The 144,179-nt window shown below is 33.8% G+C and overlaps 9 protein-coding genes, 1 long non-coding RNA gene and 1 pseudogene across 18 annotated transcripts in view; 5 read left to right on the top strand and 6 right to left on the bottom strand.

Moving 5' to 3' along the window:
- Positions 1 to 607, top strand: part of LOC148787878 (uncharacterized) — a 948-nt gene extending 341 nt beyond the window's left edge. Inside the window, exon 1 of the mRNA XM_088881425.1 lies at positions 1 to 607. This exon is cut by the window's left edge and continues 341 nt beyond it. Coding sequence (XP_088737551.1) covers positions 1 to 607 — 607 coding nt within the window.
- A 10,237-nt stretch (positions 608 to 10,844) lies between these two features.
- On the bottom strand, positions 10,845 to 16,085 carry LOC148787877 (uncharacterized). The gene has a single exon (XM_088881424.1). The coding sequence runs from the start codon at positions 16,083 to 16,085 to the stop codon at positions 10,845 to 10,847; it is 5,241 nt and encodes a 1,746-aa protein (XP_088737550.1).
- A 13,435-nt stretch (positions 16,086 to 29,520) lies between these two features.
- On the bottom strand, positions 29,521 to 38,162 carry LOC148787876 (uncharacterized). 3 transcript variants are annotated; one of them, XR_016066098.1, is made up of 3 exons: positions 36,711 to 38,162; positions 30,275 to 30,615; positions 29,521 to 30,149 (listed from the first exon to the last, which is right to left on the bottom strand). It is a non-coding gene; the product is annotated as an uncharacterized LOC148787876 (long non-coding RNA). The 3 variants fall into 3 exon arrangements; XR_016066099.1 differs by having other exon boundaries at positions 29,521 to 30,145; XR_016066100.1 differs by having other exon boundaries at positions 29,521 to 30,136.
- Positions 38,163 to 53,113: 14,951 nt separating this feature from the next.
- LOC148787875 (uncharacterized) lies at positions 53,114 to 55,917 on the top strand (annotated as a pseudogene).
- Positions 55,918 to 56,561: 644 nt separating this feature from the next.
- On the bottom strand, positions 56,562 to 66,956 carry ATSYTF (C2 domain-containing protein). Of its 2 annotated transcripts, XM_011082787.3 has the most exons (14): positions 66,302 to 66,956; positions 64,062 to 64,136; positions 63,811 to 63,918; positions 62,418 to 62,450; positions 62,232 to 62,321; positions 61,050 to 61,175; positions 59,894 to 60,037; positions 59,145 to 59,564; positions 58,732 to 58,866; positions 58,270 to 58,488; positions 57,884 to 58,159; positions 57,575 to 57,712; positions 57,113 to 57,418; positions 56,562 to 57,029 (listed from the first exon to the last, which is right to left on the bottom strand). In XM_011082787.3, the coding sequence occupies exons 1-14, from the start codon at positions 66,488 to 66,490 to the stop codon at positions 56,808 to 56,810; spliced, it is 2,481 nt and encodes an 826-aa protein (XP_011081089.2). In that variant the 5' UTR covers positions 66,491 to 66,956; the 3' UTR covers positions 56,562 to 56,807. The 2 variants fall into 2 exon arrangements, with proteins under 2 accessions (XP_011081089.2, XP_020550500.2); XM_020694841.2 differs by lacking the exons at positions 64,062 to 64,136; positions 66,302 to 66,956 and having other exon boundaries at positions 62,240 to 62,321; positions 63,811 to 63,915.
- Positions 66,957 to 76,332: 9,376 nt separating this feature from the next.
- LOC105164186 (AT-hook motif nuclear-localized protein 24-like) lies at positions 76,333 to 77,832 on the bottom strand. Its single transcript, XM_088882237.1, has 2 exons — positions 77,501 to 77,832; positions 76,333 to 77,401 (listed from the first exon to the last, which is right to left on the bottom strand). The coding sequence occupies exon 2, from the start codon at positions 77,378 to 77,380 to the stop codon at positions 76,523 to 76,525; it is 858 nt and encodes a 285-aa protein (XP_088738363.1). The 5' UTR covers positions 77,381 to 77,401; positions 77,501 to 77,832; the 3' UTR covers positions 76,333 to 76,522.
- Positions 77,833 to 91,251: 13,419 nt separating this feature from the next.
- LOC105164187 (GDSL esterase/lipase LIP-4) lies at positions 91,252 to 95,859 on the top strand. Of its 5 annotated transcripts, none has more exons than XM_011082792.3 (5): positions 91,252 to 91,599; positions 94,154 to 94,282; positions 94,460 to 94,599; positions 94,901 to 95,174; positions 95,508 to 95,859. In XM_011082792.3, the coding sequence occupies exons 1-5, from the start codon at positions 91,356 to 91,358 to the stop codon at positions 95,759 to 95,761; spliced, it is 1,041 nt and encodes a 346-aa protein (XP_011081094.2). In that variant the 5' UTR covers positions 91,252 to 91,355; the 3' UTR covers positions 95,762 to 95,859. The 5 variants fall into 5 exon arrangements, with proteins under 5 accessions (XP_011081094.2, XP_011081093.2, XP_088737742.1 ...); XM_011082791.3 differs by having other exon boundaries at positions 94,442 to 94,599; XM_011082790.3 differs by having other exon boundaries at positions 91,253 to 91,599; positions 94,154 to 94,342.
- Positions 95,860 to 96,268: 409 nt separating this feature from the next.
- On the bottom strand, positions 96,269 to 98,965 carry LOC148787874 (uncharacterized). The gene is made up of 4 exons (XM_088881617.1): positions 98,515 to 98,965; positions 98,034 to 98,101; positions 97,735 to 97,934; positions 96,269 to 96,570 (listed from the first exon to the last, which is right to left on the bottom strand). Exons 1-4 carry the CDS (start codon positions 98,808 to 98,810, stop codon positions 96,508 to 96,510), a joined length of 627 nt encoding a protein of 208 aa, XP_088737743.1. The 5' UTR covers positions 98,811 to 98,965; the 3' UTR covers positions 96,269 to 96,507.
- A 299-nt stretch (positions 98,966 to 99,264) lies between these two features.
- LOC105164188 (uncharacterized) lies at positions 99,265 to 107,941 on the bottom strand. The gene is made up of 5 exons (XM_011082793.3): positions 107,621 to 107,941; positions 107,437 to 107,535; positions 106,519 to 106,592; positions 106,077 to 106,165; positions 99,265 to 99,531 (listed from the first exon to the last, which is right to left on the bottom strand). Exons 1-5 carry the CDS (start codon positions 107,818 to 107,820, stop codon positions 99,424 to 99,426), a joined length of 570 nt encoding a protein of 189 aa, XP_011081095.1. The 5' UTR covers positions 107,821 to 107,941; the 3' UTR covers positions 99,265 to 99,423.
- Positions 107,942 to 120,533: 12,592 nt separating this feature from the next.
- LOC105164190 (ACT domain-containing protein ACR8) lies at positions 120,534 to 123,733 on the top strand. Its single transcript, XM_011082794.3, has 7 exons — positions 120,534 to 120,855; positions 121,488 to 121,533; positions 121,644 to 121,758; positions 121,878 to 121,945; positions 122,085 to 122,651; positions 122,736 to 122,840; positions 122,957 to 123,733. Exons 1-7 carry the CDS (start codon positions 120,794 to 120,796, stop codon positions 123,317 to 123,319), a joined length of 1,326 nt encoding a protein of 441 aa, XP_011081096.1. The 5' UTR covers positions 120,534 to 120,793; the 3' UTR covers positions 123,320 to 123,733.
- Positions 123,734 to 137,173: 13,440 nt separating this feature from the next.
- Positions 137,174 to 141,878, top strand: LOC105164191 (AT-hook motif nuclear-localized protein 1). Of its 2 annotated transcripts, none has more exons than XM_011082795.3 (5): positions 137,174 to 138,134; positions 139,207 to 139,277; positions 139,520 to 139,651; positions 141,005 to 141,166; positions 141,251 to 141,878. In XM_011082795.3, exons 1-5 carry the CDS (start codon positions 137,732 to 137,734, stop codon positions 141,476 to 141,478), a joined length of 996 nt encoding a protein of 331 aa, XP_011081097.1. In that variant the 5' UTR covers positions 137,174 to 137,731; the 3' UTR covers positions 141,479 to 141,878. The 2 variants fall into 2 exon arrangements, with proteins under 2 accessions (XP_011081097.1, XP_011081098.1); XM_011082796.3 differs by having other exon boundaries at positions 137,175 to 138,134; positions 139,210 to 139,277.
- The last annotated feature ends 2,301 nt before the right edge of the window (positions 141,879 to 144,179 follow it).

Here is a 144,179-nt window from a genome sequence, read left to right as displayed (position 1 = left end):
TGGACAACCGGGTCCTATAATGGCTAAATTGTTTGTTACCACTCTTGCAGGGAAAGCACAAGAGTGGTTCACCAGCTTGCCCCGTGGAAGCATTGAGTCATACGAGCAGCTTATACATAAATTTTCTTTCCATTTCGCTAGCAAGAAGAAGCAAAAGAGGTCGGCTACGCACTTGTTTAATATACACCAGAGAGATGAGATGACCTTGAAAAGCTTCATGGGGAGGTTCAATAATGAAATACTGGAAGTCCAAGACCTACGAATAGATATGATGGTCAGTATTTTAATATATGGATTGAAGAAAGGCCCGTTCACGTCTGCGCTCACACGCGACCCCCGTAGTGATGTAGAGCAACTAATGGCCCTGGCTCAAAAATACATCAATGAGGAAGAAATGAATGCCATAGACTTCGAGTGCAGGGAGAGGGAGAAAGCATACCGACGACCACAGGAAACCAGAGAAGGTGGTGGGGCGAGAACAAAGAACGATAAACCAAGGGAGCCTAAATATCAACCCAAGTATCACAACTACACGCCCTTGACTATGTTGCGGGAAAGGGCTTTGTTGATGGTAGAGAATGCAGATGTGTTAAAATGGCTTTGTTGAAAGGCTTTGTTGTTGGGTTACCTTGATATCTATGAAATCGCTATTATGTGTTTATCTATGATTGTGTTGTACGGATGTCAGATGAATGATTAAGTAATCGTATAATTGATTGTTGAATGAAGTAAATGAAAAAGTTATTAATGAGGAAATAATTATTAAATAAAATTGAATAATGAAGTTAACGATGTGATATTGTGATTTAAAATAAAATATGGTTTACCTAATTGTGAGGGAGCATACTGCTTTGGCTTCTGATGATATGATTAATGAAAGTTGTGTGATTTCATTAATCAATGGAAATAATGTGACACATTATAGGAGTTATGTGTTGTGTAATATGATTGATGGTGAGATACCATACGAGCTATATGTGTGGTATCATTGATGGTGGAGTATCATACGAGCTGTGTGTTGTGTGATATCGAGAAAAAAGGAGATATTGTAATTGAGATGATGATAACCGGTAAGACCATTGGGTTATGCACTCCAGCTTGGTAAGTAGGGCCGTAGAAAAATAAATGATAACATTAGATATTATGTTGTGGATGATATATGATTGTAGCCATGTATTATGTCTTACATCTGTTGTTATTATATGACGAATATTGGTTGGTTAGTATGATTATTTTAGGGTTTAGTTGCTACAAATATATATATATATATATATATATATATAATTGGTTAGTTATGCTTACTGAGTTGGCAACTCATTCTTTGCCACGTACTTTTTTAGGAGATAGATTGCAATGACTTATCTAGCTAGATCATAAGCCAATTGTCAGACTTATAGATGGGTGAGTAGTGTCATCTTAAGTCAGGAGTTCTAGCTACATATTTACAAAAATTTTAAACTGTGACTAAATTGGTATATAAGTATTGTTATAACTAGAAATACTACTTTTCCTTTTTTTTTTTTTTTCATATGTTTTAATGAAGAATACTATACTAAGATTTTGATGAAGTATTTATTCTCTTGAGGTATATATATAAAGTATTGATTATATCAGATGTCCTATCGGGTTAAATGTGGGGTTATTACATAGTCGAATGTGATCCCGAAGGGGGTCTCACAAGGGACGGGATCCTGAAAAGCTCTCCCCAACCCTGGGTGATTTGATTAAAGAAAATCCTAGACCCTAGACCTAAGCCCCAAACCGTAAAGTGCAAATTTCGCAAAGTTGAAATGGTAAGTTGACACACAAAAAGAAAGTTTAGACACCAAAATATAAATGCGGGCATAGTTTGGATGGCAAAGTGTAATCGACCCTATATATAGCTATACTTATTGAGTAGGCAACTCATTCCTTGCCGCATCTTTTTTTTTAAGGTGATACATCACAGTAACTAGGCAAATTAAATCATAAGCCGATCATCAATATTAATAGGTGGGGTCAGAAGTGATAATTTGAGTTGGAAGCTTAGCTACATAATTACATATATATCTAGGGTATGTATTTACAATTTTGTAATAACTAAAGACTTAACTTTTCTCCTTTCTTGATGTTCATAAATGCTAAAGTTGAGGATTAAATATAAAATTTTAATGATGTATGCCATTATTTGATAAGTATAGGCCCCGTTTGGTTCGTGTGATTAGGTATGATAAAATTATTTAGAAAAAATTGCATAATACCCCTCTGTGTTATGCTTAAATTGCACAAAACTTACCTGTGTTAAATAAATAGTCATAAAAGACCTTGTGAATTTTGAAACCCTGCAAAAAAAATCCCCTCCGTCCAAAACTGACGAAAGGTGTTGTACACGTGGTGGAAATGAGAGTAGAGCTTTTTTTTTTTTATCCTATTTCAGCTTTTTTTATAGTGCAATTGTCCAAAATACCCTTCTCCTTCATCATATATACAACTTAACATTCCTCACAAACATACTATAAAAATAGGATTTTAAGTGAGCAAATTTTCAATTTGTCCCTTTTGTTTGAATATAAATAAAAATCATATATTATAAATTAAATTAAATTATTATTTAATTTAATATTTTTTTCATATTTATTTATAAAATATACTAAATCAATATAACAATCCTACAATTATATCAGATTTTTTAACTTTTATAAAATGTTATATTATTAATCAAATTAAACTCTTATTTAATTTAAATGTATTTTAATATTTATTTATAAAATATACTAAATAAATATAAAAATACCTAAAATTTATATCAATTTTTTTAACTTATATAAAATTATATTAAAACTATTAATATATATTTAAATTAAGCATTTACTATTTTTTTATTGTTTTAAAATTTTATTAAATTAAATACTTTACTAAATTATTATTTAATTTAAATATATTTTAATATTTGTTTATAAAATATACTAAATAAATAAAAAAATACTTAAAAATTATATCAATTTTTTTAACGTATATAAATTATTATATTTAAATTATTAATATATATTTAAATTAAACATTTAATATTATTTATTATTTCTAAATTTTATTAAATTAAATAATTTTAATTAATTTTAATTTATTAATTCTTCTCTGCCGTCTTCTCCACGCCGACGAGTCGCTGGCGGTGATTAAAATTAACAATCTTGGTCTTGGAATCGTCTCGACGAGAGGAATCTAACGGTGGTAGTCTCAGGTCATGATTCGTAAAGACGGTGGCAAATCGACGCAACAAACATCACGGCAGAAATAAATTTAAAATTTTTGGATCTCAGCAAAAACTTGATGAAAATGAGCAAGGTTGGTCTTGTTTGAATTTTCACGTCAAGGCGAGTCTATTGGTGGTGATCCCAGGCAGGAATTCGTCCGGACGACGACGAATTGAAGCCAGGAAGCTTTGACGGTCGTGCTCGAAGCCCAGTCTTTCTAGTCAATGAAAGTTAAAATTAATTGTATAGATATGTTCGTCTTGAGAAGAGGATTCCAATGGTGTAATCCATGGTCGGAAATTCTTTTCCAAGGACGATGGAATCATAGAGAGAAGATTTGGAAAGAAATAGTCTATATAATATATACGATATGTATAATGTATATATAAATAATATAAATAAAAATATATTTAAATTACTTTAGATCTGGACTATTTATTTTTTACATTCAAATATCAATTGTTATTATAAGAAGGGTATAAAGGTCAATTTAGCAAAAATTTAACGCCGTTAGGGTGCATCTAATGGAATGGGAGAGTATGCAATAATTTAAAAAACATAGGGGGTTTTTTTACCTATTCTTTTAACACAGGGAATTTTTAGCTAAATTTTTAAAACATGGGAGAATTTTATGCAATTTATCCATAAGCATATAATGTAAAGATCAAGAAGAAACAATTACATTCATCAAGCAAACAACCACAACCATCCAAATACACCATTCTCAGGCACCAAAAGCATTTTAAAATGCCCCTGATGACAATGAGCAAAGATTATCTGGAGCTTCTTGAATTAATCATATTGTAATAGCAATATATTTATTGTGCAATTGGTGTATAATTAAGAAAAGTAACTAATTATATAATTAGTGTATCACATTTACTCTACAATTAGTTTAATTCGATCAAACCTGATTTAGAAAAAAATAAAAATATTTAGTCAACTTTATTATGATTTAGGACTCCGAAAAGACCTTCCTAATTATAAGGACTTGAGATATGATTATTGGGCTCCATGTTTCAGTAAGCATTTGTTGCAATATTTCTTTCTTTTTCTGGATAAAGAGTGCGTTGAATGTATTCAAGCAGTTTTGTCATTCTAAATCTTTAAATTTGTTTCCATGGATCTCCGTAATCATTTACAACTTCAGTGTACAACTGTACATTTTTTTTTACACTCACGCAATCAACACACACGCCCACACTCAAAGTTCGAAAACCAGACGCTCCATAGGAAAGTCTTGTGCCTGAACCATTAGGTTGTCCCCCTAGGGACAAGTTGAGTGTACAATTTGATTTCCAAAATGGCAGAGAAAGTGTGAAATAGCTACAATTTGCTGCTCTGTGGTGCTAGGAAAGTCTTGTATCTGAACCATTAGGTTGTGCCCCTAGGAACAAGTTGAATGTAAATTCTGATTTCCAAAATGGTAGAGCAAATGAGATGGCAACAAGTTGCTGTTCTCTGGTTTTAGAACATGCATAAGGAAGCACACAGCTAACAAGTATCGTATAAGGTAATGAGTGATGGTTTGAACAAGGACATCAATAAACTATTGGCATAGTTTTGGACGCATGAAACATATGGCTGACTAAGAATTCTTGAGTGCATTCTTAGTAAATTGGATGGAAGCTTACTTTTATTTGGGACTTTGGGTTTTGCATTGCTGCATAAAATTGAATCAGACAGAACTGGGCCAAGATTCAAATTAACTTAAATTGATAGGTCACATCAATTCAGTGACAAAATATTTTGATAATTTTGCACTGGTTTATAGTTGCCCTGAACTCTACATAAAGAATAGTGAAGATAATTAATGAAAATATCTTAGCTATGAGTAGTACCCTCCACAACCATTCCATCCAGGGATCTTTACCCAGACTTGGGTTGTCCTTCCAAGTGAAGTGGTTGCAATTTAAAAAAGCCCAGCACTGCTAGGCTGGTAGGGAATGGTGAGTGATCCAGGTGCTGGGGTTCCCAGAATGGGTGGGGGAGAAGAAGAACGGAAGATTACAAAGCCAAGCTAGTGATTGGAATGGGAAAAGATTAGTTGAAATGTGAAAGTTGAGAAAGAGTAAATTGGGGAAATTTTTAATGAAAACTTCAAGAGAAATACCTGTATATCTTATATATATATATATATAATTTTATTCCAGTTTAGTATATTATAGATTTAATCTATCTCCTGACAAGATTTCTTAGGAAAGAAAAATATGCTTGACCAATAGACTTGAAGGGAGAAGAGAATAATTTCACTAACTGTGCTCTGCCTGTATACTATAAACAAATGCTCGTTCAGGAGTTTACTCTGGATGTAAGCTTATCCACCATGCCTTGCACTCGACCGCTTTGAGCTTAGAGGTAAGGAGAGGACTTCCTGAACATCTTACTACCGGTAACTTACTCTGGTTGAATGCCAACTATAAGAGAAATCAGGTCGCACCTCCACCTTAGTACCTGAAAAGAACACTTTAGATTTCAGCATTTTTGTCACAGGGCCAGATGAATCAGCAAAACTTTGGAAAAAACTTTAAGGCTGCATAGAAGCATAACAAAGCTGACATATTACATCTCCAATGCAAATCAACCTTGTGCTCTGAAAGACTTTCATGGCACATAGGGTTTCCTTGTGTCAAGCCCCTGTTGCTAGTTAAAGATTGCATTAAGCTCCTTATCAATAGAAACAGAAAACTTGTCCATAAAGAAGCAGGCTTTGATAAAAAATACTGAGCCAAACACATGAAGAACACATAAATCAAAGTTTACTTAATGAAAAGGGTGCTAAATTAATATCTTTGCATCCAGCAAGTTCAAAATTATGTTTCTCCTGGAAGTTTTTTATGCAGTAGTTATGTTTATACTTCTTTTTTCTCAATAAGACAATAACTCCTAGGCTCTAAAGCAAATGGTCTTTCAAGGCAATAGCATAATGATCACTTCTGTCTGCAATATAATGCACTAATTATTAGTTGTTATGTGTCTTCTTTAATATCAATCCAGTGTTTTTAAGATATGTGCATTTGTCAAGGCACCCAGAATTTTGATTATAGTGATATCAAGAATCTTACAGAATCTTGTTGTGATACTACAGCCATGTTCGTCCATAAAGTAAATACCAAAAAAATATCACGACAAGAATTTCAATCAAATTGCGCTTGCAGTAAATTTTCGAATTAACAGATGCAATTTTACTGAGGTGCTAATTCTTGTTCATGTTTCTGGATCGAGAGGCAATATGTTACAAATTCTCAAGAAATATATAAAACCATGCATCTGCACTCATCCTAGATAGATTCTGAAATTTCAGATGATGATGGGAAAAAGTTGTGTTTATGGAGTTTCTTAAATTATCTGGTAACAGTATGCACTATTTCAAATCTTGTTTTGATTTATTAGGGAGCAAAACTTTTCATTGTTATGACGGTAAAGCAAGTTTGTGGATAACTAAACAGAATGTATAGAGTATAGGAGATCGTCGAGGGAAATAACTGAACAGAATGCAAGATTGTGGACAACTAAACAGAATGCAAGTTTGTGGACAACTAAACAGAATGCATAGAGTATAGGAAATCGTTGAGGGAAATAGCATAAGCAAAGAGAAGATTCAGATGAGGGGCTAGAGAGAGAGATGTGGGTATGGATCAAGGCACAAGAATCAAATTGTGTTAACATGAAATTGTGGATCACAACATCACTTTAAAATTGGAATTCAAGCTGGTCTAAACGTACTTTTCAGACTTCATGTCGATCTTGGTCAGTCACAGGTAATTGAGAATCTAGGTCCTCCAGTAATTGGAGTTTTGAAACTTGAAGGTTTATGCTTTATGTATTTGGGGAAAAATATGATAAAAAGTTTACGAAATCTTGTAAATTGATACAGTATATGTATTTCCTGTTTCTTTTGGGACAGAACTCTTTCGCTTATGACGTCCTAATTGTATGAAAAGATAGTTGTGTTAAATAATTCTTATCCTACTCAATTAACTGTAGAAAGTTCCTAAGTGGAGATCGTATTTATCAAATTTTATTATTAAGAATTCGGGAAGACCTACAATTCTTAAAGATGAATCTAAGTTTGTGAATATTTGTTACTAGCAGGCTGCTTCGTTCCTGCACGGAAAACCTAAGTTTGTGAATATTTGTATTTCTCAGAAACTACTGTTAATGGTAAATGATCCATTCAGAAGCTAGCATATGAGAAACCCAAGTTGGGCAGGAAAAAGCTTAGAAAGTTTCTTTAGGGTTGTGTGCTACATGTAATGAATTCTGCAGTCAATTGGTATAACTATGTGAAAATGCTTGGGGAAACGTGGTCGAGTTTACTCGATGATCGAACTATTTATCCGCGATCCGACCTCTGCTCCCAAAGCGCGATCCCTGAGAACAAAAGGAAACGGTTAAGCCGGCCGGGTGCGATCCCGGCTATGGCTCTCCGACGATCAAGTCAATTCCCAGAACAGAGATACCCGGTGACAGGAAAGTGTATATGTTTCTGAATCAAGTGAAAACTTACCTCCTCAAATCTTCATTTGCTGTACTTATATGTTTCCAAAAGATAACTTTGGTAAGAGCCAATATCCGGGTCTTGGAGCTCTAGTTATGCCCAAAATCGTAGCTAATCACTGATATGGTAGCCGCAAATCTCTCCCTTTGAGCATTATGTGGGATTCTGGGATTTTTCCATAGTGGCTTCCCAATTTAATGTGGAGGGTATATTTGTCCAAAGATAAAAAATCCCCTCATCATTTGCCCCCCTAGTTCTGGACGCGACGGCTGAGTCGTGTGCAGAACTCAACAGGTACTTTTGCAGGCTATTTAATAGCATCGATATCGAGGTCCACGTGTCGTGTGGGCAGTCTTTCATAGCATTGGAGGGCGCGTTCCTTCTGCAGACATCCAATCCCTTCATGATACCAAAACCCATATAATCCGTGTCTTTCGAAATATTTCAAATCTGCTTTCGTCTTCCCCCAACCAACGCTTTCAGTCCTCCGCTGTTCGAGTCTCGCCTTATTCTCCATTCCCAGGTACGACACTCCGCCATCCCAAACTTTGCTTCACTACTGCTACTTTCACACACAGTAGTGCGGTCAGTATGCACCAGGAAGGTCCATCTAGGGCTATGTCTCGGTCTAGATTGCGTCATGGTGGGCGAGTAGAATCGGATTCCGACAGTGTTCCCGATTCTGGTTCCGGCGATAGGCCATGGGAACATATAGTTAGTACTGTAAGGCTTCGGGTCGGTACCATAAGAGAAAAGTATTTTATCCCTCCTAGCTACGAAATTTTGATTCCTAGTTCTGCTGATCGCATGCATCGTCCACCTCGGGGGTTTTGTTCGTTTTCCCTGAATCATTTTGACGCGGGTTTGAGATTACCCCTCGCTCCGTATGTTTCACAAATTCTCAGGCGCCTTGAATTGTGTCCTATGCAACTTTCACCGAATTCAATCCGCCACATCATTATTTTCGTCATCCTAATGAGAATCTATCGATATGAGCCCAGTTTTGATAACTTCTGGTCCTTGTACTCGTTTACTACCTCTGCAAGGTCGGCGGATAATGGTTTTTATTACCTGTCCGCCCGTAAGGAGTGCCGGTATCTGGCTCCTTTAACTTCAAACGTAGGTCCATGGAAGAAACGATTCATCTTTGTTCGTCCTCCTCCGGGTCGGGGATGGCCTTTCAGTTGTGAATGGGTCTTAGAAAAACCGAGACCTGTGGTTGAGGGTGGGGGGTTAGAAGGTGATCAAATTAGGAGCCTTTCTTCCCATCGATATGACCCCAAGACGCTTCTAATAGAAGAAGTTCTCAAGCTCGCACAACTTTCTCCTGCACCTATCCCAGTCGAGGGCTCCTTAGGTGATTGATCGATACAATTTTTATTTTCCTCTGTTATACTCGAGTCCAATGTGTTCTCATCCCATTGTTTTTTTTCTTTTCAGACGACATGGTAGGTCAATCACGTCTTGCCCAGCGGATCCGATCCAATCGGGTGCGACCATCAGCTGGGGGGACCGCGCCTGTGCCTTCATCAGCGACCTCACCTCATCTTGGTGACAGTTCAGCAGTCCCTCAGGGGAACCAAACCCGCAGTCCTCCCATCGACATTGGGAGTGAGGACACTCGCTCCCATGTTCGTCCGTTGAACCAGCCTGCTCCTGCTTCGCCTGATCGATCCCATACTGGAGAATCTGATTCGGGCGGCCTGTTGCCCCGGAGGCGAAGGAGAGGTAAGAGCCCGATGGGTCCCAATACGAGGAGCCGGTCGCAATCCCTGGCTCTGGGTCATTCCGCGTCTACAGCCCTTGATGATCGCAGGGGCATGGAAATGTTTAACGATATTTCTGACTGTTGGAAGAAAGCTCGCGAGGATCTCCGTGCTCCGAATCACCTTATGCCTCCCCCGGTTGAAGAAAGATTCATCCCGAATTGGAATGTCTCTCCCAACAGCACTGTTCTTGGTTCACATTCTGGGCAAGTATCATGGGAACTTTTTAACGCTTCGTGTTTACCACGAGATCAGGCAGCTTTGATCCAGAGCCCTTTCACCCGACTGGAGGAACATGCCGCGCATTCGCTGATTCAGGTAAGTACCCTCTGAACGATGGTTAGTTTGTATTGTCTTTTGCTGCTGCCCTGTTATATTCTTTTCTAACGTGATCGTGTCCAGGCTTCCAATCTTGTTCGGGGGCTTTCTTTGAAATGTGCCGGGTTCCGAAGGAATCAACTAATGGCTGAACGTTCCAGTGGTGAGATGCGCCTCAAGGTCGAGGAAGCCACCGCTCGAGCAGAAAATTCGGAAGCCCAACGTGCAGTCCTGGAGGCCCGCAACAAGGAGTTGGAAGCTCATAACAAGGAGTTGGAGGAAAAGATGGCCGCCGAAGTATCCAAGGCTACTGAGCTGGGGAGAGAGGCAGGCTTCTCAGCTGGGCAGGTCGCTGGGAAGGTTGAAGGTCGAGCCGAGTTTTTGAATTCCGATGAGTTCTCTACTCGTATCCGTGAGGCTCGACTTTCCGGTGCTCGCGATTTTATTCGGGCTCCGTCTTTTGATACTGCTTTAGAGATTAGGGCTGCAGACTACCTGGTACAAGGTTTTGATAGATGCAAAGCTCAAGTCTCAACATTGAAAGGCTTTGTACCTGGTTTTGATCTTGCCCAGCTCGACCCTAGTCTCGATGGTGACTTGCGCCCATTTCCCGAGGACCCTGCTGCTTCGCCCAAAGAAGATGAATTCGCCTCGTTGTTAGATGTCATTGAAAATATGTAGTTTCATGTTTTGAACAATTTGCCCGAACAATTTGTCCTTTGAACAATTTGCGCTTCATATCACTTAAGACAATAGATCTTAGTGCCTTCATTACTGCCAAGTGTTTTTGCTGATATGATCGTTTTTTCTGGCATGATCGTTTTAGAAAACCTTTTTCAGGTTTGAGTTAATATCATCGCATTCTGGTAGGGCCTTTCTCAGGTCTATATAAGAAAAGTGCGATATTATTTAGCATGATTTAATGAGCCTTTTCCAGGCTGATGGCGGTACAGTAAATAAACTTCATACATTATTTGGCCTTTCCCAGGCATCTACGATCGCACTACTTTCATCCTTTCTCAGGCTAAGTTATGCATAGAATTTTCTCAAGTTTCGTATGTTCCATGGTCGTTTGAGTAGACGTCCTTGAGAATCTTGTAGTAGGTAAGCACCTTTCCTCCGTATTTCGACCACCTTAAAGGGGCCCTCCCATTCAGGGTCCAGCTTTCCCACGTGTTTAGAGACTTCAGCTTTTTTCAAGACTAGGTCCCCCACTTGGAGTTCCCTGGGTCGAAGTTTTTTGTTGTACCTCCTCATCATCAGGCCTTTGTGGTGGAGTATTTTAGCTAGGGCGGCATCCCGTCTTTCTTCGATCACCGTTAGGTCGAACGCACGAGCTTGGTGGTTCGCCTCTGGGTCGTAACTTGCGATCCGATGTGTTTCCTCGCCGATTTCTGCAGGAAGAATAGCTTCAGAACCGTAAACAAGACAAAAGGGACTCTCACCTGTAGACGACCTCGGGGTCGTCCTGTAAGCCCATAAAACCCCCGGTAGTTCTTCTTCCCACGATCCTTTTGAATTAATACGAGTCTTCAAGTGTTGGAGTATAGTCCTATTGGTCACCTCTGTCTGCCCATTCGATTGAGGATGGCCCACCGATGTGAAGTTCTGTTGGATTTTCAGTTCTTTCAACCAGCTCGCAATTTCTTTCCCCTGGAATTGTGTTCCATTATCGGATACGATAGCTCTGGGGATCCCGAATCGACAGATGATATTCTTCCAGATAAAATCGATCATCCCCCTTTCCGTTATTCTTGCCACCGCTTCGGCCTCTACCCACTTAGAAAAATACTCGACCGCGAGTATGATAAATTTCTTTTGTGCTCTCGCCGGGGGAAAAGGCCCCATTATGTCGATCCCCCACTGGTCGAAAGGGCAAGCGACCTTCAAAGGTTCCATTGGTGTAGCCGGGGAATGTATCCGGGCAGAGAACCTCTGACAGCTTTCGCATCTCTGTACTAACCTCTTAGCATCCTTCATCAATGTAGGCCAGAAATACCCTTGACGTGCGACCTTCTGAGCTAACGATCTGGCACCCGAATGATTGCCGCAACTTCCTTCGTGTACTTCTTTCAGCACGTATCCCGCTTGTTCGTCATTCAAGCATTTTAATAGGGGTCCATCCGCCGTTCTCTTGTATAGTTCAGACTCGATCATCGTGAATCTGGTGGCTTTTAACCTCAAATTTTTTGCCTGCGAGGGATTTCTGGGAAGAATCCCCTCCTTGAGATAGAGTGTTAGCTGGTCCTTCCACGTGCAAGGTTGGTCTACCGTGTATATATCGACCTCAGCGATCGCTGGTTTGTCTTTCACCATCACTGTTATACTACGGTTTTTTATGCCCGACAATGAGGCTCCAATTTTAGAAAGTGAATCAGCTCTGTCGTTTTCTCCTCTTGGTATCTGTTGGACAGTGCATTTATCAAAACGCTCAATCAGAGATTTTGATTTCTTCAAGTACATCGACATTGTTTGCTCCTTCGCTTCGTAATTCCCCTCAATCTGCATTGCTACTAACTGCGAGTCTGTATATACTTCCAAAATCCTTGCTCCTGCTGCGTGAGCCAGCTCTAATCCTAAGATTAAGGCTTCATACTCGGCTTCGTTGTTGGTGGCATGAAACGAAAGTCTGGCTGCGACCTCGATCTCAACCTCTCCTGGTCCTTGTATCAGGACCCCAGCTCCCCCGTTGCTAGTATTCGAGGATCCGTCTACATGTAACATCCACGGCTCGACATCCTGAGTAGGCGTGCTTGTCAGTTCCATTACAAAGTCAGCAAGTACCTGAGCTTTCTCCGAGTTTCTGGCATGGTATTCTATATCGTGTTCCCCCAGCTCTACAGCCCATTTCACTAATCTCCCTGAGACCTCCGGTCGCGACAAAATACTCTTGAGCGGTTGATTTGTTAATACAACGATCTTATGTGACTGAAAATATGGTCGTAACCTGCGAGCCGAAGTTACTAGTGCAAGGACGAATTTTTCGACTAAGCTGTACCTCATTTCCGCTCCTTGCAGCATTTTGCTGACATAGTATACTGGGTTCTGGATTTTATTCTCTTCTCTCACCAGTACCGAGCTCACTGCATGTTCCGACACTGCTAGGTACAGATACAAAATGTCTCCAGGTCGGGGATTTGCTAATAATGGTGGCGTCCTCAAGTAACTCTTGAGTTGGTCAAAAGCGTCCTCGCACTCTTTTGACCATTGGAAATCCTTTGGTTTTCTTAATACTTTAAAGAAAGGTAAATTCTTATCTGCTGACTTTGAAATAAAGCGGTTAAGGGATGCGATCTTACCCGTCAACTTCTGCACGTCTTTTATCGAAGCCGGCGACTTCAACTCGAGGATTGCTTTGATTTTCTCCGGGTTGGCTTCTATCCCTCGGCTGCTCACCATATATCCCAAGAACTTGCCTCCTCCGACTCCGAACGTGCATTTTGTTGGATTGAGCTTCATTCCATATGATCGCATGACGGCAAAGCTTGCCTCGAGATCCTGCAAGTGTTGCTCCGAGTGCCGGCTTTTGACTAGCATATCGTCCACGTAGACCTCCATTGTTTTTCCGATCTGTTCTCTGAACATTCTGTTCACGAGCCTTTGATATGTTGCACCTGCATTTTTTAGACCGAACGACATTACGTTATAACAGAATATACCTTGTTCAGTTACGAACGATGTTTTTGTGCGGTCCTCCTTAGCCATACGGATTTGGTGGTAACCCTGGTAGGCATCCATCATCGAAAACAATTTGTACCCGGCGGTCGCATCCACCAACTGGTCGATCCTGGGCAATGGGAAAGGGTCTTTGGGACACGCTCTGTTCAGGTCTGTAAAATCGGTGCACATCCTCCATTTTCCCGCGGCCTTCGGCACCACCACTACGTTCGACAACCAGTCTGTATAGTGGACCTCAGAAATGTATCCAGCTTTCAACAGCTTATCCACTTCCTCTTTAATGATGGCATTTTTTTCTGCTCCGAATGCTCTTTTTCTCTGTTGTACGGGCTGTGCTTTTGGGTCCAAGTTCAATCGATGGACAATAATTTCGGGATTAATACCTTTAAAATCGGAGGCACTCCAGGCGAACATGTCCGCATTGCGACGTAAGAAGGCGACCATCATTAGCTCGAGGTTTCTTTCCATGCTAGCCCCAATCTTCGTCGTTTTGGATGGGTCCCCTTGCACCAATTCGATCTCTCTATGTTCGTCCATCGATTCTATCCTCTCCTCGTTCTTAATGAAAGTTTCAACCAGCTTCCTCTTTCTATCCGTCGCATCCTTCCTTAGCGAGAGGTTATAGCACCTTCTGGCTTCCCCTTGATCGCATGCGACCTCCCCGACTCCGGCATGCGTAGGGAATTTCATTTTCAAGTGGTAAGTGGATACAATGGCCCTGAAAATATTCAAGCCGGGTCTTCCCAAAATGACATTGTAAGCAAAGGGGGTATTGACCACCAGAAATTTTACCTTGAGAGTCCTTCTCCTGAGTTCATCTCCAAGGGAAACAGGCAGTTCAATCGTCCCCAATGAGTCCACTTCACTGCCTCCGAAGCCTACTAATGGTGAGTTCACAGCCTCCAACCTAACGTCCGCCAATCCCATCTTGATTAAGACTTCCTTCAAAATTATGTCGGCAGAGCTTCCGTTGTCGACCAAAACTTTATGGACAGTGAAGTTGGCTATGTCCATTTTAATCACCATGGGGTCATTACCGTCACCTGTCTTTCCTTTTATATCACTAGCCCCAAAGCTAATTTCTAACTCTGGGGATATATTCATTACCTGCCGGCTCATCAGAGCGCTCGTTCTCCGTTCTGCCCTCTTCTTTGCTCTACTCGAATGTTCTATTTCAGATCCTCCTGCTATCATATGTATAATGCCTTTCACAGGCGCGTTCTCCCGTGCGGTTTGTCCTGCTATGACTCCTCCTCCATGTCTCACCGGGCTTCGGGATCTGCTGTGTTGACCTCTGCTTTGGTCTTTGGATACCAAATCTTTGAAATATCCTTGGCGGATCAGCCGTTCGATCTCGTCCTTAAGTTGGTAACATTCCTCTGTGTCGTGCCCCCTTTCACGATGGAATCTACAGTATTTGCTCGAATTTTTCTTTGCCGGGGTAGCTCTCGTGGGCTTTGGCCATCTAAGTACATCCTTCCTTTCTACCATGAGCAATGCCTTGGCTCTCGTTGTGTTGAGCGGGGTGTATTTATTATACCTCTGTGAGTAGTGTGGTTCTTTGTTTCGATCGTGCCTCGATCGTTTATCATTTTTAACGTCAAATCCGCGATCTCTCCCGTACTCACCCCTCCATTCGCCGTCCTTCATGGCGTTCATTTCTTCCTCATCTATATATTTCTGCGCCAGATTCATAAGTTGTTCTACATCGGATGGGGGGTCACGAGCTAACGCAGAAGCGAATGCTCCCTTCTTCAAGCCGTGGATTAGTATGCTGATCATCATATCTATCCGCAAGTCCGGTACCTCCAGCGTCTCGTTGTTGAAACGTCCCATGAAGTTCTTTAAAGGTTCGTCATTTCGCTGTCTTATAGTGAACAAATGTGTCGCCGACCGTTTCTGCTTCCTTTTACTGGCGAAGTGGAAGGAAAATTTTTGTATGAGTTGTTCGAGGGATTCCACACTTCCCGGTGGCAAGTTTGTGAACCACTCCTGAGCTTTTCCTGTCAGGGTCGTGACAAATAATTTAGCGTTTATCGGACCTGACTGCCCATAGAGGTTCATCACCATATCGAATGCTGCGAGATGCTCCGTGGGGTCTTTCATTCCATCATATTTCGGCAAGTCCGGCATTCTGAAGTTCGGAGCCACAGTCTCTGTCAGGATGTGGTTACAGAATGGCGAATTCCGGTGCTGGGATACTATTTCCCCCCTTTTCTTCAGTTCGTCAATCTGCTTTCCTAGTTTCTCTATCTGTTTCGATACGTTGTCAACCTCTGCGCGTGAGATTACCGGTCCCCGGGCATGGCTCCTGTCTCTGCTACTAGATCCAACTTCTGAGGGCTGGCGCTTGCTTCTGTCTCTTCTAAGGGCACCTGACGTTCTATCTTGTTCCTTTTCTCCAAATAGCCTTCTTCTTGCCCCTTCTCCTTCAGCCGGAGCAGTAATCCTTCGCTCATACGCGACAATGGCCTTTCTCCCCGCTTCTTCCATTAATTGCTGCAATTCATTTTTTGTGAGTTGAATCACGGGTTCAGCGGTTCCTACCGTGGTATCCAAGCCTAGGATGTTCCTCCCTGATTCTCCTTCCATGTTCTCAGAATATGTCGTTCCCACAGACGGCGCCAAATGAAAATGCTTGGGGAAACGTGGTCGAGTTTACTCGATGATCGAACTATTTATCCGCGATCCGACCTCTGCTCCCAAAGCGCGATCCCTGAGAACAAAAGGAAACGGTTAAGCCGGCCGGGTGCGATCCCGGCTATGGCTCTCCGACGATCAAGTCAATTCCCAGAACAGAGATACCCTGTGACAGGAAAGTGTATATGTTTCTGAATCAAGTGAAAACTTACCTCCTCAAATCTTCATTTGCTGTACTTATATGTTTCCAAAAGATAACTTTGGTAAGAGCCAATATCCGGGTCTTGGAGCTCTAGTTATGCCCAAAATCGTAGCTAATCACTGATATGGTAGCCGCAAATCTCTCCCTTTGAGCATTATGTGGGATTCTGGGATTTTTCCATAGTGGCTTCCCAATTTAATGTGGAGGGTATATTTGTCCAAAGATAAAAAATCCCCTCATCACTATGTGTGCAAAACTTGCAACGTCGATTACCTTGGAATTCGTGACATAAGACTTGCAATAACTTTTATGGATAACCTTGGAAATCATGTGCCTTGATATTATTTTGTCTTTCATGGAAAACTTTCGCAGTACAAGGTATCTGAGACAGGCCTACCGCTGCCATCAACTGGTATAGCTGCTCATGCAATGGATGAAGATGTGAAGTTGTGGAAACAGAAGATAAGCTTCCAGCGGGTGTAGCTGCTTCTACTGGAGATGAGACAGAAGTTACATTGAAAGGCTCACGCTTACCGTTTCTGCCACCCCCACCCCCTCCTATTCCCCAGGATGTCTATTTACAGGTTTGCCAATTCAGGTTCTTTCCCACATTTTAGAAAACAAAAATGTCATTACAAGCTTGCATGTTATCTTATGCTCACATCTTTTCCAGGTGCGAGTTTTCAATTTTTCTGATTCGTATGGTGTTCTTTATTACTAAAGTCATAGTAAAACATGTGTTCGATCCATTGAAAAATCATGCATAAAGATGTTTCTTAGATACATGTCAACCACCTGAACTGGGATACCTCGTTTTCATTTTCATGTACCTCAGCTACTGTAACATGTAACCTGAGATCAGCCACTTGACTTGCTTGCAGTACAAAGGCGATGATGAGAATGTGGACGTTGATGGAGTTGATGAGGAGACTGTGGAAGTGGATATTGTTTGATATTAATATTTATTTGGCAATGTGCGGTATGCAGAGCGAATTTTGTAAGATCTAGGGCTGCAGATTTTCAAAGTGATGTATGCAATTTATAAGGGTTCTATTCATGATCGTAAACTTATAGGGATTTTGTGCATATGTTTTCTCAGCGAGCGAGTTTTGTAAGATCTAGGGCTGCAGATTTCCAAAGTGATGTATGCAATTTATAAGGGTTCTATTCATGATCGTAAACTTATAGAGATTTTGTGCATATGTTTTCTCAGCGAGCGAGTTTTGTAAGATCTAGGACTGCAGATTTCCAAATTGATGTATGCAATTTATAAGGGTTCTGTTCATTATCATTATACTTAATAGGGATTTTGTGCATATGTTTTCTCAACGTATCGTATTTTTCTTCATTTTCCGTGTCTTTCATTTGGCATAAATGCTTAATTGATTTTAGCTGCTTATGTAATAGGGAAGGAAAATTAAGTCGCGTATATTAAATGTCAGCTGCATTTACGTGAAAATCTTACTGGTTCTTCTCATGCATTATTTTGATGGCTCTTTAACACATTTCCTATTAAGAAAAAGAAAAGAAGGAAAGAACCTGTGGTGTGTAGGAAGCTCAAATAATTTTATTACGTAAAAGGATATGCATTCGGAAACAGACTTTTGTTTGCATGTTTTCTCGGTGTATTGTTTTTTTCTTTTTGTTTTGATGGGGGTAAAACCCTATTCTCTCATAAAAAGACAACTTTGCCCTTGATGGGGCCCAAAATCGCAAGCTTGCCAGCATGACCCGCGCCACTTTTACCGGGTCGGGTCGCGACCCGACCCGACGACCTAGAACACGTGGCACGCGCGTAGCGGGTCGGTAGACCCCCTGGCTCTCTATAAATACCTCCGAGTCAGTGTATTAAAGGTACGTCGTCTCGACCGCATTTTACCTTCAGCTCGCTATTTTTCCCAGCGACCCCATATTTCGACCTCAACCAAACACTAACTTAAGTATCGGAGGGCCTTAGCTGGGGGCCACCCCAGCAAGCCTAACGATCTGCTTCTTTTCTCAGGGCCCAATCACTAGTCTGGGAGAGGAGCGACCTCGAACCGCTTGGGAGATCGAACCAAGGAGGTCGCGTAGATTTTGACCCGGATCAGTTGGCGCCGTTTGTGGGAACCTGAGGAAAGCTCCTTTAGATTTGGTTTGAGGAAGAATTCGCCATGTCAGAATCATCAATGCGTGAACAAGAGGGAAGGTGGCATCTAACCGATGAAGAGAAGCAGCGGATGATCGGGATAGCGAGTAAGAAGGTCATGGATGAGCACTGCCCATCTGTCAGGGAACCATCGGGGAAAGGACAGACGGAAGAACGGAGAAAAATGATCTTGGCTGGCCAAGTAGAAGGGACTGTTCGCATGAGGAAGAGTAAGGAAATAATGCCAAGAACCAGTCGGGTGAGAGAGAGACCAGCTACCACATCTAGCGACAGTAAGGCAGGACAACCAGCGATCTCCAGAGCTGAAGTGGGAGGCGTAAGAAGGCAGATAGAGAAATTGAAGCAACGGCTAGACGACCTGAAGAAGCGAAGCGACTTGAAGAAGCAAGACGACCCGGCTAGGCAAAATACGAACTCGCCCTTCACCAACGAAATCCTATCCGAAGTTATTGGTCCAAATTTTCGACTACCCGATCTACCTAGATACGACGGGACGAAGGACCCGCGCGAGCACATCACTACGTTCGGAATGGTAATGAATTTATATAGGCACACGGATTCTATTAACGCAAGGCTGTTTGTGACTACTTTGACAGGGAAGGCACAAGAATGGTTCACCGGCTTGCCTAACGGGACCATTGGATCATACGAGCAATTGATACACAGGTTCGCATACCACTTCGCCAGCAAACAAAAGTCGAAGAGATCAGCGATCCACTTATTCGCAATCCGGCAGGGAAGAGAGGAATCTCTTAAAGATTTTATGGGGAGATTCAATAACGAGACATTGGAAGTGCAGGAGCTGCGGATTGATATGATGACGAGTATATTAATACACGGTTTAAAGAAGGGACCGCTCGCATCAGCATTAGCTAGAGACCCCCCGGGAGACGTAGAACAATTGATGCTTTTGGCCCACAAATATATCAACAAGGAGGAGATGAATGCAATCAAAGATAGAGAGTGGGAAGGAGATCGAGAACGAAGTCGAAATAGGTGAATGTAACATGAGAGAAGACCTCTTCCGCCCATACACCACTAGTACGCGACGACGGTCACCTCCAGAGAGCAAGCGCGATGAGGATTGAAGATAGCAATCCACTACAGTGGTATGTTTGTATCTTTATTTCCATGACGGACGATTGTTATCTTTTTGAAATGTTCGTATTTACATCACAAATCATGTACGCAATTACAATATTTGGTTGAATTAGCACGTATGAATGTTCACATGAAGTAAATAGCGCCAGTAGTATCCTACTCTACGACGCAATATCACGCAACCATCAACTACGCGACCTGCAGAAGGCGCGATCTCATTGTGTCTGTGAAAGACCATCAACTACGCGACTTGCAAAAGGCGCGATCTCATTGTGTCTGTGAAAGACCATCAACTACGCGACCTGCAAAAGGCGCGATCTCATTGTGCCTGCGAAAGACCATCAACTACGCGACCTGCAAAAGGCGCGATCTCATTGTGCCTGCGAAAGACCATCAACTACGCGACCTGCAAAAGGCGCGATCTCATTGTGTCTGTGAAAGACCACCAACTACGCGACCTGAAAAAGGCGCGATCTCATTGTCTGCGAAAGACCACCAACCACGCGACCCCTCGTCTATAAAGGACCAACTACGAGGCCTGGAAAAGGTACAACCTGGCAGGACAACATAAGGTGCAAAATCGTCTGATGACCATTGATTAGGCGATCTAAAAGAATGCATCCTCCCTGTCAGCCGAAACCGATCAATGCGATCAGGAGAAGTGTTTGAAAATCCCTCGAATTCTCCCTATATATGAGGTCGGATTGATGATTATCTTAAGGGAATTCTGGGAATACGAAGATGAAAGGGGAATCTCTCATAAAGAAGGAAGTTCATTGACAAGAAGGATAATTTACAGATTCAACCTCAACTCTGAGGTAAGTACAGTGATCTGCGTAAACGATTACAAATTGAAATACAAGAGCCTACTTATCTACTGCCTCTTCGCCACTATTCTCAAGTTCCTCCACCAAGACCGCAAATTCATCATTATGTTTCAAAGGGGGTTCTTCGGGGAACGCCGCAAGATTACCATCCAAGGTCGGGTCGATCCAGTTTGTGTCGAACCCATCCGCGAACCCTCTTAGCTTCTTGATTTGGGACGTGCAGCGATCAAAACCGTTGACAAGATAGTCAGCAGACTTAGCTTCTACAACGGTCGTAAAGGCGGTAGACTTCATGAAGTCTCGAGCTCCCTGCAACCGAGCGTCCGCTAAGGTCTTCTTATGGTCATCGGAGCTCAAGTACTGATCGTGACCTTGATTCCGGGCAATTTCGAGCTGGTGTTGATACTCTTCAGAGAATAGGAATTCCTCTCGACCAGCCACCCGACCTGCTGAAAAGCCTTCCGCCTTAGCCGATTCGACCGAAGACGCGACCTTCTGCCTGAGCTCCCTTAGTTGAGCCTCTAGTTCGGACTTCTGAGCTGCGAGCTCGATTTTCTCTTTCTCGCAAGTCGCCAACTTTGAGCTCTTTTCCTCGAGTAGCTTATCAGCGACCATCTTCTCATGTCGCCAATAATTGCACTTCAAGGACAAATGGTGTCCAAAAGCTGAGACCTACATATAGCAGCAGAGAATTAGTTAAGGCAAAAGCAGAAGAAGTTAATGAAGTTGGTAGAACACTACCTGTGAGAGGGAATGAGCGAAGTTCTGCTCGACCCGAATATGCGACATGGGGGCAAGGAGAGCTTGATCGCGAGGTAGGATGGTGGATTTATACAACTCCCAGGAGTCTTGGCCGACATGGGTCTTCAGCACAGAACTGTGGCCTGAGATAGCCCAGTTCGGTATCAGCCTCTCACCCTCCATGGCAGCCGGACTATATGAAGGCGATTGGAGGTCCATCTGGGTCTCTCTCCACCAGGCAGTCAATTCATCAACTACCTTCAGATTCTCGCTCTCCGCTGAAGAATATCCCTTGGATTTCTTTTGGGAGGAGGGATTAGGTCGCGGGGAACTGCGCTTCCTCTTGGACGACTCCGAAGCGACCTGCTTCCCCTTGGACTTCTTCCGTATGAGTGGTTCAGGATCACTTGGCTCTTCGGAGTCCCTCGGCAAATGCTCAGGAGTGGGATCCTTATTCCCACTGGCGACCTCAACAGGAGTCGGGCACGGACTCAGAGATCGAACCCCGTGCGACCTCGACGCATCTTCTGAAGGAGCAGATAGAGTACGCTGGGAGTCTGGTCCCGAAGGAGGAACTGCTCGCTTAGCCCTTTTGGCACGAACCATTCTTGCAATGCGGGCATCCATCACGACAGAATCTGCAGAGACACAAACCAGTCACCACTAAGTACCAGAAATTACGAACAGAGAAAGGTAAGAGATTGATCACCTAAAGAGCCCCGGGTTCGAATAGGTGCCGGACTGAGACCTGCGAGCTTCAGGGTATGCTCCGTCAAAAGCAATTTAGCTTGATATTGATACTGGGTGATAGTAACAATCAGGTCGTCATCTAACCCTACGCCGTGAACTTTGGGTTCGGGTTTAGTAGTTCGCCAGTCACAAGGGAATGGCCAGACTTGGTTAGGAGGAGGTCGAAGGAAGAAAAATTTGTCTTTCCAAGAGCCCACACTGGACTTTAGCTTGGTAACAAAGGAGCAGTTTGGTTTGGCAGTGAGATAGAAGAAACCCTGGTCGCCTGACCTCTTCGAGGTCGTAAACTTGTAAAGCGACCAGAAGCTATCGAAGTCGGGTTCAAGCTCGAAGTATTCCATTATGATAATAAAGGATAAAATATGGCAGATGGAATTGGGAGCTAGTTGCATGGGACCTATCTCTAACCTAGATAAAATTCTAGCAACAGCATGAGGAAAGGGAAAACGCAAACCGGCGGCTAAGTGCACAATAGAAATCGGACAACTGCCAGGGGGAGGTCGATTCATGCGATCTGAAGGAGAAGGTAGAATAATTTCAAAATCGGAAGGGATATAATACCTCTCTCTAATCGCATCAGCTGTCAAGTATAATGAACTCTCAATGGTTAGCCAAGGTTTATCAGTCGATTCGCCCTCACTATGTTCGGGGGTCATCAGCGGGATCGTTGTTTCCGGGTCGCTTCTGCCTACGCTAGGGGATCCTATCTGTTTTCTACGAGCCATGGGTATATGTGAGGTCGCAGATGAGCTGCCGGGACTACCCGAAGAACTAGCAGATGAACTACCAGAGGTACTCGATGAACTACCAGAGCTACTTGATGAACTACCAGATGAGCTACTAGAATTACTAGGCTTGGAAGACATAATATTAAAAGGAGGTCGCTCGGAAGTACCTGGCTAGAAGGCAGGTCGCAGCTGGAGGAGGTAGGTCGCGCGAGGAACGATTGAGATTGAGAATGAAGCAAAACTGCAGTCGAAGCTCCCTGTATTTATAGGGATAAATTTATGGAGATTCGTGTCGAAGACAACGGTCGGATGTCGAGATGGCGATGATGATCTAAAGGACGAGATCGATGGACCATTCGACTTTCCTTAGCGTGCTACTCACACTAAGAAAAGTAGGGGAGTAATGATGGGGGTAAAACCCTATTCTCTCATAAAAAGATAATTTTGCCCTTGATGGGGCCCAAAATCGCAAGCTTGCCAGCATGACCCGCGCCACTTTTACCGGGTCGGGTCGCGACCCGACCCGACGACCTAGAACACGTGGCACGCGCGTAGCGGGTCGGTAGACCCCCTGGCTCTCTATAAATACCTCCGAGTCAGTGTATTAAAGGTACGTCGTCTCGATCGCATTTTACCTTCAGCTCGCTATTTTTCCCAGCGACCCCATATTTCGACCTCAACCAAACACTGACTTAAGCATCGGAGGGCCTTAGCTGGGGGCCACCCCAGCAAGCCTAACGATCTGCTTCTTTTCTCAGGGCCCAATCACTAGTCTGGGAGAGGAGCGACCTCGAACCGCTTGGGAGATTGAACCAAGGAGGTCGCGTAGATTTTGACCCGGAACATGTTTCTAAATGGAGAGAATATTGAAATATTGGATATGTTGGGAGATGAAAGTATGCTTCCTGGGAGAAGTAAATATAGATGAAGGTAATGAATATATATGGAAGTAGACGGCTCTTCTAAAAGAAAAGAAATGAGTAGTTAGATGCACATTGGGTTGAGTTGGCCCCGGTACAGACTACGGATCCCATAGCCCAACTTAAGATTGGCTCACTATTGACCATGATTGGTTTTGGGCTTTTAAATGGGATTTGATTGGATTCATTTGTGCACCATTGGGTTGAGTCGGCCCCTAGCCCAATTTAAGATAGGTTCACTATTGATCACGACTGGTCCTGGGCTTCTAAATGGGATTTGATTGGATTCATTTGTGCACATTGGGTTAAGTCGGCCCAGCATGGACTCGATAGCCCAATTTAAGATTGGCTCACTATTGATCATAGTCGGTCTTGGGCTTTTAAATAGAATTTGATTGGGTTTAGTTTTTAAATTCAGGTTAGATTCATGGATTAGGTCGAGACTACTTGTCCTTGTTTTATGTTTTTTTGATGGCAAGATAACAATGGGTTTCTTTGAGATTTGATATAATTATTAATATTTTTTTATTATTTAAAAAATTTTAATGTTTGGTGAAATTATGTAATTAGTGGATGAATGTCTAGTCAATTAGCAATTTTGCCTTGTATTTTTTTTAAAAAAATTAAAAACTATAAAAAGAATTGGATGAGGTGGATGGAAAATTTAGAAAATTATAAACTAGATATCCACTTAATTCATAAAAAATTTCAAAAAATTCTTATGAATAAAATTATAATTTATATTCTACAAGAACGTTTTGATCAGTCACAAGAAATTGAGAACCTAACGAAGACTAACATATTGGGTAGTCGTTAGATGATTATTAAAGTTAGGAGGGTATCGGTAACTTTTTGCAAACAACAAAGAAGTATTTGAAATTATGTCAAACTTTAATTAGGGGTGCTCATTGTAGTTTACTCTTTATTTTGTGAAATTGAGAATACCTTTTTGAACAGTTAATTAAATTTATAGTTGTACTTTTGAAATAATTAAATTTATAACTAAAAAAAAAAGGTTAGACTGTATAATGAACTGAAACAATAATTTGACTAATAGACCTACAATAATAAATCTAGATAATAACAAGTTCAATAAAGACTTAAATAAACTTTGAAAAAAAAAATAAAGTATTAATGAATTAAACATTTAGTAATAAAATATAAAAAGTCTACTAAAACAGTGAACTTAGAGGAATAAAATAAAATTATATCTCATGCATTATTTAAAAAAAAATAGCTCAAAAGGTTCAACCTAGTACTAGGTGGTCTTGGATCATCGAGCTCAGCCGATTTTAAGTATTAATACTTGTGATTGGCATAGGAACGATCTCTCCAAAGCGGGCTTGAATTAGAGCTGCCTGCTATTCAATTAGGCCAACCCAATCCTAAGTCGGGCTAGCCCCAACTCTGCCATTACGCTTCTTGACACAAGGATGGTTACAATGCTCTTCATAGATTTGAAAATAATATGTATTCTTTCAGATATTAATGGTCTTAATGAAATGATTATTTTATCTTTGTAAATTAAATAAACATCCCTTGATGTTTATTCAAATTGCCTGCACTCCTAAGATTTTCTGTACATACAACTACTTCTTCAAAGTTCTTTTTTTTTTTTTTTAATTTTATTTATATAAATAGACCTCTAATGATCAATGTTTATTCAATAAAGTACCTTATATATTTAAAGCCACTTTTTATCGTAAACAAAATTATGTTTTTGAATTTAAATTTAAGTCTATAATATAACATTTAGAGTAAAAAGTTAGTATAGGTTACTCTTCTTTTTCCTATTAATTTTTTAAAGCAAAAATACATATTTTTATTTATCATCGCATATCAACATTTATTACAAGAGGAGAGGATGTTAGGATAGGTGATCAAAAAACTAATTAGATTGGCATTTTTGTAATCTATTTAAGCAATTTTTTTTTAATTTTCATAATATTGAATTAAATCAATAAGAGTGAGTATTTATTTGGCCTTACTTTGTTGTTTTTACTCATGCAATTTTCATACACAACAACAAAGCCTACAAATCACTAATCAACTAATGAAATTGGGTTGCAAATTTGAGGACAATTATAAACCAACTTTTGAGGGTTGGATCTGAAATGATCCGAGTCGAAAACCCTGAGAATGAGCATTGAGGGTTCTATTGAGACTTCCATAAGTATTACGTCCATATGTTGGGCATTTTTTATAGATGACAGACGTATGATGTCTATGTAATTTTTGTGGGTGGTTGACAAAGGTTGTCAAGCCGACTGAACTGACTCATGGAGAGTCGTCATATGGAAGCCTGTGAAGCTTGGTCACTATGATTTGAACTCCTCGACTTCGATAATATGGAGTTTTAGTCCTAAGACTTGAGGGTTCACGCAATCTCGTATATGGGAGGATGACCATGTCCTGATGTGGTTATTATATGCCTTGTTCTAGTCAAGTCAGAACATGTATTAAAACTGGTGAGTTCCAAGAGAGGATCTGTCGCCTGTCATGAGATGATACCAATCTTCTATGCGTTTTGATGTGTATTGTGCTCCCGGTAGTCTGTGGCCATAACAAATGATCAAATAGGAAAGTATATTTTTTATATTGATCAAGTGGAGAAACATAATCAGAATATTAAGCATAGATATCTAGTTTAGTATGAGAAACCAATGATCAATTCCAGGCCCTAGGCTGAGACCGGGAGATGGCCAATGAAAGGACCATACCCGTACAACACTCGGTAGCCTTAAGATTCACGCCATTTTCACATATTATCTAGTGCCATGGACGATTGCTAGACCGTATCCATGGTGAAAGGTGCTTTCGGTTTAAATCTTAATCGAAAGTGATTAATTAAATCTTAATTAATCTAGTGCAAATGTATTTGTCAATTAAATTGTGTGTTGACACAAGCCCAGGTCTAGTTAAGGGTGTACCTACCGAGTCACACAAAACACCGCTCAAGAAAGTAGTAGAATTAATTATGAATTAATTCTAGAAGGAATAAATTAATTTAAAGAGTTAAAATTAATTCTAGAGATTTAATGATGCTATCACTTATATGGGAGAACCCATATGATGGAAAGTCCAAGATTTAATTAATGAGATTAATTAAATTTGAGTGAGGTCTAATTAATTTGATAAGATCAATTTTAATTGAATTGGATGAATTAATTAATATGATCAATTAATTAGAGTTTTGACTTGATAATTTAAAGATATCAAATAAATCAGGTCAAACTCAATTGTTTGATGGATTAATTAATTGGGTGGTGGGTTAAGATTTATTTGATAAGATCAAATAAATTCCATTTTGACTTTCAAGAATTGCCTAGATTAATTCTATGGATGCCCAAGCCTACGGGTTTAATTTATTTTTGAATTAAGCCCAATAAGATATATATATATATGAAGTCATAGCTTGAATATATATATGTGATATACATATATATATATATGAGGTTGTAAGGATGGGGAAGTTATTGATTGAGTACTTATGGAACTAGTATGTAGTAAACTATGGAGACACACATTGTATCTATTTTTAACTTGACATGCAATGTATACATACAACAAGTACATGTGATGTCTCTTGTGTGTGTATATAATGTATGGGCTTGTGTATGTTGCATTTTGTATATGATACAAAAAGACAATACTCCTTTCACACTTATAATCTTGATAACTCTCTTCTCCCTCTTTTTCTCTCTATTCTTGTTTTTCTTGAACTAGTTTCAAGTTAGAGCAAAACCCTCTTGAGTTTGATATGCTAAATTAATAGTTTAATCAAGTCTCTTATACTACATATACTTTACCTCTAGCATGGTTTGGTGTGGACTACCTTGTAGTATAGTGTGTGTTCGACACAGAGGAGATCTTGTTGGCCTTTACCTAAGCACACGGTTAAAGGAGAAAACTTGAAAAAAGTCTTCAAATCGAAAAGGTAAAATTTCATAATTACATTTGCACCACTCTATGTTACAATAACCACTTATTTTATTTCAAGCTTGTTTTTACTTGTTGAGTGCCGAATGCCTAGAATTAAGGGACACTTTCTTTTTGCTTTAAAATTTAAATATGTTTATTTTCACGCTTTTGTTGCGTTCTTACCAAATCCTGTACCGTACCAATAACAAAGAATAGAGAATTATTGTCATTGCATCCACTAGATTATGTTGACTATTCCACAAAAAAGTAGGCTTCCAACTCGCACATGTAAACTGAGTATGTAAAAGTGAAAATGCAGGACATGATCCAAACCACAAATTCACTTGAGGTCAAGTTTATTATATACCTTTCCGAGGTCAAGTTTCAAAGCCATGAAATATCTATTACTTTTCTTTGATTTCATACAATGCAACATTTCATGTGCCATGATCACATTATAAAATTTAAGTCTTTTTTTAGGTAAGAAAGCATTTTGATAGAGAGAAATCAAAGTATTTCTAATATTTTCCATACGACTGGTCAAGATGTTTCGGATGATTTTGTAAAGGGTATTGAGCGAAAATAATTAAGTGAGGAAAATATGTGGGTTAAGGCTATTAGGCTCAGGAGCCTCATTTGAGCTAATTTTAGTAAACGAGCAAAAATTTCTTCCTGAAATAGGTCGTATGAGAAAATTCTTTTAGGTGTTGGACAGTTGTGGAAGGGGCTATCAAAAAAGGAATTAAAATTCAAATAAGTTGATAGATGACCCAACTGGGAATATGTTACTTTGAAAAAGAAATTGTTAAATGAGTTGCAATTTCAGATGGTCTTGTATCCATTCATTGTTGATAATTTTTATACCCTGAATAAAGTGCAACCAGGGTTGTGATTGGTATATGCATGAAAATACTTATGTGTTTTGAGATAAATGATATTTTTGAATTTGTATTTTGATATAATATAAAATAGTGTAAAATAAATAGTATAGGTTTGATGTTGGGATTTGGGAGACAGGAGTTACTGTTCATTGTCAAATCATGTCTTTGAATATATATATTTATTAATATATATGTGTATGTATATAGTATTTTGTTTGTTAATAAAATATGGTATATATATTTACGTTAAGTAATTTTTTTTATCGAGTAATTTCTTTTTACATTTTAAATAATAATTATAATTTTAATGCATAATTAAATACATTGTAGTATTGTCTCCAAAATGATTTTGTTAGACTTTATCTTTAGAATGAAAAAACATAATATATAAAATTTAAATAAAAAATTTAGAATTAAGTATGTATTATTGGTATATTGTTCTCAATTTTCAAGTTTCTCAAATATTTCATTGAAATAGGAAAAAATTTGAGTGCAAAATATTTAAATGGTCTAAGTTGAAAAAGTTTATAATTAAGAATTAAATGCACTATACTAACATGTTGAAAATACATTCATTACTTTTTTATATTTGAACTGATAAATTTTAATAGATAATTGAAGTAATAAAAATACGAATTAGGTATATAGTACTGATATATTGTCAGTAGTATACACAACTGCTATAATATTTTCGTTAGGTAGAAATTTTTTAAAGATTTTAACTATAAGTAGCATTGTTAGTAAATATCTTTATATCAATGGTTTCATAAGTTGATAATTATTTTTTAGTAGTAATTATTGATTACATTAACATATATTATATATTAAATAATATATAATACATATAATATAAATAATTTTTTTAAAAAAATAATTAAATCTCATTTGCTTTGGTGTGGAATGGATTTGTTTATATTAAATCGGTGTGTTGAAAATGATTTCATTGGCGTTTATATTCGTGGTGAAAATATTTACTTGATAAATCAAACAATAAACACTTTGCATTATGCATGCAGTAATGATATATTGTCCGAATTTTTTAAAATTTCCCAAATATTTCGTCATGTAAAGAATGATGTATTGAGTCAAAAATATTTAAATAGTTAAAGGTGAGCGAATTAGTATCGATTAGTTAAAAACAGAACAGAGGGAATATTTTTACTCATACCATATAAAATTGTCAATTTCTAGGGAATTGTTCAAATCTGAAAACACATAGGAACGACATATAAGAACCGAATGCGTTTGACAATGACAAAATGCTCGAATAGTTGTTCTATTTTTACTAATTAAATCAACATTTGACTTAGAATTTTCATATTCGATCATTGTATTTCTAAGGACTATCACACCGCCGTGGTGGTAATCCTTGCGGTCGGCGTGAGCGCGCTATGCTGTCTCCCTCATTGCACGTTTGGGCACCCCGATCAGACTGCACGCCAAGCCGACGAATGCAATCAGTCCACAATCCAATCTCCCCCACTTTCGATCCTATGTCAAAGACTGCGTCGTGCGGCTGGGTACTGCGTGGCAGCGGTCGGACAACATCGCTATGCCCTACATGTTCCACTGTATCTCAACTGGCAATGTGTGTATGTGTTTGCGCCGATGGGGCAGTAGAATTCGATATGACAATTGGTGCATGCTCGCCTCCTCTCATCGAAATACGCACGGTATTACTGCTTTTGCTATTTGGTGTATCGCCCTGGGCCTCAATAGGAACACCCAGCAACATGATTGGGCCCCAAACCTCTAGCATGCTGGGATAATGTGGCTCTGGGTACTGATAATACTGTCTAACCAATGAGAAATGTTGCAAAAGGGTCCAATGAAAGATTTTATTGCATTGTAAATTAATGTATGTAACTTGAAATGACAATTGTTATATGGATGTCATCATATTTGAAATAACATGACATACCTGTGATGCGCGTGGTTGTAGCTCGGAGGGAAACACCATAACAAATGTTTCAATATCATAATAAATCCCTGGTATATGAGTGATGCCGTAGAACTGGCAAAATTGACTTTTAAACTCGTAGAATTTATCACGGACTTGCTCTTGTGTGTAGGGATATCGAAAATGTCTTCGTAATACACGTGCCCAATGACCCATCTATGCCTCTGCACGTGCATCGTCCCTCATGGGCGTTCTGGTGTTTTCGTCCATTATCATCCACATGAAGCGTTGCTCAACATTTTAAGTCTAGTAATCCTCCTGTGAAAATCCAGCACAATCCAGATATCTACGATATGCCATGTCTGCACAGAATAATGGTTAGAAAATAGTAAGGTGCACCATCGTATCATGTGGTATTCCTTCTTAATGTATAAAATGTCAATTTTGCTTGGATTAATGCATCACAAATTTTATACAATGTCAACAAAAACCACACATCATCCTACTCTTGATTACTACTAAATGATCTTATAGCGTTTGAAGCTGAGGCAAAGTAGAAATCAGTAAAAGGGTTTAATAGTTTAGATATGAGTCAACATTTGTTCCATCTTTCATTCCTAATTCAGATGGTGGGTTGCCCACATTTGTAGCGCTCACGTTGAGCTTCTAACTCAGAATTGGTTGGATTGTCCCCTACGGTAAAATGAATCCATGTTAGGAGGAGTGTCTTCATCTGATTCATTGAATATGATATCATCATTGTTGTATCTAGGGATGAAGTTATGAAGTGTGCAACATGCAATTACTATATTGACCTGGTGGTTTCGAAGGTAGCTCGAACATTCCCGACTGTAGTATTGGAAAATATTTTTTCAGTACACCGAAACATCGTTCAATTACATTTCGTAACCTTGAACGTGCATGGTTAAACATGTCCTATTGGGTCTGATATCAACGACCTTGTCCCCTCCACTTAGGTAGGTGATACCTTATTCCTCGATAAGGAGTTCGGAAATATTAGTAGTTTGCGAAACCCGCGTTGATAAAATAATATTTACCTGTGTTGTAAGAAGACATTGTCATAAGGAGAATTGCTAGTACAACATATTTTTTTTTTATGCAAGATATTCGATGCAATGTAGTAAATATATTTCAACGTCTCACCGATAGGCGAAAATGGAATATTTTGATCTTGTGATACTGCATAGTCCAGGATTGGGGCATTGATCGCACTTCCTTCCCACCCCGCATATACATAGGTGAAAATCATTTCGAAATCACATATTGCTAGTACGTTCTGTGCTAAAAGGCCTTTCCACGATCGAGAAATTATTACCTAAAACCACGTGATTGATACAATTTACTTCAAAATATAATATTACTTGATCTTAATGGTATCATGTTCTTTTTTGTCTTTTACCAATAAAAAAATTTATTACGACAAATACCCTAACTTCTTACAAGATGTGAAAATATCTTATAAATTTTGATATCTTATTTTATTCAAATATTAGAAAATTTTATTTTTAAAATATAAAAAATTTATCTGTTTGAGGGGGATGTCTTGGAATGTCCAATCAAATGGCACAGGTCATCATTGAAGGCCAGACGAATGGATTCGGTGATAATGAATATTTAGCAGGTGAATAGTATCTACAAAAAATAAATCTCCTACTTCGGAAATCAACCACACTTTTTCCTTAAACACATTCCTCTTCACCAACGTCAAACAACAACCCGGTACAATGCCTGGTAGGAAGAACCTAGTACCTCAAAGTAAGTACTTTTATACCACCACCTGGACGAAGAAAGTTGACAATACATTCATCAACATGCTATACTACCAAGCATTGATCGGCTAGAAGCAATTGACCCCATGACGTTCGAACAAGATCGCACTTGAGTATACTGCTGCCAACGTTAATCGATATGCAAACCGTCACTGGTCGTTGGACTTCTTCAAAAGTAAGTTAATTGTCTTTCGTCTATGATTGGACTCCTTCAGTATGGTTTTGGAAGATGATTCGTTCACATGGAATGAGGCCACGAATCGAATGCTCGGCCAACGTGAGGATTGGAATAAACTGATCCGGGTATGTAGATGTGGGTATGTTATACGTAAATATAGTTGATATGATTTGAATAAAGATGTTTTCATGTGAAAATATAAACATTGCAGCAATGCCCTTTCGCAAAAGCATATCGTTACATCGGTGAGCCGAGTTGGGAGCAAGTAGGAAATCTTCCAGCCGTCGCCAGATTACCCCCCAATAGAGGGGAAGGGGATGCGAGGGAGGCACGCGTCAGCGAAGAGGTTATTGCAGGCAGCGATAATGAGTTTGAACGTGATCCTTTGGGGGATGGAGGAAGATGAAGAACCGGAGGTCGTGGATCTCACTGACAGTTTCTCACAATCAACTTGAACAAAACGTTTATGTATGGTGGGTTCCTACGGTTATTGACATGTCTCGTAATGGCCTGAGTTGAATTCTTTAGTATCTAGTACTAGAAAGATATGTTGTTGTATTTTGTTTTTACTATATGTTTGCATGTTTCTATCATTGAGTGGTGATGAGTTGATGTGGAGGTTTTTGCATGTGGCAATTACTCATTGGACGAGGAACTTAAGGTGGGAAAATGTTTTGGATTTTAGAAGTAGTACTTTGGAAGGTGTAGGGTCAACATGATATTACTTTGATTCAGTCTGCCTAAATTAGTGATCAAAAACTATTTATTTATCTTAGCAATTTCTATGGTTAATATTCAGATGGCTGGAGAAAGTAAATTATAGTTTACCAAATAGCATTAGCAAAGTTACAAAAAACCATGGAAGATCCAGTAGAACAATGTCAGAAAATTTTTTATCTGTACTATTCTTAAAATTTTTATTTTTTTTTTAGATATAAAGACTATTTTCAATTATGTAATGAGATGATTGTCGAAGTTAGAGTAGCGCAAAATTCAAAATAACAAAAAATATTCCAAGCTTTCAAATAGTTTCTTGAGTTACTGCCAACACATATTTTCGTGCGCTAAACCTTACCGGCCAGCATCAATCTTACCATCTAGATGCATGAATCCTTAGATATACTAAGAAAAAGACCTAGTTCCTTCGGGTCCTTGACCAGTCTATTTGTTACCATCAAAGGAGTGTTTAGAGTCCCCAAAAGGCATGGAAACCAGACGGGCAGTGTAGGGCCAGGATGGCCTACGTTTAGCAAAAAAGCGGCCGAGAGGTTCCGTGTCATGCGCAAGGTTGCTCCATGGACTGGGAGATCTGGGGCAACACTTCTCGTGCAAATGGGTGATCAAGGCAAGCACTCTAAGACCTCGTGATCCAACTCATGGCACGGGTATTGGCTTCTAGTCGTCCATGGGGGTTTGTTGGCTAAGATGAGCGGCCGTAGGGCAACGCCGCACTGTGGCAAATTGTTAAGCGACGCTGAAAGGCAAAAAGGCATGTTGGGTATGCCGTGCGGGATCAATGTAAGATATTTGTATATCGAATGGGCCTCGAACTTATGATGTGGTCCTACTGGGGTGAGGCATAAAAGGTAGCCACGACGAGGCGTACGCCGAGGATGCACCGAGTGAGCTTGGGGCATGAGAAGACCGTTGCGGGCGCATGCGGAGTGCCGTAATGCCGAGGCAGAGCGAGGATATTCCTTGCCATCGAGGGATGCGTCGATAGGTTCCAAGATTGTGGGCGAGACGCATGGCGGCAGATTAGCTACTTGGGGCCAACCGCAAAGAGACGCAAAGGCGTGCGTGCCAAGAACCTCGGCGAACATAGGCATTTTGGATAAGTGAGTGCACATGTCGTACTAGCGAGCTTCAATATTGAAGACAAGCGACCGACAGTCGGTAAACTCTGAGATGTGTGAAGGCTGGTCGAAGGATGGGTGTAACCTGAAAGGTCGCACGAATGAAAAATCCATTCCGCTGTGAGACAAAAGAATCGACCCGTGACACATCGGTTGGCTGCAAAGACCATTACCTAATGGGATGAATCATAAGTTGGTCTAGTATACATGTATAAAACAAAAATAAGGTGATATGTACTCCCAAGTATGCATTAAGTTGATATGCATTATATGTTAAGTGCTAGAAATGGTGATCAGAAAGCCAATTGGATTGGCGATTTTGGAAACCAAGCAATCTTTATGAATGCGATATTATGTTGATGAATGTAGTAAGAATTCATCTGTGGCACTGTGCGTTTATTGTTCTTATTATTTACATTGAACGGTATTTTAACGTCACAACAAATACCCACAGACCAATTGAATAACCCATATAATTGGATTGCGCATTGGATGACAGTTATGAAACCAACTTTTGAGGGTTGGTCTGAAACGTTCAAAGTTGAGGACCTTGAAGCTGGCAATCGAGAGTCCTATAGAGACTTGCACTAATTATTGCATTCATTGGATGAGTGTCGTATTTCATCAACGACAAACATGGGATGTCTATGCAATTTTAGTGGACTAGTTGACAAGGTTGTTAACTGATTGAACTAACTCGCCTTGGAGACTTGGTCGGTATGACTTGAATTCCCCGCTCCGTTAGTACAGTATTAGTTCTTGGACTTGAGGAATCATGACAGTCATGCATATAATGGCTATATCTTGGATCTGGCGAGAGATGACTGTCTTCGATGTGGTCATTATAAGTCTTTCCAGTGTAATCAGATTATGTATTAAGGACAGTGGATTTCAAGATAGAATCCGTCCCCTATTAGTATATGATGAATATATCTCCTATGCGCTTTGCGATGGATTAGACTCTCTAAGTCTATGGCCATAGCAATTGGTCGAATAGGAAATGATTTCCTTTGTCGATCAATAGAGTAAACTCATCTCAAGTCCAAGATAAGAATCGACGCCTAATTTCAAGCCCTAAACTAAGGCGGGAGATGGTCGACAGAACTCAAGAGCCTAAATGGTCACTCCAACATTCACCTAGTCTCTAGTGCCATGTATTATTTCTAGACAGCCACCGATGTTGATGGGCGTTTTCGATTAATGATTAATTAAAAATAATGCGTTGGATATAATGCGTCTAGCTGAGAGTGAACCTAAAGAGTCACACACAAATAACTATGGAATTGGTGGAATTAATTTGGAATTAATTCGAGAAGAAATGAATTAATTTAATTGGATTAAATTAATTCAAGGAGAATATATATAAATGATTGCATCATTTATTCAATAATCCATTTGATGGATGGCTCAAAAATTAATTAATCCAAATTAATTGGATTAATTAATTTTTGGCTTAACACCTTTAAATTAATAGGATTAATTTAATTGGTTTGGATCAATTAATTAGAATTGGGCTTATATTTATTTAATTGGATTAAATAAATTTTTGGACTTAGTGGGGCTAAAACTAATTTAATTAATTATTGTCTAATGAATTTTGAATGGCTTGATTTAATTTGATTAAATCAAGCCTGGTGCATGTTTGAAGTCCAAGCCCATTTGAAGGTGGTTGGAGCAAGTTACGGAGGAGTTGAAACTCCTCACCATGATGAAGATAATGGAGTGATTATTTTCATCATGGTTGAAGATTATGTGGATGTGTGTATATAGATTGTCTTGGAGGCAAACTTGGTGGTTATTGAATTTTGAATTCAATTATATGTAATATACAAAATACACACATATCATGCATAACAAAGAATAAAAGCCACGAAATGTTGCTCCCTTTTTCTCTCCAAAAATGTTCTCCTTTTGTTCTATATTGAATTGGATTCAATTTAGAACATAAAACATTCCAAAAGCACTAATTAATAGTGTTTGTTTGGAGTTGCTTTTTCTTCTAGTTCTTTGTTTTATCTAGCAATAGAACAAGAACTATATCTCTTCCTTAGTGTGGTGTGGACGAATTAGAGGGGTTCTAATTTGGATTCTAAAGTAAACGGGAGAACGTAAAGGGAACAATGCATGTTGCTACTCAACTACAGAAACAAAATGTAAGGTTTCAATTTTGTTTCTATGTTTTTGTTTCATCCTCTAGCCATTTATCTAGCATTGTTATTTGTTCATTATTATGATTTTGACAAACACCCAACGCCTGATAATTTTAAAGGGAACACCCCTTTGAACCGTTTAATATAATTTTTTATTTAACGCTTTCGTCGCGTTCTCGGGCCATACTAATTCTTTCATTAAGTTCTCAGCAGAGATTAACATGCACAATCTCTAATATGTTTAACTTTTGAATCAATTGAAAACTGATATGAAAAAGGGCAAAAACTGACCTATCTATGCATGCCACAAGGTTCCAATGTTAACCCAGTAAGTTCATAAGATGGTATAAATTTCAGTTGCATTAAACCATGGGGCCAAACAATATGTCATTCCCATATGAAGTTGGCAGTTTTCTATCTTGGGTCAAGATGCAGAATGTCAGGGAGTAGGAAAACTAGTAAACCAACATACAAGCAACTTACCCCCATTTGACCTTGCTTTCGACTACTTGACAATCCAATTGCACGATCATATATGGATCACTAGTTCCCTGAAAATCAGACAATGACAATCAATCATCACATAAAATCAATTAAACTCAAGGATAGATTTAACCATAGTATCATTTCATCCTCAAGTAAAGATAATCTAAGTTCACTGCAGATTTGGCGAAAGGCAATCTGGTTGATCTAGTTTACATCTTGAGCCATTTTTAGAGAGAATTGAAGTTTAAATCAAATATTTTGACTGATCAAAAATCGTATTGTGTTCTTTTACATCTTGAGCCATTTTTAGGACTCGATGAATTTAACCTCTGTGGAAGTTTAAATATTTAAAAATATATATTTTTGAAATTATCTAAAAGAAAAGAGAGAGAGAGAGAGAGAGAGAGAGAGAGAGAGAGAGAGAGAGAGAACAAAATTACCGAAAGCCTCAACTTTAGATAAATGTGTGAAATTGTTTAAGATATTATGAACAAGTTCGAGATCAAATATTTAAATCTCATAAAATATATGAATATTTATCTCATTTTATGTGAACTTATTATAATATATTTTATCATTTTTTATTATACTGATATGTTGATCAATAAATAAATTATTGTGCTATTAAATTTAACAATATATTGATTTAAATATATATTTACCCCTTTTTTTAAATAGCAATAATGAACTATAAGTTATTATATATCTGATTTATATTTTTCCTAGTTTTTTTAATGGCTTTTTTCTTTTAAAAATAACATAAAGTATTTTGGAATAAAATATAAATATAGAGATTATCCCATTTTCTTTGATATTTTTTTGAATCCTCATCAGCTATACACACTACAAAAAAAAAAAAAAAGCTTAGTGACAAAAAAAAAAATCAAATTGTAGGGTGGATAACCCTCAGTGATATCTCCTTTCACAAAAATACCTATCAATTATTACAGGTATAACAATGGAGTACAAAACTCCTTAGATTACAGACCAAGCAAATAAACAGTAAGACAGAAACTTAATATAAAAAATTATAGATTTAAAAAGATGAAGACAGCTCAGATAGAACCAGATCTGGTATGGTATCGCACAAAGCACAGTCACTGAAGACTTGGTTTCCACTTGGTCTCACCCACGGCTACTCCACCGTCAACAACCTCACCAATTGATCACATAGATCTAAAGATCACAGACACACTCTTTTGTTCACTTAGAACCAGAAAATATGTGAGAGATGAGTTGTGTTGTAGTATCTCGGTTGAAGGGCAAAGTCACCATTTATAGGTGTCAAAGGAAGAATATAGATAGAAGGTTTGGTGGCTTTCCATAAGCCATCATATTGGCTTAGGAAAGCCTCCTTCTCCGGTGAAGATTAGAGAAGGAGGATCTCAGCAAATCCATGGAGAGAAGAAGAGAAGATTTGGGGGAAGAGAAAACAGCGGCGCAGTAAGGGGGAAGAAACAGACCAAATGTTGTTTAGGGTTAGGTTAGTACTTAAATAGAGTAGTGGGTCGGGTACCGGGTATAGGCCGGGTAAGATGGAGGTGGGTCTTGCCAAGTGGGTGAGACTCGTGGGCCTTGTCTTGTGGGCTTGTGGTCATTGGGCCATATATCCCAACACAAATAACGATTTTAATATTATCACTAATTATATATTTGTACTATTATTAGGGGAAGAGTGTCTATTTTTTTATTTGTACTATTATTAAAAATTTTATTCTTTTTAGATATAAAGACTATTTCAATTATATAATCAGATGATTGTCGAAGTTTACTGGATGTCAGCCACATCCAGTAACAACAGAATTCTCATTAGGGGAACTTTTTCATTTTTATCTGGTAAAAATATTTTCACTTCTATCCAACTAACAAAAACAGAATATAATTTCTTTTTACAAAATCACAGTATAAAAGAATTCTGGTAAATCTAATAAAAGATCAGCATACTTCAGATGTGTATCTGCTACACAAAATTAACATAATTAATATGAGGAAAATTGAAAGATCATAAACATAATAAATTATATACTCTTAAGTACTATTACGTTTCCAGATTAAATACAGACACATATGAGTATTGTTTCAGTTAGCAATAGAATTTATTTGGGTGCCTTAGACTGTCGGACAAATCAAAATAGCTCACGATATGCAATTTGAGAACTTAGCGTAGCGCAAAATTCAAAATAACAAAATGTTCCAAGCTTTCAGATAGTTTCTCAGGTTATTGCCAACACATGTTTCATGCGCTAAACCTTACCGACCAGCATCAATCTTACCATCTAGATGGGGGAATCCTTAGATATACTAAGAAAAAGACCTAGTTCCTTCGGGTCCTTGACTACTCTATTTGTCACCATCAAGTGTTTATTTTCATCAAAAGCTTATAGCTCCCTAACATGCTGCAGTACTACAGTGCGTTGATCGGGATCGCCGAATTCATTCTCAAGAACACGAGTCAACATCCCTAAACGCATGTTCACCGATTCACAAAAAGAAGAACCCATCTCCACTAACTTTGGGATATCGAAATTCGTATTAGGTACCTTGCGTTTCCTTGAATTGTTGCCCATTCGTTTAGTCGCACTAGATGAGTTTGCAGACTCCATGGTGTGTTGGGAACACTTCAAAGATGTTTCAAAGTTAGACGGTAGTGATTGAGTAGGAAACGACAATGATGTTTGGCGTCTGCCAGTGCAATGGCGAGATTGTAGTTTCAGAGTATTGCGCGGGAAGTTCCTCAACGATGGATGATCGAATGGGGCTGAAACTCATGGGTTATGATGTAAAAGTCGTAGGCTACGCAACGGTTCAAGCAACATGTGATTTGGACGTCGGTCGAGGGAGACACGAAAAAGTGCGCTTCTTGGCCATTTTAATGTCTACTCTTGGAACAAGAAAAAATATTTTAAGCTTATTTTAAGGGAGGCATGCAGTGGTGAGCTCCAACCAACCATCCCTGTGCACGACGGCAGCGAAAGAAGGTAACGTCGGCACTCAATGAGCATCTCTTGAGGGCATGTTGGGGGCCTTCAAGAGCCAACTCTAAGCATCTCAAAGGAGTGTTTACAGTTCCCGAAAGCCATGGGAACCAGAAGGGCAGTGTAGGGCCAGGATGGCCTACGTTGGGCAAAAAAGCGGCCGAGAGATTTCGTGTGATGCGCAAGGTTGCTCCGTGGACTGTGAGATATCTGGGGCAACACCTCTCGTGCTAATGGGTGATCTAGGCAATCACTCTAAGACCTCGTGATCCAACTCATGGCATGACTATTGGGTTCTAGTCGTCAATGGGCCCGTTGGCCAAGATTTGCGATCGTGGGGCGACGCTGCACTATGGCAAATTTTTAAGCTACGCCGAAAGGCAAAAAGGCATGTTGGCTATGCCATGCGGGATCAATGTAAGATATCGACATATCGAATGGGCCTCGAACTTATGATGCGGTCCTAATAGGGTGAGGCATGGAAGGTAGCCATGACGATGCGTGCGTCGAGGATGCATCGAGTGAGCATTGGGCATGAGACGACCGTTGCAGGCGCATGCGGAGTGCCATAATGCCAAAACGGGGCGAGGATGCTCCTTGCCATCGAGGGATGCATCGGCAGGTTCCGAGATTGTGGGCAAGACGCATGGCGGCAGACTAGCTAGTTGGGGCCGACCGGAAAGAGACGCAAAGGTGTGCGTGCCGAGAGCCTCGGCGAACATGGGAATTTTGGATAAGTGAGTGCACATATCGTACTGGCAAGCTTCAATATTGAAGACACACGACCGACAGTCGATAAACTTTGAGATGTGTGAAGACTGGATCTAGCGAAAGATGACTCTGTCTTTGATGTGGTCGTTATAAGTCTTTTCTAGTGTAATCGAATTATGTATTGAGGACGGTGGATTTCAAGATAGAATCTGTCCCCTATCAGTATATGATGGATATATCTTATATGCGCTTTGAGATGGTTTAGATTCTTTAAGTCTATGGTCATAGCGATTGGTCGAATAGGAAATGGTTTCCTTTGTCGATCAATAGAGTAAACCCATCTCAAGTATTTAGCGTAGTTGCCTAGTCCAAAATGGGAACCGACGCTTATTTCCATGCCCTAAGCTAAGGCTGGGAGATGGTCGACGGATGGACCGTACTTGTATGGAACTCGAAATCCTAAATGTTCACTCCAACATTCATCTAGTCTCTAGTGCCATGGACCATAGCTAGACGGCCACCGATGGTAACGGGCGTTTTCGATTAAAGATTAATTGAAAATAATTATTTAAATTAATTAATTATTTGCATTGTATATAATGCGTCTAGATGAGGGTGAACCTAAAGAGTCACACACAAATCACTATGGAATTGGTGGAATTAATTTGAAATTAATTCGAGAAGAAACGAATTAATTTAATTGGATTAAATTAATTCAAGGAGAATATATATAAATGATTGCATCATTTATTCAATAATCCATTTGATGGATGGCTCAAAAATTAATTAATTCAATAATTTTAGGCTTAACACCTTTAAATCAATTGAATTAATTTAACGTGTTTGGCTTAATTAATTGATTGGATCAATTAATTAGAGTTGGGCTTAGATTTATTTAATTGGATTAAATAAATCTTTGGACCTAGTTGGGCTAAAACTAATTTAATTAATTATTGTCTAAGGAATTTTTATTGGCTTGATTTAATTTGATTAAATCGAGCCGGTGCATATTTGAAGTTCAAGCCCATTTGAAGGTGGTTGGAGCAAGTTAAGGAGGAATTGAAACTCCTCACCATGATAAAGATAATGGAGTTGTTATTTTCATCAAGGTTGAAGATTATGTGGATGTGTGTGTATAGATTGTCTTGGAGGCAAACTTGGTGGTTATTGAATTTTGAATTCAATTATATGTAATATACAAAATACATACATATCATGCATAACAAAGAATAAAAGCCACGAAATGTTGCTCCCTTTTTCTCTCCAAAAATGTTCTCCTTTTGTTCTATATTGAATTGGATTCAATTTAGAACATAAAACATTCCAAAAGCACTAATCAATAGTGTTTGTTTGGAGTTGCTTTTTCTTCTAGTTCTTTGTTCTATCTAGCAATAGAACAAGAACTATATCTCTTCCTTAGTGTGGTGTGGACGAATTAGAGGGGTTCTAATTTGGATTCTAAAGTAAACGGGAGAACGTAAAGGAAACAATGCATGTTGCTACTCAACTACAGAAACAAAATGTAAGGTTTCAATTTTGTTTCTATGTTTTTGTTTCATCCTCTAGCCACTAGCATTGTTATTTGTTCATTATTATGATTTTGACAAACACCCAACGCCCGATAATTTTAAAGGGAACACCCCTTTGAACCGTTTAATATAATTTTTTATTTAACGCTTTCATCGCGTTCTCGGGCCATACTGATTCTTTCATTAAGTTCTCAGCGGAGACTAATATGCACAATCTCTAATATGTTTAACTTTTGAATCAATTGAAAACTGATATGAAAAAGGGCAAAAACTGACCTATCTATGCATGCCACAAGGTTCTAATGTTAACCCAGTAAGTTCATAAGATGGTATAAATTTCAGTTGCATGAAACCATGGGGCCAAACAATATGTCATTCCCATATGAAGTTGGCAGTTTTCTATCTTGGGTCAAGATGCAGAATGTGAGGGAGTAGGAAAACTAGTAAACCAACATACAAGCAACTTACCCCCATTTGACCTTGCTTTCGACTACTTGACAATCCAATTGCACGATCATATATGGATCACTAGTTCCCTGAAAATCAGACAATGACAATCAATCATCACATAAAATCAATTAAACTCAAGGATGGATTTAACCATAGTATCATTTCATCCTCAAGTAAAGATAATCTAAGCTCGCTGCAGAAATGGCAAAAGGCAATCTGGTTGATCTAGTTTCTGATGGGGAAAGAATTAGAGAACATTACCCTACCCATGGATGCATTGCAGGAAAGTTGAAACCTTTCTTTAGCTTAACAAATAATTGGCCATCATAAATTTCTCATACAAATGACCTGAACTTTTCAGTAAGATAAGGAAAGCATTAAAGCATCTGAAGGGCAGAAGATTATGCCTATTAAAACCTGGAAATCATCTCCTTATAAAATGAACATGAATCTATATGCTAAGTAACTTATGTTCAATGCAATTAAGATATTAGCAAGGTTTATAGGAAATGAGTAGACCCAAAGAGCATTTTAGCATTATTAAGTCTTAAATTCAGTACTAAATGCAAATATATATGGAATTGATGTCTTTCGGATATGGCATTTTTCATGGAATATTTTGTATGCCAAAGCAATTTGTTTATCCAACGAGAGAAGGAATTTCTGAAGGACACAATAGCTAGTGAAGCTCCCAGATTCACAGTCCAGAGAAAGAAAAAAAAAAATATATATATATATATATATATATGCATATATGTATGTATAAATATATGTACTGAAAATGCCAAGATTTATCTCAAAAAAGAATCTCAAATTGCCAGGAAGATATGGACAGTTGATCTTCACAAACATCTGTGACACAAAGTTTTGAATATAATGCTGCATATCTGATTGAATTCACATCGCAAACCTTATGCTATGTTGGACTTTCACTTTTATGAGGAAAAATGGAAGTATCAGAAAGTAAATACAATGTACCACCACTTGAAATGAGAACTGTTTTCCTCACTAAGATCCCATGGCCAAACATAGCCCACATAAACAGCCGACTTTCTCTCGGTGAAAAATGTACAAGATAAGGAGCAAATTTAGAAAAAACTATGAATTACCAAAGAACAGAAAAATAAAATTGTAGGATGGAAGAAATATTAACATATCACAACCAGAGGAAAGAGGAAAATAGTAGAAATCTTTCACCAAATATTTTCCCATCAGCAGTTAACTAAAAATCATTTCAAGAGAGGCTGGTGCACAATTCTTTCAGTTCTACAATACTGAAATTCCATCATACTCCAAATAAAAAACAACCCATTAACCAAGAAACATGAATTTCCCAATTTCTCGTCACGTTCCACAAAACAAGAAACCCCACCCAAATAAGAAAAAAATATGTACGTATAGAAAAGAAATGATGAAATTAGAACAAGGAAAAATTACAGGCGGAGTGGTGTAAGCTTGAAATGCAAAACCAGCAAGAATAACAGCCAAGTTAATATCAAACGGAGGCCTCTCATTTCCACTCTCCGTCGAAACAGACTTCTCAATCTCGCGCTGCGCACTTGCTTTCCAATAACTAGTGAACCTTGGACGCAAAACGCCATGAAATTTCTTGGCCGAAAAACAGATTCTTTGAGAGCAGAAGTTTCTTGGAGAATGAACAAGAATGAGGGTTCTTAAAGTGAATGAGTTTTGGGGTGTTCAAGGGCAAGAAATGGAGGTGAGATTGGAGAGTGGCCATGGATGAAGATGAACTTGTGTGAAATATTGCTGCAAAAAGAAGAAAAGATGAAAGCTTTATTGGTGATTGAGTTCTTGGAACGAAAAGCTTTATAGCACTTGAAACGAAAAGCGGTTGAGGAGCCTCTATGGCAACGGTCATATTTTTCAATTTTTTATTTTTGATTTTTTATATTTTTATTTATTTGAAAAAAACATGAGAAGATTACATTATGATTAGTTTTGTTTTAGGATTATTTTGGAGCGTTTTGTGAAGACAGAACGAAAAAAATAAAAATAAATAATTATATTATTTATCAATAAATCTAGGACATGTAAATAATTATTTTTAAAAGAAAATGTAAAGTTAAGTTTTTCTTTTTTCTTTTCTTCTCTCCTCTCACTTTTCTCCTTTTTAAGTTAATATTCATCCTTATTTAATTAATGTATTTTAGCATAACCTTTTTTTTAATTTTTTGTAAAACTTATTAGATTTAAAAAAAGTTCATTTTATAATTAAAAAATTTAAGTGAGGATAAATTATATTTTATCATCCAACCATACCAATTTCTACTTTATCATATAAACTTTTTTTTTTATATCAACTAATTATCGTAACTTTGCAATGACCATTTTTCTGGTGATTTTTCTGCTGAAAAACTTCATGTGATATTTAAGGACAAAGTGTGTATAAAATATCACATCTCAAGTGCATCTGATCCTTTTTATAGGGGAAGAACCGATTGAAAATGATCGTATATGGCAAAATATAAATCTTATAAAATTGAAATGATAAGTTGATTTAAAAAAAATTAAATCACAAAATATCATGATGAGAATGGTTCAAATGATAAAATATAATTCGCCCTTTAATTAATATTTATATTTTTTTATTTAAGAGCACACCTCGAGTGTGCAAGACAATGCTAAGTATTAATGAAATGTAAAGGTAAATTTTATTTTCGTCAGAATATCCCTAACTTAAATAAAAGCTAATATTACTATTTTAATTAGTCGTGCGTATATTCAAAATTATTTAGAGAGAATTGAAGTTTAAATCAAATATTTTGACTGATAAAAAATCGTATTGTGTTCTTTTACATCTTGAGCCATTTTTAGGACTCGATGAATTTAGCTTCTGTGGAAGCTTAAATATTTAAAAATATATATTTTTGAAATTATCTAAAAGAAAAGAGAGAGAGAGAGAGAGAGAACAAAATTACCGAAAGCCTCAACTTTAGATAAATGTGTTAAATTGTTTAAGATATTATGAACAAGTTCGAAATCAAATATTTAAATCTCATAAAATATATGAATGTTTATCTCATTTTATGTGAACTTATTATAATATATTTTATTATTTTTTTATGCTGATATGTTGATCAATAAATAAATTATTGTACTATTAAATTTAACAATATATTGATTTAAATATATATTTACCCCTTTTTTTAAATAGCAATAATGAACTAAGTTATTATATATCTGATTTATATTTTCCGAGTTTTTTTAATGGCTTTTTCCTTTTAAAAATAACATAAAGTATTTTGGAATAAAATATAGAAATATAGAGATTATCCCATTTTCTTTGATTTTTTTTGAATCCTCATCAGCTATACCCACTACAAAAAATAAAAAATAAATAAAAGCTTAGTGACAAAAAAAAATCAAATGATGATTTTAATATTATCAGTAATTGTATATATTTAGTGGCAAGAGTGTCTATTTTTTTCACAATAACAAATTTAATATTTTAATAATTATTATAATTTTGTAAAAATTATTATTAGCAAGAATTAGTAAAAAAATGTGCACAAAGTTGTCACTAAATAGAATAGTGTTGGGTGTATAATGACGATCTGGTGACAACAAATAATAGTCATCATTATATTGTGTTGCTACTATACATGTGTCACTAATTATATTTAGTGACAACTGTACACGCAATTTTTGTCACTAACAATTATACAAGACAAGATAAAATTTATCATCAGTATGTATATATTTTTAATTATAACTTTAAAATTATTACTAGATAGTCTGTTTAAAACTATGATTTATGTCTTTGGACTATTTAAATTAAAAGTCAAGTAGTTACCTACCAATTTTGACAACTTATAAACAAAATTATTTCTTCATATACTTTTTTTCACTTTTTATTTTTATTTTCGATTCATAATATTTTTATTTATTAACAAAAACTTATCAAGAAATTATTACCTAAAATCACGTGATTAATACAATTTACTTCAAAATATAATATTACTTGATCTTAATGGTATCATGTTCTTTTTTGTCTTTTACAAATAAAAAAAATTATTACGACAAATACCCTAACTTCTTACAAAATGTGAAAATATCTTATAAATTTTAATATCTTGTTTTATTCAAATATTATACAATTTTATTTTTAAAATATAAAAAACGTATTTGTTTAAGAGGAATGTCTTGGAATGTCCAATTAAATGGCACACGTCATCATTGAAGGCCAGACGAATGATCCAGGTGATAATGAATATTTGGCAGGTGAATAATATCTACAAAAAAATAGATCTCTTACTTAGAAAATCAACCACACTTTTTCCTCAAACACATTCCTGTTCACCAACGTCAAACAACAACCCGGTACAATGCCTGGTAGGAAGAACCCAATACCTCAAAGTAAGTACTTTTATACCACCACCTGGACGAAGAAAGTTGACATACATTCATCAACATGCTATACTACCAAGCATTGATCGGCTAGAAGCAATTGACCCCATGAAGGCCGAACGAGATCGCACTTGAGTATGCTGCTGCCAACGTTAATCGATATGCAAATCTTCACTGGCCGTTGGACTTCTTCAAAAGTAAGTTAACTGTCTTTCGTCTATGATTGGACTCCTTCAGTATGGTTTTGGAAAACGATTCGTTCACATGGAATGAGGCCACGAATCAAATGCTCGGCCAACGTGAGGACTGGAAGAAACTGATCCGGGTATGTAGATATTGGTATGTCATATGTAAATACAATTGATATGATTTGAATAAGGATGTTTTCATGTGAAAACATAAACATTGCAGCAATGCCCTTTCGCAAAAGCATATCGTTATATTGGTGAGCCAAGTTTCCCGCAAGTAGAAATCTTCCAGCTGTCGCCAAATTACCCCAATGGAGGGGAAGGGGATGCAAGGGAGGCACACGTAAGCGAAGAGGTTATTGCAAGCAGCGATAATGAGTTTGAACGTGATCTTTTGGGGGACGAATGAAGATGAAGAGCCGGAGGTCGTGGATCTCACTGACAGTTTCTCACAATCAACTTGAACAAAACGTTTATGTATGGTGGGTTCCTGCGGTTATTGGCATGTCCTCGTAATGGCCTGAGTTGAATTCTTTAGTATCTAGTACTAGAAAGATATGTTGTTGTATTTTGTTTTTACTATATGTTTGTGTGTTTCTATCATCGAGTAGCGGTGAGTTGATGTGGTGGTTTTTGCATGTGGCAGTTACTCATTGGCCAAGAAACTTAAGGTGGGAGATTGTTTTGGGTTTTGGAATTAGTACTTTGGAAGGTGTAGGGTCAACATGATATTACTTTGATTCAGCCTGCCTAAATTAGTGATCAAGAACTATTTATTTATCTTAGCAATTTCTATGGTTAATATTCAGATGGCTGGAGAAAGTAAATTATAGTTTACCATATAGCGTTAGCAAAGTTGTAAAAAACCATGGAAGATCCAGTAGAACAATGTCAGAAAATTTTTTATTTGTACTATTATTAAAATTTCTAATTTTTTATAGATATAAAGACTATTTCAATTATGTAATGAGATGATTGTCTAAAAGTGTGTTTGGTTGGGCCCGTTGGGGTGAAAAATGGAGGAATAAGTGAAGTGGAAGTTAAAAATGGATGTATAAAAGATAATCTTGTATTTGGTTAGGAGGAAGAGGTGGAGGTGAAGCAAAACTCCATGTTTATGAAACTCCCTAAAACCAATTTTGTTTTCATCCAAAATTGGGAGGAAAAGTGAAAGTATAAGTTCAAAAAGACAAAAAAGTACAATTTTTACTTTTATTTACTCTATTACTCATATATATCTATATACATATAATTTCTCGCCAATTCTTTTCTCCTTCTTGCTGATAATACCCTATATAATTGTCAAAGAAAAGATAACAGAATCAATGAAAAACTACTGCTTCGAAGTTAATAATCAGGTAAATAATCTTGTTAGTATTTTTTATTTATTTAAACTAAATAATTTAGAATAAATGAACAATACTCATCTTGATGCATATTTTATTAATAAAAAAGTATTTTTATTTTTATTTAATAAATATTTTTATTAATAAGATTTTTAAAATTTTGATATACTAAAATTATATTAGTATAATATTAATTAATTTATTTTCTGATACAAAGTGAAGAGAAGGGTAATTTAATAAAATTATAAGAGTTAGTCTTTTCTTCTCAATCTGTATTCCTCGTACCAAACAAGGAAAAGTATTTATAGTTATTCTCCTTCCAATCATACCAAACAACTTAAGGAAAACTATTGTTCTTTCACTCCCTCTCCGCCTTTCATTTCCCCTCCCTCTTCCACTTCCATTTTCCTCTCACTTAAATCAAACGAAATATAAGTCTCAAGGTATCTACAAAGCCTTCAAACTTAATTGCAATGACATTTTTCCTACATTATTAGTGCTCCAGTCGCTTTTGACAGTGTAGCAGACCACTGTTTATATGAATATGTGCGGTCCACTGTATATTGTTAATTATATTTTAAATTTAAAGTGTATGTGAAATCAAACAATTAAATCAATATATATAAATATGGACAATTCTCGATTAGGTACAAATTTTGCTATCTCAACTATTGCTTTTTCTGTGTTTAAGCCCTTAAATTCAGACTAACTAAAACGTATCATTAATAAAGATGTTTTGATTTACCTATAATGCTAAAAGATTCACATCATATCGATTTGATTGATCCAGATAGACCTTAACTGTAAAATAGTCATTCTGTGGCCTTAAAGCCACTCTTTTTCTTTTAATTTATTAAACGGACATAGATCTCTTGTATTATAATGTGTCGCTATCTTAATTTATACGATAAATATAATTACTATTTTTATGTCTGATATAATTATATGTATATTTTTGTTATTTGAAAAATTATAAATTTTCTCTTATTTTACGTTCTTCTAACAACCCTTTTCATTAACTCCCATTAATTTTCATCTAATTAATGTGATAAACTTACTAAAATTCTATTTTGGATTAAAAATTATAATATTATATACTTTTCAGAAATTTTTTATAATAACTTTATGACTAATATACCCAATAAATTATTCGGTTTATCTACTCTCAAATTTTTAACATTTTTTTCAAATATTTTTTAAAAAAAGTAAAAACAAAACTATGCAAGGATAAAGTAGTACTATTCAATTCAGAGTTAATTATTTTTTTATTATAAAAAAAATTATTTTATTATAATTATTTTTAAATATATAACAAAAACATGACGAGTCGCTATTTGAAATCGCGACTCGTCATTAAATAAAGGGAAAAAAATGCAGAATTCCCCAAGTCGTAAACAAAATCCCGACTTCAAGTCGGGATTTTGAATCCCGACTTGGAGTCGGGATTCTGAAACCCGACTCCAAGTCGGGATCCTGAATCCCGACTTGAAGTCAGGATTCTGTTTCCCGACTTGGGAATTCTGCTTTTTTTTTTTCGTTTAAATTATTATTATATAATTTAATTTATATATAATTAATTTTAACAATATACTAAAATCCAAAATTAATAAAATTAACATTGCATTAACTTAAAAAATTACAATTAAGGGTACAAATGTAATAGTTATTTATTTTGTACAATTGTAAAAATTACATTAAATGTATACAATTACAAATATCAAAAATGTCCACCCGTTCCACAATGTCGTCTGTGGCGTTGACATCGAGGTCTTCTAATTTCCTCGCCCACATTTTGAACTGGCTCATTTTGCGCCTCATTTTCTTCACCAACAAACCGACTTGATGTTTCAGAACTTGACTCCACATTGTCACGATATGCACCAAATGATGGAAATGGAATTGGTGAAATATTATATCCTTGTGTATATGGTTGATTAAAACCAAGACCAAGGTCAAGAGAAAAATCTTGTGTTTGATTTGACATATATGGAGTCGATTGAAACCAATCACCTTGAGATGGTTGAGGCATATAATAATCTTGAGGCGGTTGAGGTACGTAATAATCTTGAGGTGGATATACTGTAGAAGGACCAGCTATATCCACCCCAATATCACGACGTTCAACTGAACCAGTTGACATTCGGCTAGAACTTCTTCTTTGCCTGTGGGATGTTGTGGGAGCATCATCAGATGGAGAAGCAATTTGTTGTGGCTGTTGGGTTATAGCCTCCTTGATAATATGTAACCCATGTTCAAATCTATCCATCAATTGACTATATCCTTCGATATTTGGTGGTTTAGATCGACATAAAGTTTCAAGGGCATTCACCTCATTTGCCTGAAAAGTGTAGAAAAATAATTAGCCTTGTGTTGTTAAAAATATATATAAAATAAAACATGTACTATTATATAATAACGTACCACAACTTGCAACATAGGTGCTTCTCCAGGTTGGTACCCGCTTTCCACACGTCTATCAGTAGATGATGACACGAAATTTCTTGTTATGTTGTAGTACCACTCCCAATAACCTCGTTCTGTTTCCCTTCTATTAGAAATGAGTGGCCTATGTACAACCGTGTCATATCGTCTTTGCCATCTATTGATGTATTGTATGTGTTGCAGAGACCAATCTGCGCCCGCGTGATTTTTACGGGAAATCTGATGGAGGCTCATATCACGGGTATCCGTCGATTCTGGTACATTCTGCCTCATCCCGAATTGGCGAACAACTCGTTCCGGACGATGCATTTCAACTATTGCGTAGAATATCAACAGAACAGATGACCTCCACAACTGGGGGTTCAATTCATCGGCGTAAACCATAATGACATCCAAGTCCATGTCATACGGCTGCCATATGAACTGTAATAAAAACAAAAATGTAAATTAATATGAATTTAATTCACGGTATAAATATACGAATAATATTAAAATTTAGTTACCTGATCCGCCTGCATCTCATCCAAAATTTCTCGTATGACTCGTACAGTTCCCCGAACTGTAGTGGTGAAAGTGTGCTGACAATTCCAAGTAGCACCATATGGTGCTGCTGGGAGCCAGCGATTGTTGTCCATTTGCACTTGGCCCATAAATAGCCGTTGGGCACCAAGTCTAGGACAAAGTGGCGTAATCCGTGACCACGCCCAAATCTACACGAACAATACAAATATGTGTTATTAATGAATATCAATAGCAAAAAAATAAAAATGTGTAAGACTTTTTAAGTCAATTTTACCTGTAGCAATTGCAGCGCACCACCAATTGCCGCTTTGCCTTTTGTGCTGGCATTGCACAATTCGCGATATAAAAATGCCAGCACAGCACTCCCCCAACTATAGTTCCTCGCGGTTTCTATATCTTCTAATTTTGAAAGATATAATAATGAGACATAGTTACCTGAGGAATCTGGGCACATCAATCCCCCAAATAAAAGTAATGCAACGGCACGTGCGTACTGGACGACGACAACCTGGGGAATATTATAAGTAATTTCGACCGCCGCCAAATGAGATGTAATTGCCGATGTCTGTAATCTCGAGCCCTTCAACACATTTGCATCCGGGCTAAAGCCTATGTAAGTAAGGCAATATTCTTTCCATTGTTGTGTTGTGCGGTCGAAATCAATTCCAGTCACCGGCTCGCCGTCTATTGGGAATACCCAAATTATTTGTACATCTTGTAGGGTAATTGTGGCTTCCCCTACACGAAAATGAAAAGTGTGCGTCTCTGATCGCCACCTCTCCACTAATGCAGTAATGAGGTGTTGATTTAATTGAAGGCGTCCGCACCTGTAAACTCCATAAAATCCTATTTGGTGTAGAATTTCTTGTACACGCTCGGACATATTATTTTGGTTAAAGTAGCTCCAAAAGGTACCATCCGCACGCCGTGAAATGAGTATGGCGTCTAGGTCAACATCTGGAATATCGTCAGACCTATGTTGGGCTTGTTGAGATAATACAGTACTATCACGAGAACCGTAGACTGATCGTCTATCCATTTGTGTGGAAAAAAAAATTGAAGACAAACTCACGGTATAAGATGAAGGTGGGTGAAAATTTTTGCTGGTGGATGAAGTGAGTTTCCACCCACCTTCATCCGTCCAATTTATAATGGTGGATGAGGGTGGGGGAAAATTTTAATTTTAAAAAAAAAAAATTTAAAACAAATTTAAAGGTTGGCCGCGGCCAGCCTTAATCAAGGGCTGGCAGCGCCAGCCTTGGTCAAAGGCTGGCGCTGCCAACCTTAATGAGGGCTGGCCGCGCGGGCCAGCCCTCCTTTAATATATATATATATATATATATATTATATATACATATATTATATATACATATAATATATTTATATGTATAATATATAATATATATTATATTTATATTATAAATATTTATATATTATATATTATAATATATTTATATATTATTTCGTATATTGTATAAATATATATTATATATATATATTTATTATATATTATATATATATTTATTATATATATTTATATATAATATATTTAAATAATATGTACTTATATATGTACATATATATATGTCTCTTTAAAGGCTGGTACATACCAGCCTTTGCCAGCCTTTATAGGTCGCGTACCAGCCTTCGTAAAGGCAGGTAGGCGACCTACCTGAATAAATGCACTACTACCCGCCTATATATATGCGTACATCCCTTGTTTCCGTCATCTAGTTTCAAGCATTGAGATTTTTCTTACAACATATTCATATCTTGTTCCTCATTTTTACGTAGAAACTTGCAACAAAATGGCTTCTTCATCTTCTCGCATTGAGATTTTTCTGTATTTTGGTGGTGAATTATCGAGCGATGGATGGTCTGTTACATATGATCAAACGCCCATTGCAGCAATGAGGATCCCTCGTTCATCCAGTTATGATCAATTTTTATCAAAAATCTACAAAAAAATTGGTGTTGATAGCTCCCGATTTCGTTGAATGTTTCTGCAAAACATTCGTGCCAATACCTAGGGCAAATTAAGGAAACACTGATACCAATAAAGGATGACGATACATTGTCATTCTTTACTGATCCTACAGCTGGATTTCCACTAATGGAAATATTCGTCGAAACGGTGGAAATCCAACACGACGATGCTCCACAAATTGACCGAGGTTGGGGAGCTTTCGATTCCCGGCAGTTGGTGGATGACAACTCACAAATGAGTCAACAATGGGGGGAATACATGGCGATGTTATCGAGCCAAGGATTTCCGTCATCCTCCAACTACGAAAATTTCACAGGTACTTATAACTCTAATTTCGATGCAGGTACTTCTAACCCCGATTTTGGTGCAGGCACATCACATTATGATACAGATTGTTATACTCCGAATGTGGTGTCTGTCACACAAGGGCTCGATAACATTGAATTTAATTACACAGAGACCACCCACTCACATACTCCATCCACCTCCCATTATATACCAACTTCTGCACAACACATTGCCGAGCCAGAAGACCCTATTGCGGACAGCCTGGCTAATGAATCAGATGCAGCTTCCGAACCGAATGAAGTGGATTATCCAATTCCGCCTGAGGATGGAATAGAAGATGTTGACATAAATGTTGTCGCCGAGAATGTTGCACAAGATACGTCAACATCCTCTCAGCCGGTTACGCCACAACGAACTTCTCAGAAAATATTTTACCGCTCCATACCATTTTTTGAACAAACATTCCCGGAGGTACCAGTGGATTCCATTGATGTACCGAACTTAAGGTATGCAAAATTTTATGATAAAAATGAAGGCAGACTTGATGTGGGAATGCTTTTCAAAAATAAAGAAGCTTTAATCGAGGCGGTGAAAGATCACTCAATACGATATGCCCGACGCGAGTATTGGGTACCTGAGAGTTCAAAGACCAAGTGGAAAGTATTGTGTAGGCATACCACCGAAGGTATATATATATATTTTTGTCGTATATGTCTAAGCATACAAAATTATTCGACTGATTCGTGTTTATTTTTTGCAGCTATGTGGTGTAGATGGGAGCTGCGAGGCATTTACAAACCAAAAATGGGAAGGTGGACAATAACAAAATACGGAGGGGACCATACATGTATATTGAATCAAATGTCCCTCGAACACGGTAATTTAGATAGAGTATATGTTGCTTCTTTATTGTTAGGACATGTAAAATGCAACCCGTCGTACGGAATCAAGCATGTCATCCAGACTGTGAAAGACCATACCGGATACGATATAGCATATCAAAAGGCATGGTACAGTTTGAAAATGGCACGTGAGATGGTTTATGGCACATGGGAGAGCTTCGTTCAAAAGCTACCCAAATACTTGGGAGCTCTCCAAAAATATAATCCAGGAACGATTGTTGAATGGCAACATAAAGCCCGCGACACATCAACCGGTGCATATGTGATAGGGTACGTATTCTGGGCGTTCAACCCGTGCATTGAAGGGTTCCAACACTGTCGCAACCTTATCAGTGTAGATGGGACCCATCTATACACAAAGTACAAGCACAAGATGTTGATTGCTGCTGCCATGGATGGAAATCAACAGGTACTTCCTCTTGCTTTTGCTATTGTCGATGAAGAATCACTTTTATCTTGGAAGTGGTTTCTATGACAATTGAGCAGACACATTATACGAGGGCGACGGGGTATCTGCCTTATTTCTGACCGCCATGCTGGTATCACAAGAGCTGTACGTGAATGTCCGGATTTCGTGCCACCTAACGGCGTGCACCGATATTGCTTGCGACATGTGTGTTCCAATTTCAACAGTAAATACAAAAATGTTGTGTTGAAGGATCTTTGTTGGAGAGCTGGCTTTGAATATCAGATCAGAAAATTCAATCGCACTATGGAGGAGATAAAGAAACAGTCCCTCGAGGCGTTTCAGTGGTTAGATAGGATCGACAAGGAAAAATGGACAGCATCACATGACGGTGGATGGCGATGCGGAATTCTGACGACAAATATGTCGAAATGCATAAATGGAGTATTGAAAGGGGCTCGCCGCCTACCGTTGACAGCAATTGCTGAGATGACGTTTCAGCGAAATGTCCATTATTTCCGTGAGAGGTTAGCAAGAAGTACTGTAATGTTGACCAACAACCAACTGTGGACGGATTTTGCATATAAGATGTTCACACGTTGGCATCAAAATTCTGTTGAACATACCGTCACCAAATACCATCAGTTCCAACAGTCCGCCTCGGTTGTTACAAGACGTCACGGTGGACATGGAGTCAACACCCATGTTGTCAAAATTGCGAACCGAGAATGTTCTTGCTGCAAATGGACTCAATTTGGTATACCTTGCAGTCACGCTCAAAAGGTATGCGCTGCATTCATGATTAATGCTGCATCAATGGTGAAGGATTATTACGATATAATGACTTATAAGAATACATATTCTAAGTCATTTGAACCTGTACATTCCGAAGATTATTGGGATGTACCGGGATTTGAGTTGGTCCACGATCCTACTATTCGCATCTCTTCGCGCCCTGGTCGAAATCAAACAACACGTATTCACAACGAGATGGATTGGGCGCAAAGGCGTGCACGACAACAAGCACAACAAAGAAATTCTTCAACACAATCGGATGTGCCAGTACCGGGTAGCCAGGATTAATTGTATATTTTTTGTATTTATTACAATTGTACAAAAATATACACTTTTACATTTATACATTTAATGTAATTTTTTACAATTGTACAAAATAAATAACTCTTACATTTGTACCCTTAATTGTAATTTTTTAAGTTAATGCAATGCTAATTTTATTAATTTTGGATTTTAGTATATTGTTAAAATTAATTATATATAAATTAAATTATATAATAATAATTTAAACGAAAAAAAAAAGGAAAAATTCCCAAGTCGGGATTCAAAATCCCGACTTGAAGTCGGGATTTTGTTTCCCGACTTGGGGAATTCTGCATTTTTCCCCCTTTATTTAATGACGAGTCGCGATTTCAAATCGCGACTCGTCATATTTGTGTTATTATTTTAAAAATAATTATGATAAAATAATTTTTTTTTTTATAATAAAAAAATAATTAACTCATTCAATTCACCTTTAAGGGCTACATAATCATTTTTTTGGTTTGAGAGAGATATTTGTAAATTTTCAAATAATGAAAATATATTTATAATTATACCAAACCTCATGAGAGGTGGTCGTAGTTTACCCTAATTTATAATCATATATCATATCTAGGCAATTAAGATATCAATAAAATGCTGAAAAACAAATGAAGGATTGACTAGTACACATGTATCTTATTAACAAGAAGAATTCTGAAAATCTTCATTTATGTTATGCTATTTCATTTATTATTTTTGGCCAAAAAAAGAAGAAGTAAACAGATACAGTGATATAGCAAATTGCCAGAGGGAGAGAACCAGATATGGTGCAAGCTTTATGCACAATTCTCTTAAACGTACTATACACAATACAACTAAAGACTTGAAGGCTTTTTCTATCACCTATCACACGAATTTGTGCGAGGAAAAATCCGACCCCGGTCAAGGAATGGTAGCAGTTCTGTGCAAGGTAGGCGACGCGTTAAATATTTCCTGTCCAAGCTCATTAATTTTGTCGATTAGGAGAGTTTGTTCAGTCTCAAGTTGGACCATGAACTCTTCTTGAGTATCATGAAGGCTTTCAAGCTCAGTCAGCGACTTTGAAACCCCTTCAAGATCGTTCTCATCGACCTGAGACCGAAGCTTGATCATCATTTCCTTCATCTGGCCGAATCCAAGAAACATTTGTTAAACATCTTTAGTAAGATTTCGATCCAAGAGACATGTCAGATGAGAACAAAGGTCACCTGATTGGAAATCTGATGGCGAACAGTAGTTGGGGATGATTCATAATCTACACTTGGCTTCTTCTCCAGTTCCGGGACTTTTCTTGTAATTTGAATGTGGATTTCGCCCCGTTTCACTCCTTGCAACGGTATCCATTTGTCAGCCATCTGATTGGGAGGCAACATCTGATACTCGACCACACAGTCCCCTATGTTGGATGTGGGTAGCAGAGTGTTGTGATCTTTTACGTGCAACGTGAGGGGACTACCATCGTCAGGAAATTCTAAGGTCTGATGCCATTGTGGATTCAGTGTTTTGTACATAACCTGCAAAGGGGAAACGTTTTCAAACACTTGAATTAGTTGCTATATAAAATTTACTCAGTTAAGTTGCATTTGATAGACATAACTTTTAGAGTCAGCTAAGTAAACAAAATAGAGGAGATCTGAGAAAAGGATAAAGCCCAATTGCAAGTATCCGACCTTAGTACTTTTCTTCATGTTTCCATAGTGTACCCTCACGTAGGGATCACTCGTTCCACGGAGATCAGCAGCCACAAGATCTCTTGCTTCAATTAGAACTAGTTCAATCCAAGCATTGGCGAAAGATCCATGTGAACCCTGAGCATACCAAGAAAATAAGATCAAATCCTAGAAGTGCTGTCTTCTCTCTGGAAGCGAATGACGAAAAGTTACAATCTTAATGCTCTTATTAACTAAAGCTCTTGTTTTATGTCTCAGTATGAGAACAGAATGGATATGCTTTGGAGCTTAAGGCAAAGTTATAGGTACCTTCGAAGATTCGTTATCTTCAACTTTCAGTGCTTCTATCTGAAGCCGCAACTCTCCAGAATTAACTTTTTCAAGGGGAATATATACATCTCTTATGGAACCTTCTAGAAGACCTTCCAAGTTCACCCGAGCACTACCAATGCTCTCATCGCTAAATGTTTCTTCAGTATAGCATTTTACCTTCAAATACTCCCCACCTCCTATTTCATCAAATTCGAACTTCTGATTCCATGTTGGATTGGGAGAATGTGGGACAGCTTTTGTTCTTTGCATAACCTGAACAAGTAATATACACATTGAAACACATGTAGGTTTTGCTTCTGCAAGGAATAGAGCAATGAAACTGCATTCGTGCAAAAGGAACCAAGCAAAAAGGAGGCTTGTACCTTCCCATACTGTAGTTTAACATAAGGGTCAGATTTCCCAATTTTGTCCTTCACAACAAGGTCCTTGCCCTCAACCACAGTTATGCAGATTCTCCTTCCAGTTCTGGGAAGAAAATTAGATCCCCCACTCAGTGAATGACGAGAGCTTGCACTAACACTGGTCGAGCTATGTGAACCATCAGAAAACTGCCACTCTTTGAGTACAAGCCTCACAGTCAACTGCAAGGTGGTCACAGAGAAGATTATTAGCAAAACGATTCATCTCCGATGTATGAGGTATAAGTTCTTCTACGTCTTTATCATTTAATTTCAATAATTCCAGTCATTATTAAAACTGAAACTGTAGCACGATATTAGTTGGATTTAATCAAGAAATTGACAAGAATGGAACAAGCAAAAGTAATTTGGCAGAGTGCATAAATTATTTGTCAGCTGTTGAAATGACAGATGATCAGAAAGTACCTCTCCTAAATTAACGCCCTCAAACGGAACTGTCATTTCAACTTCTTTTCCACAAAGCTCGGCGTGCTTGGCAATCACGGTTGAATTTGGCCCAATGGCCCAAAATATGGTTGAGTCATCAGGGACATATCTCATCTGCGTTGATGGAAAAGTTCGAGTGAAATGCTCCACACAAGCTAAAGCAACATCAAATGCCAAATCCTAACACTCAATGGTACCATTTCTAAGCATATAATATGATAATTATGTTGAGAAACACTATTTCTGAATGTGTTACTAACTCTTTTGATAATGTATGTAATACGAAACAAAGTTCTCTTTTCACACTGTTATGGAACAATTTTTGCTTTATTGCTTTCTTGAACAAAATCTCGTAACCTTAAATTAGAGACAACTAGCGTAAAACAAATTACCTTAATTTCGCAGCTTGTAAGAAAGTCATATTTTACATTTCCAAGAGAGCGTTCGTAGAGATGGAATCTGAGAATTCCTGCATTGTCATGTAGGATCAGGTTGAATGTTGTGTCCCACTTAGGGCTAGATCCTGCTCTTACATCTGTTCTCCTCGTTAATTCCCCAAGTTCGATCTCTAAAAATGTCTGAAGCTCTTTGCTGTTGACAGGATCATCTGTATAAGTATCTTCTGAAGAATTAATGTGCTTTGTGGAAGCACAGCCTTTCAAGTTGCTACCAGAAAGTTTACTAGCGGATAGCACAGTGACATATAATATACCGCCTACAGCTTTCTTCTGCAAGTCTTCAGCTGGCAAAGCAAGACACTGACGTCGAGGTTCAACCAACCTCTTATTCAGTGTATCAGTGGCCAGTTTGATCTGTCAAACAATATGAATGTCATGACGAACACATGCAGGAATAGGAGGAAAAAGTTCAAATTTCTACAACAGGTTGACCCACAACAAGAGTTAGAATTTCTATAAAATCTAATGTTTCTATTGATAAGACGCATTCCATTTTCCTGTAACAAAGACATGGCTATCCTTACTAAAAACCCAAATCTTCACGGGAAAAATAAAATTCTACCAGACCCTTTGTGAAAGCACTTTGAACTATTAAGGGTCTTCTTATTTCATTGGCAATGCAATGGTCCTGAATTTCAATTAGATACTTCATTGCTTATTGATATATTTTTATTTAATCATACCAGCCATGAAGAAACACCTGGTAGCTCTGTTGCAGGTAAAGATTGGCTTCCACCACTTCCGAAAGCAACACCGAGTCTTACGTCAGGAGTTGATACAAATGAGTAAGTCATAGCTTTACCTTCTAATATTGGCATCAGAAGAAGCTGCATAATGGAGACAAGTTACCACTTTTCAGAGGATAAAGTTTCACACCAATTGAAAGAACCGAAATCTATGACATGGAAAATGTGTGGTTAGTAGTTCGAAATATTTCATCAATCTACTCGTGAGAATCTTCACATAATCTGACAAAACTATAAATCTGATTGTGCAGACTCAGGGTTTCCTTCTTAGTAAAGTTGTCACAAAATTTTGGACAACAAAACACAAAATAGAGTGGTATTTAGAAGATATGTTTGGTAAACGAACTTAGAATTGAAGAAACGTGTGAATGGAATGTAATAACAAAGAGATATGCCACGATCAGGTACTATTAAGAAAAGATGGCAACAAATGAAAATTCTCAATCTAGAGTCCATTGCCATGTTTTGTAAGTTGCAGTAGAGCAGTTCAATGCAATGAAAAATGACAATTAACCAAAAGGATGGTAATTGGGGACTGGCAAAGGGTGTGAATGGCTGGGGATGATAGTTGGGAAGATCAGACAAGAACAAGATAAACTCAGTGATTCAAGACATGTGGGAATTGTAAAATTATCATTAAAGTCAAAGCTCTAGGGGAATCAGAATAGAGAGATGACTTGACCCCCAAGGCAAAATCATTCAGCAAACAACGCCTCAGTACAATACCAGAAAATACATAAAGATGAAAAGCATCGAATCACAATCAGTCTTGTCACAGTTGTCAACAAGGTTCATCATGTCGTTGTTACTCTCTAGCATCAGGAAGACATAAGGGAAACAGAAAAAGAAAATAAAAATGTTTTAAGACATGACATAATTCGACATATTATTTCAAGAACTGAATAATAATGATTCTACAATTGTGATACATAATCACAAACATAATGGCATCATAAAATTATTTGCATGGCGAAATCCTAAGATCTCTCATGCCCAGAAACTTAACAAAATGCAAGATGATGTTAAGAAATCACATTTGTCACAATTTAATCCAAAACCTAATAAGAAAATAAGAAAGGAGATTGAAGCATACATGACCCTTGATGTGGATGCTGTTTACAACGATTCGAGCTGTTCCCATTAATGGCATAGCCAACTTAGCAAACAACAAAATGTTTACATCATCCGTGTCCCAGTGAAAACTGCAGCGCATGACTCGCTGTTTCATGCAAAACTGTCAGTTTGTTCTCATTTTTGGGGGGGGGTGGGGATGAATGGAATCAGGAGGATCATTTGCAAAAACCTTATTAAAGCATTGGAAGAAGCTTAAGAAACACATATAATCCCACTAGTCGGGAAAATACAGAGGAAGTGTAACACTGTAAACATGATTGATGAATGGAACAAGTTGGGCCATGGTAATATCTTACTTTTCCGTCATCATGATAAACAATATTTATTTAAAACTTTTATAGCCTCATTATCTAACTATATTTGAGAATAACCTTTCAGAACTATTGCTGGAGTGTAGCCAAGTTTTTCTAGGCTGCCAGTACAAGAACAGAAAAGAACACTGTTGTTATTATATACCGGAAATATTATCAAAACCAATAATTGATATTCATCACATGTCCTGTGAATAAGAAAACCTTTTACATTGGTTGAGAGTAGTTCCATTTGAATAATTTTGTTTGCTCAAAAACAACACAAACAAATTTGGTTCTCATAATTTTATATGAAGAAAGAAGACCTCCATAGGAACCATACCAACATTTCAAAGAATTGAAAATGCCCCGTCTATTAGCAAATAGCAGGAAAAATTGAGGTTTCATGTTCACAAACTGAAATTCTTAGACTATGATTGCTTCGCATTTCATCTCAGCTCATGGCATCTCATATAAGATGAAAACGTTTTGGTCACGATGAGGTTTTTCTGAAGTATGTGATTGAATATGGCATAAAAATAAAATGGTGATCATGAAGTATATATTTAAGAGGTGTTAGGCAATAAAGAAAATGTAATGCTTATAATTAATGTGATATTTGTTTTCTTGTACATTAGTAAATTGAGATTGAGATATATTCCAGAAAATATCTAACAAGCAATCGCATGTACAGTCAAAAACATTTTACGAGATGAGACACGAGGGGAAAAATCTCACAAGCAAGCATAACTCTAATATTTTCTTTTTAATATTTCATGCTGACAGAAGATCTCTTATATTAAAGCATGAAGCAAAGTTAACATAAAATTATAAGTAAAATTATATCAAACCTGATCACCTGAAGTTGCCCAATGGGTTCCATGTAGCCCAAATAAAGGAGGACGTGAACCAAGAGAAAATTCTTGTAACTCAATTTTTTCCTGTGGAAGAAAAGTAGTATAGTCATTATGGATGCGTAAGCAATCATGGAAAATTCCTTCACATGAAAAAGAAGAAATGGGAGAACGAAAACTTACAATCAACTTCGACTTTAGATGCTTTAAGCGCCTCTGCATAATTATCAAATCAGAATTAGCAATTGTAGATAAATAACAACTTTGTTGAACATCTTATATCATGGTTGAATCTTATGTATAAGATGCTCAAAGTGTCTGGTAAGACTTTTAAAAAGGCAGCTCATAAGATCCAAAAAAACAATGTTAGGAACTTATAGGCTCGTTAAAAAGAAGTAAGCCCAACATATTGGTAAGAATTTAACAAATTCCTTCAATTATAATTATTTTAGTTACAAAATTATTATTAGCAACATCATAGAAGCTTTATCATCTTATTTCGTAAAAACACTTCAAGAGTCTATTTTTAAATTAAGATTTAATATCTTATAAGCACTAAAAACATCTTATGAGTGTTCTGAATAAATTTAGCAAAACACCATCAAAATGTTGTTTATAATGTCTGCAAAAAGATATAGATTGACATAGGAGTATAAGTTCTACACTAATGCCATATCTGTGAATTTAGAGTATGTAATGAACTTATGACGATCTCAGAATTTAGAGTACATAATGAACCTATGCCGAGCTCAGAAAATTTACATTGGTAAATAAAGCAACACATGTGAAACAGTTTGAATGGATAATTATTCTCCAAAAAGAATTAGATTGGAGCCAATTTTATAATGGACAACTTGAATTATAATCTTGACAACAGTAGCTGAACAAAATAAAGGGCAAAATGGTAAGCCAAGTTCCATTGGCTGTTTCAGTAGACATTTGATGCATAGTATTAACATTTTGTGGAAAACAGATCAACTAAACCTTTGGAATGAGCTAATAGAGACTTTTCACATGTCTTTTAGCAAGGAGGAAATGAGACAGGTTCACAAGGAAAGCCAGGCGCAAATTATAAACATCACTGTAATAGAAGCAACGAAGCTCTGTTAAATCCTGTCTCTGATGTAAGTATTTAACATTATTTCCATAGTGAAAAGTTTTAGCTAAGGCACTACATCAGATTATGGTTTACTGTTAAGTTTATGGTCTCCAAATGTAAGATAATTTGATATCAACGCATAAGTTGAGGTAGGACAAGGGTCGAATGAATATAATGAACTCATCAAAAGATCTCATTCCAAGTGTCTCTAAGGTCGGACCCAGCACCAGCACCAATAATACATAATGGTTTACACAATTAATGGACATGTATGGGCATGTGTGTGTGTTTGTGTCTATTGTATCAACTAATCTAACAAGAAAATCATTATATAAACATATCAGTAAACCATCATTAACAAAATCCAAACAATTCATGAGGATCCTTTTTCTTTTTTTGCTTAATTTCTACACGATTACAAGTGTATGTGCAGATTCAAAGTAAGCAATAACACTGGTGCCCAAATGGAATAGATACCTCAACAATGAATGCAAAACGCAATGAAAGCTTTGGGTTGACATAATTCGACCAAACTTCAAGTAATAGCTTGTTCAGCCATTCACAGTGCTCTAGAGGTGTTACCGGCTGCATAGATATATGAAGACCAAGAGTGACTTCCAAAATGTATGGTAATAAACAAGAAAGGACATAAGTAAAAAGGGATATAAAATACAGAAACTAATGTAGGCATACACACGCGATCCAGAAAGAAAATTATTAATAGTTACCGAAGACTGTAGTGTCACTTGCATCAATTTCTTATTGAAATCTTCCACTATATGTCGCCTCTGATAACTCCCGTACTGCCAAAAGGAAAGTACACGTCAGTATAGCTTTCAGCCATAAATCCTGCACTAATTCTTGTTGCGTTTCTGCTCAAACCAACAAGCAGATCAAGGAAACTAAAATGTGAAAGACTCCTGGATCACAATGTTAAACAGTCAGATGAATTTCTCACTTTCAGTTGGCATTAGTAAGGTATTTTCAAATTGGAAAGAAGAACTGTACAAATAAATGTATGAACTTCGAGAGTATAAAAATACATTACTGCAACCAACTTAAATCCTCATTTTCAATTTTCAATAAAATGCTTATTGGCAATTTCTTTGCAACTAGTCTGATTCAGTTTTCTCATTCGCTCAACTGCCAATGTAACTGAAATATGGTTACACAACCAGAAGAATGAAGTATTATGCTACACAATGGTTTTCCTTTTCCTTACTAGGGCATGTCATAAATGAAACGGTTGGGTGTCCTAATAACTAGCCAACCGATGCAGTCATCATGAACTTGTTAGACAAAGCAATGTTTCCTTGACACATCAGGTACCATAACTGCCTTGGTTGAATCAACATTATGTACGTCTGAACCTTCAGAAATAGATATTACCCTTTTATACGTGATACATGCTTAAATCACTAAACACCTACTGTAAGTTTACACCTTGCCAAATTGCTTTTCAGGCAAATTCTGAATTACTTCTTGAAATGCACCACTCTTACTAGTTGATGCTGTTAAGTTTATGTCAAATGTTGAGCACAAGGATAATCAACTTTGTGCATGATCAGTAAAGACCCTTTTGGTACAATTCTTGAGTCCTAATATTTCATAACTCATATATCTGAAACATCATAGTGATAAACTGATATAAGAAGTGGATATTTGAGACCTGGATATTCAAAAATGAAACAGAAGTTATACAAGGTACAAGTCAAATTCTTTGTAACAAAGACATCTCATATTGTATTCATACTGGCCAATAATATTTCATAAAAAGATGGAAAAAACAGGAAGGGGTTTAATTGATTAAAAAATGGCTTTGAGTAATTCTCTAGATAATTATTTACTCACAGAGGATGACACAAGCAAGTAAATTTCCTTCACCCCCAGCCAATCCAATTTCAAAGGAGGCAAAATTAGTAAAATAACAGCATGAACTAGTATTACTTGTATAAAGCAATAAATCATATGATCTGACCTAAAGTTGGATTTTTGGCTTTGCCACTGTTCCAATGGCTATTACGGTGGTTCTAAGTCTTATAAAACTGTTCCAGATTGGATTAAACAAATAATCAAGGACACAAGATTGTTGATGCATACAATACATACCATCACTTTGCAAATATATATGTTTGTGTGTGTGTGTGTGTTTGTGTGTGCATAAAAGCCATCACTAGAGATCAATTCGTATATGGAGAGTACAAGAATTAAGATTTGCCATACTTCATTAAATTCCAGAGCAAAAAAAAAAAAAAATCAAATATATGAGAGCTATTTATTCAATTTCCAAATATCTTCAAACACAGTGCAAGTATTCGAAATTGGGATCTCCCAAAAAAATTGAGACAATTTAGAAACACAAATCCTGTGGAGTGATGGTTCAATCTCCTCTCTAGATAAAGTAGTTGCATTCAATCTTGAGAACAGCATGAAATGTACATCTGCATTCTCCGAATGAAAATAACTTTCTGAACTTTTCAATGAGGATTGAATCCTAAATGTGAAACATAGTTAAAGCTTCCCACCATATTCTTAAATAGTAAAACAAAGTTCCATGTATAGAAATGCGAGCTAATCACATTTACGCTCATTTTAATTCTAATTTTTTTCCTCCATTCTACTGTTTCACTTGCCACACATAAATTTAGTTCCCACTGCACTTGCATGATATTTGGTGCAGCAGTGTTAAGTCAGTACCAACAACAAATAGAGAAACTAGCAACTCTGAAGTTGATTTATTCAAGCTTAAAAATACAGTGTCCCCGCTCACTGAGACCAATTTTTGTTTGCAATTCCTGAAACTTCCATAATTCTAGACCAACAAAAGATTCTGACAGATATTTCTAATGTAAATAGAATTGAGAAAACATATTCTCTCAAACCAAAAAAAAAAAAAAAGGAATTGAGAAAACATATCATATGCAATGAAAAACACATCAAAACATACAAAAGAAAAGAAGGCACTTACCTGAATTGTAGCCCACACAGCGACAGCAAGAAGAACCCAATTGGATAGAGAGAAAAACCATCTCTCAATGGCCCAAAGAACAAACAGCAGAGGAATTACAAATGGAAGTAGAGGCTGCTCCTCCAACAACTTCTTCAACGACCCAACTGCCTCATTGAAGTCCAACAATTTCTTCTTTGTTCTGCCCATCCGGCTATATTCTCTACACAATATGCCAATGGGCAACCAAGAAATCTTCACCTTTCTCCAAGATTGATCATAGCTTCAAAAAATCAAGAAACCAAGCGCTGCCCAGAACTCCAATTTCTTTGAGGGAAAAAGCCGAACAGCTCTTGTACACTTTTTTAACTCATTAACGGGATCATAAGAACAATAAATAACAACAGAACCTCAAGAAAAATAAGAAACCCATCCACAATTTCAGTGTGTTCTTTACGTGTTTGTTGTTCTTGATTGGCAGCTGAAAAAGAGGAAAAGAGTTGTCCACTCATGTATTTCCAATCAAAGGAAAAGAGGAAAAAATGTAATATATGCAAAAGTAAAACAGCGCAGTCTTGGTCAACTCGAAGAAGGGAAGATTTAGTTAAGAACTAGGCAAGTAGATAGCTGGCTTCAAGTTTGAAGACAAAACCAAACTACTTTCAGATTAAAAATCCCCCTATTACAGTCGGATAATGCTGTCTTGTCAGATTAGTGCTCTTCCTGCGATCTCTTTCATTGCCCTACAAATATCTCTTTTTTGTTTATTTTATTATGTTTTTAACAGAAAAATTACAATGAGTTATCTAGAAATTTGATATAATTATAAATATTTTTTTATTATTTAAAAAATTATTAATATTTTTAAATATTCGATAAATATTTTATGATTCTTTATTGAAGGTATAAAATTGTCGATTTTATTCTTATTATGTATTTTTTTGTTTAAAAATCTAAAAAAAAAATTATAAAACAACGTACCAAGTTGATGGAAAGTTTTGAAAAATTATAAAAAATTTCCTCTTAACCCATAAAAGAATTTTAAAAAATAAGTAAAATTATAATTCATAATGCACAAGAGTTTTTTTTTATTAGTTCACCACAAAAAATAGATAAAAACTTAATTGAGATTAACGAATTGAATTAGTTGTTAGACAATTATTAAAATCAAAGAATATTAATAATTTTTTAAATAATAAAAAAATATTTATAATCATAATAAATTTTAAAGGAAGTCGTGTGATCCATTATTTTCTGCATTAAAAAATATAATAGAGTATAAATGTCACAGGAGACAAAATATAATTGATAAATTCTTTGATTATCAGTACACAAGAAAAGACAAAAGGTAGCAATAAAAAAATCAAATGATAATTATAATCCTATCAATAATTGTATCAATTAGGTGACAAGAATTTTTATATCGTCACAATTATCGGTTATACATTAAATGTGTAATTAATTGTTCATGTTGATAATTGTTCATATATATTTAGAACTTATAAGTTCGTAAACATCTTATAAGATGTTTTGAGGAGTTTATAAGCTTAGCTAAACACGCTCTTACTCTAGTGCAGCTCAGGAATATGAACGGCGAAGTTTTAATTCCGCAAGTTGGCCAATACCACCTATTTAAGCAGCCAATTAGTTCAAAAAATTGTAATTTTGGTACCATAATTCAGAATTTTTTATAATATTGATATCATAATTTAAAACATAGCTACAAATGTATTACAATAACGAAATATTTATAATTTTCATATTTTCGTTAGAAATTTAACAGCAAGACTAGGTGGCCATTAAATCAGGCGCTTTCACGTTGGGGGAGGGGGAAATTTCTTGTATTTTTATTGTGGGCGCTGCACGTGGCCATTAAATCAGGCGCTTTCACGTAAGCGACACGGGGCATTTCTTGTATTTTTATTATTGACCCAAAAAATTTAAATATATTGATTTGCTACAAATGTATTACAATATCGAAATATTTATAATTGTAATATTTTTGTTAGAACTTTAACAGCAAGACCAGGTGGCCATTAAATCAGGCGCTTTCACGCTGGGGGAGAGGGAAATTTCTTGTATTTTTATTGTGGGCAATGCACGTGGCCATTAAATCAGGCGCTTTCACGTAAGCGACACGGGGCATTTCTTGTATTTTTATTATTGACCCAAAAAATTTAAATATATTGATTTTACTATAGAATTTAATTTGAGATTGTTCTAATTCCGATTGTAATCTTAAAATTTTTGTAGTTCTATTTTGTACTCTTTAATATCTTAATACATTTTTATATATTAATTTTTAGAGTAAATTACAATAACTTCTCCTAAAGTTTAACATAATTATGAATACCCCTCATTGTTTCGAAAATTATCAATATTCTCTGCTTTTAACGGCCATCTAACAATTAGCTCATTATGTTAGTGTTCGTTAAGTTTCCATCTATTTTTATGATGAACTAACCAAAATGCCTTTTTGGACTAAAACTTATAATTTTATTTATATATTAAAATTTTTAATTTTATTACTAATTCATTATAATTTTTCAAAAAAAATTATTCGCTCCGTCTGATTTTTTAATAAATTTTTATTTTTTTAAAAAATAAAAAAATATAGTAAGGGCATAGTTGACAATTTTATGTCCCCATCCAAAGATTACAAAATTTTATTAAATATTAGGAAGTATTTTTAATTTTTCAAATAATAAAAAAGTATTCATAATTATGTCAAATTTCAGGAGAGGTGATTGTAACTTACTCTAATTTTTACTATGGCATAATTATGATCCCACTGGTCCAAAGACCTTTGACCCATCAAATTTTTAATTCGATCAACAGTCCAAATTTTGAAACATTGGTTTTAGCCTTAGAATAGTTTTATGCAAGTCCAGCACCGGTGGATGGTCTGAATTTGAAATATGCATTAGTTATCCCCTTGCTCTAGAGTCAAGTCTTAAATCCATATTAAGAGGGTGTTCAGCTAAATTTAGTTCAACATCTTTAAACTCTTATGTCTTATAAAATATTTTAAAAGTTTAAAAATATTTAATTCTTTTTAAAAATAAAGTTCTAAATTATTTAAATAAATAAGATATATATCAGAACTTACAAGATGTTAGAAATTTTAGCATAATAAATTCTTTATACTGTAACATTGACCCAAAAGTTAGCAGACTATTCGAAGTTGAAATTATATAAATTCATAATTTCGCTTTGGAGGGGAAAAACGGCAATTTTACGACAGGTAAAAATGAAATAACGACAAAATTATGAATGTGTTTTTGTTTATTGAAAATTAAGATTAAAGAGTTTATAAGATATATTTAAATAAGTTGGGTAAAATAACTTATTTTTAAAGAGCTTATAAGTTCCAAAATATCTTATTTTATGATTTTCAATAAAAATTTTGCCAAAAGGTTTTCAAGAGCTTATAAGCTTTCAAATATTTTATAAGATGTTTTGAGAAACTTATAAATTTAACCTAACATCCTCTAAGTCACTTAGGTTTCGCCGTTGATTACGTTGATTACAAGCTCGGAAAAAATAGCACCAAGAAACCATTGATTATAGCCTTTATTGTTCAAATGAGTATCGTCTAGTCAACGAGAAATTCAAGAGAATAAATGAGTATAGGCTTTGTCGAGTTGTATTATTCACTATAAACAATTAATTGAATTTTAATAAGATAATTAAGAGATCAAAGACATTATCATATTTGGTTCATACACAAATTTAGGACTATCTAAGCAATTAAAATAATATTTTAGGAGTTGTTAATCATTTGAAGAAATTTGAATATGGTCCTACTTCAATTACTTTATTTATTGAGGTGATGGTGTGATATATATATATGTATATATATATATATATATATAATTAATTAATTTCTTCAACAACTTGGACAATCAAAACACTTGTGCAAGGTCAAGGTTGGGAGGCTCTGTATCAACCAAAACATAATTTTAGGGTTTAAAAGCTTGTCTTCTTACTGCAAAAATTCAACTCTTACATAGTCTTATTCTTGAAATATTTATTTTTATATACATTAGTATATATATTTTTGTCTGCACAAAGTATATGATAAACTTTTTATAAATAAGCACTAATTAAAATATACAAATACAATAGCATGCATGATAAATACATTATGTTAATTTTCATTTCATATATTTAGAATTAATATTTGGAATGGTCACCAACAATGTGTTACAGTGACCGTGTCAAATTGGAACGGTCCTTCATTAACCGTTTCTAAATATTTGTAACACCGTCTATAAGAACGAAAGGTGAACCATTCTAAAAGTGTTCCAAAATCCGTTTCAAATTAATTCCATCAATTTGAAATCATTCCCAAGGAACAAAAAGAAACCTTCCTAAATCCGCCCCAAATCCCGCCCTTTTTTATAGTGCCATATCACCCGTGCCACCTTTTATTATTATTTTTTTAAAATATTAAGCATTTGTCATGTCTGCCTCAAATAGCAAATAATATTTCAGCCCCTAATTTAAAAATGCACGTGAGCTCATGTGAAATTTTCGGGCAATTTGAGTCAAATTCCAGCGACTAATATTCCAAAATTGAACAACTAAAAAAGCTATAGGATTTTCACTAAGAAGTTAAAGGATTAAAATAGAAAATTAGTATAATTAGAGGACCAAAATTACCTTTAATCCGATTTTCACTTTCTTTTTTTCTTTTTCTTTCTTGGTATTATTTCTTGTTATGAGTGATCATTTTATGTTTATGTCCATCACATTGGACTATTTAAAAGCTGATCATTACTGTGGAACTTTAGATTAGAACTATTAAAAATGCCTTCTAATCAGTTGGCATTCAACATTAATTAATTAATTTGACTGTCTTTTGTTCCTGCATTATCTTGTGATATATAGGGAAAAGTATTATTTTACTCCGCTAAGTATGTCTAATTTTAATTTTAGTTCGATAACTATGTCCATTTTTATTTAGGTCCAATAACTTACGAAATTACTTACTTTTAGTTCTTTGGCAGATTTTCGGACAATTTTACCCCTATGAGTGCATATGGTTAAAACTGCCTTTCAAAAGTTGCATAGGGGTACAATTGTCCGAAAATCTACTAGAGGACTAAAAGTAAGCAATTTCGTAAATTACTGGACCTAAACAAAAATAGACATAGTTATCGGACTAAAATTAAAATTAGCCATACTTAACGGACTAAAATAATACTTTTCCTTCCTCTATATATATAGAAATAACTCATAATTAACTGAGAATATCATAACTCGTGGAACTTTCAGTTAGAAGTAACACTGATGATCGATGCATCATGAGCTAACTCCAGTTTAGGACAATTATGATGAATTTAACGGTGATTAATTTATGATTTACGAATATGGAAAAACTAATTATTGTTTTTAATTAGTGTAAGTTGTTCACCTTTATTTCATTGTAATGATGATGAACTTATTATATAATTTATGTTAACGTTCGACCCATAATTATTTCTAATAAATAATACTGTTGGATAGTGTTTGGGGAAAAATCACTTCTAAAATAAACTTAATTGATTGAAAATAATTTTATCCCCATTTGTTACAAATATATTATTTTTTATTTTATATATTTGCATTTGTTGTTTGTCAACATAATTATTTTTTCATAAAAAATATAAATTTTATTTTGATTAATATATATCATATTTAATTTTTTGAAATATTAATAGAGAAAATGAATGTTAAATTTAATAATGTTTCCACTAAGTAATATATTTATTGATATTCATACACAATAATTAAACTTGTAGGGATGAAAATTTTTATTTTATTAATTAATTATAGCCATTTAATTTATATTTTTATGATGAATAATATAATTAGATAATATAGCAAATAAAATATAAAAATCATAAAATATTTAATATGTGAAAGTGTATATTTGATTATTGTTAAATTATTCGAATTATTTATAAATTTCAATATCAACTTTAAATATAAATTTTTTAAAAATAAATTAAACTGTGAAGTTGAATTAAGATTATTATAGTGAGGGTAAAGTAACAAAAAATAAAATAAAATTTATTTATAAAAAAGCCAAAGAAGTTAGAAACGTCTAATTTCTAACCTAAAAGCGTTTTTTTAGCAATTTCAAAAGTAAGGCATTCCAAACAGCTCAAAGCTATATTTTTAAAGTTAGAAGCTAAAAAACGCTTTATTAAAACCCGCACAAACACTCCCTTACAACATAATGTTCAATAAAAAGTTTTCATATATATAGATAACACTTACAGCTTAGTATATCTATTAAGATTGGCCAAACTTTAAATTATGCTACATAAATCTGCACTATATGTATGTATGTCCTAATATCTTTTCTTAATTTTTCCTCCTTTTATAATTAAGTTCAGTGAACAATCTCTTTACTTTTTTGTTTTAACTCCCCCATATGTAGTTTTGTTAGCTAGGGGAAATATGCTTTATTTTAATTTTAGTTATATATATAATTATTGGTGTTTGGTATTTTGTTTTTTCTTTCAGAAAGGAAACTTGAAATTGATGAGTCCATTATATTTTTGCACATTCGCAATTTGAGGATATATATATTTTGCCGAAAATCATTCTATATCTATTGAAAAATGGGCACGTGCAAGTTATGTGCTGCTGGCTTAATTGTTGGATATTGGGTTGGGTTTGTATACTCACGACTGAATTAGTATTCATATTTGAGATCAATTTGAAGTCTCGTGATTTAATATTGGGAAGGACTTCTTTTGATCGATAACTTTTGTAGTCTTTCAAATGCGTGCTGGAATAATTAGGACTTATATTGAATGTAAAATGCACGTGAGTACTAACATTAATGAGAAAATTTTTAATTAATGAAAAAAAAAGTGTGAGAAGATTAAAATAAATTAATGGGACTAAATTGAAAAAAAATTCAAAATATGGGACCAAATTCTGGTGTTATTGCATCAAAATAAACTCCCTTAAGTAAAAAATATTATGGCTAAAAATAAATATAGATATCATAAGCTCTAATAAGAAGTCCAGTCCACAGAGTCGGTGTTATATGTATACTAGTAAAAAAATCATAACCAAAACCATATACTATATGAAAATACAGTATAGAACTAACAAGATTGATCAACCCTTACAGCAAATTTTGATCTCGTATTTATAGGAGGGTGGCAATTTTAATTATGTTACAATTCAATTTGATAATTAGATCCTATGGTTTTAAAAAATTGACATATTAATAACAAAATCTGTTGAAAATTATAAATCTAACTGGAAACATGACATGTTCATCTTATTGTCAGCCCCAATTATTCCGATCAGATTTGCAATTTCAACGAATTTTATTTTTAATATATATTTTTTTAATTACAGGACTTTTTTGCAACTGCTAAAAAGATAAATGATACAAATGCCAAAATCGAGAGGTGTACATGATTTATTTCGGTATTTTTTGCAAAATCCAGCATTGAAGGGACTAAAATCGTGAAATATTAAAAAATTACAAGACTATTACAACCTTTAAAAAAAAAAGATAAAAGATAAAAAATTTAAAATTACAGGACCAACAATATATTTAAGTTTGTAGGAAAAATTACAATTTTAGTTCCGTAACTTAGGGGGTGACATTTTTAGTCCTGTACAAATTGATTTCCGCAAGCAATTTAGTCTTGTACTTTATAATTTTGGCAACTTTAGTCCTTTTTCGACCAACTTGATCGAAAATTGCAATTTACTTGCCATTTTGGGAAAAGTATTATTTTACTCCGCTAAGTATGCCTAATTTTAATTTTAGTCCGATAACTATGTCCATTTTTATTTAGGTCCAGCAACTTACGAAATTGCTTACTTTTAGTCATCTGGCTAATTTTCGGACAATTTTACCCCTATGAGTGCATATGGACTAAAACTGCCTTTCAAAAGTTGCATAGGGGTAAAATTGTCCGAAAATCAGCCAGAAGATTAAAAGTAAGCAATTTCGTAAGTTGCTGGACCTAAACAAAAATGGACATAGTTATTGGACTAAAATTAAAATTAGGCATACTTATCGGACTAAAATAATATTTTTTCCTGTAATTTTAGTCTTGTAAATAAATTCATAAAGGACCAAAAATGCCAATGGGCCCAAATTATAGGACTAAAAATGTCAATATTCCTAAATTACAGGACTAAAATTATAATTTAATTCGGTCGAGACCAAGCCACATGCAATTTTCTGGCTAAATTAGCCGAAAAAGGATGAAAATTGCCAAAAAATTTTAAAATTACAAAACTAAATTGTGAAATCAATTTATACAGGACCAAAATTATCACCCCATAAATTACAAAATTAAAATTTCATTTTTCCCTGAGTCAGTATATGCAACTCCAACTTCTGAATTTCTTACTAAATTTGCACAAACCCCATTAATATAACCCCAACATTATTCCCATAAAAACAACCAAAGAAAAAGAATTAAAATGGAGAGTAGAATATAAATGGTAAGTTGGAAAGGAAAAGGTGAAGTTTGGAATTGTTTCCCAAGATCAATGGATAAGCATGAACACATATTTACCCTACATATGGGCTGTTGCACAAAAACAAAGCAAGGGAGCATGAAATGAAAATATTTATAAATATTTGCTTCAGTTCAAGGAATCTGATCAGACTATGGTCTCCTCATGTTTTTTTAACTATATATATTCCTTTCTTGATCTAAACAAAAATAAATAAAAAAACAACCTCAATTTCAAGAACCCGGAAATAACGCTCAAGGCACTTTGTCCCTGCTGGCTGCTGTTGCCTTTACAGTCTATGTCTTTTGTAATTTGCCTCGAAAATGAGCTGAGCTAGGTTGTTGTCACAACTCTGCACGTGTGTAGCAGTATCTAGACATCTCCCCACATTTATTTATTACTCGACTAAGAAAACCCTAAATCTTAATAGAAAAACAAATCTTGGGAATTTGGCTGTGTATGAAAGGAGCCCATAACTCTTTGCATTTCTCGTAAAATGTTCTCATCAAACCTTTAATGCTTTAACAACTCCAACTCCCTTCTTCTATGTATGTGTACATGTTACTCAGGTTACAGCTACTTATAAGCTCATCATGCCTCACGGATTAATTAAAAGAATTATAATTCTAGTGCCACAGGATTGAATTTCAACATATTTAGATGATATTTAATTATTTTCTTTACAATATTTTTAAAATTGAAAAAAAATTCAATATATTTAATCTTCTGTCTTACAAGATTTTCAAATAGTCTTAATATTAAGAAAACTTAACATGTTTAATCATCTGTGTTTTATGAATTTTGCGACTAAATTGTTGAGTTTTACTAATTTTAGAACTATTGTAAAATCTTCATAAAGTATAGATCTTAAATATATTGAATTTTTTCAATTTTAAAAAAAAATCAATAAGATAGAGGACTAAAAATGCTGAACTCTCCATCCTATGTAATTGAAAGTGTAATTTCGCCCTAATTAATTAGTATGACAATTTGAAATTTGAAAAAAGAAATGTATACTTAGGTTTCGATTAATGTAGATGTAAGAGAAATCTAACATGATAAATTAGTATGCAAGTCTTGAAATAAATAAACATATATATATATATATATATAGACACACACACACTTAGGTTTCTAAGATGTAAGAAAAATCTAACATGATCAATCAGTACATATGCAAGTCTTGAAATTAAAGAAAAAGGAATACTTAGGTTTCAAGATGTAAGAGAAATCTATCATGGGTTCGGAAAGTTTTCACTTATAATTTTATAGTATATTTAAATTCATGTATATTTATATATATATCAAATGTATAATCATTTCTTGGGCACTATTTCATGTTTATTGACATACATTATTGGATATTTGTACTAATAAACTTGAATGGAGAATTAGAATTAAAAGCATGATATATAAATCTTTCCGTAGATTTTGCAAATTTTTTCCACATATTATAAGTTATATAATATTCATGAATATTTAATTCAAGTTCATCAAGAAACAGAAAATTTACAAAGTTGTATGAAGAAATTACACTCTTTATCATCAATATCATCATCAAATGACCATCAAACCAAAAGAATCAATCCCCAATAGATAATTACTCAACACAAAAAGGATAAACCACAAGTTCATCTGAAGAAATACAGTGGAAAGTTTCGACTACGAATCAGTTCTTGATAATGTGAAACTGATAAACAAAGAGAAGGAAGAAGGAAATTTACCCCTCTGCTAATCAGATCGACAATGGACCTAGAAGGGCGGCCGGCCGGTGGCCCAAAAAGCCTCGTTTGGCATCTGAATTGAGTTGAGTAGATTTGGAGGCATCCCTTGAAACAAAGAAGGGTCTGGTAAAATCTGCTGCTGCTGCTGCTGGCCGCCGACGCTGCCCGGTGGCGGCGGCGATCCGAGTGAACCTCCCTGAACTGGAATTGCATTCTCCTCTTCTTCTATGGGCAATCTCTCATATGCAGCATTGCTAAATGAAGCTGCCATTATCATAACCGGCCCTGATGCAAGCAACTGCCCCACCACGCTTCCCCCGACCACTTGTCCCTGCCCGCCGGCCAAATATATAGTCAGCCCCGTCGCTGCTGGAGGAGCTGGAGGCGGAAGAAACGATCCCGCCAGTGACAAGATCTCGAACCGTCCGTGTAATGTCACAACTTGCCCTGGCGACGCCGGCTGCCTTAGGGTCACATTCGTCACATTCCCACTCCCACTCATGATGCAAACCCCTCTCTGGCGGCTCCGCGCAAAATTCGCCACGCAGTCCATGATGTCGCAGCCATCGGAGATTTCCATGACATGGGTCCGGAGCGCGTTGGCGCTGTCTCGGGTGATTATGATCGGCGGTTTTGGCTTGTTTTTCGAACCGGCAGGCCGGCCTCTCGGCCGTCTGTTGGCGGACATTTCTCCTTCCGCAGCACCGCTGCCGCCATCTTTTCCGGCCGAATCACTCTTCCCCTCATCACGGTTTCGCTTCTGTCCCATATTCAGGCCAGTGGTTTCACTCTGCTCATCCTCGGAATTCTGGTTCTGGTGGTGGAGATGGTGCTGCAAATTGAAATCCCTCGTGTGGAACGGTGGCGGAAGTGAATGATTATCCATATTCAATCTTTTCGCTCACCTCTGCAACAAAATCTTGGATTGAAGAAACTGAGGAAAGAAGCAATCCTGCAGAAAAAAATATCAAAAAAGAGTAGGAGTAGATTCTTGGCTTGTTTTTACGGGGTCTGCAGCCACCAAAATTTCAGCTGAATCCACCATCTCTCTCCACTTTCCGGCGCTCTTGACGGCGGCCTTTGACTATGATTTGCTGCTGAGATCTATGATGGATGTGTACTTATCCATGGAAGTTTTGAACAAGTTGGTGTGAGCTGAGATAGATTTAGCTGTCTTCTTGGGCTTCAAAAGGGTTTGGATTAGGGTTGGGTTTTGGTAAAGACTAAATATTTGCTTGGTGGACCTCTCTCTCTCTCTCTCACACACACACACACTCTTACACAAACTGTAATGATTGTAGTTTAATAATAAATATAACTCCAAGACCCTTTTCTCCAAATTCAACTTCACTTTGTCCATATGTTTCACAGGCTCTCATGAATCAACTATGTATATGAAAAAATGATGAGCACCTTTTTCCTGTCTATGCGTGAGCTTGATTTCTTGCACGTACTGAACTACTCATAGATGATTGGTTAAGGTTTCCTATAATTGGGCTATAAGATTTTTGAGAATTTTAATATACATTACTTGATGTTCTTACCACTGCTTAAGAAGATAAGGTTCTTTACTTATACAAAAGTCTCTCCAAGATTAATCAGAAATACTGTAATTTTTGTTACGTAATTATAAAAAAATATATGATATTTTTAATCTTTTTAAAATTAAAAATCATCAATTAAGAACAATAATCATAGAAAAAGTCACATTTTAAGGATAAATTTCACTTAACTGTTTTAATTTTGGGATTTTTTGTTTTTTTCAAACAAATAAGTAAATTAATTCATGATGTGGACTTTAAATGTTATTTAGTGTTCATATTGCAGACTCCAACTTATAAATAAAGTAGAAAAATTATCGTCAAAGGATGGTACGTTTCAACTTAACAAAAATAAGATGCCTTTTATATACGTCCCCTTGGCCGACCAAACATTTTGTTTGTAGTTGTATATGTATATATAATAAGAGAAATCTAAATTAGGGATTTACTGAAAGTTAATATATACTCTTGATATATAAAATATGTATTTTGAATAACTACACACGTATAAGCTGAACACATATTTTATTATAAAACAAATAAAATCAAGTAATAATTTTTAATACATTATTATATATATTGTGACAAGAATTGTTGTTTTATCCCAATATTGTATTTGATGGTTTTATAATAATTATTTTATTTTTATAAAAAATATTATCTACAAGAATTAGTGACAAAAAAATGTGTACACTAATATTTTTACTAAATATAATTAGTGACATATATATGTATAGTGACGATATAGTTACAACAAATAATAGTTAGCACTTTATATTGTTGTCACAATTTAAATTTAGTTATAAATTTATACATATTTTTTGTCAGTAATAATTATATATATAGTGATGATACTTTAAAATTATTGTCGCTTAATATACATTGAGTGTTAACTTTAAAATTGCCCATGTATTCAAAAAACTTTTATATCTAAAAATATAAAAATCAAAATAAGTAATATGATAATATTAAAATATTTTTTATTTAAATGCATTGAATTATTTGGTACTAAGGAAAAATATAATTAATTTATTATGAAGTGCTACATAAGGTTCATAATTAATTAGTTATATTTAAAATATTTATAAATATAACACACATATATACATATTAATACGTATAAACATTTAAATTAGTGGGGGATGTTCTATATAAAATATATAAAAAAAAAGTGGACGTTCATTTTTAATTAAGTATATGCAAACAACTTAATTACTATTTCTTTTTATTTAATTACATCCAGATAACTATTGCATTTCTTTTATTTTTGTGCATTACATCAATATTCAATTACAATTAATTCAACTGTATGCTCAGTTATATCAACACAACAAATACACAATTATTTATATTCTATATACATATATATTAAAAATATATACTACGATAATTTTCCTATGTTATATATTAAAATATTTACAAATGCTAATTACTTATGCTCTTTTATAGTTAGTACGTACTATTTAATAAACTTACAAATGAAACGTGGATATATGTGTGTGTATATATATATATATATCACTACAAAAAAATAAAAAATTAATGACAAAACATAAAACAACAATTTTAATATTATCACTTATAGAGCAAGTATATCACATTTGCTATGTGATTGCTTATTTTTTAAAAATTGTACACCAATTATATAATCAATGTATTATACTTATCATATAATTGATTCAAATTTGATTAACTCGGCTCTGGATTAGAATTTCCCCTACTTCCTCCATTGCCATTGCTGCTCAACACCTTCCCACCACAATGAGCCATGGCCGCCCACCACCTCTGTTGCCCATCTCCATCTTACCTCCAACTTCCCAAATTCTCCTCCAATTTCTCACACACCCCTTTAACCAAACAAGTCACATATTATATGTACGTAATATTGGAACGAAATAATTTTGTAGCCGATGAGATAGACTAGTAATGCATATTGTATAGAAATTATATATTAAAATAATCCAAAATAAATGAGATGTGTAGGCAACAAAATAGTTGCAAATATTGTAATTCTGTAGTTAAAGAGATGGAATAGCAATGGATATTTCATAACAAATTATATATTAAAAATATTCAAAAAATGAGGTACATAGGCAATGAAATGACTATATATCACTACCAAAAAAAAAAATGAAATTGGCACGGGTCCTGCAATTGTTCTAAAGCCCTTGTCATACTGGGACGGAAATTAGAATTCAAGAGGAATGAAAAGTGATGTGTAAATTATATTTTTGGTTTCATAAGTGGACCTATTTTTAATTTTGGTCCCACACTCAAGCCAGTTCGCACATTAAGTCCCATATATGTTTTTTTTTTTTCAATTTGAGAACAATTGATGGATTTCCATCCAATTGATAATGACAGCTGCTCTCTCCGTCACTTGCTTTTATATGTGGAGAGAAAATGTGGAGATTTGGAGGGAAAATCAGCAACTTGATGGGAAAGACCATTACACCATCTTCCTTCTGTTTAAGTCCTATTTCTTCATTTCTCTCTTGCATTTAATAGGAGAAGTTTTCTTTTCTTTATTATTATTATTTGGTTAAATCAAACCTATTGAGTGGATATCAGAAATACCTATCCAACTATTACAACGAATATGGAGTACGAAACTCCTTAATAGATTATAGGCCAAAATAATTACAGAAATTATAATGGTTACAGAAATAATAAGATATGAACAAATCAAACGAAAATAGTACTGCAGTATCATTTAGGCTCAGATTCAAACCAGATCTTTTGAACACACAAAAAAGGATACACGGTCACAAAAGTCCCGCACCCACAACCCGATTCACGGTTGCACTATTACCCGAAACACCACAACAGATTTAGTCTCTCGATCACACAGATCCCTCTCTTTCTTAATCACAAAGACCTTAATCACACAGATTCACAAAGAATGTTGGAAAGTAGAAGAAAGCAGTTTGATTTTTCTGTGTTTGGCCGAGAGGGGAGAAGCGCTTTATGAAGGGGTGAGAAACGTACTGGTTTAGGAAAACAATGGAGTCCTTCTTTAAGCCATCAAATTGGCTAAGGAAGGATCCCATGGAAGCCGGAAACATTTGAGGAAGAAGATATATCAGGGAAGATCTTGAGAGAGAGACAGAGAAGTTCGGCGATGAAGGAGAAAAGAAAAATGAGGACAAAAAACTAGGGTTACCAGATTAAAAGGAGGAGCAGTCCGGATCGGGTCGAACGGGTCGTCGGTCGGTAGTGGGTCGTCTGAGTGAATCGAGTTATTGGAGCCTTTTAAAGACTTGGGCCATTAAATATAACACGCTCCACCTTGGACCAAGTCCTTTAGAGGAACAAGGTCTGGAGTTAAGATCTGGCTTTTCTCATCACTGCCTAAGGACTTCTCCAGTGTACCTGCAAAAGAAAGAACTTGTATCTCTGCAAAAGAATTAGCCAGAAGCTAAATTTAGGATTTTTAAACAGTTAACAAACTTTTCAACAGGAAAACATTTTGTACCCATATCTGTTGTGTTTTCTTCAGTATTAACCTTTCTAATTTAATAACCTCTTTGCTCACAATATCACGAATAAAATAAAATCTCACATCAATGTGTTTAGTCCTATCATGAAAAATCGGATTTTTGCAGAGTTGGATTGAAGATTGACTGTCAGAGAAAACAATAAGCCTATTTTTGAGAAAATCAATTTATTTAATAAGGCCTTCGAGCCAAATTGCTTCTTTAAAAGCTTCAGTTATATCAATATATTTAGCTTCTGTAGTAGACAATGCAACAATATGTTGTAGTTGGACTTCCAACTTATGCATGAGCCACACAAAGTGAAAACGTAAGAAGTGGTGGATTTTCTACTATCTTTTTCATTCGCATAATTGGAATCCACGTAACCAACAAGATCAATAGAATCAGAGAATTTAGAAAATTTTATACCAATGTCGTCGGAACCACGAAGGTACCTTATGAGCCATTTTAAAGCCTCCCAATGAGGAGGTCATAGATTGGACATGTACCTGCTAAGACAACTTATTGCATATGCGATGTTGGGTCTAGTACATACCATGAGAAACATTATAGACCAAATGACATTTGAATAAGAGATTTTACTCATTTTCTCTTTTTTAGAAGCAGCCTTTGGACATTGGTTTTTGCACAATTGAAAATGAGCAGCTAATGGCACAGAGGTGGGCTTAGAATTTTCCATTTAAAACTTTTTCAAAATGGAGTGAATGTAAGACTTTTGATTTAAAAGTATGGAAAATCCTTTTCTATTCCTACAAATATCCATGCCAAGAATTCTTTTTGCGTCACCAAGGTTTTTCATTTCAAAATTTTTGGAAAGGTCCTTTTGTAATGATTCAACAAGTTTCATGTTAGGACTAGCAATGAGAATGCCATCAATATATAACACAGGAAAAATAGGCACATCATTCAAAAAGTTGAAATAGAGACAATGCTCATAATCACTCCTTTTAAAATTAAGGGAAAGCATAAACATATCAAACTTCTTGTTCCATTGTCTTGGTGACTGTTTCAAACCGTATAAGGATTTTTTCAACAAGCAAACGTGATCAGATTTGGTTTTATCAATAAATCCAACCGGTTGTTGCACATAAATACATTCATCAACATCACCATGCAAGAAAGCAGTTTTGACATCCATTTGTTTTAATTCCCAATCAAAATGAGCAGTAAGAGCAAGAATTATACGCACAGTGGTATATTTAACAACAGGAGAGAATATCTCATTGTAATCTATCCCTTCTTTTTTAATTAACCCCTTGGCTACTAATCTTGCTTTGTATTTTATGGGATTTTCTTGCTTAATTTTAAAAATCTATTTGCAATCCACTAAGGAACAACTTTCCGGTTTAGGCACTAGATCCCAAGTATTGTTATCCTTTAAGGATTTCATCTCCTCATTCATGGCACTAAGTCATTCTTTAGACTTAAGAGCTTCATCTATGTTCGAGGGTTCAGAATTTTTAATATTGAGTGCTACTTGGAAATCTTTAAGCCTAGAAGAGATCCTATGTTCTCTTATACTTCTATCTCGTGCCAATTGGTAATCATCTAACGGAATTTCTTGATTTTCTATAGGTGCTTCTAAGTTTTGTTCATCAATATTTTCTTCTAAATTATTTCACCCCTCTAGGTTATCCTCCACCTTATTAAAGGTTGTTTCTTTTTGTTCTATTTTTAGTTTTGAAAAGCAGGCATCTCATTCTCATTGAAAGTCACATCCCTACTAATAATGACTTTAAAACCAGATTGGCTACGAACCCACAACCTATACCCTTTGACCCCATTGGGATAACTAATAAAAACACATTTTATAGAACGAGGTTCAACTTTATCAAAATTCTGATGAACAAAAGCAGAGCAACAAAAAATACGTAAATGAGAGATATTAGGCTTCTTACCACTCCAAACAGTTTCAGGCGATTTACCAATAACGGCACAGAAGGAGACAAGTTAATCAAATAAGCAGCAGTTAAAACTGTTTCACCCCAAACGATTTTTGCAATCTAAAACTAATCAACAAACACCTAACCTTTTCAAGCAAGGTACGGTTCATGCGTTCAACAACACCATGTTGTTGTGGGGTGTAGGGATTTGTCTTATACCTTTTAATCCCAAATTTATCACAAAGATCATTAAAACTTTGATTGCAAAACTCAAGACCGTTATCAGTGCGAAGGGATTTAAGCATTTTTCCAATTTGGTTTTCAACAAGAGTTTTCTACTTCTCAAATTTTTCGAAAACCTCATATTTGTGTTTTAACAAGAAAACAAATACTTTTCTGGAAAAATTATCAATAATAGAGAGAATATATATTTCCATCATGGGTGGGTTCTTTTGAAGGACCCCATACGTCAGCATGAATATAATCCAAAATGCAAGATGACATAGATGGGTTAAGGGAAGGAGTAGCAGGAAAATGCACATGGTGTTGTTTACCCATAACACATTCATCATAGAATTAAAATTTATCAACCTTATCACATAGAATACCTTCCTTGTTCAGCAATTTAAGCCCTTTTTGACTAATATGACCAAAACGCTTATGCCATAGAAAAGTTTTGTCATGCTCATTCACAGATGCAGCCACAGAATCATATGAAATAGTGCATAAATATAAATTGCGTTTCTTTTCAACTTTAAAAACAAAGAGAGATCCTTTCATGATTTTCATGACACTCTTTCCCCATCTACCTTCTAATCCCTCTTCTTCCAAAGCAGCACATGAGATAAGATTATGGCTAAGTTCAAAAACATATCGAACATTTTTAAGGGTTAATCTATAGCCATCATTGAAGTTTAGAGAAATATCACCAATGCCCTTAACCTCACATCGTTTTTCGTTTGTCATGAAAACATAACCAGAATTTCTAATTTTAAGATTTGAGAAAATATCTTTAAATGGGTTTATATGGAAAGTGCAACCAAAATCAATCAGCCATTCATACATATTCATAGAATGCACAGAATTCACATCAGAGACAACAAATACTTCACCAGAATCATCAGCAACATTATTCACTCTTTCTTTTTCATCAGTATTATTATTTATGTTATCCCTCCTTAGTTTTCTGCAATCTTTTAAGATAGTGCCCTTTTAAACCACGGTTATAACACCTTCTTTCTCTAGTTTATCATCTCTATGTGAGTTATCCCTGCTTCTAAATTTACTCCTATTGTTATTTCTATTTTTGCTTTTGCTTCTATTGTTGTGTCTATAGCTAGAATTTCTAAACTTAGACCTGCCTTTAACAGAATTAATCTCATGTTGGTTGTTGCTAGGTCTATTTATTTTTAGGTCTATCTCTTTGCTTTTCAGTCCATTCACAACAGTATCAAGGTTCACGCTATCTCTATTGTATTTAATCGCAGCTTTCACATCAGAATAAGTATCAAGTACAACATTCAAAAGCACAATAGGAGAGTACTCATCAATATTTTTTATCACCAGTCAATTTTATGTCTTGAACCAGTTTAGTGAAATGATCCAAATTTTCATCAATGTTTTTAGACAAATCAAGTTTGTATCTAAAAAATTTTTCAAGTAAGAACAATTTACTCGGTAGGGAAGTTTCAGTATAAAGTTCTTCTAACTTTTACTATAATTTTTTCACAGAATTTTGTTTCCCTACTTTTCTTAAAACAGTATTTGACAGATTAAGAATAATAGAAGAGTAGGCGTATTCATCATTTTCAAGTAGCTTTTCTTCAGAAATGTTTTCCGTATATCTACCATCTATAGCTTTGAAAACTTTTTGCTGAATCAAAATGCCTTTCATCCTTTGTTGCCAAATTGAAAAATCACCCTTTCCGTCAAAAGGTTGTAAGTTGTATCCGGCCATTAAAAAAAATTTTAAAGAAGGATTTTCCAAACAAAACGTTTTGCAGCAAAAAATATATATATATATATATATATCACAGATTTCAATAGAGATGGAGTTCTCAATATTAAGTCACAAAAAATACATATCACCAAATTTCACAGCAACACTTAGTGGCATTAATATATGTACCAGAGGCAATAGATAATCGAAATGGAGTAAACAAGAAAATTCGGATTTCAAGTCTTAGCAAACCAAATCACAAATTTTAGAGAAAGTATATTACAGTTCACGGTTCACAAAGAGAGTATGAACAAAGCAATAGTGATAGTTTAAGAGATATCCCAATTCACGCAGAAAACAGGAATATGAAAGATAAACAGTTCCAAAGCACAATATATCCAATAGCCACAAAACCAAAGCCTCTCCAGCCTAACTCCCAATCCAGATACCCGACGACCTCAAGGGTCCGGCTAGGAGGGTAATCAGGGGGATAAGCATTTCGGTAATAAAACGAGAGAAATAATGAATGACAGAAAATAAGTGCAGAGAATGAAAGGAGGGTTTTAAGAGAGTTTACCACCACCGGAGCTTTTATGGATCAGCAACCAAGCTCTAATATCACTGTTGAGTGGATATCAAAAATACCTATTCAACTATTACAACGAATATGGAGTACAAAACTCCTTAATAGATTATAGGCCAAAATAATTACAAAAATTATAATGGTTACAGAAATAATAAGATATGAATAAATCAAATGAAAAGAGTACTGCAGTATCAATTATGCTCAAATTCAAATCAGATCCTTTGAACACACAAAAAATGGTACACGGTCACAAAAGTCCCGCACCCACAACCCGATTCACGGTTGCACTACTACCGAAACACCACAACAGATTTAGTCTCTCGATCACACAGATCCCTCTCTTTCTTGGTCACAGAGACCTTAACCACACAGATTCATAAGAATGTTGGAGAGTAGAAGAAAGCAATTCGATTTTTCTGTGTTTGGCCGAGAAGGGAAAAACCCTCTATAAAAGGGTGAGAAACGTACTGGTTTAAGAAAACAATGGAGTCCTTCCTTAAGCCATCAAATTGGCCAAGGAAGGATCCCATGGAAGCCGGAGACATTTGAGGAAGAAGATCTTGAGTGAGAGACAGAGAAGTTTGGCGTTGAAGGAGAAAAGAAAAATGAGGACAAAAAACTAGGTTACCAGATTAAAAGGAGGAGCAATTCGGATCGGGTCGAACGGGTTGTAGGTCGGTAGTGGGCCGTCCGGGTGAATCGGATTATTGGGCATTTAAAGACTTGGGCCATAAAATATAACAACTCCCAAACGACAGTTCATGCTAACACAGCACCAATTTTTTTTGTTTCGCCAATAAGACCCTTAAGTTAATTTTATTTTCTTTATTTTTCTTTTTTTTTTGTAAAATATGATGTATTGTTTTATATATTTTATTTTTATTTATAATATATTTTAAAGCGTGAAAAATAATTTTTATATGCATCTAAATATAAGGCTCTTTTGCCCTTTTAGTTATGATATTATTCATTTTGTGATTGTGTATTATCTAAATCTATGGTGTTGATCAATTTTGTATGGTGTATTACTCTGATTTTCCCACATCTATCATATTATCTAACTTTTTATATTTTAGATTTTTCGTTAACATATTCCTCTATCATTTTCAGCTATTTATTGATTCACTAATACAAATACAGTAAGTTTTTTAATTATGTCCAAATCGACAATTTCTCTTTTCTTAGTTTTTTCGAATCGATTTTTTTTATAAAAAAAATCTTTTTATTGTTATTCAAGATTGAAGGGTTGAAGACCAGAGCTTTGTTTAAAAATAGAGGTACATTAATTGTATGTGGCATGTGGGAAATAAAATTATTTGCAAAGAATCGTGATACACACATTTACGATCATTTATCGATTTAAATGATTTTAGATTGAGTGCGATACGATTTTGTCAATCATAATCTTGAATTTGCATAGATCAAGAGCACAAACGAGTCAAGTTCGACCCAAAATCTAAACTTGCAAGCCCTAGCTCAGCAAGATGGAAAATATAGGCTCGAGCATATCGTCTGGTGCTCGAGCTCGAGCTCAACATGTCAAGAAGATGATATTGCAGGTGCCAGTGCAGAGAAGTCCGATCAATAGGCAAAATAAAGAACTAATCTGAAACTGAAAACATACTTAAGATGCATGGCGTTGCACAAAAAAATACATACACGACAAACTATATAACATACACAGTGATACAATATACGGGAGGAAAAGTACAATTTACTCCCTTATAATATGATAAATAAGCAAAAAAATTTCCTGTAAAAAACAAAATAGCAAATTATTCTCATCAGACTTAGTCTATCAAATTTATAGATTCCATCATATTTGGTTGCTTCCATTATCTAACCGTTAGTTTTAACGAATTTGTCTGGAAAAAGAAAACTATTTTTCTGCCAGAAGAGGTCGAAACTGAAACCTTATACAAATTATTGAATGGCCTCACTATTCAACCAAATACACCACAAGGTTAGTTTGCTAAATGAACCATTGCTTAACCTAATAAATAAGTGAAAGTGGAAATAAGGAGAAGAAAAAAGACAAGCCATAAATATTCTTGTTGTGATGGAATAATTTTCAAATTATGTTTTGCCATTGGCGTTCAGAATATTTTGGAAATTATTTTTATATATTTGGTAACGTCACATTTATATATTTATTTAGGACTTTTATGTATTTTTTTAATGTACTTTTATGAGTTGTGATTTATGATATTGTTATTTTACTTGGTTATATTTTAATTTTTGTTATCAGGATATATAGGGCGACAATGATTGATAATGATTGATTTTGCGATTTTTTAACATATTTTTTAATTTACAGTTATATATAAATATATTTCATTTAGTAAAATGATCAAATGATGCACTTGGTGGAGTGGTGTGGCCACCCAATCTTTTGTACAAGGTCTAGGTTTTGACTATATAATATTATATGTTATCAAATATCAATATTACAAAAGCCATTTTTGTAAAACATGTATTTGGACTTTATAAAAAAAAATATTTATTTTTTAAGCCCATTTAATGATTGTCTTAATTTTTTATTCATTTTTTCTCCCCTTTTTGTTCGTTCTGTCCTTTTGCCTTTTATCTCTATTATCTCTAAAGTCGATCCTTAGCCTTTTTTAGATTAAGTGTTTCCATGTTGGATTAATATATATGATCGTATATTTTAATCTACTTAAAATTATGGAGAGTGTTGGTAGTATATGGTGCATAATGTTGATTTTTCTTACTTATTACATACAAATACTTGTTTCATTTCTTAATTTTTGTTAATCTCAATATTTTATATTTATTATAAATATTTATAACAAAAATACCACCAAACAGTCCGCAACCGCACAAAACCGCACATTTGATTTTTCTTTTACAAGTGGCAATTTAAAAAATTATTTTATAAAACCGACAATGGCAATTTGATTTGAAAATAAGCTTAAAAAAATCGAAATCGCACCATAAGCACCCCTAGTTTCAACCCCTTTTGGCAGCAAAAATGGGTTTTTTTTTCTCCACAAATCCGTTAAAACTAACGGTTAGATAACAAAAAGGGACGAAAGTTGATGAAATCTATAAACTTGAGAGAATAAATTTGATGAGGAAAAATATGATGGACCAAATCTGAATAAGTGGTATAGTTGAGGGGCCAAAAGTAATGTTTACCCTACAACCAAACAAAGTCAACAAAAATTCAATTAGACATTTCATCAAACACTTTGAAAGCAAAACTTGCTCAAAAAATTTCTTTTACAAATTGTCAAAGAAATTTACGAAGAAGAAAGCGAAGGTGTGCCGTGTGCCGACGAATTCGACGTGAATAGAGTTCTGCAATTTTTTCTTCACTGGCGCGAGAGAGAGTTAGAGAGAGAAAGAGCTCTTAATTCTCACATATCTCCTGACTTTATCTCATTCCTTTTCTTTTTTATTTCTAATTTTAATGAGTTAATTGATTTATTTATTTAATAAATATAGAGATAACCAATATATTTATTTTATATACATTGAATAAATATAGGGTTAAGATAACTAATAATAAATTTATTTTATTGTAGTGGATATAAATATAACAATAAAATTCATATACATTATAATATAAACCAGAATATATACCATATTTTAATATCATCCAAAACTAAAATATAATATATTTGCTGACAATTCTAATATATGATAAATTTTGAAATAAATGCATTCTATTGTAGTGGATATTGAAATTATAATGATAAAATTCATATGCATTATATTAAATATTTATTTAGAAAAAACTTATCACAACGTACTAAATTGTTGATTAAACTTATTTTTAGATAATATAAATTAGAATATCATATTTTAATATCATCTAAAACTTGATACATTGACTGACAATTCTAATACATGGTGAATTTTGAAATAAATGCATTTTGTTGTAATGGATATTGAAATTATAACGATAAAATTCATATGCATTATATTAAATATTTATTTATAAAAAATTATCAAAATATACTAAATTATTCATTAGGGTTATTTTTAGATAATATAAACTAAAATACCATATTTAATATCATTTAAAACTAAAATATGAGATATTAACTAATAATTATAATTTATGGTGAATTTTAAATATTTATTTACAAAAAAAATATCAAAACTTATTAAATTGTTGCTTAAGCTTGTTTTTAAACAATATAAATAAACATACTGCATTTTATTATTATATAAAATTAAGATAAGAAATATATTAACTAATAATTCTGACATATAGTGAATTTTGAATATAAACTTGATATAATATTGAATATGTACTTAAAATAATATTCATAAATTAAAAATTAAAAAATAGGTGGCTCACGAGCTCACGAACATAAAGAGCTCGAGCAGGCTCAAATCGAGCTCATGAGCTGGCTCGACTCATCTTGCACCCCTCATATAGACAATTACAAAAAAGCTATACTTTCAGATTTTTAGAAGAGTCTAAGCGTAATTAACCAAAAATAAAATAAAGATAAAATTATATTTTTGATTCTGTAACTGTAGGACGTTAGCACTTTGGTCTTACACTTACTCCATTCACATATTTAGCCCTTTTTTAACAAATTTAGTCTCGAACATCTCATATTTGGTCATTTTTAAGCAAATGTAGTCACGTGTCGGCAACTTTTGTGCGCTACAACATATAATTACAGGAAAGTAAATGAAATCTACTCCCATATAAAGGAGGGCAAAATTTATCAAAACTGGACTAAATTTACCAAACATGACTAAATATATAAATAGAGTAAGTTACCGAGCCAAAAGTACGAACAACCTATAATTACAAAACAAAAAATACAATTTTGTATAAAATAAAGGGTAAATTACAACTACCTCTCCTAAGTTTTGACATAATTATGAATATCTCATTTTTATTTGAAAAATTATAAATATCCCCCTCAATTCAAAAATAATTATGTAACCCCTAAAAGGTGAAGTGGATATACTATTTTACTCTTGTTGAATTTTTTTTAAAAAAAAAATTGAGGATGGATAAAATAAATAATCTAGAGGGAATATTATTTTTATAAAAATATTTTAGAAAATTATAATATATATATAATTATATTGTATAATTTAAAAGAGCATTTTGGTCAATTCACCATAAAAATTGAATGAAAACTTAACAGAATTGGCTCATTGTTAGATGGACGTTAAAATTAGGGAAGTATTTGTAATTTTTTAAACAATGATGATGTATTTATAATTATATAATTTTTTAGGAAAGATGATTGTAATTTGGCCCGAAATAAGTAGAAGAATGGACATGTATAAGTATGCGGTCCCATCCCAGAGATATCTTCACCTGAATATCTGATTCACTCAGTTTGGAGTTGGGGAGGATAAAATCATACAACACAAGCATTCAGTATTGTCCACACCTTTGTTTCTCAGAAAGCAAAAATGTGGACAGCGGAGAATGGCTCTTGGGCACTTCGTTTGCTGGCATTTCTTGCTCTCATCAACCTTGTTCTTCCTCAATGCACTAGAAAGACTCCCGTGATTTTCAACTTCGGGGACTCAAACTCAGATACCGGCGGCTTCGTTGCCGGACTCGGCCTAGACATTGCTTATCCCTACGGCCGCGCCTTCTTCCGGCGGCCAACAGGTCGAGCGAGTGATGGGCGTCTCGTCATCGATTTTCTCTGTAAGTTGATCCTTCTTAACTTGGTATTGGAATTGTAATCACAAAGTACGCTGTCGGAAATTATGGATTCCAAATATTTTCAAGGGTAAATTACAACCACATCTCCTAAAATTTCACATATTTATGAATATTTTCTTATTGTTTAAAAAATTATTAATACCTTTTAATTTTAACGGTCATCTAACGATTAACCCAATCTATATTGAATAACTTAAAATTAATTAATATTCAATAAAATCGAATGATTTGAAATCATTTGAATTTAATACAATTCAAAAAATCTTTTATTGAAAATTTAAAATTCATGCTTTTGTATTCATCGATCCAAACATAATCTTATATAATTATGAAAATAGTGTTTGGTAAGTAAAGGTTAAAAATTGCATTTTGTATTTAATATTTAGTAATTTTCCTCACAAGTTTTATGAAATTTTCGTAAATAGTCCCAATTTTTTAATTTTAATTCCAAATTTCTTCTTCAAACTAATATTTTGGATTGATGTTTGTGAAATCAACGGTGTGAAATTCACTAGAAGTGTTGACAATTGTTGGCTCTATTATCAAAATTGCAGTAAGTTAATCTAGAAAAAAATATATATTGTTCCACATTAAATAATCAGCCGTCCAACATTGACAGAGCAACAAATTATATATATATATATATATATATATATATAGAGAGAGAGAGAGAGAGAGAGAGAGAGAGAGAGAGAGAGCCGTGTGTGTGCAATTAAATAATATAGCATGTGATTTGAGACAACTATGACTTGCAACAAAATTAGTTTTTTAGGGTGAAATGTCATTTTCAGGGAAACAATAAAAATATATGTTGATGAAGTGTAACTTAATTGATAAAATTAAGTCATATAATTTTAAAATTATGGGTTTGAACTCCACGAACCTGCAAGATGTTTCTACTTTAATAGAGGCGTTCAATTTGATTTGATTACACAAAAATCTAAAAAAAATTAACTGAAAATTCAATTCGATATTCAGTCAAAACCGAATTTTTTATTCGATCAATTTTTCATCGATTAATCAAAAATTGCACGACCCCTATACTTCAATATTAGGTCTTTATTATATGAAGTTATCTTATAAATAGTATATGATTCTTATTATTGTTTGTTGATATTTATAATTATAATCAATTTATTTTTTTAAATAAATTATGAAATAAATCGATAAACTATAATTAATTTAGGTGAAAACGATGAATTATTATTATTTAAAATAAATCGATTACAATTATTAATGTCGAATATTTATATTTAATAAAGATAACTATAACAATCATACTCTAACCAATAATATTAAGTAAATTATATCTAAACATACCTACTATTACTACAATATATATATATATATATATATGAATTTTGAATTAAGAAATATATAACTTTTTCAAAATTGGGCCATTTTGAAATTCATGAAACGGGATAAAAGTAGCAAATGTTCCAATCTTGTAGGACCCAAATTGCAATATTACTCCAGTTTGCTCCCTCCTGATAGCCACGTGCTATCCAGGTGACTTTATTCGTTGAAAAACTTACAATAAAGATTTTTGCAATTAATTTATCTGTGATTTTTCTTTGTTCTCTTTTTTTTTTTTTTTTTTTTTTGAGACTAGAGATGTAAATGATTCGAATTGAGCCTAACATATTATTTTTTAGATTTATTTGAATTATTATCGAATTTTAAAAATTGTGTTTGAATTTAGTTTGATTATTATTCTAATCGAGCTGAAACGAGCTTTAATTCGAGTTTGATTTGTTAAATTTAACAAATCGAGTTCCAATGAATTTTTATTGATCGGTTTCAATAGAATATCGAATAGTTTGATTATTTTTTCAGCCCTAGAGGGACATTTTCTATAAAAGAAATATCAAAATACTTTCTATTATATTTATACTATATAAAAAAAAGAAAATTCTATTTTCATTCATAAATAGCAATTATTTATACCATGATATCAATTTTTTAAATTACCAAAAATATCTTTATGTATTTTCAACCATCGGAACTCAAATTCATTTTCTCATCTATATGATCTATATTAATCTATCTATACTAATATAAACATTTCACTTACACTATTTTTTTTATTGTATCGATAATATCTCTAAACTAATTTTATTTTATTATTTATTTTTAAATATAATTTATTAGTTTTATATATTTTATTCTTATTTATAATATATTTAAAAATATAAATAATTATTTATTATATACACACAGGGACATCGTGCTATAACGACTAATTTTGAAATAAAGTAAGAAACTGCCTTATAAAATATGGTAGTAATACACGTGTAATTTGTGCGTTTATGAAAAATTTGCAATAACAAAATACTATTATATATATAATATTATATTTGCAAGAATGTATTTATTTATAAATTGTATTTTTAATTAACTGATATATAATCAGTTCAAAAAATACAGATAATTTTTAAGTTGCATTCTGTAAAATTATAATCTCGTGTCACTATTGCTAATATATATATATATATATAAAGAGATATATCAAATTTGCTTCCATGTTATCTCACAGGTGAGTATCTGGATACCCGTTACTTGAGTCCGTATTTGGATTCATTGGAACCCGATTTCACAAACGGAGCGAATTTTGCAATAGTTGGCGCCGCAACTCTACCCAATTCTATTCCCAGCTTCAATCTCGGTATTCAAATCCTTCAATTCAAACATTTTTATAACCGTTACATAGAACTCCACTCCAGAGGTAAAACGATACGAGTTTTTATTATTATTTATTTATTTGCTTCGCCATTTCATATCCTTTAAAAATGAAAATTTTTTTAGTTCGGAATTAATGAATTAGGTAAGTCGAATTTCTTAGATAAGGACGACTTTAAAAGCGCGCTTTATATATTGGATATTGGACAAAATGATCTGTCGGGTTCATTTTGGTCCCTTTCATATGCTCAAGTCATCGAGAGGATCCCTTCTTTCATATCTGAAATCAAGGATGCTATGTGGGTGAGCACTCTTTTCTTTTTAATCTATTTCCCTGCTTTCATACAGAATGTCGTGTTCGGCTCAAATTATTTAAAATATTTTATAAGTTCCAGCGACATGTAATAAAATATATTTGAAGTTAATAAAATATCAGAATTTATTACGAAAAATATTTTTTTAAAGTGTTTGGATTAAATTAAGGTAAATTACAACGAATTTACCAAAAGTTTTCCATAATTACAAATATCCCCTTATTATTTAAAAAATTACCACCGTACATTGTGTAGTCGGGCTATGCATTCATGGAATGTATGTAATTTAGGGCATATATGCAGTTGGTGGGAGGAATTTCTGGGTGCACAACACAGGGCCGTTGGGTTGTTTACCTCGAGAACTTGCGATTAGAAGCAATAGAAATGTGAGTGATTATGATGAATATGGATGCATCGAATCTCTGAACCAAGGGGCAAAAGCATTCAACGCCAAGCTAGAAGCTCTTTGTCAGCAACTGCCATCTCAAATGGAGAATGCTACCATTGTCTATGTGGATGTCTACTCTATCAAGTATGGTCTCATAGCAAATTCCACTCTTTATGGTGAGTTTTCTTTTATATAATTATATTTTATCATTCTGACTATGTCTGTCTTTACTATCTCAACTTACGAAATTTGCACTTTGCCACATATGATTGTTTTATTATCGAATTTTTTGGCTGGAATTACATGCAGTACTACATATGTGATGTGATGTTTTCACTATCTAAATTGACTGTTAGGATGATTTCGATAAACATGCAAAAAAATAAAATTTTCCGTCACTTATATACATAATCAGTGATTATTTAATTTTTTTCTAGTTCTTTTTTGTTTCCCCCTAGTGATTGTGCATTTTAGTTATTGAGTACATTTTTGGTATATTAATGTGGAAGGTTTCAAGAATCCATTAATGGCATGTTGTGGGTATGGTGGAGCACCTTACAACTATGAGGAGGGCAGAACATGTCTGGGCAGTGAACATACAGTGTGTGAAGAAGGGATACAACACATAAGCTGGGATGGAGTTCACTACTCGGAAGCTGCCAATGCTATTGTTGCCTCCAAGCTACTTTCCACCCATTATTCCTCTCCTCCCCTTCCATTTGATTTCTTTTGTAACACTGCCACATCCTCTTTCTATCACTAAAAACATATGATTTTTTGCTACGATTAATTAATATAGCCAAAAACCATAGCGAACATTAATTAATTATGGTAAAAATTTAAGTTTTTTATTTTATTTTATTTAACTGTGGTTAATAGTATTGCTTTATTATGGTTTTTAAGTTGTGGTCATTTATAGGGTAGCGACAACTCAATTTTCTTTTAGTCAGTTTGCTTATCTACACTATTATAAAGAGAGCTTTCTGTCGTACCAATTTTTTAATACTTAAATTCATTTCTTTTTTTCAAAACAAATTTGGTCAAAATAATAATTTTAAAGTTTTTTATAATCTCACAATTTTATTAAGAAAAAAAAAATTTTCTCTCACCCACCACTCCATATTCCTCTCTCTGCAAACTTCTCCACGTCTTTAATAAACTTATCATTACAATATAACTTTTTTTGTTCAAATCAACATCACAATTTTTTGTATATGCTCACGAAAACTGCGTGCAACAACAACTTATACTAAGAGCTAAAAGTAAACCATTAATCCAACATCCAGCTTTTTATTTTACTCCACTTAAGATCTGTAAGCATAAACTACACACAAACCTAAGCATGATGCATTAGATGTTTACAATCACCAAAACAATTAATGTTTACACTTAAAAAAGAAAAAAAAAAAAAGAGTTTGAATAAGGTGTTTAATTAATATGTATTATCCTAATCCCTTGGATTCTTAAGTCCGTGTTTGGATAACATTTTCAGGTAAGGTTGAGGCTTCTTCATCCACTGCTTTTGGTTTGCTTGTTCAAAAACGCTTCTAGCTTGTCGTCCAGTTCTTCCACCTGCACATTTCCGTCCTCATAACATAAGTTTTCATGTCCAAAATATATAATTTTGATCTGCAAGTTTTAGTTTTTTTTTTAAAAAAAAAATTAATTAATTATTTTTAACTTCGACACTCGTAATAATCTCTCGTAATTACTTTTTGGGATTTTTTCCCCTCTAATTTGTCTTATTTTATCAATATTTTTTATAAATCAAAATATTTATATTAATTTATTACCTTATATATTTATATATTTTAAATCATTTTAACTCTAAAACAAATAATATAATTTATGAAAATATTTAATTTTAAATAAATTTCAAAAATTATGCACATATATATATAATGTGCACACTTACTAGTACCAACAAAGGTTGGTAGGGCTGAAGGAATAATTAAACTATCGACACTAGATTTAGATCGATTGATAAAAATTCGTTTGAACTCGATTTAAATCGATTGATAAAAACTCGTTTGAACTCGATTCATTAAATTTAACAAATCAAACTTGAACAAAAAAATTTGTTCGATAAACTTTTGAGCTCGGCTCGAGTTCGATTCAATTAGCGCAAAAATAATACAATATAGTTAAAAATATTAAATTACTCAAGTTTGATTCCATTAAAATTCGTTTGAACTTGACTAAAATAATAATCAAATCAAATTCAAACATAATTTTTAAAATTTGATAATAATTCAAATAAATTTAAATAATAATGTGTTTGACTCAATTCGAATAATTTTCATCTCCAAAGGTTGGTGACATAGATATAATATCTCAATTGGATAAAAAATAAAGCTGGCATCTTCACGTGCGTCCTATCACGCCCAACTACTACAATTATTATTTGAGTAATGCTGCCCCACAGGCCACTACAAACTGTACCATCATAATTCCTATTTTCATGTACCTCATTATTATTATTATTATTTATTACAACAAATGAAAAAATAAAAATGACACCTCGTAAAAAAAGAAATTGCAACATGTTGTACGTGTTCCTATGTGATTCCTACATATGATTTATCGGTACTAAAAATTAAGATCTAATAACGTAAAAAATATATATAAAAAAATAATTTACTCATTTATAATATTAAAGAGTAGTCGCATTTTTCACATATATATAGAGGTACGTAGGTCAATAATTGAATTTGGTAGTGAGATTAGGGAATGCACCTTGTCCATCAAATCTTCAACTTTTTGTGCATCTTTAGCTGTTTCTTCAGCCAAATCTTCCACGAAATGAACAACCTGCTTCAAACCACCTTCTGGCAGCGCTTCCGCTATCTCTTCCGCCGCTTTGTCCACCTCATCCGCCACCTTCCCCACCGCGTCCGCTATTTTCTCCACCGTCTGGGCCGCCATATCAACCTCCTCTACACACATTTTAAACTTTTCATAACTCAAAATCTATATACCAAATATATATATATATATATATATATATATTTTATATTGGAATGTTGTACCCTTACTTGTTAATGTTAACAGCCTTTGGACCATCAAAGGTACTGCTACGAACAACCCAACAGCCCCAGTCAACCTGCCACAACGTTAATCCGTCCACAAGTTTACTTAAAAATCATAAAAAGATAAATATTACCTATCACATCATCGTCAAATAAAATCAATACAAAAATTTAAATTTTATTCGTAATTGATTAATATTCCTGTAATTTTATTTCATGACCAAAATATTTGCCATAAATAAATAATGTTTTAATCAACTTTGCTTATAGAAATTTTACTTTTAATCATAATAACTAACCATAATAAAAAATTATTTTTTCCACTTGAAAAATTAATTTTGATAAATTAATTATGGGGTGACCATTTGTTTATATTCAATTTTCAAAGTACCGGATTTTACAAGTAATAGAGGTGTATTTACGTATATATATAATTATAATTATGGTTAATAAAAATATAAAAATAAAATAATACAAGTAGTCTAACCATGGATTTTCTCCGAGGTGGGGAAGCCCGGGTATTCCAGGCAGAGAAGAGAAAGAAGAGAGAAGATCTCCGGCAGCTTCCGGCGTAGCATTCCTTATGGTTGTGAATTTGTACTTGTGTGATGATGGGCTGTTTACTGATCTTCTCAGAGCTGCAGATCTCTGCAAATAATTACTCCGGCGAAGAAAGGAGCAGTGCCCTTCATTCTGGAGAGCTGATGTGGGTGAATATTTGAGATCAGTTCTGCGGGAAATGGTGGTGGTGTTGAGAAGAAGGGCGGCGGCGGCGGCGGCCATGGATTCTGCTCCGACGGATCAAGAATTAAAAATGTGGGGAGCTGTGAGTTTTGTAAGTGTGAGTGGAAATGGAGGGGAGATGGATCTGTGGGAAAGAGTTGACCGCAAAGAGAGTAAATGATGCTCGTGTCTGTATATATTATGGTTAATTCCCTCGTGTCTAATGTTGTATTATATAGGAGAATTCTTCATCAAAAAATCAAATTATTACATAAGAGGAGGATATCGGATTCATGACTTTAGACCTTAGGATGAGATGGCAATTTTTTGTTGTCTTGTAATTTAATGCACGTCGACTTTTCTAGTCCTCTAATTTAGCGTAGTTGGAATTTTTTTTATTCTGAACCAATTATTTATAGAAGTAAAATTATAATTTAATTAAATTATGTACAAATCAAATACAATTCTCCAATCAAATTGGCAGGAAAAGAACTAAAACTACAAAATTATAAAATTTCATGATTAAATTCTCCGATCACATGAAATTTTCGTATAACTACATAAAATTATTTATATATAATTACACCAAATTCATGGAAAGGCGGTGTGTTCGTTGTTCCTAGAAATAATATTTTTCCGTTCACTAGAAGCTCAAACTGATATTTTTGGCTTCTCATTGTAGGCGTTCGGAATTGCCAAAACAATTAATGTTTACAGATATGTTAGTCGAATTGGAGTGTTTGTTGAGTAAAGCCTCCAGCTTCTCGTCCAGTTCTTTCACCTGCACCAAATTCAATCGCCAAAACATAAGTCCCATGTAAATGTTTAATTTGTATTCGAAGTTGAAATTATATGACAATAGTGTTGAATTATGCAAGTTTCAGGAGTTTCAGAAAGTGCAGCAGGATGCTACTGATTCTGCAATAAAGTACTTGGATGCTGGATAGGTGAAGAACAGAGAGAGTCGCTCTTTCAGTAAACGTTTTGTTCCATTCGCGATTTTGTTGCTTATTTTGCTGACATGGCATTTGAGTCATTTACTCCAATACGTATTGGTCCACGTCACTGTCGAGGCAGTTAGTTAGTTACCCACTGGGATTGTATTTAATCCTTCTTTCTCTTTGCTCTCTGTAATTTTTGTTGACAGAAATGAAGATCTGCAGAAACAGAGCTTTTTGCTCTACGAATTTCTTGGTTCAAGTTTTTGGTTTCTTTGCTTTCTCTACTGCAAATTTCTTCATGGTATCAGAGCCTTCCTCGTGAAGGTCTCTGTATACGGTTTATTGTTGATTGACTACGATCAATTGACCGATTATAAACATGACAGAGAATGCTACTACAGCAGGTACGAATCATTATACTGGAGGAATAGAATTGAATCAATTCGAGAAGGACGCTTTATACATACATCCTTCTGAACATTCGAGCTTAGCCTTGACTTCGTCTCTGCTGGACGGATCAAATTTTTTGGCTTGGAGTCGTGCTGTCTATGTTTCTCTAGGTACGAAAATGAAACTAGGTTTCATCGATGGAAGTTTTCCACAACCTGTTGTTGGATCGGCAATTTTTGAACAGTGGAGACGTGTCGATTTAATGGTGACTTCGTGGATTTGGAATTCTATTTCCAAGGACATTGTGGAGGCATTCATGTACTCCGCTTCTTCACGAGAGCTATGGCTTGCATTACAGAGGAGGTATGGTCGCAGCAATGAACCGATGGCATTTCAGATACAAAGAGACATTTGTTCGATCTCGCAGGAAGGTTTGTCACTTACTGGCTATCTCACGAAGCTTACGAAGTTTTGGAATGAGCTTACTTGCCTAGCGCCTTTTCCTAAATGCATTTGCGGAGGATGCACTTGTGGCGTCAACAAAGCCATAACAGATCTAATTGCTTCTACTCAAGTTATGCAGTTTCTCATGGGATTAGATGAAAGCTTTGACAATGAACGCAGTCAAATATTAATGCAGGATCCATTGCCGGATGTTGAGAAAGCTTTCTCTATGGTGTATGCTGTGCAAAAACAGAGAGCCGTGCGGATAGATATGGTTGATTCTTCCAGCCACATAGCTTGTCAGCCTTCCTTGAACATAAATAGAAGAGAAGGTACTGACAAGTACAATTAGAAACGTAGGCCTTTTCTGGACAAAAAATGATTAGTTTGCACAAATTGTCACAAACCAGGACACTCTCATGAAACATGCTTTCAGATTCACGGAGTACCGAATTGGTACAAAACTCTAAATGACAAAAGAAAGAAAGGAACTGTGAATAAAGGTTTTGCAGCAACTGTGGGTGATAAGGTGACTGCCACGCATACTACATCATCACAGAGCATGGCTGAAATGATGTCTGAGCTTCTCAGAGTGATACAAAAACACAGTATACCTAGTTATCCAATCACTTGCAAACTACGTACAATATGAAGAGGAGTTTGCAGGTAACATTCTAAACCTTCTGAAATTGATTCGTGTTGTTGGATCATTGATAGTGGGGCGACTAACCACATATGTGTTGATGTTAAATCCTACTCAAAACCTTCACAACCTCACTTCATTCATTTATCGGATGGCTCAAAACGAGCTATTTTGTAACCTGGTGTTGTTCAATTAACAGCAACTCTTGTTCTGGATCATGTTCTACATATTACTGAATTTTCCGTTAACCTTCTCTCTGTTAGCCAACTATGTCAACAACAATCTTGCAGTCTTCTCTTCTCTAAAGATACTTGTATTTTGCAAGACCAGGCCACTAAGCGGAATCTGGTTGTGGGAATACTTTACAAGAAATTATATGTGTTTAAGCATCATCATTCCGACACAGACATGAATACCGATGCTGTGTCTTACTCCACCGTTCTTCATTGTAATCCTCTGGTTTGGCACTCTAGGCTAGGCCATGCTTCTTTTCAAGCGCTTAAACATATTCCTGACATCGGTTCCATTGATGTTCCAAATGAATCAGCATGTGATATATGTCATAAATCCAAACAAACAAGAATTTCTTTTCCTCTCAGTTATTCACATTCACAGGCATCTTTTGATTTGGTACATCTTGATGTGTGGGGGCCTTATAAAACTCCAACTATATCTGGGTGCAATTACATCTTAACTATATTAGATGATTACAGTCGTTCGTTATGGACATATTTACTCAAACACAAATCCCAAGTTCCGTCCATTCTAAATTCCTTCTGTCAGTTAGTCAACAATCAATTTAACAAGAATATAAAGGTTCTACGTTCAGATAATGGGTCTGAATTCATTAACCACAACTGTCAAAGTCTTTGTGATAAGTTGGGAATCATTCACCAAACATCCTGTTTTTATACTCCGCAACAGAACGGTAGGGTCGAACGAAAGCACAGGCACCTTTTGAATGTTGCTCGTGCTCTCTTGTTCCATGCCTTATTACCCATAAAATTCTGGGGTGATGCAGTTTTGGCTGCTACATTTCTAATAAACATAACTCCTTCCAAGCTCCTATGTTGGAAAACTCCATTTGAAAAATTATATGGGCACACTCCCTCCTATGATCTTTTGCGGATTTTTGGTTACCTTTGCTATGCGTCGAATGTGAATCCCCACATCACAAAACTCCAACCAAAACCCTTTAAATGTGTCATGCTTGGATATGCAATGAATTTTCGCCTACAAATTATATGACTTGGAGAATGAGTGCATTGTTATCTCTAGAGATGTTCACTTTTATGAGGATGTTTTTCCCTTCTCAAATCATGGACCTGTTTCTTCAAATTGTCCACTGCCTCAGGGAGCTCTACATTCAAATGATCATCCATACTTATCATCTGATGCTCCCTCACAACCTATACAACAAGCTCATGTTACTAATCCTTCTGCTGTTACTCCCTCCTCTCATTTTCCGCCTGATACCGTTGTATTTACTCCTCCTACCTCCACACCAAATGTTAGTCCTCCTCCTCTTAGGCGGTCCCTTCGGCCGACAAGAAAACCAGCTTGGTTAATTGATTTTGTCTCTCACTCCACTACACCTTCTATACTCTGTTCTAGTAACATTGCATATGTCTTTTGTTGCCTCTCTTTCAATGTTGCAGGAACCCAAGTCTTTTTCAGATGCAGTGAAATATGTGCAGTGGAGAGATGCTATGAAGACTGAGTTGGAGGCCTTGGAACGCAATAAAACTTGGCGAATGACAACCTTGCCTGATGGAAAGAAGGCTATCGGATGTAAATGGGTCTTCAAGACTAAACTTCGAGCAGATGGATCTGTCGAACGTTATAAGGCGCATCTTGTGGCGAAAGGGCTCAATCAGATTGAGGGGATCGATTACTGACAGTTTCTCCCCTGTCGCAAAAAATGTTACTATCCGTTTGTTCTTGACTTTGGCTGCAGCTCACAGTTGGCCACTACAACAGATGGACGTGAACAACACCTTTTTACATGGGCATTTAGACGAGGACTTGTATATGACTCCACCGAAGGGCTATCCAGTGAAACCAGGGTTGGTTTGTAAACTAGAAAGATCGCTCTATGGCCTGAAGCAGGCGTCACGACAGTGGAACGTGGAGTTTACTCTTAGACTTACAGAATTCGGTTTTGTGCAATCTGCACATGATCACTGCTTGTTCACAAAATCTACAAGCTCCGGTATTATGACACTTCTCGTTTATGTTGACGATACATTGGTTACGGCTCCTACTATGGATGATATTCAGAAAGTCAAGCAGTATCTACATGACTTGTTTACAATCAAAGACATGGGGGATGCAAGGTATTTCCTTGGGCTAGAAATTGCACGAAACTCCACGGGTTTATATGTAGCCCAAACTAAGTATATAGTTGATATCATCAATGACACCGGTTTGAGTGCTGCGAAATCTGTCTCTACGCCCTTTCCTCAGGGGCTGAAGCTTAACAAAGGGTGTGGTGCGTTGCTCACTAATCCAGACTCGTATAGATGATTAGTTGGGAGGTTGCTTTATTTGGGGTTCACTCGTCCGGATATTTCTCACTCGGTTCAGTAGTTGAGCCAATTCCTCACACGTCCTTGTGAGGCTCATTGGAAGGCGGCTCTCCACGTGGTTCGTTACCACAAAGGTTCTCGTTCACAAGGGTTGTTTCTTCCTTCATAGAATACCTTTGTTCTCAAGGCCTATTGTGATGCCGACTGGGCATCTTGCAGCAACTCTCGCCGCTCTCTCACTGGCTTTTGTATATTTCTAGGTGATGCATTGGTCTCTTGGAAGACCAAGAAACAATCAACAGTTTCCCGATCAACGGCTGAAGCGGAATATCATAGTATGGCCGCTGTTGTTTGCGAGTTACGTTGGCTCTCTTATCTACTTGCTGACTTTGGTGTTTCTTTCCCTGTGCCTGTGGAGTTGTTTTGCGATAATATGGCAGCTCTTCATATTACCGCTAATCCCATTTTTCATGAGCGTACGAAGCACATTGAGATAGATTGTCACATTGTTCGCAATGCATATGCAGATGGCTTCATCCTGCCCATTTATGTTTGTAGCTCTTCCCAGCCTGCAGACCTGTTCACTAAAACTCTTCCATTGAAGCTGTTTCGCTCTCTGTTATCCAAGTTGGGTCTGGTTTCTTTGGCTCCCAGTCCCACTTGTGGGGGGCTGTTGAATTATGCAAGTTTCAGGAGTTTCAGAAAGTGCAGCAGGATGCTACTGATTCTGCAATAAATTACTTGGATGCTGGACAGGTGAAGAACAGAGAGAGTCACTCTTTCAGTAAACGTTTTGTTCCATTCGCGATTTTGTTGCTTATTTTGCTGACACGGCATTTGAGTCATTTACTCCAATACGTATTGGTCCACGTCACTGTTGAGGCAGTTAGTTAGTTACCCAATGGGATTGTATTTAATCCTTCTTTCTCTTTGCTCTCTGTAATTTTTGTTGACAGAAATGAAGATCTGCATAAACAGAGCTTTTTGCTCTACAAATTTCTTGGTTCAAGTTTTTGGTTTCTTTGCTTTCTCTACTGCAAATTTCTTCACATAGAAGTCGAACTATATTTACGGAAAATCGTATTTTGGTTTCATATTTGGGGCATTTTTTAATTTAGTCTTATTTGTTATGATTTTCTCATAGTTTATCCTATAAGTTGAAAATTTTCTCAATTTTATTCGTCACGTGCATTTTTCATTAATTATTAGATAGATAATGCACGTGAAGACTAAAATTAAGAAAAATTTCAACTTATGAATGCAAAATCGTAAGTTGAACTCCTGACTCACAATGACACTACTGACCCACCTACAAGTCTGACAACTGGCTTACGCTCTAACTAAATGAGTCATTGCGAGCTATCTTCTGAAAAGTTTGTGACAAAGAGTGAGTTGCCAACTCATTAAACATGGCTAATTAGCCTATATATATACACACATATGGCAAGTACAACAGAAAACCAATTTCATGTAATGACACTAATCAACCAATATTCGTTATGTAATCACAAAATACTCAATGCCCATAGTCATGCAAAACCAATACTAGAATTGAACCTCAAACACGATATAATATTTGACATTGTCGTTTATTTTTCTAAGGCCCTGCTTAACCAAACTGGAATGGATCACTCAATATCCTTTGCCAGCTATCATCATCATCTCAATCACAATACTTTTTTCTTCTTTGTTTTTTTTTTTATATCACACAACACACAGCTCGTATGATATCAATCATCACTCATATCACACGGCATATAGCTCGTATGATATGTCACATCATCTACACTAATCAATGACAACACACAGCTCGTCATCAACTATATCATCATTTGCAGTATGCCCCCTCCTAGTTAGGTAAGCCATCTTTTATTCCAATTTACACATCAAGATATATCATTAGCTTCATCATTCAATTTCATTTAATAATCATTTTCTCGTCAATAACTCCCAAGAATTCGCTTAATCTAAAACCCTCGTATCTTTATAATTATAGTTCTTAATGATGTCCCTGAATTAAATTATTGCGGGAATCTCATTTTTCTTTTAAATAACCATAATATTTCTCAAATATAATTTTTTAATATTTCTCAAATATAGTTCTCCAATATTTTTATAAATTCTTTTATCAATTCTTTACTACTATATAAATGAAAGTGCAAATGACTCCATACATTAGGAGTGTCTGCATTTTACCCTAATCTATATGACACGTGCTTTAGAAAAGCAGTTATCATATTCCCATTGCCAACCCTAAGTATTTTGGGTTAATAAACTTAAAACCAAAACAAGTAAGAAAAGGACCCCTTAAAACCTTGAAGCATACAATATAGAGCTAATCAATAATTGAGAATTGGATTATAAAGCAAAGATTGTGCACCTTCTCCATCAATTCTTCAACTTTCTGAGCTGGTTGCGGCGGCACCTCCGCTACCACTTCCACCGGCTCTACCGCGGTATTAACCCACTCTATGCAAAATAAACTTTTCATAACCTAAAAATCTCTTTACCAATTTATATATGGGTGAATAACAATTTACCCCTATGTGATATTGAAAATGAGCACATTACCCTCCTATTAAAAAAAAATATAGCAATTTACCCTCCTGTACTTTTTAAAATGAAGCAATTTACCTCCTTATACAAGAAGGTAAAATTGCTTTATTTTTAAAAATCATAGGGGAATAAATTGTTGTATTTTAAAAAATATAGAAAGGTAAATCGCTATTTATTTTTTCATAAAGGGATAATTTGATATCACAAAGGATTTCTTGCATTTTTCCCATTTATATATATATTTACTTGGATGTTGAGCTTCTTACTTCTTAATTTTAACAGCCTTTGCACAGTCAAAGGCACTGCTGCAGACAGCCCAGCAGCCCCAGCCCCAGCTAACCTGCCGCAACATTACACTGTCCTAAAATCATATCTAATGAATTACACAAACGGGCACGTTTCGAAATTTAAAATTATGTGTTGTTGGAGGAAAAATAATATTTTTCTTCCCGTAATCTACGATTTTTCTAATTTTGATTCTTTTAATTATGAAATTCTCATTTTTAGCCCATAACTACAAAAAAGTAGTAGTTTTGATCTCATGAAATCTTTCCCTTGGATGTTAAACGAAAAATGTCACGTGGCCGTTAAGTGTATGGAACAAAAAATGCTATATATCATATAAAAAATGAGAATCATGTAACATATGGGACCAAAAGCGTAAAGGTTCTAACGACAACATGCTTAGCATTTTTTGTTAAAACATATAACAAAAATGTATTATGGGACTAAAAGTACTAATTTTTAAAAGTGAAAAAATTAAGAAAACAAAAGTGAAAATTTCGTAATTAGTTTGATCAAAAGTTAAAAGAAAAAGAAAATGCCTAATTTTGGGGATGAAAAAGGTCATTTCCCCTGTCGTTGGAAAATTAACAAATTTATTTATGATGTTTCTTGAGATCATTTAGTCGCAGATTGGAAGGTGAGGAATCCAGCATCGCTCACAAGCTTGCTCGAGGAGCGCCAAAAACTTGATGATCAGGGGTTTACATGTGTGAAATAATTGTGGCCCATGACCAAATTAAAGGGAGGCCCATAACTAAGAACGGAATCAAAATTGCTACCATCCTAAGTTATGAAACTAAAATTGCATTTTTCCCTGAAACTATTGTTTCTTACTCCAAAAAGAAAGAAGAATTGGCATTGAAAAATCAGTTTAAAACTAGAAAAGGGAAGAGTCTGACCATGGATTGTCTCCGAGGAGGGAGATGTCTGGTATTCCAGCAAGAGATGAGAGAAGATCTCCGGCTGCTTCCGGCGTAGCATTCCTCACTACCGAACACCTGCAATTCTCCAAACACACACACACACAATCACATACATTTGTATATGTATTTGCGTAGAAGAATTAGGGTTGTGAATTTGTACTTGTATGATGATGGGCTGTTTACTGATCTTCTCAGAGCCGAAGATCTTTGCAAATAACTACTCCGGCGAAGAACGGAGCAGTGCCCTTCACTGTGGAGAGTCAATGGGGGTGAATATTTGAGATCAGTACTGCGGGAATTGGTGGTGGTGTTGAGAAGAAGGGTGGTGCCAATACAGGAAGAAGGGGCGGCGGCGGCCATGGATTCTGCTCCGATAGATAAAGAGTTAATAATGTTGGGAGCTGTGAGTTTTGTAAGAAATGGAGGAGAGGGAGATCTGTGAGAGAGTTGACGGAGGCCATGTGATGGTAAAGTCTGTAAAACTATAATAGTTTAAGCAAGTTCTTCAATTTAATAAGGGTTTTAATGCAATTTATGACTCATATGGTAAATTAGTAAATTATTTTTTATAAAAATACAGAGATAAATTGCTTCATCTATAATAATATAAAATGAGAAGTCCCTCCACAGTCATAAACGACGATTAATGATACAACTGCATTAATTTTTCATATAGTCAAAATTACACTTCATGGTAGAATAGCCAAATTATTCAATTTTTCAAAATTTACATTAATTGATGATGATGATTATTATTATTATTATTTATTAATGTAATATAGCGATTTATGTATTTTACTTTATTTATAATATATTTTAAAGCATGAAAAAAATTTTATCATATGCACGTAGGAACAACGTGCTATAATAGCTAATTTTAAAAAATAAAAAAGGGTAAATTGTTATATTTTAAAAAATACAAAAAAAATAAATTGCTAAAAAAATTACAATAATTTACTGCATTTTTCCATTTAATAAGACACGAACTGGACTTACCACGAAAGAGAGAGGAATCATGGTTGTGTTATATTATAGTCAATTGCGTCGTGTGCAATCGGTAAGTACATAGTTTTTTTATGTAATAATTACATGATCATATTAATATTTTACAAAATTAGATAATTAAACAGTGCATCAATTCGATTAATATATAAATTTGATTAAGAATGGTGAATTGTTTTTTGCCTATTGATGTGTACGAAGAGTGTTTTTGTCTTGAAAAAATGTATTTAGTTTCATTTTGTGGAAATTATAAGGTCTATTTGTTGAGAATGTATTGATTTTAATTCTCTAAATTTATATCTGTCACTTATTTTTTGAATTCACCCTAATCAAATATAGTTTAAAGAGATTGATGTACATTAATAAAAAATATTAATTTGTAAGGGTAAATAAGTAATTTAATATGTATGAGGTATACACTAAACATATACAACCGACCACACTATATAATTTTCAATACAATTATAAATACCAAAATACTAATTTTTTAATGCAATTTACTATTCATTGATTGAGAATTCATTTTCTTGAAAACAGCACATCTCTCAGAAATTGCAATTCACCTGGTGCGCAATTGTGTCGAGGTAAAATTTCCAATTTTATACCTTAGTAGAAAAATCTCAACCACATCAGAGATGTTTGAAAAGACATGCGACTGATTCATTTTTGTTCATTTTACAAGCTTGATTTCGAGAAGTTGCAGTGGGGAAAAAAAAAAAAGGTTTAGTAATTGGGATGGATTTTTGGGACGGACAAAAATCGTTGTTATTATCGATAATTTTTTCAATGGATATTAATTATCAACCCGACGTTCTTAACTAATATGTCAAAAATGACAAATGCTATATTTAGTCTTTTAAGTTTTCGTTTCTCTTAAGTTTACATCTTGATTTTAATATTTTTAAATGTTGGTTTTTTTAGGTTAAATACATTTACCCCTATGTGTTAATAAAAAAAATGCGAAAAAGCACCTGTAGAAAAATAAAGTGTAATTTACCCTTCCGAAGGGGATAAATTGCATCAGTTTTTAGTGTTATAACGAGGTAAATTGTATTTTATTTTTTTCACAAGGCTTGTTTTGCACTTTTTCGTTAACACAGGAGGGTAAATTATATTCAACCTTAGTTTTTGTCTCAATTTGGTCTTTCTGACCTTTTCTCGATGAAAATATGATTGAATTTTGATTTTTAGAGGGTAGTGTTTTGATTTTCTTTTTGAAACGTCTAAAAAAAGAAAAGAGACTATTTTATTTTGTGTTAAGCAATATGTTCTTATTATGTTCGTATGAGTTCAAAAAAAATTATTATTCGCATAAAAGAATTACATCATATTCACCATATAAAATTATAAAAAAGAAATGGTTTCCTTTCTAAAAAAGGACTAACTTGATAATTTTTCAAATTTAAGGAATTAAAATGAGAAAAATCAAAATTAAATTGACTATTTTACTTTCCAAAAAGTCAAAATTCAGCCACATTTTCATCGAAAAGTGGTCAGAGGGACCAAACCGAGGCAAAAACTAAAATTTAAGGATGTTAAAATCAAGAAATAAACTTGAGTGATTAAAGTAAGTTTAAACAAAGGAACCAGAGGAACATATTTGTTAAACAGAAATAAATCTCAAATATACTAATATAATTTTTCAAACTATATAAAATTTACGTATAATTACACTAAAAATCTCAGGAGAAGATATTGTAATTATCCATTTTGTATACGTTGATATACATATTTGATGCCTAGGTAGTGGCATCAAATTTTCCAAAGGCCCTAAATTTGCCACAAAAGTCGAATCCCATTAATGACAATTAAAGCCCAAAACTCAGATGACCTGCAGCTCACCAGAGAAAGATAGGCCAGCAAACAGCTTAGAGAAACCAACAGGAATTTCGAGATAATGGTTCATCAACGACTAACAATTTTTCTCCTAAATAGCCTTAGTGAGGACTTTTATGTGATAGAAAGTTGACAAAAATATTTCTCATGATGTTGTTATTTTTCTTGTAAAAACGTATTTTTGGTATATAATTATCTATTTGCGTGTGAGTTTTGAACCATATTATGCCAATAGCTTGAAAAATCAAAAATGAAAGTAATTTTGTAGGTAATTAGCAACGAATTCAGCAAGGAATAAAAATTTTTAAGTTTATGTAATTTCAAAAATGACATCAGAAACAAAATATTTTCTTACTATAATTAGAAATGAATTTTAATATTGCAAAGTTTTGTAACTGGCACAAATATTTTTCGTTAGTAAAAGTCAACAAGAGAAAAAACTCGATATCCAAATCCGGGACGAGTTACTTACCAAATAACTTAGCAACAAACACTCCACTATTTTGCATGAAATGTTGTCGTTGTTATAGATGTTATTTCTTATAGTGAACCAACCCTAAATTTTTCATTCTGTAGTTATTAAAAGGAGTCCAGGAAGGTAAAGAAAGTGGCATGCTCTCAAGACACTCTCAGGCACTCGTTTCGACTCTCTGTGCCTGAATTCTAGATATTTCTTCACACACTTGCTAGTTTTACGACATTTTTCGTTAGTTTTCCCCTCAATTCATAATTGAAAATGATACTAACTTTGGTATTTAAGTGCTAGCATATATATATATATATATATATATATATTGTCGAAAATAATCCTTATGTTACATTAGAGTCTTATAGCCGAATTCTTATTGAAACTCCCTTATGTATCAATATGAATAAATAAATTGGTAATTCGATGCTCGGTAACAATACAAATATATTTTATAGCATTCTCATAAATTCATCCAAACATACCCCATTTGTTAACAATTAAAAGTCAAATTTATTGTCAATTTTAGTAAAGAATTCATTACATATTAACTCAAAAATGATGAAAGAAATAAATGAAAGCTCACATGCAATTTCTGAAAGAGCAATAAAAGATAGGGCCATGTTTGGATTTTCTGTGATGCCCAAATCCTGTGAGAGTGTGATGTAATGGCAGTTTGGGCCTACATACTATTCTGACTGTAGTACTTAAACTTAGGCAGTGAGTGAGAGTACATAGAATGTTTGTGTCATGTGAAGTTATTCATAATTCAGGGAGCAAAGCTTGTCACTTTCACTTGTTGCATGTGACCTAATCCTCTCATTTGGGTCAACACAGCAACCCCCCCCCCCCCTCCCCCCCAAATTCTATCCTTTGTATTCCATACCCTTTTTTATATTTTGATGATTGGATTGAATTTTTTTGTTGCAAATCGTATATTATTTTATACTTTATTTAATATACACACTATATATAAAAATGATATTATGTATTTTATTTTTTAAAAAAATATTATATAGATGACGTGTATATATTAGAAAGAAATAGAAAATTGGATAGAGTTTGTAACAGAAAATTCAATCCTTACAAGAATAGGGAAAATTGATGCACTTTATATATTCGAATTTGTATCCATAGGAGCAGTGATCAGTTGTCGGATTAATAGATAATGATGTAAACATGTATTATTCAACAGGTAATTATCCAAGTATTCAGTACCATTTTTGACATTTCAAGAATCAAAGAAAAATAATGTCGCTCAGTTAGATTTGTATTCACTTGAAGTGTAAGTCGTTAGATAAGTAAATGATAATATAATAACATATCATCCAACGACCTCGTTTGCTGAAGCAAACGGTTAATAGTCGTTATGCAGCAATGGTTAATTTGTATTTACTATATTATATTTATTTTAATTTTTTTCATTACAATTAACTATAATAAAAATAAAAATATTTTCCTCATAGTAGAAGGGATAAATTGTCATTCTCTCTCTTTAAGTGCAGCTAGTGAGAATTGGAAAATGGTCTAATTTGAGTAATCTTTCTCATTCTTTTTTTATGTAGAGTGAATTTTCTGACAGTGGCATGTGTACAAAATGAAGTACTATGAGGAAATAGAGAAATAATTAATACTTTGCCTTCTGCCTATGTTTTCTTGCCCACTAATGGGCTCACACATCAAACCCTACGTTTGCCCACAAATAGGGGAAAATAATAAGTCATGTCACTAGAAAGATATTTAATATTTAATTATTACTAATTATCATAATTAAAAAAATTAATTGTAGTATGATAGAAATAATTTTTATAATGGATAATTTAAACTTTTACCTCAATTTTTACTTAACTATGATTAATAAATAATTATTTACTATAATTTTAATTCGTAACTAATAAAATTATAGCTAACGTTAAATTTTCTTCTAGTGTGTGATCTTTATTTAATTTTGGTGCCAAAAAAATAAATTATTTGTAATTAATTTAAAAATTATAATAAATCGATACTATTTAATTACATATAGGGTCAAACAAATTAGTGTAAAACATTAAGTTATTTAACTATAATCAATAATATTCGGACATCTTATATAATTATGACCGAAGCATTTGTCGGAGAGGCAAGCACACGGCCACCAAAGGCCGGCAACCTTACTCACAGTTGCTCAAATTCCAATCAAGGTACCACCAAGATTTTGTTCACAGAGAACAATCTCAGCCACAAAGGAAAAAATCACAGGAGAGATCTTGGTAAGCTTTTAGGTATTTCTCGTAGGTATTTGTAGACGATAAAATATAAGAAAAAGAAGGAGATGTGGAGGTGGATGGAGTTTCCAAAGCCATTGGAAACTGAAAATAGAGAAGAACCAAAAAATGAGGGAGCAAACTAAGAATCGGCCACAACCAAATAAGAAGAGAAGAGGATAGAGCGGCTAATGAGAGTTAGGGTTAGGAAAGATACCTTTAAATAACTAAGGTACCAGGTCGGGTGAGGGTGATGGACCGGGTCGAGTAGGACTGAATAACAATACATAGTGGACCGAGCAGCTTGGGGAAAAAATAGGAGCTATCCAAGTGAAAAGGGGCCAGGTGGGCTTTGAGCCTACCTAAATGGTCACGAGCCACAATTTCAACAATGTATATGCAATAGAATAAATAAAAATAAAATATATATACTTTGTCGCCTTTTTGGTCTTATACACTTATTTTTTCGTCCAATTTCGGATGGAAACAAAATTTGACTCCGGAGGAACTTTATATACGTTTCTTTTTACTTTCACTTCTCTTGTACTCCTTGAAATCTTATAAAGAACCCAGAATAGTAATATTAAAAAAATTGTGTAAGAATATTGCAGGGAGCAAAGATTACGTGGAGATCGAGCACTCGATTTTCCAGTGGGACCCATTGAAGGCATGCTTAATCATGCAAAAATCTCTGGATTAGGTAACACAATTAAGTCTTAATCCGTTGAGATTTGCATCGCGTAAACACGTCTTAATCACGTTTAAGGGGAACATGCTCAAACATGTCGACCCACATCCATCTCCCTACGGAAAATAAATTTATTTTCTTTTTTCTTTTTGAAAATTTTAAATATTTTTATTGTCAATTATTTCGAAAACCCATGTCATGTGTACGATGTGTTGTGTATATGATCATTACAGGATCAGATGATACTTTTTTATAATTAATTGTTATAATAAAAGCTACTGCAAGAAAATTATTTTAATAGCAACGAAAAAATATTAATGTCGAGCTTATTAGTAAGTAAAATTTTCGTTGCTAATCTACATTATTTAATACAAGAAATTTACTTGCTAACATATTTAACGACGAAAATTTACTTGCTGACGAATTTAGCAACGAATTATATCTATCAAACAATGTAAATTAGCAACGAAAATTTTACTTACTACTAACTCGACGCTGATTCTAGTATCGAATTTTTTTGCAATTATTAAGTCATCTTTTTGTAGTGAGTGAAAAATCACAATGCATAATAATTAATTCTAATTGTGCAACGGCTATCGACTGTTGTTTCGATCTGTAATGAAGAACATTAGTCATAATCAAAAATTATGATAAATATTTCGATCATAATTAAAATTATAATAAATATTAATTAATCGTGATATATAATCTCTATTCGGAATCTGAAAGTTGGGTCTAATTAGGTTTTTGAAAATATATATTGCTTCAAATAAAGATGTGATATTACTATAAATTAAAATAACTTTAACGAACTTAACGTGCAAAGACATTCTTTCTAAATTGTTGTTATTGTATTAGAAGAATATGATTCTTTTTTTATCATAGCTAATTATTATATGATCAAAGATAAAAAAAAAAAATATAACAAATATTAATTTGTTAATTTTATTACTAATTAATTCTTAATCATGATGATTTTTTTACGCTAATAAAATTATAAAGATGAAAATTTTCATCAGTTAATACATATTTTTTAGTGGAAAAGATAAGGGATATATAATTAGACTACCGTCTTATGAGATGTAATATAATTATACGTTGATCCTTTGTGGTTTGAAAAATTACATTTAGTAAGTTCTGATGACTGACGTTTTGTTTTCGTTTAACAAATAGATCAATTTGTTAGTTAAAATTCACAAAATGTGTTGATATTAGCAAAATAATTTTGAAAAAATCTACATTTACTCCCGATTGATTTACTAATTTTTTTATTGCAGGTCAAAAATGAATGTTTTCTCACCAAATATAGATTTTGACTAATTGAGATGTCTATTTATTGGACGAAAACAAACGTCAATGGTACTACATGTGATTTTTTAAATTATAAAAAATTTACATATAACTACATCAAATTTCAAGAAGAACTGTATAATTACCCTAAAAAATAACTATCACATGGTTGCCAATTCTTCCCTCCCAATTATTTGAATTTGGCGCTGTCTTTTTCATTTAAAAGGTCATAAAGTAGGGGAAGAGGAAACGAAGAATGGGAATAGGAATAGCGACGGGGCGGGTTTTTTGGAATTAAAAATATCTAAAAAGGAGACGACCAATGGCTATTGAGCTGTCCTCCACGTGTTCCATCCCACTTTAGTTTCTTCTCTTTTTTGACCCTTCATCCATTCAAAGGTCGCCACATTTTCTAATTCTTTTTTTTTTTTAAAAAAAATAATAGGTCCAGCATGAACAGCAACGTTGCATTCACGTCATAGTGAGTGCGGGAAGATCATCGCCTCCCTCAAATTCCTTTAAACTCAACCGCCGCAACGGCCAAGACGGCGCCGCCGTGTAGTGGTGGCGATCCAAGAATTAATATTATTCTTTTCATGAATAAAATTAATTAATTACTTTTATTATTAGTTGAATTCAAATATATATATATATATATATAATAAAATTGTAGCACGGCCCTTGAAAAGAAATTTATTAGCACGATGATTATATATTATAATAAAATATTAGTGGCAAAATATTATTTGTTAATTTAGAAGTTATCATTAAAAATATATATTAATTGATAATAACTTTGATTTTATCACAGTATAATTATACAGTACTAAGAATTGTGTATAATTAGCAGCACATTTACTCTAAAAAAAAAATTAGCGACATATTTATAGTGACAAAAATTATTTGTTATCACCAGATTGACGGATACATATCTGTCACTAATTATTTCTAATTACAATTTATGTATAATTTTTTTTATTAATTTTTGCTTACAACAATTTTTACAAAATAATTATTCCCCTTAAAACTATAAAACTCATTATTCTGCATAATAAAATTATCGTAATTGTATACATATAATTAGTGAACTAAATATGCTATTACATTAGAAAAAAAAGTTATAATTGGCTACAATATTAATGATTATAACTAAAAATTATGGTAGAGAATTATTATTAACTATGGTTAATCAAAATCGATACAAAAAATTAGTTTATCTATCATGAAAATATGATTTGTTACAATTAAGAGTTATGATAAGAATATTTAGCATGATTTTTAGTCACTTTCGTAAAAATCACGATCAACAATCATTATATTTTCGTGGTCAAAACTGTTTGCTTGTTCGGTATTGGTGGTGAACTGAATTAATGGGGGGCGGAGGGTGGTGGAAGCACGGCGGAGGTTGGTGGCGGAGAGACAAAGCGGGCAACAAGGGAACGTGTTTCATGTAGGGCATGCATGTGAATGTCAGAGTAGTGTGGTTCCACGACTATTTATGAGTTCAGGTCGTGCTCTTTTGCTTGTTGTCCATCACCTATTCATATTTAATATTCCCACGCACCCCTACCATGCTGTTTTTATTATTTATTTATATTATTATTTTATTTATTGTGATATTTTATATATATGTTGCAATGTATTTAATAATTTTTCAGATTAAAATATGTTTTTCCAGACTTATTCTTAAAACTTTAACAAGTAGTTAATAAAGTTTTTTTTTTCAAATTAGTTACGAATTTGTAATTTGTAACGTATTGTAAATTTCGTAATTTTATTTTATCTAAACACTTTAATATTTTTTCTTTGAAATAAAATATACTCTAATTTATTTTTATTTTATAAGTTCATCTTTAGGAATTCTTTTTCCAATCACATATTTTATATCGAAAAAATGAAACATTCCAAAAAATTATATTTCTTTTTTCGTATAATTAAAATTGAAACGTGAAATAAATTTTTTTCTTAAAATTATATACATACGCATTTTATACGCATACGAAACGCGTTTTAACTGATAAAACTCCCAATAATAGAAAATCACATTAATTAGGATATTTCTATATATACATCTCAATTTTAATTATTGATTTAATTTCTTTCCTTGTGGCTTATGATCAACATTATAAGTTAAGTTTCTTATATTTTTTGTTTTGGTTTTATGAGAGAAAATAGACATATTTTGTAATGTTTGACCTGCTTGTACACATATGAAGTAGATGTGTACAAGTTTCAAAGATTTATATATAGCAAAATATGTGTAGCACTATTGGTAATAAACTTAAGTTCTTGAGATATTCAAATTTAATGTCGCTATCCATATAAAATACACTAAAAAATAAGGTAACACTTTATTTTAGTATACTTTGGTTTTATATTTTTATAACGGGTAAATTACAATGAATTCTTTTGAGATTAGTTATAATTATAAATACATTTTTATTAATTGAAAATTATAATACTACCCTAAAATTAACAGACGTTTAAAAAATATCCTGTAAAATAGGCGGTCGCGAGGGCATTAGACGACTGTTGTAATTTTTTAACAACGAATGAGTCATTATAATTATAACAAATTTTGAAAGAACCCGTTTTGATTTACCCTTTTGTGTAAGTGTAAGAAAAGTACCGTAAGTTATAACACATTGAACTGTATTTTCTATAAAAATGTAGATAAATAGTCAAAAAAATAATACCAAAAAAGAGCTCAAGTAACCTAATTTTACTTCTGGGATAGGGGAAAAAGTGGGAATTTAAAAAAAAAATTAAAATTATTCCCCACATTATAAATTAATACTGCTTAATAACTATATCAAATTAGTATTATCTACCACGGTCAATAAAATTAATGAGAAAATTTAAGTTTTGACCATGATATCGATATTTGGTATAGTTTTTTAGCTGTAATTTTTTCTTTTATTTATGATAATTAACTGTTGAGAAAAATATAAGCAGTACACCATAATTGTGTATTAGGAAGTCGAATCAAAAGTTGACTTTATTTTTAAGATAATATTGCCCCACATTAGTGCTAATAGTAATAAAAATTTGTCTCCCAAGATCCGATGAGTTTACGAAAATTATTATCCAAATTGACACATTATTTCACTAGTATGGACCCATCGTTTCACCAAATGCCCTACCATTTTATCATAATAGATCCATCATTCCGATTAAAGGATACACCACTTCAATGACTGGTACATATTTGATTGATCGGACACAATTGGATGATAATTGGGCGCTATCAACCATCATCAACGTATTACCCCCCTAAACTAAATAAACCTTCAGGTACCCCCTCTCTTTGTTATAATTTTTTTTTATGAAGGTGGCATACTTTAAAGATGTAAAATGTATTTATACATCAGAATAAGCATTTTATACACACAGATGCATTAATTTTTCGATTTTTTTAATAATACACCAATTCAATCAATACATCAATATGATTAAAAATAGTAATAAATTATATCAATTCAATCAATACAACAATATAATTATAGAACAATAACAAATTACACTCACATGCCCACACGTCTAATGGGACTCAAACTTAATCGTAGAATCTCAGTTTTACAGTTAATCACTAAGCTAAGACATCATTGGATAATTTTCAATTAATTAGAGGCAAATTGGACATACATAACAACTTAATTGAAAGTATTTTAGTTGTGCAAATCTTGATATCAGATTTATTACAAATGTGATAATTAAGAATATCTTAAAATTTTATCTAAATCTCAGAAACTTACCTTAGCATACACTCTTTTTAGGGTATAAAATATAAGTAAATATAGATATGATATACATAAATCAATTGTAATCCTATATTATTTAATTGATCATGATTACGAACATAACTATACTTAGTATCAGGACATTTTAATAAAACTATTAATTAGTAAATAGATAAAATAAAAAATATATTATAATCAAAACTGATATAAATTAAGAACAATCAATGAAATAATTATTCTATCCACCACTAAACACATTTACATTGCAATTTATGATAGCATCTCAACCATATTACTATAATTACATTTATCTCCATCCAGATTTAGTATAACTATACGTAGATTTCCTATGGTTAGAGAATTTATGTTTAGAACTCTTAAGTTTTGCTTTCGTTTAACAAATAAGTCCTCCCCCGTAAGTCAAAATGCACCGGATTTAGTGATATTAACAAAAAAAATTATATATTTACCCCGATTGACTTATTACTAACTTATAGCAGGTTAAATAAATATTTTTATTATCAAATCAGCCTCGTATGTTTTCACGCATTAATGCATATGGTGAAGTATATTTTCACTATTATGATGATAATTTAGTTTGAAAAAAATTATTTGACCTCCAATAAGTTTGTTTTAAGTCAATCAAGTGTAAGTATCAATTTTCATTGAATTTTTTTATTAATATCAATAAATTCAGTGAATTTTGACTAATGAGAGAACTTATTTGTCAGATGAAAACAAAGTTTAAAAATATTAGATATAATTTTTCAAATTATAAAAAAATCACATGTAATTATACTGAATCTATTATAATTATTAATTTTAACAATGATAATTAAATATTGATATTTGTTGTTGTGTTACGCGGAAAAACAATGGGAAATTGACAAGAGAAAAGGCGGTGGGAGCGGTATTCTCACGTGCGCGCGTCGTCATATTGGTCGGCACATCCTCACTTAATCTTCAAGACAACCCCCAATTACCGCCCTAATTTACTGACCCTACCCCGCCACGTGGATTCACTTTCTTCACATTTTTCAATTAATTAATATTAATAAAATTCCACCCCTATTTAATTATTTCAATTTTGAGTATAACTCATTTTCGAAATCCGATTTTCGTTCTTAATATCTTTTGTTACTCATACTTTTTTAGTAATATTATTTAGATACCCAATTAATTTTTTGATTTATATTTCTGAAAACATAATCTTTCCAAATTTATTAGGTTTCCATATGAAATGTTTGTAAATATTTCTTATAAGTACTTACCGATTTATTGTTTAATAAAAAATATGTTTATTTTTATTATTATTTTGAATTGTTTAAGTTAAATATGTTGATAAATATTAAATTATTTTTTTAAATACTTTAAAATTTAATATTCTTTTATTTTAAAATTTTCCAATTTTTAATGTTATAATATTTTTTTGAATTTATTTTCACCAAAAATAAAAACTATTGCAGACATGGTTACAAATGATCAAATCAAACAGCTGAGTGGACTGTACGCAAGGCATAATGCACCAGAAACACGTGGCGGCCACGGTGGCAACCAGGACCACCGTGCGATCTACGGAGGGCGGAAGACACGTGTCAACAACGGGCTGTTGACTTACAACTAAGGAATTACATTTCAAAATTAAGGAAAAAGGGTAAATGTTAGGGAAGAACGAATTATGGGCAGTCCGGGCAGCTAGTACGGTCAGTGACGGCCTCGCCCATTTTACAAATTATTTTTCTTTTTAAAAAAGGGAAAAAGCTTATTAATTAAATTGAAAAAGAATATATAAATACCTCCCCCTCCCCGTTTCCCTTTCCCCCCTGAAGAGGTGGGAAGACCAAAGCAAAAAGCATGCACTGTTCTGTCAATGTTCTAGAGAGAGAAAACACGAAAGCTAAACGCGCTCTCGAGAGTTTCTAGAGAGAGAGACAGGGTGCAGGGTGGAGTTCTTAAGCCGGTGACAGTCGTAGTATCAGCAGGAGGGTTGAGAACGGAGGGGATATTTTTACTAGGGTTATTTTGTTGGTATTTTATTGTTGTTTTTCGGAGTTTTGCTTTGAGAATTATGGAGTGGCCGACCTACTTGGATGAATATGAAAAGCTTCTTATGCGGATGTCTACGCCGAGGTCAGTCCTTCTTCACTGTGTGATTTTTGGCTTCTGTGAATGCTCTGTTCTGTGAACTTGCTGGGTTTATACGAAGTAATCTGATTTTTTCTGTTTTTTGTTTCAAGTCTCTTGAATCCGATATTTTTAGAGTTTTTGTGTTACCATCGGAGGCCTATGAAACAGAAACGGATCGCACTAATTCATCGGAGTTTGTTAAATTTTTGTGTAGGATATAAGTCACCAATAGGAGGGGAAAACTTAAATTTTAAGAAAATCATCGCAATTTTTGCGATTTTTCCTCTTGATTCTGGGGTAAATCTTTTACTGATTTCTGTCTCTTCTTCCCGAAAATATTTTACGCCTTCTACTCGTGAGTTGATTTCTCCGGTTTTTAACAATTTTTGGACTTTCACACTCTGCAGCTTCCCGCAGTCCCATCTTTCCATATTAATGAAGATTTCACGCCTTAATTGTATTTAAGCAAATAAGTGATCTCGCCGATTTCTTTCCTTCCAAGTTACTCTTGACTCCGTCTGTTTTGAGTCTTCAAATTGACTTTTCTGTGACCCCTCAAAGCTCTCTGTTTCCGGTACTTGTCTAAATTCCAAGAATGCCCTCACTCTGACCGTTTCTCCTTGTACTTCTTGCAGGGTCATGATCGACAATGCCGGTTGTTCCGACACGACGCGTCTCATGGTAACGGCCCCTTCTCGAAACCCACCTCTCCGATTGCCAAAATCAAGATCCGAATAGTTTAATGTGAATTATTTGAGGTTTAGTTTTTTATTTTTATTTTTCTTTTGCAGATTGATAGTGCGAGAAAACATGGAATTCTTCTAGAAGCGGTTCAAGTCTTAACGGACTTGAATCTGTCAATTAAGAAGGCTTACATTTGCTCTGACGGTCGGTGGTTCATGGACGGTGAGTAGCTAACGTGCACTGCCTTCTTTACCCCTGTTAGCAATTGTTTTGATTACGATTTAATTTCCATAAATATATGGATTTTAATTCCGTCCGTTTCGTTTTCTTTAAACTTTCAGTTTTTCATGTGACTGACTTGAATGGAAACAAGTTAACTGATGAGAGCGTCTTGGGCTACATTGAAAAGGTACTTATTGCTGCAATAAATATGTTATCCTAAGAGATCGATTTTTGGATATTTCTTTGTTGATATTATTATCTCCTGGTCAAGATTCACATATTAAAATGCATATTGATATAGGTATTATCTCTGAATTTTATTGCAGTCACTTGAGACAGTTCATTATGGGAGATCGAAAAGCATTGAGGGCCTAACAGCTCTGGAATTAACAGGCACTGATCGAATTGGCCTGCTGTCCGAGGTCTTTGCGGTGTTATCAAACTTAAACTGCAATGTTGTTGATGCAAAGGTGTGGACTCACAATGGTCGGATTGCATCATTAATATATCTAAAAGATGATGAGTCAGGCTCCCCGATTCAGGATTCTCAGAAATTAGATGTGATGGATCGAATGTTGAGGAATGTCCTTAAGGGTGACAATGATATCCGAAGTGCAAAAACCTCGGTTGCGTTAGGTGTCACACACACAGAGAGGAGGCTTCATCAGATGATGTTTGCTGATAGAGATTATGAGAGGAATCCTATCATCAAGACTTCTGATGATTCCCCTGTTGTTTCGGTTCAGAATTACTTGGAGAAGGATTATTCCGTAGTTAATATTCAGTGCAAAGACCGAAATAAGCTTCTGTTTGATGTAGTTTGCACATTTACAGACATGCAATACGTTGTTTTCCATGCCACCATTGACACATCGGAAGATAGAGCATCCTTGGTATACTCTCATTTAACTTATGTTAAATTTTATTGCAATATTGGAGGTGGAATTTACTGAAATTCTTCTATGAATTCTGTTCAGGAATTCTTCATACGACACATGGACGGGACGCCCATAAGTTCAGAAGCTGAAAAGCAGCGTGTAATTTTATGTCTAAAAGCTGCAATTTTAAGAAGGGCATCTCAGGTATTTTCTTTGTTCCTTTACACTATAGGAAAAGATCCCTTTTTTGTGTACATTTCACATGTCCCGTTATACAATTGCATTAATTAATTGGAATATTCGTGTTCATCTTATCACAGGGAGTGAGGCTTGAGCTTTGTGCCTCTGATAGAAGAGGTCTACTGGCTGATGTAATGAGAACCTTCCGTGAAAACGGCCTAAATGTCACAAGGGCAGAAATATCCACCACAACGGGAACGGCTCAAAACATATTCTACGTGACGGATGCGATTGGGAATCCAGCTGATCGAAAGATCATTGAGTCGGTTCGACAAACGATTGGTTTAACTAACTTGAAAGTGAAGGAACTGCCCTTGATCTACAACCAAAACATCGAACAGGACGAGCCCACAACGGGCTCCGGTGGGGCCATGTTGTTGTCTCTTGGGAGCATGGTGAGGAGGAACCTATACAGTTTGGGGTTGATCAAATCATATTCTTGATTGAAGAAAGATCTTGGTGTCGTATTCTTTGCTTAGGCTGGTTTTATGAGCTGGGCATATCTTGTACATAGTAAATGGAGTTTACAGGCAGGGATTTGGTGGAGTTAGTTGACTATGGTTGGGGTTTGGTTGTCTGAATAGGTAGTAGTAGGCAAGGGACACGCAGAAGGTGGATGATGTGGGGCCCCACCTCCCCAGTTATTTTTCTTTCAAATATTTGAATATTGGATGTAGGAAGTCTTGGTGGGTGAGAGGGTTGGCTGGCAGAAAGAGAAGCTTAGGTACAGTAGCACTATGAGCCTTTAGAAGTGGTTCACATGATAGTATATATATATATCATATATAGATATATTGTACATACATGAAGTTTTCTCTCTGGAATTATCACTATTAATTTTAGTATTATTGGTTTGACTTGATTTCTTCAACTTTTTCTCCTATTTGTTTGTTGGTCAATTCAATGCATTCACACTAATATTATACAGTGTGAATTAGACTTCCCAACAACACAGTGTGCACTGTGCAGCTATGACATGTTAAAATATTATACTATGTACTCAGTCTTTGAGTTTGAGTTTTGTTTGAAAGGGATGCTGTAGCCTTTAGGAATCTAGCCCTTCTGTTTGACACTTGGTGCAACGTCTAGGCTGCTGCTCAAACGGACTGTTTGTCACGGGTTCACACTCCACCTTCATATTTATTCAATTAGAAAAAAAAAAAATTCGAAACTTACATCAAATCGAAGCAATTTGTACAAGTTACATTAAATAGGAGTAGTGCTAAGTTAGCATCTAGAATGTACGTATGGTTTGACCACAAAATTATTAGTATTGCAAACTACAAAATTATAGGCCTGCAAAACAGGTATATCCTCCTTTCATGTTTTCATTTTCAGTTTTAAGTGGAAAATATTTGTTTGATCAATTTTGTATAAGTTTTCGGGTGAAATGATATTATATTTGGATTAGTTAGTGAGATATTGGTTTATATTGAACTATGATGTCAAATTAATATATTTTTAATATAAATAAATATGTATTTTATTTTAATTACTGTTCCAAAATTTTTAAATAAACTTAGCCAAATCACGTTCCCAGCAGATCCCCAAATTGTGAATAAACTGGCCATAATAATAGATCTCCTTATTTGTCTCCCTCGGAAAATCCAAAGGGTGGAAAAGTTGGTACATTGATAAGTTTGGTTCTAATTCATTTGAGCTGAAAATAAAATTTTGGCAAACCAACCAAACATGCCTTTAAATAGGATAAGATGCATGAACGGTTATAGTTAAATCTCTCTAGAACTGGCCAGTATATTGATATAATTCACGATTAGATCGATACTCTATTGTATGAGGTATAGTCTATTTTAATTACGTGAACTATAAAAAATTGAGTTTTCGCTACATTATGAATAACCGCGTTTAAAAACTATGGTCAATCAATATTATTAATCACGATTAAATAAATCAAAATAAAAACTTAAATTTTTTACCATGATTATCAATATTCGTCATAATTTGTACTCATAGCCAAAACATTTATCATGATTTTGGACATGGCTAATTTTTGGCTATATGTGCAGAAACAATGGCCAATGACTATTACGAAGCTGTGGTTGATTTGTATTTGTCACGATTTTCTTCTTTTGTCCATAATAATTAACCGTAGTGGAAAATCATATTTTTTCTAGTGGTGTGATTCTCTCAGTTTTATTCTAAAAAGACATCTCATTAGGAATAAAATGTATCAGGACTTATAAACCGTTCAAATTCCTCGTTTGCAATGAATGTAGAATCCTCGTCTAGCATATAATATATATATATATATATATATATTCCATGATAATATTGCATGTGAGACATGACAGTTAAAGTCGCATCACCCACTTCTCCATTATTTCCAAATTTACCAAATCTCCGGTAGATTCTCGATTTCGAAATGTGTTGAAAAATGAGATGTTTATCTAATCTGAGGGTGTTCGATGAGTTAGAAGTCTTTTAACATATCACATAATATATATACATAATTAATTAATTTATTAAAAATGAATTTACAAGATAAAAAAAGGTATAATTAAGATGTTTAATTTTGAGCTTTTTAAATTTTATTTTTTAAAAATTTTATAATTAGGCTCACCCAAACACCCACTAAATGATTAATCATGTTCTAACCAGTGGTTAAGCTAAGGTTCTATGAATAAGTTCAAAATTATAAATTTGACTTCCATCAAGTACGTGTGTATTTGTCTCACTTAATATGAATAATTTTTAATACGAATTTATTAAATGAATCAATATATTTATCAGTTTATTGATACCGACATTTCTATAGGAAAAAAAAAAGGATAATTTTAGTGAAAGGAATATCAAGTGATAATTTCAAAATTATCACTAAAATTATATATTAAGTGATAAAAAGAATTTAATCTTATCTCAAAATAATAATTATTAGTGACAAAAATAGTCAATAAATTTGTCAATTTAAATAATTAGTGGAATATCTATAAAAACAACTTAGTGGCAATATAAATATAACAGTGACAATAATTGTTTATCGTATTAGGCCTTCACTATACATATTTTATTAATTATTTTTAGTGATAATAATTTTTTATCACTAATTCTTCTCAATGACATTTTTGACAAAATAATAAATAAAGAATATTTGTACATATATATAAGTCCCAATTAATTAACATCTTCCATGTTAAGTTATGCTCTCTTTCCCTTTACAGATATGTAAAGAAACCTTATTCTCTATTCTTACATAATCCAGAATTAGGACACGTTTGGAAGGCATTATTTATATTCTTTATTCTTACATTTTCAGATAATTATATAAATTAGATAAATTAGTTTAGTCACCAACGGGATTCACTACAATTTTACGTGGACGAATATATATAGTAGGAACTTTGATTAATTTATAAATAATTAATGGCGGTATTATAATTTTTATTATTATTATTTTGAGAAAATATATAGTAAACAATCACATCCGTCACGCGCTAAAAATCATTCACTACAGAAAATTGATATTCCGTACATTATAATTCACTACGACTTAAAAATCATGAAAAACAAAGTTGGATTTTCATTCATCTCTTTTTTATCACAAATCACTACACTATAATTTAATTTGGTCAGGGTTAGTAATAAGTCAATCGAAGGTAAACATGAATTTTCATTCAGTTTTTTTTTTTTTTTGCTAATATCAGTAAATTCGATAAATTTTGACTACGGAAATATTTATTTGTTAGACGAAAACAAACGTCGGGGATAACAGATATAATTTTTCAAAGAGAGTCAACGTATAAATATACTAATTAAACTTCAGGAGAAGACGGTGTAATTATCCCTTAATATATAAACCCTACATTAATCCACTCTCCGGATAATCAATAATATTATAAAAAATATATTTTAATTTGGTTAATAATGCCCCTCCTCCATTAGTTTATGCAAAGTAATTAAGATTAATTCAAGGTGACATAAACCATAATTATAATAATTTGGTGTTTTATAAAAAGTTCCAAAAAGGGTATCCTTGTCCTCTAGCCAAATACAAATTTGAAAATCTCTTTTCTTTTCTTTTTTCTTTTTACAAAATAAATTTAAAAAAATAAATAATAAATGATAATAGGATGAGTTTGATCGGACTAGAGCCAATCCCATATATGATAATCGGGTGCAATTGTCCAAATTTTGCCTATTCCATCTGGATGTGCGTATAGTGGGACTTGATATACACTCCATTCCTCCCACTTCAGACTCATCACGAACCTACCCTAATTTTGGACCTGATGAGTCTAACTCATAAAATATGGTTCGTTTTTGTCCCTTCAATTAATAGATATATTTGATATATTAAAAATATAATTTATTTTATAAATATATTGAATAAACTTAAATAATTTTACCACGATTAAGACGAGTTTATATAATGATAATATGCTAACTACTCCATCGACACAAAAGCAAGAAGCCAAAAAACACTGGCCTTTGTTGCTTAGTTATGTTGATGTATGAATATATTAATTAATGAATCGATGCATTATTCAATTTATGAACAATCTAAACCGTACATTTCCCAAGTTATGATTGGAGAATATTATTTTCAAATATTCCAAAAGCTTATTCTTGTTCTCTTCCACAAAAAAAATCCCTCCAAATTATTATTGAATTGTAAGAAACCTAAACCCAATTAATAATTATTAGGTTTTTAGTACTATTTCATTTAGAAGAAATACATCAAATTAGGGGACGTAAGCCTCAATAATTAATTAATTGTCAAGATTATATATCCTCAAAAAGTGAAGTGTTGTCCTTTTATGTCTACCTCAAACAATTACCAATGATGCTCCAATTTTTTGTTGTCTATCTGTTCTTCAATTATTCACTCATCTTCTCTTATTTTTCTAAGTGATTCTTTCGTTATTAAAGAACCCAAACACTTTGGCCGTTTATATCCAAACAACATGATTGAGACACATCATTCACAACACTCTGAGCTACTACCAGCTAAGTAAGAGGTCATGGATTTGAATCCCAATAAATATATGGATATTTATTTTACTTATCTTGTTACTGAATTATTTTATATTTTATAGTTTACGACAAATACTGATTAATCGTGATCAAAATTTAAATTTTTGTATTGATTTGTATGGCGTAGTTCATAATAGTATTTTAAGCTGTAAATATGGAACGTAATAAAATGACCCTCTCCGTTAGTATCCATTCATTAAAAATATTGTTCCATTGAATATGTTAATGAAAATGACCAAAAATAATAGTCCCGTAATCAATAAGATCAAAATTAATGACCACATGTTTTCTGTTAAAATATCACACTGAACGGTGTCATGTGGCCAAAACTGTTACTTTTTAAAAATTATAGAATCATAAATGAGAATTCCGTAATTAATAAGACAAAAAATAGAAATAAGCTAAGTTATGAAACAATATATACCTATATTTAAACAAGAGACTTGAAAACCCTTAAAAGAAGTAAAAATAAAAAATGAAGCCGCCAGAGATTGAGCAGGAAATGATGAGTCAAATCTTGGCTTAATGTCTGTTTCCTTCTTAGCAAAGGAATCTTTAGCTTTGGCATTTCATCAAACGCCTTAAGTATATAAATTGTTCCCATGCAAACTGCAATGGTGAGGTATCTTTCTGGACTAATGTTCCAAATCCTCTAATCAAAATGCATAGAATACGAATCTTATTATTTTTCTTTAGTACCCTTTTTGCCTAAACATGCTAAAAAATTAGCGTCTTTTCTCATGTTTTGTTGTTCTGTTTGGATTAATTGTTGCATAATTTAGGATATTAACTGTCACAAGTTGTATGATATTATTAATTTTTTATAACTTTTCTTATAATCATTAAAGTATTTAATATTCTACTACACATTCATGACAACGACACTTACCCCCTCTGACATTCTTTGTTTGCACCTAACCCCATTTCGTTAGAATTTTGTGAAATATATTGATTTCAAAAAAAAAATAATTCAATTTTATCCTAATTCAACATCGATCCCCTGTATTATTTACATATTTATAAGGGGTAAATATGATATATATATATATATATATATAAAATCAAAGGAACTATAATAAAATATTTCTCTCAAATTATAGACATTAGGCAGAAATTAAGTAGTCATACATGTATGGAAAAACTAGTTATCTTTTGGCGCTTTTTTCTACTTCCTCTATATGGAATGAGGTTAATATTTTTGTTGCATTTATTTTTTAAAATATCTTGTTCAAGTACTCCATCTAGTGTTTTTACCTCACCCCTTATAAAAAAAGTATTAAAAAAATATTTTTTTATATAATTATTATAATTCAAAATTAATATTTTATTATAATTACATACTTTTGAATTTATATATATATATATATATATTATACTTATCCTCTTACAAGTATTACGATGAATCACCTAATTGATGCTTGTTATACTGTACTTATGTACCCCTTTTACTTAATGAAATTTACATTTATCGACAAGTATAATGCAGAATGAGAAATAAAAGTGTAAGTTTATGCAATTTTTTTTCCTTAACATCAGTATTTTTTGTCCATATCTTAACAAAAGGGTTCACATGTAAACAATAAAATTTTGAGGAGAAAGTGTAACTTTAAAACCTCTTTAAAAAAAAAAATTAGTGTAATTTTGCATTTTTATAGGAGATCTAAGTATAATAAACCTTTATTAAAAGTAATAATTAAGTGGTAACTGATATAATAATCATTATAGTTGTTATCACTACACATTTATTACTAATTTATTTATAATAGTATTTTTTTTAAATAACTTCTTTGTAACTAATTGTTGCTATTCACAATTTTTATCCAAATATAATTACTGTGTAAAATGTGAATACTCAAAGATATTGAGCTACTTTAAGTAAACAGGTGGGCCCAATAATATCTAAAAATAATAAATAACATAAGGCCTGGGTTTCATGAAGTCCAATCAGCTATGCACTTTTATTCTATAAGGGTGAATGTTGAGGCCCATTTCAAGATAACTGGGCTGATATTTGGATCAATAAGAATATTTTAGGCCCAATTTCAAAGTTCTTTAGGGCTTTATTTATATCAGAAAAAGATACACACAATTATATAAATATAATTTGGAAATTTGTGATGTTTTTTTCCAATTTATTTTAAAACCGGTGCTTTCTTGAATACCAAGTCATAGTCACATTTCCTAGGAGTTTTTTTTAATTTATTTTCATTGATTACGATTTTTTTCATATTGCATTTCGTAAGTTAGAATTTTTTTAGTCTCGAGGTGTCTTTTTATCTGATAATTAATGGAGAACTCAAATGGGACTAAATTAAAAATGTGTTTAATTTATAGAACTGAAAATGTAATTTTTAAGTTGGGTTCGACTTATTTATCTGTCGGTTTTGGCTGTATCGAAAATTTGAAATGTATGATATATAATTATATATTTTTTTTGGTATTTCTAACTAATTTGTATTTGTAAATCAAATTAAACGTAGTAATAATTAATTAATTAATTAATTTAATTTGACTAATAATCAATAATATCAAGATGCGTTTACCACCAAAAGAAATCATATTCCCAATATGGATATGTGAAACATTTAGAATTGAAAAGAAATTGAATGTTAAATACAAACATATATACGGAGGTCTAACTCAATTGGTGAAATTGAGGCCCCATAAATTTAGAGGTAATGGGTTTGAATCGTGTCATGTGTGTGGGATCTTATCTATTGCATAGTAAGAGTTGTTGGCTACTGTAATATCAGATGTTGTTGAGCATGATATGATTATTGTAATAGTCTTTGTTAGATATTGATATCGACATGAATGATTGTAATTGTAATCGATGTACTTATAATAATAATAATAAAAAAAAAGACTAACATGTATACAAATTAAAATAAATAATGTTAACATATAAGTATAACAAAAATATGTACGGATTATATGTTGGTGACAATTTTAGATTGTAAATAAAATCAAGATTTCCAAGGTTAAGAAGATCTCATTACTTGGTGATTGCTATCTTGAAAATCTATTAGTGTGGCAGGCTTATCACTTATGTGGTTTGACGGGGTTAAATGTAATTTATCTCCTCGTTAATAAAAAATTGTGAAAAAAGTCCCTGTAAAAAAATAAAGTGTAAATTTAAAAAATAATGCAATTTATTTTTTTTCGTAAATTCACAAGGGGTGAATTGCAGTATGTTTTTTCATAGGAATTTTTTCGCACTTTTTTTTATTAATATAGGGGAGAAAATTATATTTAACCCAGTTTGTCGGTATTTTTGAAGTTAATGAAAGTTTTTTTACAAATTAAATAAAAGTTAATTCTAAACGGGATTTCAAATTATTCCATTATTATTTTAAAAAAAATAATACCATTAAGGGCCATTAATTATGAATTTTCTTACCATTCATTTAATTGAAAATAGTCATATCCATTTAGTCGAATCTAGAAGTAAATGGGGATTTAAGTTAATTTCTTGACTTTAGCATTTTTAAATTTAAGTTCTATCTCTGTTTGGCCCCTTTAATCATTTTTTTAGTAAAAAATATGGCAGGATTTTGATTTTTTTGAAGGTAAAATGGTTTGTTTAATTTTAATTTTCTAACTCTAGTCTGCTGATTTATAAAATTATCAAATTAATTATGTTTTTAGGCAAAAGAAATATATATATATATATATATATTTTGTTTTCTAAATATGATGTAATTATTTTCTGCGAATAATGAAAATTATGAACTCTTGTGAATATAATAATAAATAAGCTTAACTTAAAACAGATGGTCTCTTTTATTTTGTATTTAAAAGTAACAAAAGAAAAGGTTATGACTACATTTTGTAAGAGTTATATATATAATCTAAAAATATAATTACAAATCTGATCGATAATTTTTAATTTTAGGAGTTAAAAATAAGTTTAAGAAAGTAAATCATAACAACATTTATTAATTATTAACAATTGGAGTTTTGAACAAAACGTTGGTAGAATGTACTTTTTAATTAGATTGTTTGGTAAATTATATATAAATATATATAATGGAGAAAATATAATTTTACTCCTTGTAAATGAAATATATATATATATATATATGAAATTCACCAAAAAAACTATTTCAAAAGTATATTTTACCAACTTTTTATCTGAAATCCTAATTATTAATATTTAATAAACATGATTAAGTTTTAATTTTCTTAGAGTTATATTTAACTCCTAAGAAAAAAAATTACTAACTTAAAATTTTATAACCATTCAGATCATTAGATAAGTTTTATAAAATATATTCATAATATTTAATTTTCTTTAACTTCTAAAAATGAAAAAAAAAAAAGTTAAAGCACCAACTATAGTATTTTTTTTTCTTAAAAAAGTTTACAATTGCAATAATAAATTAAAGTGGATTGAAATTCTGAAGGATTGGGTAAGAGCATTATAATTATATTATTAAAAATTCAGATTAGAGAAATGAAAGGCTAAAACCACTAACACTCATAATATTTTATGCATATTAATTAAATAATTCTGAAAAAGAGGAGGCATCGTTCTTATCTACAGCATACTCTATTATTATTATATATTATTATTTATTTATATTCATATTCTATTAATAATATAATATTTTTTTTATTTTTGATTTTTGATGGTATCTTAATTATTCTGTAATGAGAAATAATTTATTTAATTCTAAATGTGTCAGCATGCTCATGAACTTGCATATGGGTTCCTTTGGTCAATGCGTCTGGACCACAAATTAATAATTTCAATATAACAACTTTTTTTTGTTTCTTTTTTCCCTAAGATAATATAATAAATATTGCTCTTGTAAGATAGTACTATTCATTAATTATAAAATTCAGCCAATTATATATTAGTAACATGTTATAAAATTAATTTATACATGGGGTAAATTAAAGCATATTTTATTATATTTTTCTTTCCTAATCCAATTGAGCTGTAATCAAATTTATAAATTTACAAAAAAAATGGAAAATGTTGGAGATTTGTTTGATTAAGGATCAAATTTAAACGAACTTTTATCGATCTTTAATTGTGGATTTAGTGTGTTTTAGGACTGTAAATTTTAGGGTAAATTACAACAATCTCTTATGAGGTTTGCTATAATTATGAATACCTCATCGTTATTTGAGAAATTACAAATATCCCCTGATGTTTGATGTAGTTATGTTGTCCTTGATATGAAGGTATGAAATTGTCAATTATTCCCTTGTTACATTTCAAAAAAAGAAAAAATGTACTGGGTGGATGAAAAAATTAAAAAAATTATCCACTTAGTCAATAAAAAGATTAAAGAATTTTAAAAATAAATAAAATTATAATTCTTAATCTATAAGGGCATTTTGATAAGTTTACTACAAAACATGGATAAAAATCTAACGAAATGAGTTAAAAGTTAGAGGGCGGTTAAAATTATTGATAATTTTTCGAATAATGAAAAAATATTTGTAATTATATGAAATCTTAAAAAGGTTGTAGTAATTTACCCTAAATTTTATTAACTTGCAAATGCAAATTTTCATGTTTGGTTCTGTAATTGTGACACATTTGCTTTTCTCAAGTTCTTTTTTTTTTTTTTTTTTGAAAATAACAGAAAAAAAAAAAAAAACTTACGAACTAGGAACATTAACACATTTGGTCATTTCTTAGCAACAACAAAACCCTAAATCCCAATAATAATCCCCTTATTCAAACTGTACTTTCTTCAATCCAATTCAAGAAAAAACCCTAATTTCTCTGAATCAATCGTAAAACTCCTTCGATAAACACATAAATTAATACTTTTCACATGCTATTAGAAATACGTCAATCAGTAGTGTGTGTTTTCATCAAGTAAAGTTGATCGGGTTCAAAAATATTATTACGGACCAGAGATCAAATTTCACGTTCAAAAGATAAATAAAGCTTGAGAGTAGATCAATAATAGGATAAGATTAAATTATAGATAGTAGGGTTAAATTGATGAACATCGAAGAGGAATTAGGTCTTTTGTTGGAAATCTTTTTCCTTTTTTTAGGAAAAAGACATTATATTATTAGGCTAAATGATCCACAGAGACGACACTGAGAGAAATAGGGAAATTTGAGGATTTAGGTATTGAAAGTGTAAATTGTCTTATCCATATTTCACCAGCTTTAATCACACGTGAATACATATTTTTTTTTGGGATAATTTCACTTTCCTCTCCTAATGTTTGGTGTAAGTATACATAGACCCTTCGTGATTTGGGAAATTATATCTAACACCCGTAAGATTGCTTTTATCTAACAAATATGTTTCTCATTCACTGAATTTGCTGATATTAACAAAAGAATTAGAAAAAAAAAAAAATCTATGTTTACCCCCAGTTTACTTAGTAAGGACTTGTTAAAGGTCAAATAAATATTTTTATAATCAAATTACTCTCATACATCTTTACGCGTTAATGCATGTGATGCGGTATATCTTCACTGTTGTAAGGGTATTTAGTCCAATAGAAATTATTTGACCTGCAATAAGTCAGTAATAGGTTAATCGACGGTAAGTATCAATTTTCATTCAATTTTTTTTGTCAATCTCAACAAATTTAGTGAATTTTGACTAACAATAAGACTTATTTGTTAGACGGAAGCAAACCTTAGGATTGTTAGATGTAATTTTCCAAACTACAGAGAGATCTATGTGTAATTACACCAAACCTTAAGAGATGAAAGTGTAATTATTCCTACTTTTTTTCTTCTCCCAGAATCATCAATTGCCAAATAGCTTCAGAATTATGTGTCAAGTTCTAAAAATAAAAAATTAGATGTGTTTTAAATATAGATAATTGCATAACTAAATTTATCCATTTCATAATTATGGAAATAAATGTGTTAAAAACTTGAAAGTTGGAAGATTAAATGTGTTTTTTCAAAAAAAAAAAAAAAAGAAAACTAAAAGTGTAAAAAACCCTTTCCGTTACGAAAAAAGAAATTTTTCCTTATTAGCTCCATATGTACAAGATAAAGAAAGGAACAAAGAGGGTGTTCGGATAAATTTATCTAAAATTTCTTATAAGTCATACATCTTATAAGATGTTAAATTTTATTTCGAAAATAAACTTTTGAACCATCTAAAAATTAATATTATGGAACTTGTAAAATATTAATAATGATAATTTTATAATTAATATGATCAAAATTTAAAGATATGTTAAAAATTCTTACTTTTTCAAAAGAAGCTTACAAACTCCAAATATCTTAATATTGGATCTTGTAATTTTCAAACATCTTATAAGATGTTCTGAAAAACTTATAAGCTCATCCAAATGCTCTCGGATAATTATATATATGGCTGACAATGCATTGGATCGAACATTCCTAGCTCATTGATGACTATAATCCAACAGTACCGATGGATCAGTTCAAATTCAAGAATTTCATGGACTAGTGGCTAAGGTCGAACGTTATCACACCCATAATGTGGATTCGAATTCTTGCCAAGACATTTGGTGAGGCTAAACATACACCATGACCTGTATGTTGTTCCTCATGTGACCTTGGCTCTTGCGATAGTAAGTCAACTATAGGGACGTCGGCTGACACACATGGCATGGACACAATCTTCTCCGACGGATTTATGGGGGTCACTTATATAGGCTGAATAACAGATCACACTATCAATACGGAAATCGGTCGATAAAAGTTCAATTAAGCTCAATTTGTTAAGTTTAACAAACCAAAATTAAACAAAAATGTATTTTTCGATAAAGTTTTATTTCGATTAGTGTAATAATAAAATATACTTAAAAAATATTAAATTATTCATATTCGACTTATATTTAAGTCAATTTAAATTCATTTAAATTCAACTGATCAATAATAAAACCAAATTAAAATATAATTTTTAAAACCCGACAACAATTCAAATAAATTTAAAATAATTATATGTTGCACTCATCTCAAATCATTTATAACACTCCACTCATACTTTCCCATTTTTGTAACCCAAACAAACAAGAATAAACGAAAATGAGAGGGACAATTCACTTTCATGCAGTGCTTATGAGCCACCTGACATTTTTAGCAATTATATGTAAACAACTCAAAAGCAATTATCAAACACTTTGTGATTGTAATTAATTTTTTAAAATGATTTTAAAAGTTTCAACTGTGGGACCAAACGCACTCCAACTATGGTAGATTTATGTATTCTATTTCATATATTCAAACCTCAAACTTAACCTTTTTTTTTTTTTTTTTTATTTGAAGCGATCAATAATTATTAATTAAAACAATTTATTTATAATATGTTTTTTAAATATCAATAGATAATAAAGACTATTGTAATAGTCGTAGCCTAATTTACAATATTAAATAAACAAAATTTAAATAACACTTACTATTACAACAGACAAAACTTATTATGCAGTAGAACAACATCCCACGTATATAATAGGGTTCGAACCAATAATTTATAATGTTATGAGGACTCAGTTTCGTTAACTAGGTTAAGCCCTATTGACACCTCAAGCTTAACTTTGCAGTCTTTGATTTTGTTTTTTCGAGTTGGGGGAATTGTAATTAAATTCAGTACAAATCAAAATCGAATGGAAAAAATCGTTTGATATTTGGTTAATATTTTTTTTAATTTGATATTCAACTCCAATTGATTCAAAATTATTATTATTTTGTATTTATTAATTAATTTTATATTATTTGTATATATATATCTTAAAAACTTAGAAATGTAACTATTATTTTAGTATTTAACTTTTAACAAAAATTTCAATTTTATTGAAATACTTTCTCTAATAGCAAATAAAAAATTTGTATCTATCGAAATTAAATTGATATATTCATAGGAATGTCCCTAAAGGTGTGAGGAAAGAAGAAAATAAAAGAGTAAAAAAATCGATTATTAATTCTAATTATACAATGGGAAAAAGCAAAAATTGCAGTCATAATTTTTCCATAATTTTCCTTTTTATCTGTTTATTTCCTTTCTATCTGTATAAGATACCAAATAATATTTTTTTAAATAAAATAAATATATAGAGATGATAATACAAAAATATATGGCCATGTGTTTAATAATATTAATAATCTTTTATAAAGGAGAGTGATGGCTGTCTTCATGCCTTGGCAACCTAATTTCACTTTTCCCAACTACAATTACTTTTTATTTTTTTTTATATTAAAAAAATCTTTTTTTTCCCAAACCGGACTCCAACCATTTTATTAACCCAAATACATAAAATTCTTGATTTCAAATAATTAACAATTAATGACCCAATATTTAATATTTTCTTGCCATTATTTTAAATCCCAATTCGGACAATCTGAGGGAAATTAGGGAACCTAAATTGGCTTTAACTCCAAAATATTCAAACTTGTTTTCTTCTTCTTCTCATTTTTCTCATCAACCACCACATTAAAAAAATTCAATCTTTCTCTTGTAAATCTCGCTTCTTCTCTTTTCTTTTTTTGCAAAATTCAACTTCTTTCTTTTCTTACAACCCAAAAATCTTGTTTTTCTTCTATAATTTTCATTACTCTCTTTCATTTGCTTTGCTCTGCTTCTGATTAAAATATTTTTGGCAAAAAAAGTGAAAAAGGAGCAGTCACAGTTGTCTTCTTCCACTTTGATCTCAGAGTAGTTTTTCAGCTCTGTTCAGACTTGGTAAAGCTTGTTTGAGTGAAAAAGTTGAATCTTGTTAAGTTCTCGCAACTGGGTTTTTGGATTTTCAGGCATTTTCTGTTTTCTTTTTGCTTTAGTTTACTGGGTTCATTTTATAATTTGATAGAAATCTCGACAGCTTGTGCGATTCTACTTCCAAGAAAATAATGGGGTTTTAAAGAAAAGTTGAGAGCGAGGTTTGTTTGTTGAAGTTTAATTTATGGAAGGTACTAATACTTTGAGTAGCAGTGGAGTGACAGTGGTGGGATCAGATGCTCCCTCGGAGTACCATGTGGCTCCTAGGACCACAACTGAAAATCCACCTGAGGTCACTGGATCAGCGTCACTAGCTATCACTGTAAGCCCAGCACCAGTTTCTGGTGCTCCGCCGCAGTCAGGGGCTGCCGGAGTGGGGGGCGACACCACCTTGAAGAAAAAAAGGGGCAGGCCTAGGAAGTATGGCCCTGATGGGTCAGTAGGTATGGCTCTCTCACCGAAGCCGATTTCCTCCTCCGCCCCGCCTCCGGTGATCGACTTCTCTGCGGTCGGGAAGCGTGGAAAGGTCCGGTCCGTTGGCTCGGGTGTCAAGCTGCAGCAGCTGAGAATGGAGAATGAGGGTTCCGGTAATGAAATCATAATTCTGCAATTTTACTATGCGTGTATGTTTATTGTTACTTGCATGCATGCCAATGAAGCTTTTGTCTTGTGTGTCGATCTGGTCGCTTGCGTTGTATGAATTCGAGTTTCGTGTGGGAAATATAAACATATGGTATAGGAGGGGATAAGGAGTGGGGCCTGTGAATGGATATTTCAACTAAGATCTTGTTTCAAATGGGCAGTCTTGAGAATCAAATGGGCGGTCTTGAGAATCAAGTGGGCTTTTGGGTTAGTGTGGGAAAGAGGGAATCTTGAAATTATGGAAGTTATTGGGAGTTTTTCCTTTTGTAGAGATGGGTCTGCTTGAGGGAATTGCTTTCTTGAACTACCTGGTAATTGCACTAAAGCATCGGTTTAAGCATTCGGTATTCATCTTACAAAAGTGACTCATGTCTCCTTATGTGGAAAGGTTTCGTTCTCTTGCCAAGTGACTAATACTTTTGTCGGATTATGACATTTTGAAACTTCAATCCAAAATGTGTTTATTATTGGCAGTCGAAGTAACTAGAAAATTGCTGCTGAGTTGTGTGTATCCTTTGATATTTGTATTATTGTGATGTGTAGCCATTTTACATGATTCTGGTTGCAGCTGTTGAACTATTCGCTTGCCCTGTTGGAGGGAAAATGAGCTCATAATTTGGCAGCATGCATTATCTTTTATATCAAAATTTTTAGCTGATTATAGATTATTGTATACTAAGCTGCCCCTTTCCTTGAAATCTGCAAAAGATTTTAGTCATGCTGGTGATTTTTATGTCTTATCTATTAGTTATTCCCATGCATCATATTATGCTTTATGTTTGTAATTGAATGAAATTATCTCGAGTTTCAAGGATCATAAATATATTTGGTGCAATGCATGTAAAGTTCAAGTTGTGCTTAATTTATATCACTTGAATATTACTCTCTTATGTATTTCCTATTGCGTGCATAATGTGGTTATGCTGTCTAAACTGGTATAAACATTTTTACAGTAGAGTGAAAGTATCTTTCACTTCCTCGTTCGTTGCTGTGTATTGATGATCTTTTACTTTTTAGCAGGTGAATGGGTTTCATGTTCTGTTGGTGCTAATTTTATGCCGCATATAATCACTGTCAATGCTGGAGAGGTAAACTCTTAATGATATCTGCATTTTATGATAAAATAAGTGTATCTTTCGAGTTGAAGTTAATAACTATCAAGTTAGTTTTTCGATGTTGTTAAGTTGAACTTTGGTGCAAAATGGGATAAGGTTACAGTTCTTATATCATATCATTACCTCTGATGTTGCTTAAGTCAGCAATTCATTTCTGTATTAGAGAAAGATGGAATTTGAAATTCGGTGTTAATATTACTTCTTTGGTGGTTTAGGATGTGACCATGAAGATTATATCTTTCTCTCAGCAAGGTCCCCGGGCAATTTGTGTTCTCTCGGCAAACGGTGTCGTTTCAAGCGTAACTCTTCGTCAACCTGATTCTTCTGGTGGTACATTGACATATGAGGTGCTTCATTTAAGTTGTTGTTTTTGTTTGTATTTTTTTTTCCTTTTCATTTAGATAGCTTAGTTAAATATTTTACGCACTTCACGGTCTTTCTGCAAATGTGCTTTTCTAAAGTCTACCAAATTGATTTGTTTTAACATTCTTTTGACATTTTGACCCTGTTGTGATGACTTTGATGCAACTTTTGCTTGCTTTCTGTGGTGGCTAGACAAGTTCTGCTTCTCCTATTCATTTTTATTTGTTGAATCAATATTTTTCTGTGCTGTTTGTTAATTGAGATTCGAATTAGTTCATTTACTATTCTTTTCCTTGATGCGTAGTTTTATCTTGTTTTGTTTTACCTAGTCCTTTTCCTGTTCAACCACTTCCTTTTTGTGTGCCAAAATCTTCAGCATACTCTGGAGGGCCACTCCATGATCTTGATGAACAGATCTATATCTTGCTAATTCTTGTTTCCGCTTTTCAAACACTACTTCAGAAGATGATACATTATTTCCTCATCAAACTATCTTTGATCCTGGATTCAATTCAAAAGCATGTGCTTGCAAATACCATTGCAAATCATGTAGGCTTTGCATTTGTTCTTTTTCCTCCACGTTGGTTCGTTTAAGTGGCTGGAATGCTGGTACTTCTTTTTAATATTTTGTCAATATGAAAATACAATCTTGAAATTGATTATTGCCTTGGGACATAATCAACTTCAAGCGAGTGATTTTCATGATAGATTTACCTGAATCACTTATATTTATATACATGGAGTCCTTCACAAAGTATCATACTAATAATTTCTTGTTTAAGAAAGCAGTTCTTCGATAATGCCTCTGTTATCTAATTGCTGTTTTACATCTGTCGTGTTTTTCTTTCGGAAAATATTATGTGGATGATATATATCATTTTACTCTTTGACCATAGTTCCACTACTGTTTAATTGATGTATTGTTTTATATTATATGATAGCAGATAACGATATCATTTAAAAGAAAACTATGAACTCGAGCTTTTTGCCAGTGCAAGTTTTGTGTGAATAGAGTCTGTTTCGATAATGAAGTATGTGAAAATGGTTATTTGCCTATTAAATGATAGAGTCCTCTTATGTAGGCATATAAGATTATGTTTGGATGGAATAATTTGGATTTGTGAAATCAGTCATTTGGACGAAATATATGCTGATCTTAGGAAATACAAATGCTGCTTCTTGTAAGTCAACTTGTTCGGAGCAGCTATGAGTCGTATGTTTACATGTATGGGAGCAAATCATGTTACTCTTTTTTTTGTCATGCTAGTACACTTCAGTTAATGGAATTGTTTGTCAGTGACCAGTACATTTGATGTTTTAATGCTTCTGTCTTATAGGGTCGCTTTGAGATACTGTCTTTATCGGGATCGTTTATGCCTTCTGAGACGGGAGGAATGAGAAACAGATCAGGTGGTATGAGCGTTTCTTTGGCTAGTCCAGATGGCCGTGTTGTTGGTGGTGGAGTCGCAGGCTTATTAGTAGCCGCCAGTCCCGTGCAGGTATCCCATTTTTCTTCTACTTCTCCCTCAGGACCGAATTTTCTCTCACTTCTAACAAAATGAATGTTTCTTTTTATGAACTAGATTGTAATCGGAAGTTTTCTGGCCGGTAACCATCTGGAGCAGAAGACCAAGAAACACAAACCCGAGTCCATGACTATCATACCTGCTGCCCCTATCCCTATCCCTAGTGCTGGGACGGAGGATACATACAATACGTCGTCTTCCTTCCGCGGAGATAGCTGGTCGCCCCTTCCCCCCAACACAACGAGTAAGCCCGCCGACATCAATATAACTTTACATGGACAGTAAGCCCAATACTTCTGATTTTACTGACCACATTGGCATTGGACGTAGATTCATCGTTCTCCCGTTTCATGAATCTCTTCGCCTCTTTGTTAGTTGCCTCTTAACCTCGACATGCATGCCAAATTTGGGGCAAGATTGTGTAGTAACTTAGTTCATTAGTTCGGTTTTTTATACCTCCCTTCCGCTGCGTAGTAGAACGGTTTTAGATGTAAAATTTTACCCTACTTGAACATGCTTGTTAGTTTTCGTCTAGCATTGACGTAGAGTCTTTGGAGTTCTTTGTGGACCTTTCGGCACCTTTACATTGGTTTTGAATTTGTACTTTCGATCAGTCGGAGCAGAGATTAATGTTAAACCTCATCAGCTATAGCGAAGTCACTATTGGTACTTTGTTTCACTTATTTATGTTTTTGTTAAAGAAGAATCTTTCTCAACTCCCTTTTGGAGTGAAACTCATGATCTCTCTTATAAAGAGGGTGTCACCATTGAACCACTTGATCATCCTTGTTGCGGTGAGTTTTGTTTGATGTTGTTCTTTTGCATGATTTTTTTTCTTTTGGTTGTCGAAATATGAATTGGGTTTAATATGTGTAGAGTGGAGAATTTGTTGCTAATATTTATTAACACTAGAAAAAAAATATTATTGACTAGGAATTAAATCATGATAATAATTATTATTAATTATAATTAAATAAAATTGATGTAAAAATTTAAATTTACATTGAATCTCACCCGAATCACCCCCATCTATCCCCTCTTGAGGAGAGGTTTGGTTTTAAACCTCGGATCAAACAGGAGGAGCATGCCATGCTAATGTGCTTGGATGATCCACAATTCAGGATTTGGCGTCGATGAACACATTGAACTGTGGTTGAGAGTCCTTATAGCCAAGCAAAACAATGCAATTATCAAGGGTGTGCTCTACCACTAAGTTAATAGCCCGTTGTGCTTAAATTATTCATCATGAAAATTATTTTTATTATGATTATAAATCATAGCAAATGTTTTTATCATGGTTTTTAGTCACAAGGGCAAAGTGCTAATGATCCCACACTTTGAGGGATGTCTAGATTTAACATTTATAATTTTATTGAATTCATAGTTGCTCTTTGGTGTGTGCATACATGTGAACATAATATTCTATCATTATTTTTTGAAAAATGCAAAGTGCAACAAAATTAAAAGGTTGAGTTGGATAAGTGTAAAAAAAAAAAAGGTGGGGAGCAAAGTGCAAATGACTTTATACGTTGGGGGTGTTTGCCTTTTACCCTATTTTATGATAGGGTTAATTACACTATCTTTCCCTAATTCTTCGGGTATTTATAGATGTCCCCTCTTATTATTTAAACTACATAAATTTCCCTTGTAAGTTATGCATGTCTTACAAATTGCCCTTCGGTTAATCAATCTAACGGAATTTTCTGATGCCATAAAAAGAATGGGATGATTAAACTCCCATACCTTGATATTTGGTATAACTACGTGGTTTGAGAAATTACATCTAACACTTTTGAGATTTGTTTCTGTCTAACAAATAAGTTCTTTCATTAGTCAAAATTTATCGAATTTACTGATATTAATAGAAAAATCTAAAAAAAATCTATATTTATCCCAAATTGACTTATTGCTGATTTATTATAGGTCAGATAATTTTTTATGATCAAATTACCTCATACGTCTTCATTCGTTAATACATGTGAGGACGTATATCTTCACCGTTATAAAATAGTTTTAATCGAAAAAAATTGTTCAACCTGCAATAAGTCATCAATCAGTCAATCTACGGTAAATATAAATTTTTATTCAATTTTTCTTAAATATCAACACATTCAATAAATTTTGACTAACGGGGGAAATTATTTGTTAGATGGAAGCAAATCTCATGGGTGATAAATGTAATTTTCTAAATCACAAAGGATTTAGCTATAATTACACTAAACTTCAGAAGAGTGTAATGATCCCTAAAAGATATTAGGAAAAATTCTTTTTTTAGTACCTTAACTTAGCTCTTGTTCAATTATAGTCCACTAACAATGATAATTATCACATTTTATACATTTTATTGAAAAAATGCTTCAATTAGGTACTGCGATGGTTGGTTTTTTTAATTTTCGCCTGAATTGCTTCAATTTGGAGAGTTTTCATCCCACGTGGCATTAAAGTCTGACGTTGCAGATGAGGTGGATTTATTTTCTTGAGTAATTATATTTTTTAGTCCACTAATTTTATCCATGGTTTAATTTGTCCCATGTGGCACTAAAAAAAATACGTTGGCTCAAGTGAATATTTAAATATCACTTCTCTCCCACATAAACACTTAAACAAGAAAAATGTCAAATTTCATCAAAACAAGCCTTGAGTTTATATTTTTCATACTAGCTTCCCTGACATGTTGTCTATGCATGCATAAAATAAATTATTTAAAATGTATTATGAATTGGAATAAAATATGTAACTCAATATATCAGCTTAAAAAAATATTTAAACCTATTAAATTATCGATAACTATAAATAGTTATTTTATGAATACTTATAGATTATAAAAAAATATAAATTATAAAAATAATTATTATTTTACAAATAATTATAGATTATATAGATACAAAATACATAAAGTTACAGATAAATATAAATAATTTTATTTAATTATAAATTATAGATAAAAATACTTAAAATTATAGATAACTATAAACACTTATAAATT

The sequence above is a fragment of the Sesamum indicum genome, linkage group LG6, assembly GCF_026168435.1.
Source record: "Sesamum indicum cultivar Baizhima isolate 11 linkage group LG6, ASM2616843v1, whole genome shotgun sequence".
Classification (NCBI taxonomy): domain Eukaryota; kingdom Viridiplantae; phylum Streptophyta; class Magnoliopsida; order Lamiales; family Pedaliaceae; genus Sesamum; species Sesamum indicum.
This window is presented reverse-complemented; position numbering and strand designations above follow the sequence as displayed.

Bases quoted from the DNA above. Each gene is read 5' to 3' on its own strand.
- LOC148787877 (XM_088881424.1), bottom strand. From the start codon at position 16,085: ATGGAAGGAGAATCAGGGAGGAACATCCTAGGCTTGGATACCACGGTA.
- ATSYTF (XM_011082787.3), bottom strand. From the start codon at position 66,490: ATGGGCAGAACAAAGAAGAAATTGTTGGACTTCAATGAGGCAGTTGGG. The intron at 63,919-64,061 runs GTAACTATTAAT...ATATCTATGCAG, and splicing joins AAGTGACACTACAGTCTTCG to CCGGTAACACCTCTAGAGCA. The intron at 62,451-63,810 runs GTATCTATTCCA...ATAATTATGCAG, and splicing joins GTTTTGCATTCATTGTTGAG to AGGCGCTTAAAGCATCTAAA.
- LOC105164186 (XM_088882237.1), bottom strand. From the start codon at position 77,380: ATGGATAATCATTCACTTCCGCCACCGTTCCACACGAGGGATTTCAAT.
- LOC105164187 (XM_011082789.3), top strand. From the start codon at position 91,356: ATGTGGACAGCGGAGAATGGCTCTTGGGCACTTCGTTTGCTGGCATTT. The intron at 94,343-94,441 runs GTAAAACGATAC...TTAATGAATTAG, and splicing joins CATAGAACTCCACTCCAGAG to GTAAGTCGAATTTCTTAGAT. The intron at 95,175-95,507 runs GTGAGTTTTCTT...TTAATGTGGAAG, and splicing joins AGCAAATTCCACTCTTTATG to GTTTCAAGAATCCATTAATG.
- LOC148787874 (XM_088881617.1), bottom strand. From the start codon at position 98,810: ATGGCCGCCGCCGCCGCCGCCCTTCTTCTCAACACCACCACCATTTCC. The intron at 97,935-98,033 runs GTAAGGGTACAA...AAATGTGTGTAG, and splicing joins AAGGCTGTTAACATTAACAA to AGGAGGTTGATATGGCGGCC. The intron at 96,571-97,734 runs GTGCATTCCCTA...GGAAATGTGCAG, and splicing joins TTGAAGATTTGATGGACAAG to GTGGAAGAACTGGACGACAA.
- LOC105164188 (XM_011082793.3), bottom strand. From the start codon at position 107,820: ATGGCCGCCGCCGCCCCTTCTTCCTGTATTGGCACCACCCTTCTTCTC. The intron at 106,166-106,518 runs GTAAGAAGCTCA...TATTTTGCATAG, and splicing joins AAGGCTGTTAAAATTAAGAA to AGTGGGTTAATACCGCGGTA. The intron at 99,532-106,076 runs GTGCACAATCTT...AATTTGGTGCAG, and splicing joins TTGAAGAATTGATGGAGAAG to GTGAAAGAACTGGACGAGAA.
- LOC105164190 (XM_011082794.3), top strand. From the start codon at position 120,794: ATGGAGTGGCCGACCTACTTGGATGAATATGAAAAGCTTCTTATGCGG. The intron at 122,652-122,735 runs GTATACTCTCAT...AATTCTGTTCAG, and splicing joins CGGAAGATAGAGCATCCTTG to GAATTCTTCATACGACACAT. The intron at 122,841-122,956 runs GTATTTTCTTTG...ATCTTATCACAG, and splicing joins TTTTAAGAAGGGCATCTCAG to GGAGTGAGGCTTGAGCTTTG.
- LOC105164191 (XM_011082795.3), top strand. From the start codon at position 137,732: ATGGAAGGTACTAATACTTTGAGTAGCAGTGGAGTGACAGTGGTGGGA. The intron at 139,652-141,004 runs GTGCTTCATTTA...TCTGTCTTATAG, and splicing joins GTGGTACATTGACATATGAG to GGTCGCTTTGAGATACTGTC. The intron at 141,167-141,250 runs GTATCCCATTTT...TTTATGAACTAG, and splicing joins TAGCCGCCAGTCCCGTGCAG to ATTGTAATCGGAAGTTTTCT.